The following is a 143,461-nucleotide window of genomic DNA, read 5'->3' on the forward strand; positions in this document are numbered from 1 at the left end:
GATAGTTCTAGTTTCAATTTTTGAGGATTCTCTAAACAGATTTTTGTAATGGATGTTGATGTGTTTATCAAAAGATAAAAGATAGGGAATATGTTCTATGGGAGTGTGGTGAGGTATGAGGGAAGGGTATGTCTCAGCAGGCCCATGCCGAGGCATCCCTTCCCCCGAGGGACCAGCCACATGACAGTATAGTATAGAATAGAGTTTATTCAGGGCATGAGGAGGGGAGTTAAGAGGGTAGTAGAGGCAGAAAAAGAGAGAGAGTGGGAGAGAGAGAGAGAGAGACAGAGAGAGAGACAGAGAGAGAGAGATTGGCCATGAGCACGTGGAGAGGGAGGAAGGGAAGCAAAAAGGGGCGAGGGGGGCAAGAAGGCAAGAGAGCAGGAGAGCAGGAAAGAGAGGAGGGGCAAGCAGCCCCTTTTATAGTGGGCCAGGCCTACCTGTCTGTTACTAGGTAATTGTGGGGAGGAGCATACCTGGCTGTTGCCAGGTAACTGTGGGGATGGAGTTTAGACAGAATGCTATTAGATATATTAAACATCCATTTAATATATGGATATTAATGAATAATATATGGATATTAGTTGTTGTACACTAACCAGCAATTAATAAGTGTTCCTTCTGTCCCTACCCCGCATCCTCTCCAACATTTGTCAAATTTCTATTTCTTTTTTTCTTTTTTTTTAAGACAAGATTTCTTTTGTGTGAGGTGGTAGCTATTTATCTGTGGTGTAAGTATAAGATTTAGAATGTAGCAAGGAGTTATGCTGGTGTGGTGAAGTGGTGGGAGGAGATTATCTGCTAGGATCCATGACATCACTAGCACCGGGAAGTGTGCCTAGGTTTCTAATACTAGGTTTCATGACTTCCCTCCTGTTGACTGGCCTTAAGTCTAATCAGATTTTTACCACCAACATGTGCATGTCACTTACTGCCCCCTTACAAATATTTTGCCATGCTGGTCCTTGTAGTTTATAGATGTTGTAACTGGGTAGGATTATTAATTGATTCCATGCCTTGGCATCTTGCAAACACTGAAACCAAGTAAATACACATCAAAAAAACCAAAACCAAAACCAAAAACAAACAAACAAAAAAAAAAACCTAAACTATAGACCAATATCCCTGATAAAGAAAGATGCAAAAATCCTTAATAATATACTAGCATACTGACTATAGACAGATACATTACAAGAAGATCATTCACGATTTTCAAGTAATTGCAGGGTTAGTTCAATATATATAAGTCAATAAACATAATAAATAACATTAACAGAACTGAAGACAAAAATCACATGACCATCTCAATAGATTTAGAAACAGACTCTGGAAAAAAAAATCCAACATGCTTTTATGATAAAAGTCCTGGAGACAGTAGGACTGGAGGAAACACACTGAAATATGGCAAAGGTTGTATGTGATAGATCCAGTCAACATCACCCTAAATGGAGGAAAACTTGAAGCAACCACTGAAATCAGGAATGAGACGGGGCTGCCCAGTGTCCCCACTCCTTTCAGTATAGCCCTGGAAGGATTAGCTAGAGCAATATGGCAAGAGAAGGGAAGTGAAGAGATCCAAACGGGAAAAGAAGTCTTTGCAGATGATAGTACACATTGGACATACCAAAAGATCCATCAGAAAACGTCGAGAACTAATCAGCAATTTCAGCGAAGTGGCAGGCATAAAATCAACACTGAAATCAGTAGCCTTTCTGTATATGTACAACAAACACTGAGAAAGAGATGATGGCCACACTCCCAGTCATAATAGCACCAAAGAAAATAAAATAGCTTGAGACGATAATACCTATGCAAGAAGACGAAAGACACCTACAATGAAAAATTCAAATATCCGAAGAAAGAAATGGAGAAAGACACTAGAAAATGGAAGACAACCCTAGTTCAAGAATCAGTAGAATTAATATTGCAAAAATGTTCTTCGTACCAAAGGCAATTTACATATTCAGTTCAATCCCAATGAAAATATTCACAGTATTCTTCACAGAAATAAATAAATAAATAAAAAGACATCCTTAAATTCATATGGTATCTGAAAAACCCCTGGATTGCCAAAGAAATCCTGAGCAAAAGGAATAATACTTCACTCCCTGGTGACCAAACATTCAACTATTTGAGCCTGTGGGGAGTATTCTTACTCCAGTCACCACAGAAGTTATTCCAGTTGGGCTGGCAATGCTCTCCACAAGAACTACAGACTAACAGAAATCTTAGTGTCAGGCATAAGCAACCTCGTTTTGAGTCATTGGTCAGGGAAATCCAAGTAACTCCCAAGACAATATATAGACCATGGCCATTGCCCTTGGTTTCCTCTCAGAAGTTGAAGGTCAGCCCCATTGTGGAATACACTGGAGACTTAGGGCAGAAACTGATTATTGGAGCTGGATCTAGCCTGAAAGCCTCACTGGACAGCCCAGCTTCCACCTGTGTTTCTACTCTTCAGGATTGCTTTGGCTATTCGTGGTCTTTTACAGTTCCAAGTGAACTACTGTTTTGTTTTTTGTTTTTTTTTGGTTTTTTTCATCTGTGGAATGTGACATTGGAATTTTGATAATATAGCCATTATTTTTGGTAATATGGCCATTTCCAAATGTTAATTCTGCAAATTCAGGAACATGGAAGGTCTTTCTATCATCTAGTGTTTTTATGCCTTCTTTTTCAATGTTTTCAAGTTTTCGATTGTGTTAGAGTGTGTATTAGTCAGGATTCTCCAGAGTCACAAAACTAATGGAATTAATTTCTCTCTGTGTCTCTCTCCGTGTGTGTGTGTGTGTGTGTGTGTGTGTGTGTGTGTGTGTGTGTTCAAAATTAATCTACAGATTTAATGAAACAATCACCAAAATTCCAATGTCATATTTCACAGATCTAAGTTAGTGTAATGACTTATGAACTGCAGTCCAGCTAATACAACAATGGCTATCTGTGAACACAAAGTCTAGTAGTTGCTCAGTCCCACAAGGCTAGCTTTCTCATCTAGGTGTCTCAGTCTTCTATATATGCGGGCATCCTGTAGATATGTAGGCTCCAATGTCAATGAAGAAATGGATGGCTAGCAAGGTGAAGGCAAGCTAGCAAAGACCAAGTGCTTCCTTCTTCCATGTTCTTATACAGGCTTCCAGCAAAAGAGGTGGCCCAGATTAAAGGTATGCCTTCCTACCTTAAGATCCAGAACAGGACCGGGCAATGGTGGCGCACGCCTTTAATCCCAGCACTTGGGAGGCAGAGGCAGGTGGATTTCTGAGTTCGAGGCTAGCCTGGTCTACAGAGTGAGTTCCAGCACAGCCAAGGGCTACGCAGAGAAACCCTGTCTCGAAAAACCAAAAAAAAAAAAAAAAAAAAAAAAAAAAAAAAAAAAAAAAAAAAAAAAAAATCCAGAACAGGACCAAAAGCTAGTGTCTCCCTGCCTCTAGATCTGGATCAAAGGTGTGTTGTCCTACATCCAAGGTCTGTATTAGAAGTGAGTTCACCCACTTCAAATCAAGCAGGAAATCTTTCCCAGGTATGCCCTCCATTTCTGGATTGTAGTTCATTCCAGATATAGTCAGGTTAACAACCAAGAACAGCCATCACAGAGGTTTCTTTTTTTGGTTAGGATTATCCCTAGTACTTTTCTGGGAACTATTATGAATGAGATTATTCTATTTTCAACCCTGGAATCTAGAGAGGGAAAGTGAAAAGTTACACTATGATCATATTTTTTTCCTCTTGTGTTCTGTATGCTGCAGAGAATGGCTATGGTAGCCATACGTTTGGTTTTGAATGAGTCAGTTTATTACTCATATAGCAAGCCGAAGTAAAAGAATAAATAGCAAGTTATAGATGATCAGTATATAGATAAATGGCCAAATATCACCAAATTGGGTGCTCAAACATCCAGCAGAAGTAACCTGGGGAAGCCCTCAGCTAGAGTTCCTGATCAAGAGAGTCCTGGTAGAACCTTGTCTCAGAAGACTTGTATCCTCTCAGCTGAGGCTTACAAGTAAAATAAATAGCAAGAGATAGAGATGGCATCATCAAATTGGGTGCTCACAACATCTAGTCAAAACCTACCAGGAAAATTGATGCAGTGAGCTACAGTTTCCTATAAAACTTTATCTCCCAGGCTGAGATTCCCATTCACACAGCAGGCACTTTCAGATCACAGGGTAAACAATAGTAATGTCTGTTGAAAATGCTTTGCTTTCTAGCTATTCTCAAGGACATGATGTTTTTACTCTTAGACTGTCTTGCTGTTCCTTTCCCTTTGTCACAGTTGGCAAGGTCATCCTACCTGCCACTGAAGGACCACAGGGGGCAGACTTTGAGACAAACTTGCTTGGGTCTGAAATGAGACACAGCACAGCCTTGCTTCCACAGTGATCTTCTCGGTGCACTCAAATAGCACATGGCAATTTACCAAGATAGTGCACATTACACTCCGTCTTTGAAATGGTCCTTGAATCTGTAAATGGTCCTTGAATCTGTTCCTTCCTATCTGTTCCTACAACCAGGGTTTCAGGGCATCAACAACATTCTCCTAGGCAAAGGTTCATCACAGAACTCTTTCTTTGCCTCAGTTTCTCAAGAGTACCTTTTTGTAATGCTGTCAAGAATATATATATATATATATATATATATATATATATATATATATATATTTTTTTTTTTTTTTTTGGTTTTTCGAGACAGGGTTTCTCTGTGTAGTCCTGACTGTCCTGGAACTCACTCTGTAGACCAGGCTGGCCTCGAACTCAGAAATCCGCCTGCCTCTGCCTCCCAAGTAAGAATATATTTTGTTCTGGATTAAAATGTTTACTATATTAGTCTACTATCTGTTTCTGTAACAAATGACTTATGTGGTGATTAATAATGACTGTCAACCTGACAGGACCTAGAAGAGTGGTTCTCAGCCTTTCTAATGCTACAACCCTTTAATACAGTTCTTCACGTTGTGGTGACCTCAGTCATAAAATTTTTTACATTGCTACTTCATAACTGTAATTTTGCTATGTAATATTATGAATCATAATGTAAATACATGATATGCAGGATGGTCTTGGGTGACCCCAGTGAAAGGGTTGTTCGACCCCCAAAGGAGTCATGACTCACAGGTTGAGAACCACTGAATCATCTAGAAGACAAGCCTTTGAGGATGCTGATGAGGGACTGTGTAGGTTAAGTTAATTGAGGTAGGAAGACACATCCTAAATATGAGTGAGACCATCCCAGGGGCTTGGATCCTAGACTAAATAAAAAACAAAGAGTAAGTCGAACATTAGGGTTAATCACTCTGCCTCTTGACTGGGTGTGATACAACCCACTGCCTCAAGCTCCTGTTGCTGTGGGTCCCCTGTCCAATGGGCTATATTCTAGAACTATGAATAAAAAAACCCATCCTTTCTTAGGTTACTTTGTCAGAGTGTTTAATCAGGGAAACAGAAAGAAAACTGAGACAGTTTGGTACTTTATAAGAAAAGAGTCTTACTGAATATCCAGTTCTGAAGGCTGGAAGTTCAAGATTGGTCCCTGCCATCAGTGTGGGCTCAGGTGAGGGCCTTATGTTAGCATAGGCATTACAGTAGCATAGGCATATGAGAGCTGGAGAGATCACATGACAGTATAGGAAACCAAAGAGATTTAGAGGTCAGGCTCTCTCTCTCTCTCTCTCTCTCTCTCTCTCTCTCTCTCTCTCTCTCTCTCTGTGTGTGTGTTATTGTTGTTGTTGTTGTTACTGTTGTTTGAGACACAGTCTGGCCTCAAACTCACTATGTAGCAGAGACTGGTCTTGTCCTCCTGATTTGTCTGCCTCCCCTCTCAAGTGCTGGGATTACACCTGTGCCTGGCTTACTGCTTCCTCTTTTTATAACAACTTACTTAAGTGAAACTCAGTCTTGGTCCCAGTAGATGGACACTGAGCCCTTCTGAAGGCACTGTTCCTATGATCTGATTGCCTTCCACCAGGCCCCACCTCTTTTGTTGTCAGATCCTTTGGGCTTCACCTCTCAGCGGTTCTGCCATCTTCCTGTGTTGCCATACCATGGACAGAGCTGCCAGCATGTGAACCAGAGGACATGTATCCAGACATAATACTCACCCATCTTCTCCCAGTGCCACCCTCCATCACTTTGCTACCCAGCCTGCAGGAGACAGTCCAATGCCTAAACATGGCCTCCCAAGGCTTGCCCAGGATAGCTCACCCCATGTTCCCAGTCTCCCCCCTGATGAGAGCCAGCACTGCTTATCCTTGCTCTCTACAGTGAATGCCTTTTTGTTACCTGCATTTCCACTCCATTGGAAAATCTCTGTTCCCAAATCTCAGTGTGCGCATTCATTCTATCCACCTGCCTCCTTGATCCTACAGCCATCACAGCACAGCAAGCGTGCCTGCTTTACTGCCCCGTTCTTTGTTGCACATAAGCTGCCTTCTTTGCTAAAGCATGGGCTATTAAAGGAAAAGCAAGTGTTCCTCCCTTAAACCTCACAACTTCACATGGGTTTGATATACTATAGTCCTCACTAATAATCTGATGAACTGGAGTAAGCCTGCTTAGACACAAAAAGAACCCAATCTCCTTCATGCGGTAAAACACTCAGATTTCACATGGTTTAGGGAAAGTCTCTTGGCCAAAGTGTTGAGAGCAATTTCTTTTACGTGCATCTAAGCAAGGCTTGTTCCAACCTACTTTCTCATCTACTTCAATGAACCTTATCAGAGCTTTGCTTTTAACCATGCTGACTAAAGCCACAGGCTCAAGGACTTATGTGTCAGCCGCTCTTGTCACGTAATATGTCGCTTAGAATGATCATAAACACTTATCATCTTTCATAGCTTCCGTAGCCTGTCATTCTGGGAGTAGTTTGGCTGAAAGTTTATGAGTCAGGGTTTTGTTTGATGTCATAGTTAGATGTCACCCAGGGCTCCAGTTATCTAGTTTTCTAGAAGTTCCACCAAGGTTTCACCCCATAACTGTCAGGTTGGTTCCTCCCCCATCTGGGCTTCTGATCTTCAGAGACTGCTTGAGTGGCCGCAAAGTATAGAAGCTGGCTTTGTCTAGAGTGGGGACTTCAAGAGAGCCAGAGAGGAGCATAAATGTCTTTATGACCCGGCTTCTGAAGATAAAGCATTGCTATTGAACACAGATCACACAGAGCAGCCTTGCTTCAAACAGAGGCTGGCTACACAGGCTGTGAATACCGTGACAGGGCCAGAATGAGCCACCCCTGTTTTTTCCTTCCTAACTTCATCTTTCTTTCTTTCTTTCTTTCTTTCTTTCTTTCTTTCTTTCTTTCTTTCTTTCTTTCTTTCTTCTTCCTTCCTTCCTTCCTTCCTTCCTTCCTTTCTTTCTTTCCTTTCTTTCTCTCTTGTTCTCTTTCTTTCTTTCTCTCTTTTTCTCTTTCCTTCTTTCTTTCTTCTTTCTTTCTTTCTTCCTTCCTTTCTTTCTTTCTTTCTTTCTTTCTCTCTTTTTCTTTCTTTCTTTCTCTCTTTCTTTTTCTCTTTCCTTCTTTCTTTCTCTTTCTTTCTTTCTTTCTTTCTTTCTTTCTTTCTTTCTTTCTTTCTTTCTTTCACTTATTTATGTACTGAGATGAGAGTTTCCTATGCTCCCCAAGCTGGTCTTGAACTCCAAGCAATCCTCTTTGTCTCTGCCTCTAAGTAGCTGTGACAACAGGTGTATTTGTATATAATATGTAGCTTTCTGTATAACTACATCATGAAGGAGGCAAAAGGAGCCAGGCACGGGGGTGCGCGCCTGCCTCCAAACATAACATTTAAAAGACTCTGAGGCAAAGGATTATTTGAATTTGGGAGTTTTGAGACCAGCTTTGACAATACAGAGAGACTCCTGCTTCTATAAACTTAGAGAGAGAAAAACAGAGAGACAGAAAGAGACAGATAGATAGATAGATAGATAGAGTATACTATTCTAGTATAGTAAATGGCCTAACATAAAATAATACAAATATAGATTAGGAGATCTTATATTATACTGTGTGTGCATGTAAATATGTGTACATACATGTGTTTGTATGCTATGTATGTGTGTGTATGTATATATGTTTGTGTGCATGTGCATGTATGCATGTGTATGTGTGTTTCTATGTATGTGTGTATGTATGTGTATGTTCATGCGTTTATATGTGTATGCATGTATTCATGTATGTGTTTGTGTGCATGTATATGTATGCACATGTGTTTGTGTGTATGTTTGTGTATGTGCCCCTTTTTTTTTTTTTTGACCCATTCCTCAAACTCCTGCTGCAGCTTCTCCGGTGTTAGAATTATGTGCATGTGTTCAATGATGCCTTAGAAAGATTTCCCTTAAAACCTTCAATTTTGGAAATAATTAATTCATACCAAAAAAAAAAAAAAAGAAAAAAAAAAAAAGGAATTTCAGACCCATCAGCAGTGGTGATGTGGCTTAATCAATAACATAACTTATTCAAAGCCATTTCACACTTGGGAGAATAACTCAATGGCAGAGCACCCGTCTAGTATACACAGTGCCTGGATCCAATCTCCAGCACTACGGTAACGTAAAATAAAATAGTCTACCCAAAACAATTCAATGCATTCCAAGCTAAAAGCCCCACAGCCTTACACAATATCTCTTTCGTCCATACCGAATCCCAACATCCTTGTACAAAAATAAATATGTCTGACTTTGAGACATCATACACATACTTAATATAGTATGTGTGTGGGGGGGTTATTATGTGCCCTTATTAATTATGTTTGTCTTTTTGAGACAGGATCACACTGCAGTTCTAGCTGTCCTAGTAATTGCTTTGTAGTGCAGGCTAGCCTTGAACTCACAAAAATCCTCTTGTCTCAGTGGGATCACAGGCATACACTACCAAGTCTAGTTTACTTACTGTTTAAAAGTGCTCCATGAAAGCCTGTCCTTACTTCTGTATTATTTGATATATTTTTTCTTTTTCATTTTTTAAATTTATTTTTATTGGATATTATATTTACATTTCAGATTTTATCCCCTTATCCCACTTCCCCCCACCACCCAGGAACCTCCTATCCCATCCCCCCTTGTCCTGCTTCTATGAGGATGTGTCCCCACCTACCCCCCGACTCCCACCTCCCCACCCTCCAATTCCCCCCCACTCGGTGTTCGTCCTTCATGGGACCAAGAATCTCCTCTTCCACCTATGCCAGACAAGGCCATCCTTTCCTACATATACAGCTGGAGTCATGGGTCCCTCCCTATGTGCTCCCAGGCTGGTGGTTTAGACCCTGAGGAGCTCTGGTTGATTGGTATTGTTGCTCTCCTCATGGGGTCACAAACCCTTTCTGCTCCTTCAGTCTTCTCTCTAACTTCTCCATTGGGAAACCCTTGATCAGATCAGTGGTTAGCTGTGAGCATCGGCCTCTGAATGTGTCAGCCTCTGGCAGACCTCTAAGGAGACAGCTATATCAGGCTCTTGTCAGCATGCACTTCCTGCCATCCACATCAGTGTCTACCTTTGGTGACTGCACATGGGATGGATACCCAGGTGGAATGGTCTCCAGATGGCTCCTCCTTCAGTTTCTGTCCCACATTTTGTCTCCATATTTGCTCCCTTGAGTATTTTTGTTACTCCTTCTAAGTAGGACTGAGGCCTCCACACTTGGTCTTCCTTCTTCATGAGCTTCATGTGCTCTGTGAGTTGAGTCTTGGCTATTCCAAGCTTTTGGGCTAACATCTGCTTATCAGTGAGTAAATACCATGTGTGTTCTTTTGTGATTGGGTTAACTCACTCAGGATGATAATTTCTAGTTCCACCCATTTACCTAAGAATTTCTCAAATTCAGCCGGGCGGTGGTGGTGCACGCCTTTAATCCCAGCACTTGGGAGGCAGAGGCAGGTGGATTTCTGAGTTCGAGGCCAGCCTGGTCTACAGAGTGAGTTCCAGGACAGCCAGGACTACACAAAGAAACCTTGTCTCAAAAAAAGTTTTTTCTCGAATTCATTATTTTTAATAGCTGAGTAATACTCCATTGTGTAAATGTACCACATTTTTTTGTATCCATTCCTCTGTTGAAGGACATCTGGGTTCTTTCTAGCTTCTGGCTATTATAAATAAGGGTGCTATGAACATAGTGGAGCATATGTCCTTGTTATATGTTGGAGCATCTTCTGGGTATATGCCCAGGAGTGGTATAGCTGGATCCTCAGGTAATGGTATGTCCAATTTTCTGAGGAACCGCCAGACTGATTTCCAGAGTGGTTGTACCAGCTTGCATTCCCACCAACAATGGAGGAGTGTTCCTCTTTCTCCACATCCTCGCCAGCATCTACTATCACCTGAGTTTTTGATCTTAGCCATTCTGACTGGTGTGAGGTGGTATTTCAGGGTTGTTTTGTTTGATATATTTATCAGTGATTTAGAATGAATGAATAAAAATAATATTTATTAAAGTATAAAAGACTCAACACTTGGAAGAAGAATTAATATATTAGATTGTCTTGACATGTTTTGGGGATTTCTGGGATGGAATAAATCAAATCAAACATGGAATGGCTTACTGTCATGTCCAGCGCTTGGATCTGCAAACCTGGCTAGAATGACTTGGGAATGAAGGAAAGACAGGCTGCAGATGGAAAAACTGGGGTTTCAAGGGCTGTACTTGCTTTGGTGGAAGGCACCTCCTACTATGCAACCTGAAAACTAAGCAGCTATTATGTTTAGTAGAAGGAGGTGGGTCAGCTACTCTCAGTAGGAGGACTCTGTAGGGACCCTTCTTAGGCTGTAAACATCTGGGAGGAAGAAGCTGAGCGCCACATTTTCTACAGACACAATTAACATCCACATGGACCAACAGTTAACATCATATAGACCAGAAGAAGGCTTTACCACTCCCATGGACCTGGGACATAGCGTTCCAGACATGCTGTGCTCGTGTCAGCAACATAATGCACCCAGGACTTTCTCTGCTCCCTACAGCCTATACACAGATTCACTTAATGAATTATTCGTTGTTGTTTTTTTAAACAAAATCTCAATCGTTTGATTTTACCAATGAAGACTAGGGAGGCAGATGCTGGGGTGAAATCCTGCTACCTCAAAGAGGCAGAGAAAGCACCCAGCTGACCTTCCTCCTCAGCTGATGTCCCAGAAGCTCTCACACCTTTTCAACAAACAAACACTCCTTCTGGGGCTGGAGAGATGGCTCAGTGGTTAAGAGCACTGACTGCTCTTCCAGAGGTCCTGAGTTCAATTCCCAGCAACCACATGGTGGCTCACAACCATCTGTAATGAGATCTGATGCCCTCTTCTGGTGTGTCTAAAGACAGCTACAGTGTACTCACATACAAAAAAAAAAAAAAAAAAAAAAAAAAAAAAACCACTCCTTCCAACTCAATGTCCCACCCTCTACTTCCTGTGTGTCTCTATTAGTCCTGACTCCCTCTTACTCTAGATTTCTTCTTTGTGTTGCTAATGACCCATTTCTGAGATCTCCAAGTCTACCCCTAGGCAAGACATCATGGGCAAGATGATCTTCAGGAATTGGAAAAGGAAATGAAGAGGAGATGGACAATAGAAGTCCCTTCTCAGTTTAAAAAAAAAAGATATGACTGCATCTAGGTGTGGTGAAGGAGAAAATTCATTGTAGATAAAAGGGAGAGCAAAGGAGGCAGAGGTGTCTGGGAAAGTCCAAACTGGATATGACCAGACTGAGCTGGACTGTGTGGGGAGAGTAGAAGGGAAAGGAGACGGGAGAGTGGGGAACCAGGTGCAGCAGTCAAGGGGGCAAAGGTATGAAAGGGGTGGGTAATCAAAATGGCTGACTTATATAGGGAAGAACCTTTGGAGAATGGGCAGTCCAATGCCTGGGCTGGAGAATTTAGGGGTAGAAGGCAGGTTATGCCAGCCATACCATGTAACAAGTATGCTGGGGCTGAGGAATGCTGGAAGAACTAGGTAGCCAAGTCCACTTTGATATGTTAAATGATGGAGGTTGGACTCAGGACTTTTCATGCTCTAAACTTACACTGTACTACCGACCTTCATCCTCAGAGACTCCAATTCTACCTCTCTATACTGGTCAGTCTGTACTGGGGCAGCCAGATTCTGCTACTCAGACTGAACTGGCCTCTAATTCAAAATCCTCCTGCCTCAGCCTCCCTAGCACTTACATTACAATAAGTCTTGCCCCCCCCCCAAGTTGTTTCTATCAGGTATTTTGATAAAAAGGATGCAGATTACCTGTTACAGAAAACTGGCACTAAGAGTGTGCTGTTGCTGTGAGAAAACCTGGCTAGGTGGTTTTTCTTTGCAACGTTTTTTTTGTTTTTTTGTTTTGTTTTGTTTTTTTTTCCAGGAGGAATGTGCAAGAGTTTGCTGATGTGGGCAAGAAATGCCTCAGAATGCTGTAACTACATATCAATGGGCAACACAGTGGGAGTTTAAAAATTCACAGTATCAATAGAAATGTGGACAGCAACTGACTCCCAAAAGTTGTTCCTTGGCCTTCACATGAATGCTATGGGGTGTGCAAATGCACATGTGTGCACATACAAATATATACTCTCTAATAAAATTTTAGTATAGTATAGTATATCATATCATATCATATAAAACAAAGAGTTGAAGGATCAGAGAGATGGCTCAGCTTTAAGAGTAGTTTCTCCAAAGGACCGGGTTTCAGTTTCCAGTACCCACACTGGGTGGTTCACAACTGCTTATAACTCTAGTTCTAAGGGATACAACACCCTCTTCTGGTTACCATGGGCACCTACATGTATGTGGGCCACATAAACTCACACAGGCAGATAAAGGTACACACACACACACACACAATTAAATATATTTTTAAGAAAAGCAAAAAAATTAAAAGCTTTGGGCCAGAGAGGAGGTTTGATGGACTAAGGCACTTGCCATGGTGCAAGCCTACAGGCCCAGGTTTAATCTTCAGAACTCTCATAAAGGTATAGGGAGAGAACCAGCTGTACCAGATTCTCCTCTGGGTCCCACACTGTGTGCTCTGTACACCATCAGGCATACACATGGAATAATAATAATAAAACATAGACAAGAGACCAAGGTCATGATGTTTCAGATGGGGAGAAAGACTTTTGGGACTTCAACAAGAGGCCACCTGTATAATATTCTGGGAGATAATTTGTCTCTGAACATTTTGAAATGAAGCTTCATTATTTACTTTGGCAGAGTAATTTCAAGGCAGCATAGCATTCAGAATGTTGAATGGTTTTTGTTGGCTGGTTTTAGCCAGAATTACGGTGAGAATTTGGAGCAGAAAGTAGAACAAAAAGATTTGAAAAGGGCTGAAGAGATGGCTCAGTGGTTAAGAGCACTGACTGCTCTTCCAGAAGCCCTGAGTTCAAAACCCAGCAACCACATGGTGGCTCACAACTGTCTGTAATAGGATCTGATGCCCTCTTCCGGTATGTGTGAAGACAGCTACATTGTGTTTGTGTGTGTATCTTGAAAAAAATTGAAAAATGTACAGTTTGGCCTTGGAAGGTGAGTTTCAAGTCGTAGACAAACCAGTGCAGATGCAGCTGCTTTAGTGTTAGAACTGCTGCTACAAAGCTGTGAACTTTGCCCTGGGACAATAAAAAATGGTTTTGACAAAAAGACCACACCCCAGGGTGTGTAAAACTAAACACTCACTTAGAAGACATTCCTTTAAAAGAGTCTCCAGGGCATGCTGGTAGAAAGGCCATATAAGAAGTATTTTCTTGGGTTCAGATGTGTACCTCAGAAGCCTCTCTGGTTGTATAGCTTAAGGAGACCCTGCTAGGACTTGAGCGATCAGCAAAACTTGGTGTTTAACACTTATGTTGGTTTTAAGGGAGTACAGATTACAGAAATTAAAGGATTATGAAAAACAGCCCAGACTTTAAAGGATAGGCCAAGAACATCAGAGATACGCAAATTAAAACTGCTTTGCCACACCTATAAAACACACCTTTCATTTTAGCACTGAGGAGGCAAAGGCTGGCAGATTTCCAGGAGTTTTCGGCTAGCCTGGTCTACATAGTGAGTTCTAAAATAGTCAGGAATATATAGAGGGACCTTGTCTCAAACTAAAAACAAATAAACAAACAAACAAACAAAAAACCCCAACAATCTTACTTTGAGATTTCATATTACCCCAGTCATAATGGCCAAGATAATAAAACACAGAACAGCTCATGCTTGTGAGGATGTGTGGAGGGTGGGGTTGCTAAGCCTGGTGGCACACATGGTGCCACCACCTGTCAGTTGCCAAATGTCGCACTCTAGGGCTTAATGCTTGCTCTGCCAGGCTTTGGTCTTATTGTGGTCCAGTCCCTCAAGATTCTCCAGTTCCTGTTTTGGAACTGGGATGGTCATTATCTACTATTGAATATTGGAACTATATGATTTTTGTGAATTTACAGAGGCACAAAGGACATTTTGTTTAGTTGTCTGGTTGGTTGGTTAGTTTTGGTATTTTCGTTTATTTGCTTCTTGCCTTTTTTTAAAAAAAGATTTATTTATTATTTTATTTATATGAGTATACTGCAGACTCACCAGAAGAGGGTATTAGATCCCATTACAGATGGCTATGAGCTGCCATGAAGTTGCTGGGAATTGAACCCAGGTCCTTTGGAAGAGCAGCCAGCCAGTTTTCTTAACTACTGAACAATCTCTCTAGCCCCAAACTTTAGACTTTTTAATATGCATTTTATATATGCATGCATGCAGCAGAGGTTGGGTTCATGCATGCCACAATATATATGTCACCGTGGTGTCTGTGTATAGGTCAGATGACAATTTGTGAGAGTTTATTTTCTCCTTCTACCATATGGGTCCCTGGGTCAAATGCAGGTCATCAGACTTGGTAGAACAACATCTTTTACCTACTGAACCATCTCATTATTCCTCAGCTGAGGACTTTTGAATAATGTCAGGACTGGTTAAAAAAAAAAAAAAATTTTAGAAAAGTTTAAATCAGATTAAACACATTATTATGAGATGGCCATAAGCCTTTGGGGACCAGGACACAATATTATGCTTTGAAATAGAAATGTCCCTTACAGCCGGGTGGTGGTGGCGTACACGTTTAATCCCAGCACTTGGGAGGCAGAGGCAGGAGGATTTCTGAGTTCAAGGCCAGCCTGGTCTACAGAGTGAGTTCCAGGACAGCCAAGGCTATACAGAGAAACCCTATCTTGAAAAACAAACAAACAAACAAACAAAAAAGAAATTTGTCCCTTACAAATTCATTTTTTTTTTTTTTCGGTTTTTTCGAGACAGGGTTTCTCTCTTAGCCTTGGCTGTCCTGGAACTCACTCTGTAGACCAGGCTGGCCTCGAACTCAGAAATCTGCTTGCCTCTGCCTCCCAAGTGCTGGGATTAAAGGCGTGTGCCACCACCGCCCGACACAAATTCATTTTTGAATACTATTCCCCAGCTTGTGGCCCTATTTTGGGAGATTGTAGAACATTTAGAAGGTGAGTCTATAAGATGCTGGAAGTATGTCAGTAGGAGAAAAATAATCTGACCAAGTAAACAGAAGAATCGTTATCAGGTAAACAGAAACAGAAACACAGCATTTCTCAAGAATCTTGTAAGGTGTTTTGCTTACCTTATCTTCCCCCAATGATCAACTACTTCACTTTACTTCCAGATTAGTCCAAACAGCCTGGATCAGCTCAAAGCCCCCACCCCTGCTGACTATCACATAGCATCTGTTTGCTTCCCACCAAGCTGATGTCCTCCATTCTCAGAGGCAGCCCAGCAGCTTGTTTCCCCCCCAGTAAACTTTCCTTCTGCCCATAAAGTAGTCTAGTTTGGTGGTTTAACTGCACTCTCCTTTCCACATGGTAGAGAAGGCAGGCAGAGTTCCTGTCTATGGTGGGAGTGTCCCGTACAGTGGACCAGAAAGCAGAGAGCAGAGAGTAAGGGTAAATCTAGAGGTGCTCAAAGCCTTAACAGCCCATGCCTAGCGCACTTGCTGCCAGTTAGGCCCTGCCTCCTGAAGGTTCCATGGACTCCCACATTCCACAGTTCCAACCAGCCAGGGAACAAACATTCAGAACACAGGTCTAAGAATGACATTTCAGATTCAAGCCATAACAAAGAACATTAATTCCACGACTGCAGAACATTTTATGCTATGAATAACCTACTTTTTAAAAATCCTCTGTGGAATATGTCATCTTAAAAGAGAGGCAATACTAGGGTAAATATAGAGACAGCAGCTACTCACACCTCAACACTTTGCTCATCACAGGCAGCACTAATTAATCATGGAATTCCTTGCCACTGTGAAGAGGTAGCCTGATTCCATGTCAACATAGTGCACTTGTACCTTGCTATCTGGGAAGTTCCAAGGTGCACAGTGTCAGCATCACCGGGGAGCCTGTGAGCAAAGCTGAACTTCAGGCCACACCCTAAACTGCGTTAATCATGTGTATATCAGCAGGGATATGCTTGCAGGTGACTCATCTTTGCCAGCAAGTACAAGAAGTGCTTCTTAGGCAGCCCCTATCTAAGTCACTCTGAGATGAAATGTATGCCCTCCCTATTCAGAGGTTCAGGGCAAGCAATTATCTGTGCATCACATGAGGACGCAGGTTGCTTTGATTTACAGACAAAATCAATGTCAGAGGTGCTCTTGATGTCCTGCATTGTAGAATCAGGAGCAAACATACTCCAAGAGGATGAGGAGAGACTAACAACTGAGGGGAAAGAAGTTTGATGACATAGAAAACAAAACCAAACCTTTTGCAAAGCATCCCAGGCAGCACAGGGTCTGTTCTGGAGTATGCACTAGTGTTCTACAAGATTCTATTCCAGATTTGCTTGATGAACACTCTGTGCTTTTTCTGTTCTTTTTTTTTTTTTTTTTTTTTTTTTTTTTTTTTTTTTTTTTTTTTTTTTTTTGGTTTTTCAAGACAGGGTTTCTCTGTATAGCCTTGGCTGTCCTGGAACTCACTCGGTAGACCAGGCTGGCCTCGAACTCAGAAATCCGCCTGCCTCTGCCTCCCAAGTGCTGGGATTAAAGGCGTGTGCCACCACCGCCCGGCCGCTTTTTCTGTTCTTAGTAACTGAGTTAAGACACAAGAAACTATAGTTTTTGAAGTATTCACTAAAGAAACCAGTTTCTTGCCTGGTGGCGGTAGCACATGTCTTTAATCTCAGTACTCAAGAGGCAGAGGCTGGTGGATCTCTGTGAGTTCCAGGCCAGCCTGGTCTACAGAGTGAGTTCCAGGACAGCCAGGGCTACACAGTGAAACCCTGCCTCAAAAAACAAAACAAAACAAATTGCAAGAAATAAAAATAAGTTGGATGAAAAAAAGTTTTAAATATACTATATCACTATTACGGATCCAAACATTTACTAGTCTAAAAGCAGGTATAGTATTTTAGGAATGGACTCATGTGTAAAGTACACCTTCTAAGAAAAGTTAAATATGAAAAGACATAATTTTATTGTTGTTTCATTTAAATAAATAGCAATGTTATACAAGTTAAATAAGTATTTCAACTTGCTTCAAAAAACAGAAGAATCATCTAGAAACCCTGCAAAAAAATTCAAATCAACACATTTGGAGGCCTGACATTTTTTTACAATTTTTAAAAATTAAAATATAATTACAAGCTGGGCGGTGGTGGCGCACATCTTTAATCCCAGCACTTGGGAGGCAGAGGCAGGTGGATTTCTGAGTTCGAGGCCAGCCTGGTCTACAGAGAGAGTTCCAGGACAGCAGGGCTACACAGAGAAACCCTGTCTTGAAAAACCAAAAACCAACCAACCAAACAAAAATATAATATATATATATATATATATATATATATATATATATATATATATATATACATTTCTCTCTCCCATTCCTCCCTCCAATGTCTCCCATATCTCTCCTCCATCTTTCCCAAATTCATGGCCTCCTTTTCTTTCATTATTATTATTACATGTATGTGCATAAATATATAAATACAACCCACTGAGCCCCTTTAGCGATGCCCCTGTTTATATGACTTCAGGGCTGACAGCTTGGTGTAGGATAAACAATTAGGGGCTCCCCCCAGAGGAGACTGATGCTCTTCTCAACTTTGCAGAGAAACTGCACAAAGAAGGAGCTCTTCTGGGATAAGCATAACTGGAGAGCTTTGTGTCAGAAACCTGGGCCATGTACTCCAAGTGGCATTCAGGAGAACACAAATCCACAGGGACACTGAGCACTTTGGCCCTTTCGTGAGTAAAAGGCTCAGTCCATGAAGCTAGGAAGTGAATAACAAGAAAATAAACCAAAAAAAAAAAAAAAAAAAAAAAAGTACAACCAGAAACCACTAAAAATAAAGCAGACGTCAATAAAACAAATCAACCCAAATACTAATTCACTGACGGAAATACAAAATAGATATTTATGAAAAGCATGAACAGAGACTAGAGGTAACTCAGGCTGTCGCAGTACCCACCCAGCATTGCACAATGCTCTGGGTTCAATCTCCAGCTCTTTATAAAGCTGGACACAGTGACACACACATACCTGTAACGCCAGCACTTAAGTGCTGGGCATGAAAAGATCAGATGTTCAATGTCATTCTTAGCTACTTAGTGAATTTGAGGTCAGTCTGGGGATATATGAGACACACACACACACACACACACACACACAAACTCTCTCTCTCTCTCTCTCTCTCTCTCTCTCTCTCTCTCTCTCTCTCTCTCAAGAAAATAAAAGAAAGCCACTTTGGATGACACAGCAAATTCAACCTTGACTGTCCAGGACACCCCCTCCCTGCTGACTAGCTTACATCCTGCCAGCAGGTGCTGTGCATGTTGCCTCGGGGAGAAAGGACACAGTGATCGCATCCAGCACTTGTCCCTGCACACAATAATACCAATCTGTCTGGCTAGATGTGCCCACGGGTGCAGTAGTGACATTACAATTAGCGGGTAGCCAAGTGTTTTCTCATTGGATAAGAGGCCTCCTCCATTGGAGGAATTTTATGCATGGCACTTTAAACGTGGGCAGACGTCCTTGACTGAGGAGATCATAGGCCCTGGACAGGTGGGTTGGTGGGGGACACTCAGTGTTGCTATGCTAAGGAGACAAGTGGTTAACTGCTCTCTAAATATCCATAGTTTGAGCTCAACTTTGGTAAAAGAAACTTCTTTTTTCAGTGGCTAGTGGATAATGCAGAAGAGACTTGTAATTTGGCAAAGAGTTAGTTATAAGTAGCTGTGGATGTTCCGTTGTGGCAGAGTCATCTGTATTAACATCCCCACATCTAGAGCTTGGGAAGCCTCATAGAAGAGGGGTCCAGGAAGGATGTAAGAGCTGGGAGAAGAGAGCTGGGAAATGCTGACTTCTAAATATGGCTTGGCTATTGTACACTTTAACTCATAGCAGCTGTGGTTACCTACAGGTGACATGCACAAGATCAAGCCAGGCAAAATTCCAGCATGGACAGAGGAGGGGCTCCAAGGCTTCACTCTTGGTGTATGGAACTATTGGCAGTTGGTTACTGCTGAGAGGACAAGTCACTCTCCTTTGTAGATGTGGCCACTGGTAGGCTGCCCATGCCCCATTGGCTGGCCCTACACCCTTGCATGTATGAGCAGTGCTAGCTGTACTCAGGGGGTTATTAACAACAACAACAACAATGACATCATCAGCCACACTAACAACGAGATGCAGTTGGGAGGGAGACACCGGACAGGCACCAAGGGGATTACGAAGAAGGAAGTGATGGATAGATATGATCAAAATATTTTATATATAAATCCATGCGATTTTCAAAAAATAAATAAAAATATTTTTAAAGCAAGGTAAATCATACTTTAATAATGTTTTGTATAAAGTTAAGAAAAATCTGTAAAGAGCAAAATAAATATAGATCAGAAATAAAAAAATTGTGATCAAGAATAAAAGGGAAAATGACATGTAATAAGAAAGAAAATACAGAAATTTGAACAGATTTTTTCAGAAAAAAATTGTAGATACAACTTCATAACTTATATGTTTTGGAAGTTAGATGCTGAAAAAGAAGTTGCATTTTGTGTTTTTAAAACAATGCTGCCCTTGCTAGTTTGAACTTGTGGTTTGGGGGTATCCCTCAGCTGCTGGGACAAAGGAATACCTCCTACAACAGCTTGGGTACTGTATGGCCTAAGGAAAACACTCGAAAGAGGATGGGGCTGGCAAAGAGGTGAGCATTGGCCAGGAATGGAGTGCGGGTGTTCTGGGTGATGATGGGGAGGGGGGTTGCGAGGATGGGAGGATGCCAGGAGTGGGGATAAGGAGTTGTGGGGGTTTAATTGTTAGAGTAGGTGTGGCCTTGTTGGAGGAAGTGTGTCACTTTGGGGGTGGGCTTTGAGACCCTCCTCCTAGCTGCCTGGAAGACAGTCTTCTCCTAGTAGCCTTCAGATGAAGATGTAGAACTTTCAGCTCAGCCTGCACCATGTCTGCCCGGACTCTGCCATCCTCCCACCTTGGTAATAATGGACTAAACCTCTGAACCTGTAAGCCAGCCCCAATAAAATGTTGTTCTTTTTGTTTTGTTTTGTTTTGTGAGACAGGGTTTCTCTGTGTAGTCCTGGCTGTCCTGGAACTCACTCTGTAGACCAGGCTGGCCTCGAACTAGAAATCCGCCTGCCTCTGCCTCCCAAGTGCTGGGACTAAAGGTGTGCGCCACCACCGCCCCGCCCAAAGGCAACTCTTAAAAGAACAATATTTGCTGGGCAGTGGTTATACAATGATATATCCATATAGCCTCCTCCCCAAAGGCTGAGAGACCATCTAGGACGAAGGGCCAGAAAGACTGAGAGACAGAGGTCAGAGAGGGCGAGAGCCGGGCCTTCTGCATGTGGCCGAGTTGCTGCACCTACAAACCCAGGGCAGCTGTTCTTACCTGCACAAGATCAAGCAGGGCAATCAATATTCTAGCATGGAGATGGAAGAGGATCTCGAACCATGCTCCCAAATAAGGAACTGTGGAGAGTTGATGGATTCTAGGGGAGGGAGAGTCAGTATTCTTTGATAGTATGGACCTTAGTAGGCCAACCACACACTACAGGATGTCTCCACACTCAGGAGTATATGGGTAGCTCAAATTGAACTCAAAGGTCACATTAATTTTTTTTTTCCCCAACAGGTCATGAATTTGGAGGGGTGTAAGGAGGCGGGGTAGATCTTAGCCCAGTCAGGAGAGATGGTGGGTGACTATTACCAAAATACATTGTACGAACATCTCAAAGAATAAGAATAATAAAAAGCAAAATGAGGGCCTCAGGGCAGGCTCTAGCCCTGGGGCACATAAAGTACAGGAAGTGACCACTCCACAGACAGACTCTGACTCACTGGTTATATGGGGCACTGACCACACCCTTGCCATGCTAGAGACCATAGTGTGGGTGAGACCAGGGCTTCTCTGGAGATGATCAATGCCATAATGGAGTAGAGGCTGAGGAGATTGGAGAAGCAGGGGAGGATACAGCTGAGGCTGGATTAGAAGCTGCCATGCAAGGGGAGCTGCCCCAAAGCTCTGAGCTCCGGAACTCTGCTCAGGCCTCATCAGTGTGTGGTCCTCACTTCCACACTGGCACGCACTGGGGAAACCTCACAGCCTTGCTCAGTCATGGTCAGGCCAGCCAAGTCCAGCAAACCAAGTAGGCGACACATCATTGCCACACTGTCTTGCTTCCTGGACGAGGCTGGGCTTGGACTCAGGCCACTCAGCAAGCCAGTCAAGCAGTGTGAGTCATTCTTTGGAAGACACTGTCCTCTTCCGATGGAGGTGAAATGCTTCTTTAAAAATAACTGTTGCTAGGTATAGCGGGGAGTTATGAGTTTGGAGATAGCCTAAACTACATAGGTAGTTCAAGGTCAATTTAGGCTGTCTTTAAAAAAAATCAAAACAAAACAACAAAAAATAAAAACAAATCAAAATGGAAAAACCAAACCAACCAACCGAACAAACAGAAAATGTCAAAACTCAAACACCCAGGGGAGTGTATTATCATATCACATAGTTAAAGAGGTACATACCTTGAATGCCACTCATGTGGGTCAGCCCTCCTTACCCCTTGTGGACAAAAGTATTTTCATCTCCCTGCTAACTTCTTTGTTTCTAGCCTCTGCCTCCACTTCTTTGGTCCCCTACTGCCTGCCACCCTACACCCATGTGAGACCCTGTTTAATCATCTAAGTGCTCGCACTGAGTTCTAAATGATACAGACGCTGTGCCCATCTCTGAATTTTGTGCACAGGTTGTTTGGAAGTTCTGAGAAGTGGGGCAGTGAGACAGAAGAATGGCCTGTTAAAGTGTAGATTACCACCTTGGGACACAGGCTGGTCCTATTGGGTCTCTTTGAGGAGTCCTGCTAATGATTATTCAGAGTTGTCTGATGAAAGGAAACAGATGCCTGGCACTTGATTGAGAGGTATCCTTGGGTGTCACCAGGCTGAAGGGATGTTCATGTGTGGGAGAAAATTCTGAGGCTTTAGAACCGGGTATATGTCAGGTATATCAGTAGTGTCAGATCACTGTGTTTCTTTTTCCACATCCACCATCAAGATTTCTTCGTGGAGCCGGGCAGTGGTGGCACACGCCTTTAACCCCAGCACTTAGGAGGCAGAGGCAGGCGGATTTCTGAGTTCGAGGCCAGCCTGGTCTACAGAGTGAGTTCCAGGATAGCCTACACAGAGAAACCCTGTCTCGAAAAACCAAAAAAAAAAAAAAAAAAAAAAAAAAGATTTCTTCGTGGTTATAAAGCCAAGCAACCACATCTGTATCCTAGACAGGTAGAAGGGCAAAAAGTTCCTCCTCCCCTCTTTTCCTCCCTCCCTCCCTCCCTGTTTCTCCTCTCTGTGTGTATGTGCACATATGTGTGTGCATATGTACAGAGGCCAGAAGAGGACATCAGGAGACCCAACCTAGCACTCTCTGCCTATTCTAGTTTCCTCTTTTTGTTGCTGTGATAAAACACCCTTGACAAAACCCATGGAGGAGCGCTGCTTACTGCCTCCATCCCTAGTGTCAGGCCAGCAAGCTTTCTTATACAATCCAGTACTCACTGCCTAGACATGATACATGCTCAAAGTGTGCCTGCCTCCCACATCAATTAACAATCAAGAAAATGCCCCACAGACATGCCCACAGTCCAATCTGATCAAGGCAATCCTTCAGTTAAGCTTCTCTCAGAGGGTCTGGAGAGATGTTTAGTGGTCAAGAGCACTTGCTGTTCTTGCAGAGGACCTGGGTTGGATTCCCAGCACCCATGTGGTGTTTTACAAGCATCCTTAGGTCCAGTTCTGAGGTAGCTGGTGCTCTTTTCTGACCTCCTTGGACACCAACCTGCACGTGATGCACAGCATACTCGCAGCCAAAACACACACTGAATAAATCTGATTTTTTAAAAAAGTCCCCAGATAAGTCGGCACTGTGTCAAATTGACAGCTGGAGCTAACTAGGAGACTGCCTTATTCCTTTGAGTTGGGGTCTCTCACTGAACCTGGCTGGTAGCCGGCAAACCAACAATCCTCTTCTCTCTGCCCTCTCTAGCACTGTGGTTACAGGCTCACACACACCATGACTGACTTTATGTGGGATCTGGGTTTTGAACCTACATTCTCACGCTTAAGCTGCAAGTGTTTTGCTCACTGATCCACCTCTGCAGCCCCTCACACTCTATTTTTACACGGTTTCTCCACTAGTGACGTCCACCTACATTCTACTGGCCAGATGTAGTTACATGACCATACTCTGTCCGCAAAAGATATGGGGAAACAGTTTTTATGTTGGTGGCCAGGATTCAGGTCATCTAGTGGTTGAGTTATTCACCTAGTCAAGATTTTATCATTCTGTTGCTACAAAATAGAGGAAAAATGGGCTGAGTGTAGGGCTGCAGTCTCCAGCCATCCCGGCCACAGGGCAGGATGGAGGGCTGTGCCTCCTACCATGCCCACCACAGGGCAGTCCTGGAACTGAAGTTTGGGAGACCAGGAACATCCCATCTTCCAAAACATTGATCTCAATACCAAAGATAGTTAAGAAGGAGAAGGCACCATGCAGAGAGGAGCCAGGGGTCCTGGGGATATTCCTGTCACTCTCAGAGGAGAAGCATGGCGGAGGGGTGGAGAACAGCAGGAACCCTTGTTGACTGTTTCCTGGGTATCCATGGCATTCACTTAACAGATCTTGCTCTTAGCTCAGGAAACTTCTGCTATCTCCACCCCCCCCCACACCCACCCAGGAGAGTTTCACTGTGTAGCCCTGGCTGTCCTGGTACTCACTCTGTAGAGCAGAATAACCTTAAACTCTCAGACTCACAGAGATCTGCCTGCCTCTGCCTCCCGAGCGCTGGGATCAAAGGTGTGCTCCACCACTGCCCAGGTTCTATGCTACAGCTCATAACCACTTGTTTTGTGTTCAAATACTCAGGCCCAGGACATTAGCACATGTAGCCTTTTAACACTGTCAGCCCTCTTCCTTCTAAGAAGTCTTGAGCTGAGTCATTTTCTGGGACTCCTTTCTTGGCTTCATGTATGCAGTGTGGCCACTGCACTCCTCTCCAATCCTCCTGAGATGTGACCTTGACACCCTTAGAGACACCCTGTCTCAGTCCCACGAATCCTGTCGTGAAGGTTTCTCCATGTTACTCATCTCTGAAATCCACAAGGAATCCTAGTCACAGGGAAGCTTTGCCTTAGACATCACCTTCCAGGGGCATGCATGAGTCAGGAGCTTGAGGCCTGCTTGTCCATTGCTCGGTTCCGAACTGTTATTCATCGAACGACAAGAATAAGTTACCCCTGAAGGGTCACTGGTCCAGTTACTTCCTTGAAGAGGTCTAATTCTTTCTTTGGATTGGGGATGACGTTCGTGAGTGGCAGGGTGTCAGGGGAGCTCAGGACTCAGTCCTAAGAGTCCACGTGGCTCTCGTCTGGCCATCTTCACGGATATGCTTTTGAGATACTCCTTCTCAGCCTCCAACCACTTTTTCCTGAGGATTCTCAAGTCACCTTGGAAGGCCATCATGGGCCTTTCAGATTGCTCCAGCTGAGGTCTTAGCATTTAGCATCAACGACCAGCCATGTAAAGAGCCATCCTAACTTTAGAGCTGGCCTTCAGATAACTGCTACCCTAACCAACACCCAAACCGAACCCTGCAGCAATCCAAGAGAGAACTGAACTGAGCCCCGTCATCTTCCCGAAATGTAATACACAACACTTGTTCCCAGGGTTCAGCAACCGAGTGTTAGTATACAGACATAGACAAAGGAAAGAGCGACTAAGCCAGGCACTGAACTCTGTCTTAATCACTTGGGAATGCCAGCTCCCCAGTCTGCCCACCTCCTGCTCCGGTGCTCCAGGTGCGCTAACGGCTGGCAGGCAGACGGCAGCTGGTGCTTCCACTCATGCAGATGTAAGCGGAAAGAAGGGTTTAATTATGGAGTGGGTGAAGACTCAATAGATATTTGCATAAAATTTTTTATTCGTTCCCTGTGCATAACCTGACAAGTCCCACCCCCACCTCACTCTGGCCCCATCCCTCAGTGCCCTGTTTTGTTTCTGTTTGTGCTGTTGCTTTGGAGAAATTTGGCAGAAGAGCGGAGCCTTTTCAGAAGATGCCTGGGCGTTCCTGTTTGTTGTTTTTTTTGTCTTTGAGAAGCTGTTGAGGCCCCATTTCTAGGTGAAAAGCAATGGAGTGGTTGTCAGGAGGCACAAAAACACAGACGACCATGTCCTAGAAGCCTCAGAAATGATGGTGAAATGTGACAGTGGGAATCATTTGACCTTTGTCATGAGTGACTGTCTCAGGAAGTGTGCACCACTGACCTGGACATTCTAACAGCACAAAACAGAGCAGATGCAGCGCTGGGTGTGGCTCTGTGGATCTGGAGACAGGCAGTATTTGAGTATGGATTTATACGTACAGTGAAAGATACATCATAGCAGAACACAGGTAGATATCAATGGCTACATGTAGAGAAAGAAATATTTAGAAATATAGACGTCTGAGGCATATACACACACTGCAGGTCATTTTTTCTATAAAAAAAATACAAGTATTCTGATAGGGAGAATTATGAGAGGGTTAGTAATTTTAAAATATTTTAAAAGTTTCTTTACTGTTGCCATTCGTTCTAAAGTATTTATGACTATAGAAACTTCCAAACAGCCTAGAAATATTTCTCTTTCTTCTTTTTTTGTTTGCTTGGTTTTTTAACTTTTGTTTGTTTGTTGTTTGTTTGTTTTGTACAGGGTTTCTTTGTGTAGCCCTAGCTATTCTGGAACTCACTCTGTAGACCAGGCTGGCCTTGAACCCACCTGCCTTTACCTCCTGAGTGCTGGGACTAAAGGCAGGAACTACTACTGCCCATCTTAGAAATATTTTTTTTAAGTTTTTTTTTTTTTTTGGTGGAAATACTTTTATAAAATTTGCATGAAGAACTGCATGTATACTATAAATGTGATTATAAAAATGTTCAAGAATATGTGCCAATGGTTCTCCACAGTTAAGAGTGCTTGTTACTAAAGCAAAGGACCTGAGTTCAATTCCCAGCACCTACATGGTAGCTCACAAAGACCCTTAACTTCAGTTCTAGGGTATCCAATGTTTCCTTCTGACATCTACATCTATATTTATATCTACATCTGTCTGTCTATGTATTTGTCTATCTATCTATCTATCTGTAAGCAAAATATTGATACACATAAAAATGTCTCTGACAAAACTTGGAGTGTGATACACAAACACGGTTAGGAGAGTAGAGTATGTGTTCACTTTTATTTAGCATTGAAACCTGTTTTACAGTATTTATCCATAACATAATTAAAAAGTGTCTTAGTCAGGGTTTCTATTCCTGCACAAACATCATGACCAAGAAACAAGTTGGGGAGGAAAGGAATGTTCAACTTGCACATTCACATTGCTGTTCATCACCAAAGGAAGTCAGGACTGGAACTCAAGCGGGTCAGGAAGCAGGAGCTGATGCAGAAGCCATGGAGGGATGTTACTGGCTTGCTTCCCCTGGCTTGCTCAGCTTGCTTGTTTATAGAACCCAGGACTACCAGCCAGGGATAGCATCACCTACAATGGGCCCTCCCACCCATGATCACTAATTGAGAAAATACCTTACAGCTGGATCTCATGGAGACATTTCCTCAAAGGAGGCTCCTTTCTCTGTGATAACTCCAGCTTGTGTCTAGTTGACACAAAAGCAGCCAGTACGAAAAGTAAAAGTTGAATAGCTGGCAGTAAAGGTGAGAACTTGAAGTCCCAGCTACTGGGGTAGGGGTGGGGAGGGGTCCCTAAGCAGGAAGGGCACTTGAGCCCAGGAGGTCAGAGTCAGCTAGGACAATATTAGCCAAACCAAAACAACAACAAAACCCCAAACAAACAAAAAAAAATGTCTTGGAGGGAGGGACGGAGAAAGGGAAGATGAAGAAGAGAGAAAGAGAGAGAGAGAGAGAGAGAGAGAGAGAGAGAGAGAGAGAGAGAGAATAAGCATACTGAGCATCCTGTCTCAGTGTCCTTCTCTGCTGCATAATAAAACTTTAACGATAACCAGCTTGGGGAGGAGGGCCTTACTTCTCTCACTCCTCTCAGGTCCCACATGCTCTGTAGGGAAATCAGGGTAGGACCCTGAAGGTAGAACCCCAAGCAGAGGCCATGCAGAAACACTGCTTCCTGGCTGGCTCCTCATGGATCACATGACTTGCTTTCTTATACAGCTCAGGACCAGCTGCTCAGGGTGACACTGCTCCACTCTGGGCTGTGGCATTCCACATCAATCTTTTATCCAGAAAGTGTTCCCACAGATGTGCCTCAGGCCAATTTGATGGAGGCATTTTTTTCTCAATTGAGGTTTTCTCTTCCCAAGTGACTCTAGCTTGTATTGAGTTGGCAGAAACCTAGCACAAGTACCAAATACTTTAATTCTGGACCTGGTGGTAAACTCCTGTAATCTCGACTCTCAGGAAGCTGAGGCAGAAAGAACTATCTAATCAAAGATAGCATAGGCTACATAGTGAAACCCTGCCCCAGAAAACAAAAATTAAGATCTGGAACAGTACTTGCTTCGAAGGCTGTGAGTGTCTGAAACCCTTGTGAGACACTAGGTTTTGCCTCTAAGTTCCCAGCAGTAAGATGGGCAAGCATTGATACAGTGTGTTCTGAGTCTTCTACAAGAAATCAGGCCAGAAATTAAAACAAGAAATCGCTAATCAGTCAGAAATGAAAAGTGATGACTAATTGTGCCAGAAAGCAAAATGAGAACATGCTGATTCATTTGTCTCCCATTTCCTCTTCAAAGGCCAGGCAGCCTCCTGTGTTAGGATCTTCCACATGGATCCTGACTGTGAGGTTCACTGGAAATTCAGCAACAGTGAAAGGTTTCTGAATGCACAATGATCAAAGAATAGGAGACCTAATGTGTCAGGCTACTGCTGACGGGGCTCACTGTGCTGTGCTTGCAACTTCGCTGCAGACTTGGTTCTGAACACGCAGCAGCACATGCTCTGAAAGCATGATGTAGGTTCCGAGTGCTGTGTGCTCTGCACTGCAGAGTTCTAAATGCTTCTTCTGCTCTTAGAGAATCATGATAATCATGGGAAACAAAGACTTTCAAACCATTGCTTGAGTTGCTGACTTAAGCTTTATTATTGGCTTTTTTTTTTTTTTTTGGTTTTTCGAGACAGGGTTTCTCTGTGTAGCCCTTGGCTGTCCTGGAACTCACTCTGTAGACCAGGCTGGCCTCGAACTTAGAAATCCGCCTGCCTCTACCTCCCAAGTGCTGGGATTAAAGGCATGAGCCACAACTGCCCAGCCTTTTTTAAAAAATTGTTACATAAAGGACTGGAGTGATGGTTCTGTGACTGAGAGCGTGAACTGCTCTTACAGGGGACCTTACTTTGGTTCCCTGCACTCACACTGGGCAGCTCACAATCACCCAGGATCCAGGGGACTCTGATGACTCTGACCAGCACATACATCTGTAAGAAATATCAAATACACTGGGCAGTGGTGGTTTGCTGTTCTGAGCGCACCCTCTTGATCAAGAGCAACGTTCGTCTGTGCAGACTCTTCAGTTGGAATGGTGGGCCCTTTCTTTTATGACCTCAAACTTATTTCTAGCACCCTCACACAGACACAAACACATATGCATGGTTAAGATAATAAATCTTTGGGCTGGAGAGATGGCTCAGTGGTTAAGAGCACTGACTGCTCTTCCAGAGGTCATGAGTTCAAATCCCAGCAACCACATGGTGGCTCACAACCATCCATAATGAGATCTGATGCCCTCTTCTGGTGTGTCTGAAGACAGCTACAGTGTACTTACACAAAATTAAAAAAAAAAAAAAAAGATAATAAATCTTTAAAAAGAAAGTAAAAATATTAAATTAATTTGACTTGTGATTTGGAGAGAATCCCCAACAGTTTCTGAAATGACATGCTTTGGTCATTTTATGTTACTAAGCTATGCAAATGGCATCTCAGCATTGTAGTAGTAAACTGTCAATCAACTCTGAAACACCCAGAAGCCCCCTCTCCATCTGCCGTGTTGAACATTCAGCCAACACTTCCTTATTCAGACAGACTAGCATCAGTGTCATTAATATACAATTTTGCTTTTGTGTTTAATAAATGGTAAAATTATATATGTATCAAAAATGTGTAAAAATAAATCTTATAAGTAGATGTTTGATGCTGTCTAATGTGTGTGTGTGTCATAGCATATAAACAGAGATACGAAGACACATCGTGATGGGTCAGTTCTGTCCCTCCACCTTGTGTGTCCCAGGGATCAAACTCAGGTTTACAGTTCTGTCCCTCCACCTTGTGTGTCCCAGGGATCAAACTCAGGTTGTTAGGTGGCAGGCACATCTGTCTGCTTAGCCATGGGGTCCCTATCCTACCACATAAAGATCTTTCTACAAATTTAAGGTACCTCATATCCTGATCAAAACCTTCCAGGGAGGCCTGCTGAATAGTCAGGTCTCTTGTCTTAGTCTGGCATTGAGTAAAACTAACCAACATCCACTTTGTAGTTGTGTAGTTTTTGAGAAGTTTTCTCTGTCCATGCAGATCAGATGTTTCCAGGGAAGCCCACACAATCCGTGGTGGCCAAGCAGAACAGACCCTGGGATGTTTCTACTTGGGGCTTTTAGAGAAGAACTGGCCATGAATATGAGCTTGAAGCATCTTGAGAATTTGGTTCCAACCTCCCTGGGGCTGTTTGATGATCTAAGAAAGAGGTCAAGTAGCCTTGCAACTGAAGTTCACTCCCGTGAGACAGCTTCATTCCTCTGGCCATTGTGGACTCAAACAGCAGACTCAAACAGACCCAATAGAGACCCGAGGAGCCCTCTCTCGGGTTTCTAGGTCAGCCAGTTTGGGGAGACGAGGAAAAAGGCTGTGAAAGAACAACCCAGCGTATAATCACTGGTGCTCGCAGCCTGCCCGAGAAGGGAGAGAGCACTGGAGACCATACTGACACAGGAAGAAGGAGACGCAGGCCTGGCTGTGTCATTCAAACCCTGGGCAGAGGAATAGTCAGCACAGCAGTTCCTGAGTCCCTTCTAAATTTTGAGTCAGTGTGAGTGCTGCTTTACATTTTGCATTATCATGAGCCCCGAATGAATCACTGGCTTTTTGGAAGCAGCTGTATTTTGAGATCATTTTCAGGAGTTCTTTAAATATCCTGAACGCTCTACTTACAAGGGTGACTCAAAAAGAATCTTCTCCCTGGGGAGGGGGAAAGGGAACTGGCATTGACTGAGTGGAGAGCTTGTTTTGCAAGATGAAAGGGTTCTAGAGGCAGAACGCACAGCAGTGTGCATGTTAACACTACAGGTCTGTGACTTGAAATGCTAATGGTAGACCAGAGTCATGGCTCAGACATGACAGTCTGTGCTAGCTTCCCCTCATCCCACTCGGAAGGAGAGGAACAGACTCCCCAGAGCTGTCTTTGCCACACACGCAGGCTACAGTGTACAACTGCACACACACATGCACATGTGTAAATAAAGAGGCAATAAACAAAGGCATAAATCAATGTGATTGATTTAGGAAGTGCAGCAGTATGTTTTTTAAGCATGATTTTAAAATTTTGTAGAATGCTGGTATGTACATATATCTGTGAAGTTAGGATTCAGTGTATTTTATGGCAATTGTGCCCTGGTAAAACTGGTTTTTGTTTTTGCTGTTTTATTTATTTGTTTGTTTTTGAGACAGGGTTTCACTGTATACCCCTGGCTATCCTAGAATTCACTCTGAAGACCAAGCTGGCCTTTGGACTTATAAAGACGCTTGCTTCTGCCTCCAGTGTACACACTGCTACCCAGCTGATTTTTGTTTTGTCAAGACAGAATCTTTCTCTATCTTGGCTGTCCTGAAATTCTGCCTGTTGGCCAGGCTGGAACGTGAAGAGATCACTTGCCTTTGCTCCACCGGGGTGGGAATTGAAGGTCTGTGCTACCAATGCCCAGCTAGTAAAGGTGATTTTAAAAAAGAATTCTTTCCCCACAGCACACAACCTTAGGGTATTCTGTGTGGTCGTGCTTTAGGACTCCATCATGATCCCAAGCACGCCCAAACATCTGTTCCCTCAGGGACAGGAAGTGTTCTGAGGCAGATGCTGTGGGCTTGTTTTATGCTCTAGGAATGGTGTGATGCAAAGACTGGACAGACATGAACTGGCTGAGTGGGTGGTCCCACCAATGCACAGATGCATGTTATGTATTCCCTGATTCATTTACTTCTTTTACCAAACATATTTAACAGTGGCTGGCTTGGAAATGTTGTGAAGTGATACAAACTAAGTAAGTCTGTAGCTTTGTGCATTACATTCTAGCAAGGGGGACACACAGTAAATGGACATGTGTGTGTGTGTGTGTGTGTGTGTGCGCGCGTGTGTGTGTGTACATATATAGTGTAGTATATACTGTGACAGCTGGTGGTAAGTATTTAGAAGGAAAATAAATCAGATTCATGCATGGATCAGGAGCTAGGAGGATGACATCCAATTGACCATATCACACACACGCCAGCACTGCTGCCCTAGGAAGTGTGATCTCAGGGAGATTAGTAGGGAAATGTACTCAAGGGAGAAGGGAGGATATCAGTACATCTATATAGCCATGGCCGGCACTGTTTGTATATGGTTTGTGTGGTAACATAGGAACCTATGCACAGAAGGTCTTAATGTTCTACTAATATCCTGAATTTTTGTTTATTGATAGATTTTTATTTATTTAATCTGATGTAGGTTCTAGGGATAAGAACTTACACTCGGGTAGCACACACTTAACTGACAGCTACCACCTTAGCCCTGGGCTTTCTCTTGTCCAAGTTTCCTGTCTATTGATTTTTCTGTAGATGTCTATATATAATCACCACTTTAATGTCTGTATAAATGGCCATTTTAGAATACTGTCTAATGTCAGAGGCAGCATTTCTTCAAGTCCCTCTGAGACTCTGGTTTATGTCATAGCTTTGATTTTGAGATAGTCTGTAGGATCAGTATGTGACCCCTCCCTACTCTTCCTTGGGTTTCTAATTAGGATGGAATTGCAATTGTAGATAAATGTATGCTTTAGAAAATTGAGTCTTACTAAGTTAAAATACTTCTCATGCATCTCAGTAAGGCTCCATGATTTTTATCAAATGGGTTTAGGTAACTTCCCATTAGTTTAATCTTCAAGTGTTTTGTTTCAGCTTTTTGTGAATGAGACTGTTGTCCTGCTCAGAGATAAGTGAATAAGTGAGATAAGTATTAGCCACATGTTACCACGATTCGGCAACGCCCTCAATCTTGATATTCTCAGTGTGCATCTGCTTTACTAAATTCTCTTTATTAGTGTAAATATTTCTTCCTTTCTGTCTTTCCTTTCCTTTCTTCTCTTTCTTCCTTGCTTTCTTCTCCCCTCCTTCTCCCCCTCCTCCTCTCCCTCCTCCCCCTCCTTCCTCCCTCATCCCACTCCTTCCTCTTCTTCTCCCCCTCCTCCTCCCCCTCCTCCTCTCCCTCCTCCCCCTCCTTCTTTCCCTCCTCCCCCTCCTTCCTCTGCTTCTCCCTCTCCTCCCCCTCCTTCTCCCCCTCCTCCTCTCCCTCCTCCCCTCCTTCCTCCCTCATCCCCCTCCTTCCTCTGCTTCTCCCCCTCCTCCCCCTCCTTCTCCCCCTCCTCCTCTCCCTCCTCCTTCCTCCCTCATCCCCCTCCTTCCTCTGCTTCTCCCCCTCCTCCCCCTCCTCCCCCTCCTTCCTCCCTCATCCCCCTCCTTCCTCTGCTTCTCCCCTCTCCTCCTCCCCCTCCTTCTCCCCCTCCTCCTCTCCCTCCTCCTTCCTCCCTCATCCCCCTCCTTCCTCTGCTTCTCCCCCTCCTCCCCCTCCTCCCCCTCCTTCCTCCCTCATCCCCCTCCTTCCTCTGCTTCTCCCCTCTCCTCCCCCTTCCCCTCCCCCCTCCTTCTCCTTTTCCTCCTAAGATGGAATCTCACTGTATAGTTCTGGCTGTACTGGAACTCATTTGTTAAACTAGGCTGGTCTCAAACTCACAGAGATCTGCCTGCCTCTGCCTCCTGAGTGCTGGGATTAAAATGTTGGACCACTATGCTTGGCTCTGGTTTTAAAACCCTCTCTTGTCTTTTGAAGGTTGTAATGGACTTACTTACAAATTGTGATCAGGTTTTCACATTTTCTTTTCTAGGTACTTCTCATTTCTGTAGCAAGAATGAAACTTGCCTCGTTAGATGATACAATTTTCATTTCCACTATTTTCTGGGACCTCATGACCCACTCTTTCTAGCTGGTAGTGCTGAGGGTGTTCTCTGCCTACTGGCTTAGGGAAGGGGTGATACAGCAGAATGTAGGAAAAGGAAGTCAAGTTGCCAAGTCTCTATCAGATTTGGAACAGCACCTGAAGTAGTGACCATATGTCAGGTTCCTTGATTTTGACCCAAGTCCTTGGGCCAGGTTGTCATAGATATGGAAAAGAAGCCCTTAGGAGTTTTCAGAGATGCCACAACTAATCAAAGGGTACAATTTCCAGACTGACAAACTGACATCACTGGCATCTGGACCAATGGAAGTAAAACAGAATGGCTTTCCACCACAGGTGGCTGGAGAAGTGCCTCTTATGATGAATGAAATGCCTCTAGATTAAAAAAAAAATGAGTTAGAAGCCAATGTCCAACACTGAAAAATGCCTCTGCATCCTGTCCTCATGTTGTGGAAGTCCAGACACTGACATAAATAGACATTGAGGGATAGGTTGATATAGCTGTCAGGAGGACAGCAAGAGACCCCAGACAGACTGAGCAACTGGATCTGGAGAGATCCATGGCCTTTTCCCTCAGTAGTGTCTCAAGAGGCAGCAAGAAATTAAAAACGGTGGGTGCACTTGGCAGCTCTAAGTGCACAGTGCTAGCATCAGCAGAATGATTCAACATAGGTCTAGGAGGACACCAGGAGCTGGGAAATCCTTCGACATTCCCACCAAGTAGGCACACACACTCCTGCACGTCCAATTGAAGGGCAGAAACATCTGAGAGACACAGACCTAAAGAGGATTCTCAGTGGGAGAACAGGGAGCTGCCCAGAAGTTAAGCCATTTGCACTCTAGACAAGTTACATTTTAGCAAACAGTAGCCTTGTACATGTGTGGGTCTTAGCACTTGGAAGGCAGGGCAAAGTTCAAGGCTAGCCTAAGCTATACAACCTGCCTCAAAAACCAACCAAATAAAACAACCAAAACTCAGGGTCAAGGAGATGGCTCAGTAGGTAAAAGCCACGCCCACACAAACCTGATGAGAGAGAGTGCAGGACACAGCATGCACATCTGTTTGTCATTTTACAAGTGATGACCTGAGTGTGCAGGACACAGCATGCACATCTGTCATCTTACCAGTCCTGCCAGGAGATGAGAGGCAGAAACAGAAGAACCACCCAGAACTAGGTCTGCTAGCCTGGGCTACATAGTAGAAAACAAGGGAGACAGCCTCAACAAGGTGGAAGGCAAGGACTAACTCCCTCAAATTGTCCTCTGAACCCCCCTCCGACCCCTGTATGCTATCTGTGTACTCATACACAAAAATAAATAAATTAAAAAAAAAAATTAAAACCAACAGGCCAGGGGCCTAGAGAGATGGCTCATCGATGAAGAGCACCGACTGCTCTTCCAGAGGTCCTGAGTTCAATTCCCAGCAACCACATGGAGGCTCACAACCATCTGTGATAGGATCTGATGCCCTCTTCTGGTGTGTCTGAAGATAGCAACAATGTACTTATATAAAACAAATAAATAATAAAATATTTAAAAAAAAAAATAAAACAGACCAGACAAACCAAATACTAGTGTGGATACTAATGGGTCAGAGGCTTCTCCTCCCTGGGGCTCTTGATACTGTGTGATGTCCTTGCTCCCAAATGAGATGGCAAAGCTGCCAAGGAGGAGACTACTCCCATAATGACTGAGTAAATTTCCATCACCTGGAAGAACAGTGACGCATGATGGAAAGTCAAAAGTTAGTGGAATATTTTAAATTAAAAAAAGGAGGAGGGGAGCTTTATTTCTTTAGAAGTTGCCTGTTGTCTGAGATTCATGCCTGCTTTGGCCTCTTAGCCAGGATAACAGGCATCTGTAGGCAAGCTCACCTTGTTTCTGATTGTAATGGCAAAGCATCTGACATTTTGTTAGTTGTGATGTCTGTTGTTATTCATATTTTATGAGGTTAGGCACCATCATCTGTTTGAAGTTAGGTGGAATTTATTTTGTAAATACTAAGTCAAGATAGGTATTCTGTTGTATCTGCTACAGTTTTTGGTATCTGTCAAAATGGTCATACGATTTTTCTCCTTAACTTATTAAGGCAGGGAAATATATAACACAATACCCTTGACTTTGCCTACTTGTTTTAATCAGAAGCTAGACTTTATTCTTTCATAATTTATTTACAATCTTAAAATCAATATTTGGAAATTAATTTGGGCAAGATTGTATTTGAGGGTTACACTAGGTTTGTAAAGTAAACAATGATGTATCTAAGCATTCCTCGTGGTCTAGACTCTCAGACTACCCAGAATCTCAAGGTTTACTAGACATTTTGTACAATATTAGCAAGTAGGTCTGAAAATTTAGGGAAGACTTTAAAATTGTGTGTGTGTGTGTGTGTGTGTGTGTGTGTGTACATGTACGTGCATGTGTGCATGTGGTGTAAGGATGAAAGATCAGATGTGGAGGTCAGAGGAGAATCTCAGTACTAGCCCTTGCCTTCTACCTTGTTTGAGATGTGTGTGACCTAGCCTGGGTTTACTTGGATTCTGGGGAATTCAGGCTCAGGTTCATGTGCTTAAACAGTAGGTTCCCTAATGAGCTGGCTCCATCTATCTCCTCAGCCCTGGACTAAGACATTTTTTTTTTTTTTTTTTTTTTTTTTTTTTTTTTTTTTGAGACAGGGTTTCTCTGTGTAGCTTTGGTTGTCCTGGAACTCAAGGGGTAGACCAAGCTGGTCTTAAATTTAGAGATTGATTGTTCTGCCTCCTGAGTGCTGGGGATTGAAGGTATGTATGTACATGTAAGATTTTTTTTTTAAATATTTTTGTGAAGATTTTATTATTTTTATGTGTATGGCTGCTTTGCTGGGTTGTATGCCTGTAGACCACATGCAAGCAGAACACATGGAGGCCAGAAAAGGCATTGGGTTTCCTGAAACTGGAATTTCACATGGCTGTGGAGGCTCAGTCCTCTGGAGGAGCAGCAATGCTCTTAGGAAATGAGGCATTTCTCTAGCTCCCTGGAAAAATGTTTTTGTGATCACTTTTTTCAGTCCACTAGAATTTATTTTCCTCAATAGCAGATTTGTTCAGATGTCTACTTCTTTCTGAGTCAACTTTTAAACGCTCATCAGTGCTTTGCTTGAGTGTATGTTTGTGCACCATGTGTGCCTGGTGCTCACACTGGTCAGAAAAGGACATCCAATCCCCTGAAACTGGGGTCAAGGATTGTTGTGAGCTAACATGTGGGCGTTGGCAACAGAGCCTGGGTCCTCTGAAAGAGCAAGTATTCTTAACTACTGAGCCAACTCACCAGTCCCTCAGAGTCAATTTTAATAATTCATACTATTTTATAAAGCCCTGGGTTTAACCTCTAGTATTGCCAAACAAATTAATTTCAATGTCTAAAATGTAATGTGTTGTTTTTGAAATGTCTCTCCCTGAGTCTTTGGTTTCTTATCTGACAGCAGTATTCCTGGATTCCAGATTGCCCCTGCCAATGCCCTCTCTAATTTCCCACAAATGTTATCTTCTTTGTATGAACTTAATGTTTTGGGTGGCAACTCTCCACTAATTCTCTACTTCCTTTTGTGTTGTGGAATCTCCTGAGTGCATTTTCTTAAAGCAGCCTGTTTTTACCTAAAGTCCAGAGCTGAGATAGGGGTTTCTATCCCAATTCACAGTGCTAGGAAGAAAAGCTGTGCTGTCTCTGGTCTTACGTTGTGGTTTTATATGTGAACCAAAGAAGAAGGGGTGGTTCCCTGTCAGGGCAGAGGCTAGGACCTGTCCATGACACTGAGGCTTCTCCTGTGATAACCTCCCAGGCACAATGAAGACAGGCAGTGCTCAGGGCTCCCTTGTGGTGTCATCTGCCACCATACCGCTGGTATTGCTGTCCACCCCATCCCCCTAGAGTATGTTCCTCATCTGGGCAGTGTATCCTTGAGTTTCAGACTTGATGACTGTTTAGACTATGTACTCATCATTTTTTACATTATATTTTGTATATTGTGCATTATATTTCACAAGGAAAAGAGTTTTTAGAGAATCTTTATGTATTTTTGCCAATTTCTGTAAAAAAAAGAGACCATTTAAAAGAGACCTTTAATATTTTGCCAATACAATTTCATATGCAAATTAGTTATATCAAAGATCGAAAATTTATCCAAGTATCAGGAAAGCCAGTTGACTCCAGATGACCAGAGCCATCCAGAGATATTTCATAACACAGCTATGTTTTTCCTTGACAACAGACAACCACACCCTCTCCCCTCATAGGAGACTGTCCACTACTCACTTGAGGCTTTGAGCCTCAGGACCTAATCCTTGCCAGGTCTAGCTTTGCACATGTTAGGAGGTAAGGAGCTCAAGAATCGAGGAGATTCTTTTAAAATGTGTCTTCAAACTCAGTTACTTTTGCCCTGTGTAGTGGTACATACACTTAATAACAGAGGCAGAGGCAGGTGGATTTCTGTGAGTTCGAGGCCATCCTGGTCTGCATAGTGATGTCCATTTAGACAGCTAGGGCGAAAGAGAGAGACTTTAAACACAAACAAACAAAAAACAACCTAACGAGCAACAACAACATAAACCCAAAACTCAGACTCATTAGCTGTAACACAATTTTTCTTTGTTTCCTAATTTCCTAAGAGAAGAAAGAGAAAGAAGAGGAGGAAGAAGAGAAAGAAGAGGAAGAAGAGAAGAGGAAAAGCAGAAGCAGCAGCATCTTCCACAGAGAGGAGTTGAAAAGAGAAAGTATGCTAGGCGGTGGTGGCGAATGCCTTTAATCCCAGCACTTGGGAGGCAGAGGCAGGCAGATTTCTGAGTTCGAGGCCAGCCTGGTCTACAGAGTGAGTTCCAGGACAGCCAGGGCTACACAGAGAAACCCTGTCTCAAAAAAACCAAAAAGGGAAAGTGTGCCTGGATCATATATTGGCACCAGCAGATATATTGGCAAAGGTCTAATAGATGCAGGTGTGACACCTGCACTGGTGACAGATGGTCTAAACAGTAAGTTACATGAGAAAGCTGACGACCCCAAACTCATCTGCATTTGAGTGCTAGTAACTGGGCAGAACTGAAAGCTCATCGTGAGAAGGGAACCTGTAACCAGTGAGACTCCTGGGCGCTCAGACAGAAGGGCAGAAAGGCAGACTAAGAAACTGAGCAAACCACGAGAACAGAGAGGGAAGTGGGACCAGGGTTAAGGCTCAGCCACTCGAGTCAGAAGTCACTTTTCCTCCCATTTGTGGCACAGAAAACAGGAAACAGGTCGGTGTGCTGTTTTGATGTGGCAGTGGCAGCTGTAACCTGGGACCCAGGGAAGATGGAGGGCACTCCAAGGAGAGTCATCTGCTTGTGTCTAGCAGACTGGGCAGACCAATTGACCTTCCCAATCTCAATAACATTGACTCCCGAAGCAAGAGAGAGCAGAGACATGCTTTATAACAGATTCTTCCCAAATGCTGGGAAGTGGTGCCACCAGATGCCTGTACAGGTGGGGCTGAGGTGAGCTGTCTATGGGTGGTGAAGGGCAAGGCAGATCTTCTTTTATGGAGAGTTCTATGGGTTAGCTGGGCATGGTGACTCGTGCCAATAATCCCAGCAGGCTGAGGTAGTTTTACAAGTACGAGGCCAGACTGGACCAGAGTGAGATTCTGGATTTTAAAAAAATTAAAGCAATACTTGGTCACATAAACAGGTGGGAGTTATTTTGGGCTTAATTAGTGATAAGTACATAGGAAAAGAGAACAGTTAACCCCCTGAGAGAAACAAAAGTTGTTGGCTGGGTAGTGGCAGCACAGAAAAAACCTGTCTCAGAAAACCAAAATCAAAAGCAAGAAAAAAAAACCCCATATTAGTGAATAAGTAATAGAAACATTGTTTTTATTTTATCTATTGCCTAGATTGCATTGTTAAGGAAAGGAGGCTCAGTGGGCTTGGAAATAAATGGTCTCTGAGACAGCCTTGAGGAAGACCACGGGCAGGTGGGACAGGACTTCGAATGGTCTAAAGCTGGTCATGGCTACTGTAGTCTGGATTCCTCAGGGGGCTGTGGGAACAGTTGGGGATTGAGGTTGACCAAACAGAAAAGGTAGGTTGTGACCTGCTATGGTATGATATTATTTTTCTCCCAGTTTATTAATGTAACTACATGCTTTTTAAAGGTCCACAAGATGGGGGCCAGTCACGATGGCACAGGCCATCTGAATCTGATCTCTGTAAGGTGGAAGGAAAGAACCATCCCCACAAAGTTGTCTTCTGACCTCCATGCGTGTGCTGAAGCAGGGGCATGCCTTTATACACACAGCACACTAATAGTAATTTTTCTTGAAGTTTCACAAGACAAATCCTGAAAGTCAGTAATCACCCAGAAGCCCTCCTCCCTCAGAGGCACTCAGCCCTTCCAGCTCAATCTATTAGCATTAATTTTCATTTTTACATGAAATATGTGTTACTGACTCACTTCTTCTGTTACTTCTCCTCCTCCTCTCTTTTTTTTTTTTTTTTGAGACAGGGTTTCTCTGTGTAGTCCTGGCTATCCTGGAACTCACTCTGTAGACCAGGCTGGCCTCGAACTCAGAAATCCGCCTGCCTCTGCCTCCCAAGTGCTGGGATTAAAGGCGTGCGCCACCACCGCCCGGCTTCCTCCTCGTTTTTTTTTTTTTTTTTTTTTTTTTTTTTTTTTTTGATACAGGGTCTTTCTGTGTAGCCCTGGCTGTCCTGGAATTCACTTTGTATACTGCCCCTGCCTTCCCAGTGCTGGAACTAAAGTGTAAGCCACCAAACTCAGATGGTTTATATGATTTTTATTTGTCCAGCAAGCTCAACTATAGGTCTTCTCAGTTTGCAAACCTTCAGAAGTGGATGTAATAAATGATCGATACCTTCGTGGCCTTTTTGTTTTGAAGGGGTTTATTTTATTGTCATTTAAGACAGGGTTTCATGTAGTCCAGGCCTTGAGCTTGTTATGTAGATGTGACTGGCCTTATCTCCTGATCCTCCTGTCTCAGCCTCCGGAGTGTCAGGATGACAGGTGTGAGCTGCCACGCCTGGCCTGTAAATGAGTCCTCTTTTTGATGTCCAATTAAAGTGCTGTGTCTATAGTAGGTTCTCAAATTATATCTTTATAATTTATATAATATTTACATAAATAATATATATGAATATATATTAATTCATAGAAAATTATAGGATTCAAGGTGAATTCATTTTAATTTTAAATCAAAGTCTGGAGATAAAAGCCAAGGTTAGATTAATGCTAAGACTGATTATAGTTAAAATATGTAAAGGATCTAATTGAATGATGGAGTAGACTTCAAAGTTCCTGCTCCGCTTTGTTGGTTAATATTTAAGTTGAATTGTTTTAACAAAGAGATATTTTGCTCTGAAAGTACTTTCTGGGGCCTAGTTTGTGATCTGGGGGGTGGGTAGGCAAATGCAGGTCCATTCTGTCAATACTTGATATGCCTTTACAGATTCCGTATCTGCTTCCTTTGGTTTTCTAGATTGCAAAATCACAATGTCTGCACAGTGAGAGGTTAACTTCTTTACTGCCAATCTGATAAGACTGTGGGAGAGAGAAGACTTTCTTGCCCCTTGCTGGAAGAGCAATACAGAAACACCAGCACAACACAGCGGGAGACCTCATGGATCAATGTTCAGAACAAACAGGAGTCCAGGCTTTAGACCAGCACCATTCCATGGCTCTTTGTGTGAAATCGACATTAAATGGGGCAAAGTTCTTACCATTTTCTGATGTTCCCAATTCAGCATAGACAATCAACAATAAACCACATCAACAAAATAAAGAACAAAAAGTATTTATTACTAAAGGATTGTAGAAAAGCAGCTAATAAAATCCAGTGTCCCAGGGGCTGGAAAGATGGCTCAGTGGTTAAGAGCACTGCTGCTCTTCCAGAGGTCCTGAGTTCAATTCCCAGCAACTTCGAGGTAGCTTATAACCATCTGTAATGGGATCCGTTCGCCTCTTCTGGAGTACCTAACGACAGCTACAGTGTACTCACATACATAAAATAAATAAATCTTAAAAACAAAACCCAAAAATCTCAGGGGGACTGGAAAGATGGCTAAGCAGTTAAGTGCACTGGCTACTCTCCCAGAGGATCTGGGTTCAATTCCCAGCACAAGCATAGCAGTTCACGATTGTCTGGAACTCCATTTCCAGGGGATCTGACACCCTCATACAGACATACACATAGGCAAAATACCAATACACATAAAAAAACAAACAAACAAACAACAACAAAAAAAACCCTAGAATGAAAAAGAAAAAAAAAACACCCCCCCCAAAAAAAACCCTCAGAATCCTTTTTATCTCAAAGGGTATATGAGAGTTTTTACTTTCTAAAATTTTTATTTATTTTTATGTCTGGGTGTTTTGCCTGCATGTTTGTGCACCACATCTGTACCTGGTGCCCAGAGGCCAGAAGAAAGTGTCATATTTCTTGAGACTGGAGTTAGACAGTAGAGAGAGTCACTGATCCAACCCAGGTCCTCTGGAAGAGCAGCCAGTACTCCTTACTGCTGAGCCATCTCTCCAGCCTCAAGAGAATTTATTCTTGAGCCAAAGTGAGTGCCATGGCCCAGGAACACAGATTTAGATAACCCCAAATTCCATGTTCAAACGTGGAGGTAGTTTTAGGAGGTCCCATCCCCCTCCTCAACTTTCTACCCCCACCTTTCCTGTCACAGGGTTTCTCTGGGTAAGCTCTGGCTGTCCTGGAACTATGTAGACCAGGCTGGCCTCAATCTGAGATCCACCTACCTCTCCCACCCACCAGCCTCCCTGAATGTTGGGATTAAAGGCGTGTGCCTGGCTTGGAAGTTTTTATAGTAACAGAACTGTCATCAGTCAAGGTATTGTTCAAACATATTGGTAGAAGCAACAGGAAAATGGGGTATGGCAAAGAGGGATCCTTGCTGTGGGTTTCAGATGCTCTCTGATGACATTCTTAGCTTTTTTGGTTAGTGGAAACCAGAGTTTGTTAATAGGTTCCAAAGGGTTTTATCTGTTAGCCACAGGATGTTAGGTCAGACACAGAAGTGGGCAAGGAATGCTTATTTAGATAAATGGTAATTAGGCTCTGAATCTGCAACATTCCAGTCTCGGCTATAATCGCTGAGGTTCTAATTAGTTAATGAGCCTTGCAGAAGGTTCAGCAGAAGGTCAGCTTCCTTCTGCAAACCTTCATTCACACATGACAATGGTTAATATTTCACTCAATGAGAAAAAGTTGGAAGGCTCTCCTCTATGCTTAAGAACAGGCATGCCCATTTCCCCACTTCTCTCCGGCGTAGCACCGAGTTTTAGAGCAGTTAGACAAGAAAAAGGAATGGAAAGAGGTGCCCATCACAACAGAGGCAAAGCAGTATATAACTGCGGATGTCATGACGACAGTATAGAAGTCAACACAAAAGCTAGTCCCCAAAACTACTAGAATCAACCAAGTCAAAATTCAGGATACAAAACTAACACTCATGGTCGGGCCCAGAAGTGGAGCAGTTGTCTAATAGATGTAAGACCCTGGGTCCAATCAGCACTGCAGAAAGAAAAGCCACAGACATAAGAGCAGGTGGCCTGGCTTGCCCTCTGGCTGCTCATGGCCACACCCAACACCTATCCAATACCTACTTCAAGTGCACTAAGTGCCAGCCTCAACTGTGCCAGGCCATGACCCCTCCTAGGCTGCTGGGGATGCCGCTGCTCCCATTTCCAGCTTTAAAAGACACCAGCCCCAGGGCTGCAGACTCAATTCCAGAGAAAACCTTCTCAAAGGATTACCTCAGACTGAAGCGCTTGCTTGCTCTCTCTCTCTCTCTCTCTCTCTCTCTCTCTCTCTCTCTCTCTCTCTCTCCCCTTTTCTTCCTTCTTTCTTTCCTTTCTTTCTTTCTTTCTTTCTTTCTTTCTTTCTTTCTTTCTTTCTTTCTTTCTTTCTTTTTTTGGTTTTTGTTTCTTGAGACAGGGTTTCTCTGTCTCGAGACAGTCCTGGCTGTCCTGGAACTCACTCTGTAGACCAGGCTGGCCTGGAACTCAGAAATCCGCCTGCCTCTGCCTCCCAAGTGCTGGGATTAAAGGCGTGCACCACCACTGCCCAGCAACTGAAGTGTTTTCTAGACAGCTCTTTCTCAAGTTACTGTAAGGGGTGGAAGAATGGGGTTGTCAGGCTTACAGATGAGGATAGCCACAGCCTCCAATGAGAAAGTGTACACCCTGCTCTGTTCCTATTGTGGGACTTGGTTTTGGTTTCTCGTGGCTCATGAAACCTTTCCCAGAGTCTTCTTTCCCTGTTTGCCTGACGTGCCTGTGAAGCTTCCTCACCTCCACCCCACCATTAGTTGTAGAGTAATGGTAGCTCACAAGGGCTACAGCTTCCCTCTCTCACCACCCAGCATTGCTGGAAGGGCTGGGGTGGGGGTGGGGCTAGCCCAAAGGACAGGAAATGGAATAGGAGGTACAGAGTGCTTAGGGATAATGAAAACCCCAAGGTCCTGTAACAATGCTGCTGTCCTCACAAGCTCCCGAGTGGAGCCCACCACACTGTTGGTCCAGAGTATAGCTTCCGTGGTTTGAATGAGAATGGCTCATAGGCTCATATAGACTAGTCACTAAGACTAGTCCACAGTTGGTTAGGAAAGTCTATCACTAGGTCATAATATTTCCAGTTAGCTTTTTCTCTGCCTTGAGCTTGGGGCTCAGATATAAGGTCTCAGTTACTGCTCGAGTGCCCTTTCCTGCCTGCCTGCTGCCATGACGGTCGTGAACTTTAACCCTCTGAAACTAAGCAAGCTCCAAGCTCCCAATAAACATTTTCTTCTATAAGTTGCCTTGGTCTCAGTGTGCCTTCACAGTCACAGAAAAGTAACTAAGACAGCTTCCGAGTAGCCAGGGGCAAGATAGGGTAAAGCAGAGGGGTGGAGACATAAAGGACAAGTCTCACCTCCATGGTCTTCTCTGCAAGGTTCTGTCTCAGTCTGGGTCACAGGAAGGCCCAGCCCAGCCACATACAGGCAAACGACTACCTCACACCCTCCAGTTCCAAGTAGGAAAGAAGCCCTGCCTCTGGGGTAGCTCTGTCATAGAACAAGTTCCTCAGGAGGTTAAGGATGGCAGGTGAGCTCTCCAGCATCCCTGGCCTTACTCCAGGCCCTGCCCCTAAAGGATCGACCTTTACTTTTCCCAGCAGCAGGTTCACTTACTGAATGATAGGTATGTGCAGTAGCCCTGCCATGCCACCCCCAAACTGATTCAGTGAACCCTGCCCATTTCCCCCAATGTAAGAATTAGTTTACCCCACTTTCTAAAGCAAGTGACACTCGGGTAATTTGTCCAACCCCTCATAACTAAAAATTTGCCCTTTCCTCCCAATGCATTAAACCATAAACAACACACCTTTGGAACAAGAAGCCTCAGGATAAGACTAAGATGACAGGTAAGAAGCTAAGGGTAATAATGATTGGCAGGTAACACGTAAGAGCAGAGGCCACACTGCGCTGCTCTAGCACCAGGTTCCTTTGTAGTACACCAAGAAGCTCCTCTGAGCTTGCTGCCAAGCACAGGCCTGGACCCACGGGATGAAGCACGTGGTTCCAGCAGAGACCGGACGCATCAGACAGTACCCACGGTTTGAAGGGTAGCTGGCTATCATGACAATGGGTGGAAGGCCACACAGGGAAGCCTTAACTCAGCAAAGCAGCAGCCCACCTGCCCATACTGAAAGAAAAATGTCATACTCTTCATTTGATAAACGGTTATTGGAGGGATATTTGTAGGCTGGGTAAAGAAATAACAAATGGTGAGCTGACCTTGGACTACAGTGAATTGGGAATCCCTGCTCAGTTAAAGTTACCTTTACAATCTGCTCCAAGAGGTCTGGCAATCTCTCTTTAAAGAAAAATCAAACACCAACCCTACACAATTTTTTGTTTTTGTTTGTTTTAAATGCAAGCCAACAAGTGACCATTAGTTTGCAACCTCTGCTCCTCAGTGACCATACCATCTTTTCTTATACCTCCGGAAGGAATGGAAGCGGTCAACTCGTGTGACATACTGGCCACATGTGGTACTTCCCACCACAATGGCAACGAACGGGTCTGGACTCTTCATCACAGGAACAACACTAGAAGTGACTGAGGTAGTTTCTGCTTTGGATTTCCTGGAAAGTGTAATAGGTGTCACAATGACTGTGTCAACTAGTTTAGCCAACAGCCTAAGAGAACAGGCTGCTTTAGGAGAATACTCACTTGATAGTGACCTTGGTCTCTTTTGCTTCTACTAGACACATCCCCGTCCCTATTTCTTTCCTTGCTCTACCCCTAAGTCATTAACTTAGGCTTGGGAATTTTTTTCCTAACACAGGACTTTTGCAGAGATTAAAATTATACAGAATTCATGAGAGACCGTGCACAAAGTCTTAGAAAAAGAAATGCTGCCAGGCAGTGGTGGCGCACGCCTTTAATCCCAGCACTGGGGAGGGAGAAGCAGGAGGATTTCTGAGTTCGAGGCCAGCTTGGTCTACAGAGTGAATTCCAGGACAGCCAGGGCTATACAGAGAAACCCTGTCTCGAAAAGCAAAACAAAACAAAACAAAACAAAAAAACCCACAACAACAACAAAAGAAATGCTTAGCAGGGGCTGGAGAGCTGGCTCTGAGGACAAGAGCATGCACAACTTTGGAACACTGGAGTCTGGTTCCCAGTACCCATGTGAGTAGCTTAATAGCTTGTACTTCTAACTCCAGGGGGTCCGGGCTCTGCACACCCATATACATATGCCATATGCTCACACATATTCACAATTTTTTTAATCTTAAAAAAAGCTCACCATCGCTATGGAGATTTAGACCTTTTTATAAAGCACCAAAGAATACAATTACAGTCAATGCATGCAAGTTTGATTTTGGCTTAATAAGATTTTGGTTTGTGTATTTCTAAAGCAGGCCACCTGAATGAGATTACTAGTGTGATTAGCGTCATTCCTCACAAGTCATTAGAGAGGGATTCTAGCCCCAGGCAGGAGTCTTAGGATGCTCTGATTATGTACCTACACAGGATAGAAGAGTCCAACTATGATGTAATAAATGAGGCAGGTAGGGTTGGAGGTACAGGTGATGTAAAGTGCTAGCAACAGTGAAGCCTCCTGATTGGGCACTGGGGAAAATGTGGTTGACTTCCTTAGATATACAAAGCTATGTGTAATAAAAGAGAATAAAGGAATCACAAAACCACACAACTGGGCCTGTTGTTTGTTTGAAGAAGAGTCTCACTATGTCACCTTGGATCTACTAGAACTCACTCTGTAGACTCAAACTCAGAGATCTAGCTGCCTCTGCTCCAGAGTGCTGGGATTAGCGTGTGTTTCTATGTTCACAACTGTCTGTAAAGTAAATCAATGAACGGCATGGAGCTGAACTGGAACACAAGTTATCCTTGCATTCTGTGTCCTTCTGAGATATTAGCATTTCTTCTCCTTTATAGCGTCATTCCTTCTGCAATATAAATACCACCCAGCTCTTGGCTTTGGCTGAACCAATTTAGTTCTAGCTTTGCAAGCAACACCCAACAGGAAGCTGTATATCCTATGCCACTTCACACCCTCAGCAACAAGGTTTAAGAGATGCTCAGCACTGAAGACCCTTTGGGCTCCCTCCATGTTTAGACACAGCCAAACCTGGCAGCCGCTGGGGTTCGCTGCCTTACTTTCTAAGTTGTTTCCGCCTATGTGTTTACTAACTACATAGAATGTTTTTTCAAAACATGTGTAAAGTTAAGTAGTTTTGAATCTAGAATTTGAATTATGACACTTTAATTAAAAACAAAAATACGTTGAGCAGAGAGATGGCTCAATGGTTAAAAGTGTGTTCTTCCAGAGGATCTGGGTTCAATTCCCAGCACTCATATGGCAGCTCACAACTGTCTGTAACTCCAAGATCTGACAACCCCACACAAGCATATATGCAGGCAAACATCAATACACATAAAATAAAAATAAATAAATAACAACATACACACATTTAGAAAAAAAGTGTCACTTTTTACAAGCTGAGAACCAGATTTGACTTAATACATTTTCAGGGATCTTGGCCAAGTCTTGTAATCTTTAGCAGAACGATATCATAGTACCAGGTGCCAGCAGTAGGGTTATAAACTCTAAGTACACTTATCTACAGTTTTACAAAGAAACAGCCAAAGTCTAGTTCTTAAGGTACGATTCACACAATCTCTTAACCTGTGAAGGACAGATTCACCTGAGGTTTGTGGTGGGCAAGCTATGGAGAAACCAGAGGAAGTTTCCCTTTTTCAGAGATAGCGTCTCACTAGGTATTTATTTAGGACAACCCTGGTTGTCCTAAAACTCTACATAGACCAGGCTGGCCTTGAACTCATAGAGACCCACTTGGCTTTGCCTCCCAAGTACTGGAATCATGATGTGTCCCATGATACCCAGCTTCATGGTTTAAAAATTCCAGGTTGCTGTCAATTTAAAACAAGCCAATCAATTACAGACGGAGCCACAGATATTTGGTTTACTGTGGTGTGAAGGAAGAGGAGTGTGTAAGGAATAAGACACTTTTTTTTTTTTTTTTTGTTTTGTTTTTTTGTTTTTTGAGACAGAGTTTCTCTGTGTAGCCCTGGCTGTCCTGGAACTCACTCTGTAGACCAGGCTGGCCTCGAACTCCAAAATCCACCTGCCTCTGCCTCCCAAGTGCCAGGATTAAAGGCGTGTGCCACCACTGCCCAGCAAGAAAGACACTTTAATTTTCCTGGGATGTAATGGTAGAAGAGAGTGTGAGAGGTAAGATAGGCAACTTTAAAAATAAATTACTTAGTAATAAGAAACTAGACATAATACATTTTCCATGTGCTACAAAACCAAGCAGACAATGGAAGACAAAAAAAAGATTCACCTCTATGGAGGGCAACACCTTCCGCTATAGAACAGGCTGCCTTCCCAGACAATCAGCCTCACAACTCTTACATGATGCATACTCATGTGGAAAAACTTGTCAAGCTTTGCCAGGGCCAAGAGATGAAAACATACCATGTCCTAATTAGCTAATTATAAAGCACGAGCATTTTGGAAAAGAACTCATACAATCTGGCCATTGTTTTGCTAAACATCTGCAAATTGTACACTTCCTCAGCCCTTAGCCATAGTTCTTGCTTGATGTCTTAAAGTGGATGCACTGTGACTCTTCTCAAGGCTGAGGTGAATGTTAGTCATCAAAGTCTGGAATGTCATCATAGGAGTAACCCCGGTAGCCTTTGGATGCATAGTAGGCGATGCGCAAATGGTAAAATCCTGGCAGGAACACCAGAATGCCAATGATGAGGACAGGAACAGCCCGGTCTGCCCCCTGGTGGCAGAAGGAAAACATTAGTCCCATACAAGTCACACCTTTACATCTATTTGTTTTCAGCAAAAATTGTCACCTCCTCTTTCTTTTTCTTATCTTTCCATGTTGGGGATCAAATTAGAGATGCTGGGCATATTAGGCAAGTGCTAAACTTCAAATTACTTCCTGATTACAAATTAACCAGTAAATTCAAAATTATAAAAAGAATAACTTTTTATTCAGATACTAGGCTTATTTCTTTTGCTCTTCCAAGCTTTGTGTGTGTGTGCGCGCATGCACCTGTGTGTTTGGTTGGTACATGCTATTATTGTCTACAAGTGTACATGCAGATGTATGTATGTGTGCCAAAGGTTGACCTCAAGTGACTTACTCAACAGCTCTCCACCTTATTTTAAACATGTACGTATGGGTATGATCTGGTCACTTTTCTATTGCGAAGAGAAATCATGAGCAAGGCAGTTCACAGAAGAGTGTACTGAAGGCTTGCTTACAGTTTCCGAGGTCTGGAGTTCATGAGCATCATGGTGGAAGACAGCAGGACACCGCAACCGTAGCTGCAAGCTTACATCTGACCCACAAGCATAAGGCGGCAAATAGAGCTAACCTTTGTAATCCTTTCTAAACAGGCCACCAACTGTGGACCAATCACTCAGATGTCTGACCTATGGAGGCTGTTCTCACATATTCTACCACCATATTCTACTGTTCTCACATATTAAATCACCATATTCTACTCCTTGGTTCCTATAGGCTTATAGCTATATGATAATGCAAAATGTATCAGTTCAACTTCAAAAGTCCCTGCAGTTGTTCAGTCTCAACAGTTTACAAGTTTAAAGAGTCTTCTGAAACTGATAGTCATGGACTTGACTACCTCCTGGAACTGTAAGTCCCAAATTAATAACTAAAAAGACGTACGTTTTGCCTATATGTATGTCTGTGCACCACAAGTGTGTCTAATTCCTATAGAGGCAGTGGATGCCCCGGAACTGAACTTACAGGTAGTTTTGAGTAGCCATATGGGTGCTGGAAATTGAACCTAATCTCCTTGAAGAGCAGCCAGCATTTTTAACCACAGAGCTATCCCTTTAGCTCCAAGATTTATTTTAATTAGGTTGTGAATATGCACCTAAGCATGGGTGCGAACGAGGTCAGAGGCTTCGCATCGCCCTGGAACTGAAGTTACAGGCAGTTAGTTACGAGCCACACAGCCTAAGTTCTAGTAGGCTTGGGTCCTCTGCACGAGCATAACAGGTTCTTAACAGCGAAGCCATTTTTCCTTCTTATTTTCCTTAATCTTATTTTTTGAGGTAGAGTCTCATCTCTCACTGGAGCTCACCAATTTGCCTAGAATGGGTTGGCCAGCCAGCTCTGGAGATCTGCCTGTCTCCACCCTGCAGTGCTGGGGCTACAGATGCATGCCAACACACCTATGTGTTTTATGTGGGTGCTAGGAATCAGAATTCAGGTCCTTAAGTACTTTCTTGATGAACACTCTCCCTATCACTGTTTTCAAGTTCTTAGTTGTAAATATAGCACCTTCCTGTCCTGTCTCTAAAGACTGGACAATATTACTTAAGCGGCAGTTGGGTGGGGTGGCACACATTTCTAGTCTCAGTACTCTCTAAATAAAAGGCCAGCCTGGTCTATACAGTAAATTCTAGGACAGCCAAGGCTATGTAAAAAGACCCTGTCTTAAAAAATAAAAATTGGTCTGAAGAGATGGCTCAGTGGTTAAGAACACTGACTGCTCTTCTAGAGGTCCTGAGTTCAATTCCCAGCAACCACATGATGGCTCCCAACCATCTGGAATGGGATCTGATGCTTCTGATGTGTCTAAAAACAGCTACAATATACTCATATAAATAAAATAAGTTATTTATTTATTTTGCAGATAGGGTTTTTCTGAATAGCCCGGGCTATCCTAGAACTCACTCTGTAGACAAGGCTGGCCTTGAACTCAGAAATCCGCCTGCCTCTGCCTCTCAAGTGCTGGGATTAAAGGTGTGTGCCACCACTGCCCTGCGTAAGTAAATCTTAAAAGACAAAACAAAACAATAATAAAAACTAACCCAAATAGTACTTCGGCTGTAATGACATGTACCATTTCTCTGAAATGTATGTACCACAATTTTGTCACCTCAGTACCTGGATGCTTAACTTTGGCTGCTTGTAACTGTATAAAATACCAAAAAGGAACTACATTTTTGCTAGTGTGTGAGAGAAAAAAAAAAAAAGGACCTGTATTATGGTCAGAATACTGCTTAGGGTAACTTTTTTCCCCTTAGACTTTGTGCAGCCCTGACTGTCCTGAAACTCAGAGACCCATCTGCCTCTGCCTCCTGAGTGATGGGATTAAAGGGGTGTAGCATCATGCCCAGCCTATTTAGGATAATTTAAGACACAGAATATATAAACATAACCCAAGGGAAAGCACTACCAAGTACCACTTAGGGTCTGAATACTGAAACTCAACAGAATTCTTACCAAACCAATGGAAACAGGAACTCATTTACGAGGTAGTGGCCACATGCTTACACAAGCCCCACTGGTTTGCCCCAAACCTATCAGCACGCCCATACTTCAGATGTTACTCTAGCTGCAGCAATGTACTAGTCTGGAAGTCTGAACCCAGAACCCAGGCAAAGCTGCATTATTCTAAACTATCTCAGACGCTATGCCTGCCTACTTACAAGACCCACCTTCTAAGAATTATAGAGACATTTGCTTAAAGAGGGGGAAAATAAAAACCAAAACCAAAAACCATGCCTTATTATCAGAGAACAAACTATATGCGATTATTGTTTTTTAAAAGTGGAATCTACTGTACTTCTGGAACATAAAAACAGTGTTCTGGCCGGGCGGTGGTGGCGCACGCCTTTAATTCCTGCACTTGGGAGGCAGAGGCAGGCGGATTTCTGAGTTTGAGGCCAGCCTGGTCTACAGAGTGAGTTCCAGGACAGCCAGGGCTACACAGAGAAACCCTGTCTCAAAAAACAAAAACAAACAAACAAACAACCCCCCCCCCCAAAAAAAAAAAAAAACCAGTGTTCTGGCTCCCATCTGAAAGACCCATGGTATATTGTCACATGTCCATTAGCTTACCCCTTTGCTGATGTAGCCCGACAGCAGGAGAGAGCCTATGATTATGAGAAAGGTGCCAATCAAAAACAGCACGGTGGCAAGGGCAATGGCCTTGTAAGGAATCTTAGGAGGACTTTTTTTAAACTGGAAGAGACAGAGAAAAACAAAAATAAAGAACACTAAGAAAAGACCAGGCCTAAAGCACTCTACTGCAGGGAGGGTAAGTGAACATCAAAGTAGATACTTCAAGTGTCTTAAGTATGTCCACCATCAGCACAGCACTAGGACACAAAGCAGGCACATGAGCAGGTGAAGCTTCTGCTATTTCACAGACCCCTCATTGCAAACCAGGAAACCCCTTTAAAATGACTTTGTCACCTAGTTGTTGAATATGTATTTACTAAGTGTATATGCATGAAAACTAGTACTAACCTGTGGAGACTTAAGAGCACCATGCTATGCAGACATCAAAAATCTTCTGGAATTAAAGGTTAACTTAGTTTATAGTCAGTCAAAAGTTTAGAAACAGAACTTTAGCTTTCTTTTCTGTCTTCCTTTTTAATTATGTGTGGGCATGTGCATGTGAGGCCAGATGCCTGTTCAAGTTAGAGGAATCGGATCCTCCAAGCAGTGTAAGTCACATGACATGGTTGCTGGGAATCAAACTTCGGTCCTCTTCAAGAATGATACTTGTAGGCCAGAGAGATGGCTCCAGGGTCAAAGCACTTGCCTTCCAGATGACCTGAGTTCAATTCCCAGGACTGACATGGTGACTCACAACAGTCTGTGACTCCAGTGTCAAGAGAATTTGATACCCTCTTCTAGCTTCTTGGGACACTACATACACACTGTACACAGATATACATGCAGGCCAAACATCACATACACACTTAAAATAATGAATTAAAAAAACCCCTTTTTTTAAATTATAAGGGGTTTGGGGGACATGGAGCAACAGCTCAGTGGACAACAACACTTCTTACTTTTGCAGAGGACCCAGGTTTGGCTCCCAGCACCCACGGTGCTCATAACCATCTGGATCTCCAGTCCCAGAAGATCTGATGCCCTCTTTGTGCCTCCTCGGGCACCAGGCACACACATGGTACACACGAAAGCAAAACACTCATGTACATAACACATAAATATAATATTAATTTTATTACAGTATTTATTTCTTCTTTTTTTATTAGTAACTTTTTAAAAAAAATGTTAATCAAAGGCTTTATAAGTTTGGTAATGCTCAATAACAATATGCCCACACAATCAGAAGTGTAACCCAATACTCAATCTAGATATACCCCTCTCTCTCTCCCTCTCTCTCTCTCCGTCCCCCTCCCCTCCCTCCTCCTCCTCCATCTTCTTCTCTCTCTCTCTCTCTCTCTCTCTCTCTAGCTCCTCTTCTCCTTCTCCTCCCACCTTAGCTCCTCCTACATATCACCCTTCCTGTTAAAATAAGTTTTCTCTCAAAATACAATTAAAGCATAACTATGCCAATTTATTACAGTATTTATAAATATTTTATATATTTAACATCTATAATTATATTACTTATATATAATTAATAAAACAAATATTAAAAACAACAGAACAGTATGTGCTCTTAACTGCTGAGCCATCTGTAAAGCCAAAATCTTAGCTTTCCCAAAGCACTGCATTATGAGTAAATTCAGCTCAAGGTTGACATTCAGAGACAAATTTAGGCTAAAATACAGTATAAACATAAAACATTTTTTGTACAAATAATATATGCTAATAAGAACATTTTAAAAAGACGTAAGAGACAGATCTTCTGAGGTTCAGCTCATTTCCGAAGCTGACATTAAGGGTTTGGAAGCTTCCCAGAGCTACTCTCCCCTCTTCAAATGAATGCAAAGAATTATTGATCTGTTTATACTTAAAAGAATGGATTCCTTCCTGCTGCTTAGGCTTAGGCATCACCTAGACTATTTTATCCTCAGGGACAGGAGATGCCATCCTACTTAATAATGGTCAAGAGAGGACACAAACTTACTTGGTTTGTTTGTTTTTGCTTTATTGGATATTTTATTTATTTACACTTCAGATATTATCCACTCCCCCCTTCCCCCCAGGAACCCCTTATCCTGTCCCACCTCCTGCTGCTTCTATGAGGGTGTGCCCCCATCCATCTACCTCCTCTCCACCCTCTAATTCCCCCACACTGGGGCATCCCTCCTTCAAGGGACCAAGGACCTCCAACCAATACCTGACAAGGACATCCTCCACTACATATACAACTGGAGCCATGAGCCCCTCCATGTGTGTTCCCAGGCTGGCAGTTTAGACCCTGAGAGCTCTGGATGGTTGGTACTGTCACTCTTCCCATGGGGCCTCAAGCCCCTTCAGCTCCTTCAGTCTTCTCTCTAACTCCACCACTGGGGACTCCATTTTTTTTTTTTTTTTTAAGATTTATTTATGTATATGAGTACACTGTGGCTGTCTTCAGACATACCAGAAGAGGCATCAGATCCCATTACAGATAGTTGTGAGCCACCATGTGGTTGCTGGGAATTGAACTCAGGACCTCTGGAAGAGCAGTCAGTGCTCTTAACCTCTGAGCCATCTCTCCAGCCCCAAACTTACTTGTTTTAATTCCTGTTTGCAATAAAGAATATCTGTAACTGCATGTCATAATGTCAGGAGAGAATTTTCTGGATGAATGAAATTAAATCTATAGCTACATGGCTTTAGCACTTCAACTTCATGGAAGTGGAGAAGCCCAGACTTATTTGAAACAGCCCTGCCAAGATCCCTTCTCCAAGATGAGGCTCAAAAGATCTTGGAAGTAAGCTTGTTTCTCGCTGGTGCAAATAAGAGATATGAAGCTAATTTTAAAAAAAAATTGATTATGTTACCTGAAGGTCAATGTAGCCATCGTCTGTGCTGGAAAGCCTTGAATATTTTACTTTACTACTAGGGATTCCAGTTGCCAGGTTGGTACGAGACGGCATCATAACACAGTGACACAGCTAGTCTGAAAGGAAAAGACTTATTGTCCATAGCGGTACTAGAACAGCACATGAAAGGACGTCAGCTACCGCTCTGAGCTGCTGTGTTATACACCACACACGGCAAACAAAACAGGCAGCTTAGGCTTCTCTGCTCTAACGATGACCTCATACGTCTTGGACACACTAAGCATGCTTCCTTTATGTATCTGGCTTGACTTCACAGAAAGACACCAAGGGCATTTCACAAAGAATCTGGCCCTGTTGATCTCGCTATCAATGTTTCTTGCCTAATTTTCCAAAGTCACACAGAGGTGAGCTGAATCCAAGGTTCACATTTTCAACCCCTCCCTTACAGTATTGCCTGCCCCTTAACTTTCCTCAGGAGCATAAATTCAAATAACATTTTTGTTTGCTATGAAAGGGGGAGGATAAGGAATGGTGGACACTCACATCAGTATCGAGTCTACTTCTAGGTGTGGAATCATCCTATGTACAAATGATCCACCAAATCTTATCCATGTAGGTAACTTACTGGCTATCAATACCACACCAGACACTCCAGAGCCACCTGTCTCTCTGCTCCCATCCCAAGCATGAAACAAGTGAGTTTATATCCCACATCATGTAGCTCCTGAAAAAATGGATTCAAAAGTCTGTTTTACTCAAACTATTCAAGGTAGACAGCCATACTAAAAATCGTAACTATTGCATATTTGAGAGTAGGTAAAATTTAAAAGCAATTTTGTTTAAATTTTAAAAACTTGAAATTTAAGTTCAGTACTTCAGTAGGTGACTGGAATCCCAGCTACTTGGGAAGACAGTTGTGGATATACGAAGTTGGAGGCCAGTCTGGGCAACACAGTAAGACAGACACTCTCCCCTACCATAAACGAAATGTGTGGATTCTTTACAAAGTCATAAAATTATGTAAACAAAACAGACTATTTTAATTGCAAAGGTATTTGAATTCTAAACGCAAAGGCCCATCTTTAAGAAGAAAACTGATTGAATAGCCTGGCCTTTACTGGTGTTAGGTATTTTGCACATCATCTCCATAATGGGATGTGATATTTATTCGATCTCGAGGTGCCAGACACTGCTATCACCGTCGACCTAAAGTAACTAGTATGCAAAAAAAAAAAAAAAAACTGGTGCCAAATGTTTCTGCGTTTCTGTTAATTACATCCTAGTTCAGAAGCCGAGTATTTAAAAGGAGCAACGGGAATTCATTTACATTTCTAAAACTTAATAGGGTTTTGGTGTTGCCATCCCATAACATGTTTAATTCCTCACATCTCAAAGTTCAAGCTACCAATAAACGGGAGTTTCGAGCATTAAACCATGCCTGATCTGTTTTACAAGTTATAAAGTTATGTGCTTTCCACTCGCATTAAAACAAAAATGACAACGAAATCAAGATTTGATTTTCTTAGCAAGGGATTCTAGAGTGGAGTTATCACGTAGTAAATAACAACTAAAAAAACTATCAGCCCAAGTTTCTGCTACACTTTTTACCGGCCCCATCGTCATTCTCCGCCCACACTCCAGGCCCCACAAGCACCTGCGCGCGGCGTTGTGGACAACCTCCTGCCAGCCTCCGCCGTCCTCGCCCACGGTCAGGACCTACGTGAACTAAATAGTTACGAAAATCAGCCTCGGCGGCAGGGCCAGGTCTCGCGGCTGGCTTCCGGGAGCACGCTCCCGCCCCTACTCGCGCCCCGTTCTCCGTTAGGCGCGCTCGCACCGCTCGCTCAACAGCCAACCGCAGGCCGTCTTAGGGCCAGCCCGGCGGAAGTGGCGTGCCGGATAGAGGCGCACCGGAAGTGGTGTCACCAGGAAATCATGTCATCGAATCCTGCTTTCAGGGCGCATGGCTGGAGAGCTTCATTGCTGTCTTGCGTGGTAATATTTCTTAAGGTCTCACTCGCTGGGATCGAGGCCACAGCAAACTGTTAAATGAGGTTCCAGTCCAGACCCCATGGCCAAGTCTGTGCACAGCTGAGTCCCCGGGATTCAAAGGGGTGGGCAGGGAATACCACCGGGTTTCTTGCCCTGCCCTAGACACACTGGTTGCCACCCACTAGTTGGCGTTCTCGCAGCTCCAAATTCTTGTTTCCTTATATTAGACACCAACCAGGTAAGAGTCCTACCTACCAGACAGAATTGAGTTCTAGCATTCACCCTCATGAAACAGTGACCAGTCTTGATAAAACATTTCCACCACTCCAGAGTTCAATTAAGAGTATTTGCAGCCTACTTCCTTCCGCACTTAATTGCCTCAAAGAATCGAATAGCTGTAGCTCCTGGGTATGAGCTCTAACCAAATACCTAGAACAGTCAAAAGCTGTACAGTCTACATTGTCAAACATAAAATACAAAGGAAAAAACAAATTTGAGGACTGGAGAGATTCATATTTAAAAGGCTTCAAGTGTGGCCTCTGGGAGCAGAGCATACAGCTGCTCTATTCAAGCCATGGTTTGAGACCCTGCTGAAATAAAACAGAATGGTTCCCCACACCACACCAGGTTAATACATGCTTGCTCACTCATACCTGCACATATAAAAACTGAAAGGGGGGGGGGGAATAATTTGGACTAGCAATGAAGGTGTTTGTCACCAAGCTTGAAGAACTTTGTTCAATCCCTGGAAGCCATGTTGTAGTATACCAATTCCTATAATTGTCCTGACCTCCACATGAGCCTCACAAACAGTAAATACAGAGCACTCAAGTATTCTTTGGTTATGTAGCATACCATGACCTTTCTTCAAAACCACAGGGCCTTTTTAAACCCTTCTTGGTTGGATCAAGTATCCACAAAGTTTGGGCTTTTTATTTATTTGAGATGGGGTTTATGTAGTCCTGGCTGACCTAGGAAGAGATTAACCCAATCCCTGCACTGCCACTAAATTTGTATTTTATAAGAGCTACATCCCAAATAAGGCTATCAGAAAATTTTTGTACAATTATATAAACTAAAGCTAAACATTTTTTATCGCTATCTCCACAATGGAGGAGAGAACAAAAACTCATTTATGTAACCATAGCAGAAAGAAGGCACCACTCTATGACTTTTCAAATTCAGTTAACTTTATTTAAATTGAAAAATATTTCTTAAAACTGCATTTAGCATCAAGATCATTGATGAAAACCACCAGTATTTGTAAGGCAGAAACATTATGTTAACAAAACCAGTTTTTACTTTGGAACTTATTCTTTAAGCAAGTCATGGAGAGTGGAGAGGAAAAAAAGTAGGTTATTTACAGAAGATATCTACATATTTTTATATTTAATACTCAGGTATACAAACTTGGTGACAGAAAAAACTTCAGAACATGCTGACATCACAGAAGCAATCTTCAAAGGTTTAGTTTTCTCGATTTCTAGCAATGCCTAAGATCCTTCTTCATCTTCAATCTTAGGAGCCAAATAATACTTTAAGTGTCCCATGTCAGCAATTTTATACTCTACAACTGAAAGACAGGAAACATTAACCACTGAATACCATAAATACCACACTACAAAACAATATTCAAACTTATTATTATCTTACCAAGAGGTACATCTGCAGACATACTGAGTGTTACCGTAGGAGACAGTGGAGTGGCTTTTGTGAAAAAGTTCAGGTACCTCAGAGCAAAAGTTAGCTGAACTGGTTCATTCATGTCTATGGTTACCTAGAGGAGAAAACAGGCTCACTTATAGACATCAGAAACTAATACTATTAGTTCATAATATACATCACGACACAAAACTATTAGCCATCATTTTGGAAGGTTTGAACCTTGACTAAAAAAGGAAAAAAACTGTGTTTAGTTTGTCAATTCTGTAGAACTATACCCCAAGCAAAACAGCTGAATGAACAGGGACATGTAAACCAGTTTTCATTGTACGAGTATCAATTTTATTCAAGTCCCAATTCTTCAAACTTTTCTAAGAACATGTGGATACTCAAAAATTTCTTAATTTCTTTTGTTGTGGAAATGCCTGCATGTCAGACAAATACTGACAGATTAAATGTCTGGAGAACTGAGGAGCTGAAGGTGATAGGGAAGTAGAAATAATTCAGCACACAGATTAAGGTTAAGAACTAGCTCTCTGGGTTGTGTGCTTATGTATGTTCTTAGTTACACTTTCATTTACTTTAAATTCATGCAGAGGCCAAGAAAGTAATACCTTTTATTTACCTTAAATACTTTGCAGCAAGCACTCTGAATTTCACTATATTAAGCCCTAAAAATCCTAATTAGTTCAGATTTCTGTGTGTAATTCTGATGCTCAGGCTAGCTAGAAAAACTTTTTTTAAAAAAAAGTGCAACCATGAAATATACATTTGATCCCCGAGAAAGCCTTGATTCAGGGATACTTAGGAATTACAGAGGCCTAATATGTTCTGCTTGAATGAGGAGGGCTCTCTGGGTATTTTCCTTTGCCTTACCAATTTCTTCTGCATATTTTGAGATGGATTTTCTGCCAGGTAGCCAGATTATCTTTAAACTGAGAATCTTCTTGCTATAGCTTTGAGTACTACAGTTATGGGTTTGCGCCAACATGCCCAACTTCCTCTAGGCACATAAATGGCAAGAGCATTCAATGCAACTCTTTCTACATTGTGAAGTCTCATTTCCTTTGGGACTGTGAGCACTCTTATTTATATTGAGTCCTCTTACTCGTAACTAGGTCCAAATTGCAACAACTTTGCTCAGTCAGCTTCTGCACCATTAAATGAACTAGTAATTGAACCCGCAACACACAAAGCTACTAGAAGCTCTACATGATCAAGACTTTTACACCCCCACCATTTTCTTCTGTTCACTTGCAAATTCTCACTTGTCAAGAGTATCTCCAGGAAGCAAAAGGTTGTACACTTAGCTTTCCAAATGCTATCTGTAAGTTTATGGAGTCATCTCTGAGTTCCAAGCCAGCTTGGTCTACTCAAGGCTCTGTCTCAAAATGAATAAATGAGTAAACAAACAAACAAGAGCTGTGGCCAACAGTTGAGCTCACATTCCTGTTTCTGGCATTGTTAACCGATGACACCTCACTACTTACCGCTTCCTCTTCTTTATCAACATTACTTGTTTGTGACAACTTAATGTTTCCATTGCCAAGCTCTCCACTTGCAGAGAACTTCACCCCATCCTTTGCACAGGATATCACAACAGCATCTCCAATATGGCTAAGGTCTCGGCATATACGGGCAAATTCACCAGATGGCATCTTTACTACACAGCTGTACTCCTGTTCCTGTAAATTCAAAAGTTAAAGGTTAGTCTAAAAACGGGCGAAGACTCACCTTCATGTTCTCAAGATTTACCATCTTAACCAGAACTCCGAATGCAAGACTTCAGATTTCTCGAAAACTCAATTTTAGACCATTGTGGTTAGTGAAACAGCAGTGTGCCATTCACCCCAAATACCACAACTCCACTTTAGAGCACGAATCGGCTGGCATCACAGCACCAGAAACAAGATACTCACCGGGATTCCAAGTTGTTCAACATCTAAGTCCATTAACTTCATTTCATAGTCTGAAACTTTCTCTTGATCTACCAAAAGAAAGCAAGTGTTAGTGAGGCACACATTCCTACCTATGGTGTAAAGTTTACCACAATTCTGTTGTTTGAGAAACAGAAACAGCACTTTACAACCGAGTTTTAAAGGTGTAACTTACTTGGTGCTTCAAATACTAGTGCTAAGGTATCAGCATTATCTTCAGCCCTTAATGTAATGATGTCTTCATTACCAGCACACTTTAGAATTTTGGACATGCTAGAAATAAAAAAAGACACAGGGCCTATCAACATCATGTCCTCCACATTTTGTTTTTGTTTTTTGAGAAAGGGTTTCTCTGTGTAGCCCTGGCTGTCCTCGAACTCAGAAATCCACCCGCCTCTGACACCCAAGTGCTGGGATTAAAGGCGTGCACCACCACTGCCCGGCCACATCTACATTTTTTAAAGGCAATTACAAGTTGTACCATTTAACGCTCGAGGTTGGAGAATTGTTAAAAGGCTAAGGGTACCTCAAATCCTCAGGGGTGAAGCAGATTACAGGGTATATGTGATCCAACATTCGAGAAAGCATCTTTTTGAGCTAGGAATCCTTGGTTTCCAGCGTACTGGAGAGTGTGTCCTATCTGGTCTTTTCATAAATCTCTCAAAATGTATACAAGTGGCACTAATCCCTGTATCTGTAGCAAAATAAGCCACGCACTGCCCTTGAACACCTATATAGGAGGCACTAACCCAGGTAGCTCTAGCAAAGTTAAAAGCTAAAACTGATGAGATTCTGGAATTCAAGAAAAGGCCTATGTCACTCTTAAGTCGACAGTACATTTTCACTAGAACTCATTTACTAGGCGCTAAAATCAGCCACTCAAAGCTCCAGGCATTTAATGAGCACAGCTCGGAAGCACGCATTTTCCCGCTGACTCCCGCTTTGTGGCTTTGGCGCGGAAACAAGAGAGTAGGCGCCACAGCCAGCGCGGGCTTTTCGGAACCGCGCGCTTTGGTGGGTGCTGCCCCCGGCACCACAGACCAATCAGAAAGCGCCGATGGCCAAGTCAGCCAATTAGAGAGCAGGGACACAGCCCCGCCAAGAGCCGAAGCGGGAGGGCAGGGGCCCAGCTCCCGCCACCCGCTCACCTGGTGAGGTTCACGCCCATGGCCAGGTTGCGATCGCAGCGGTATGTGTCGAAGCCTTCGGAGCGCAGAGTAAGCTGCACCAGGGAGACGTGAGACGAGTCCATGCTCTGTAGGTTCACGCCGCCCGAGCTGATGTCCCAGCAGGCCTCATTGATAAGGTCTTTGAGAGCCTCCAGCACCTTCTTCAGGATGGAGCCCTGGATCAGACGTGCCTCAAACATGGTGGCGGAGTTGCGACGAGTAGACAAGAGCTGCTGTAACAGGAGCGAGGTCTGGCTGCCAAAATACCCTGCGGAAGCGGCGGCGAAGGCCCAGAGCGACGACTACTAGCACCCTGCGCCCGCAACCGTCTAATGCCGCGGCTTCCGAGGCGCGCGCTCTTTCCGTGCGCGAGGTCGTGGCGTCACAGCACTGACCCGCCTACCTCTCCTCTAGGACCAATCGTATCCGTGGTTTGAGCAAGGCCCGCCCCCGCCGCGTATGCAGAGGCGGGGCTTGAGGGATAGGAGCGTGGGAGGCGAGGAGGCATCACGGGGTTGGCGTAGGCTTTCGTCACCGCCCAAGTTTTTGGGAGCCTAGGCTGCGGTTTCCAGCCTTCCTTCCGCGCCACGGAAATGAAAGTCACATGCAAACCAAGCTGTGCGCGGTGGCTCGCCTTGAAGCTGGAGAATATAGCTGCTTCAAACACTACGGAGTGTTTTCCTTTTACTACTGCATGAGAAATACGCCGCAAAATGTCTTGTAATAAAAAAGCCACCATATCTTAACAGCCCCCAATTTGGTATCACTTTTCTGTGTGCTTCGCTCTGAACTTTCCTTCCTAAAGACTAAAAAAATATCTCTTGACGAGAACGCTTCTGCAAGGAAGATACAAAGTCCCTATGTACCATGTAATTATCTTCCTTTTATGGCTGATTCTCTTTATTTTTCTAAAGGTAGACATTAGTAGAATTTTCTTCTTAATTTTAGGCTGAAGATGAACCCAAGCCTGAGCCCCATCTTGAAAATGTTAGCTGTTGCAGGTGGAGCGTCTTTCATATGTCCCTGGGCTGCAGCATTTTCTACTCAAGTTTCTTTTTCCTACTGATTATGAGGATGGGGAGAACTGAATGCAGGTGATGGACATCGTTCACAAAAGGTTATAAAGTTTTTCTGTTTCTCATGTCTTTTCGTTGTGTTGTGTAGACACAACTTTTGGTGTGTGATGTTTATTTATTTTTCTAATAAGGAATATAAAAGTTCAGAAAGCTAAAAGGATTGTTTTAGTTGGTGAGAGTGGTTTACAATTGTAATTCCAGCACATAGAAAGGCTGACGTGGGAGGGCCTAGATTTAAACTCAGCTTGGACTATGTACAAATACTGACACAAAGAGGGGGAAAGGAATGGTTTACATAAGGACAATATTAATCCCATATCATGTGCATTTACTATTTTCTTATTTACAACACTTCTCTTTAGTTTGTCTTGTTTGATTTTTCTTTTCTTGGCTTGGGGATTTAGCCAGAAAATTGTATAACAATTAGCATTGAGCTAGAGCCTCAGCCTGTTAAGAGTCTCCATAATTTTTTGAGGATTGCTTCAAACTCACGCTGTTATCCACACTGGCCTTGAACTCACAATCTAACACCACAGCCTCTGGAGTAGCTGGTATTATAGGGCTATGGCATCAAGTCTAACTCTTTAATATCTTGGTTTGTTGGATTTTCCAGCTTTTTTTTTTTTTTTGTAAACATATGTCTAGGTATGATGAGATACAAACTTACTTATCTCTCTCAAAGTATTGAAGATTCATTTATTTCATCAAGTCTAGAATACTCTTGGCCATTCTGATGGCAAATGTCAATTTTCCCTGCATGGTTCACTCCGTCTGGTATATGTATTAGGAGAATCTTTTATTGGACTTTAGATATATTCAGTTTGTTTTGTTTTGTTTTGTTTGAGATAAGGGTCTCTTATGTTCCCTGGCTATATTGGAGTTTGCTTGGTAGACCAGGCTGGCAAATTTGATTTTTTAAAATTCAAGTGTATGAATATTTTGACTGCATGCATGTCTGTGTACTATGTGCTTGCCTAGAGTCCCTGGCGGTCAGAAGGCAGCGGTGGATACCCTGGGACAGGAGTTACAGATGGTTGTGAGTACCCATGTGTTCGTGGGTGCTGGGAATTGAACCCCAGATCCTCCGAAAGAGCAGCGAGTGCTCTTATCCGCTGAGCCATCGCCCTAGCCCAGCATTTATGTCAGTATATAAGGTGTGTCATTATTTTATGCAGCACAAAAGAGTTTTATCACATTCAATTTTGATATTGTAATAGTTAAAAATAAAAAATGTGCCGGTCCGTGGTGGCGCAAGCCTTTAATCCCAGCACTTGGGAGGCAGAGGCAGGCGGATTTCTGAGTTCAAGGCCAGCCTGGTCTACAGAGTGAGTTCCAGGACAGCCAGGGCTACACAGAGAAACCCTGTCTCGAAAAACCAAAAAAGAAAAATAAAAGAAAAGCAAAAAAGCAAAAAGCTAATTGAGATGCATGCTTCTTGGAAGATCGCTTGCCTGCCTGCTCGCTCCAGCTCATTTTAAAATACAAAATGAGAATACAAAATGGACTTGGAACTGAAGTAGATTTGGTTTTTGTTTTATTTTGTTTTCAAGACAGGGTTTCTCTATATGGCTCTAGCTGTCCTGGAACTCACTCTGTAGACCAGGCTGGCTTTGGACTTAAAGATCCATGTTCAAGTGAGGACGTCTCTGTTCCACTCCTGGTGTGGGAGTACTTATTCTAGAGATTTCTGCAACAGCCAATTCTGGCTTTAGGGAGGACGAGGAAAGAGAAATTCGAGGTCATCCCTGGCTACACATCTCTGGCTAAACTTTGACAAGTTTGCAGCCAGCCTGAGCTATGTGAGACCTTCCTAAAACAACTGAGAAGCAGGGGTGGGCTGTGGTGGGGTTGTCAAATTACATTCAAATGAATGTAAATTCAGTAAGAAAAATATTTTGGTAAATCCTTATGACATCTTGCTGTATGGGCTTCTAAACATAAAGCACTCCATAAGACATGAAGAATATTTTAAAACTTCTAAAAGTCCTGCTTTGGTGAGCACACTTCAGGTTTTAGTGGCTCAATACATTAACTCAAACTGAGATATGTGTGTGGTTTTTTTGTTTTGTTTTGTTTTTTAATTTGAGTCAGGTTCCTAATGGAGCCTTGGCCTGGAATTCACTATGTAGTCCAGGATGGCCTCAGACATGTAATAATTACCCTGTCTCAGCCTCCTGGGTGCCAGGATTATAGGCATGAGCAATCTGGCTTAAGATGGTTCTGTAGGAGCCTTATATTTGGATTGGGCATCTATTCTGAGCCCAAGAGACCAAACCGGTGCAGTGTCATGGCAGAAGCAGCTTTGGGTGGTTATCAAAGGTCCTGTAGCCAGTGAACTGATAAAACTGTGAACCATTATCTAGTTCAACTACAGTCAATTGCTAGCTGATTGACTAAGTTTTAGCCACCTAAATTATTTCCTAATTCACAGCTATGATTTTCTGAAAATGTTGTCTGATTGCATTGTTGGCCCAGAATCTCAGAACCTTATTTCTGGGAGCTGGTGGAATCTCTAGCGGCCGTCTGTAGTTCTTTGCTTTTAAAAAGTCCTACTGAAGGACTGCTGTAGAGGAAAGTTTGGACTTTATGTTTTTGGTCCTGGAATGGACACAGGACCTCCAGCAAGTTCACTTGGCTTTGCCACTGAGCGCTGTTGGGGGTTGATCTGGTGCTGCTGTGTATATAAATGCTAAGTTCTGAACCCCAAGATCTATTGTGACTCCCCAGCAGATTCTCAACACACACCAGTCTTTGTTGTGTAAAATTTGCTCCCCAGTTTAAAGCTATTGGTTAAATAAAAGTGGCTATGACCAATTCCTAGAGAGAACAGAGGTAGGTGGGGTTTCAGTTACCAGGCTGGGGGTCACAGGTAGGGACCACAGAGAGAGAAGAGAAGGGAGAAGGAAGACAGGAAGAAGGGAGAATGAGAATAGGGAGAACATCTCCATTAGATGTGATGGACCAGGAACACATGGTTGGATGAAATGTCCTCTGACTGACAGAGCAGAAACAGCCCGGGCGAGATTTACACAGTAAGTACTTCGGGAGCACAGCTGGGAATTAACCAGTCTATGGTATAAATAATTAGATTAGGAGTAATTTGGCCGGGCGATGGTGGCGCACGCCTTTAATCCCAGCATTTGGGAGGCAGAGGCAGGCGGATTTCTGAGTTCCAGGCCAGCCTGGTCTACAGAGTGAGTTCCAGGACTACACAGAGAAACCCTGTCTCGAAAAAAACAAAACAAAAAAAAACAAAACAAAACAAAAAAAAAGGAGTAATTTGCCCAGTAATTGTGCTAAAGCTGATTTTAAAATTCCATAGAAGTCTGTCTCAATTATTGGGGGACTGGCCAGGTCATAGTAACAACTAATAGAGTTATTAAGTTATTAACATTTCCAAACCATTACAGAAAGTTTGTTTGCAGTTCTGGACTTCAGCAAGAGAAAGGGAGCTTTGCTAAAAATCCAGCAAGGCCTAGCTTCCAGAATCAAGGCCTAATGTTAGTATATGTGTGAAAGTATTGTTTGGTACCGTAACCAACAAATATACATTCCCTAGAGATAGGTTTTAACCTCCTATGTGAAGACGTTGCACGTGGGAGTATAAAAGGTGGTGTTTTGCCAGGGAAGGGGATGGAAGCCAGGGCTGCACACCTGATCTACCACCAAGTTACTCCCATAATCCCTGGTGTAACTTTCTGGTGGGAATTTGGAAATAAATATCAAAAGTCTTAGAATTTGGGGCTATGGATGTGGTTCATGTTGCACAAACTTTCTACATATGCAGGAAGTCATGGGTCCTGACCCCAGCACCCATAAACCTAGGACTTAAGCCTGGTGGTGGTGGTACACACCTTTAATCCCAGCCTTTGGGTGGCAGAGACAGGTGGGTCTCTGAGTTTGAGGCCAGCCTGGTCTACAAAGTGAGTACCAGGACAGCCAAGACTACACAGAAAAACTCTGTCTTGAAATACTAACACCCTTCCCCCAAACAAAAACAAAAAACCCCAACAACATTGACACAAACTTTGGATTTAGGATGATGAGATGCTCAGTGAATAGCAGCAAAAGGGGCGGGAGAAGGTGAAGACGATGAACCAATGGGCAGTGGCCTCCAGTGAGCCTGGCCTGTGAGGGGATGTTAGGTAGGCAGTAACCCTTTACTGTGGATCACACCTAGCCTTGCTGACAATTGTTTAATAAACTTATAGTTAAGGAATTGTTCATTGACAATTATCCCTGTAAGAAGAGGTTTGGTATATGTATTTAGGAAATTCAGCAATTTTCATGCTACTTGCATCATTCACGTATGTATATATGTATGTGTATATGTATGTATACAGGGCCTCAAAATGTAGCTCTGGCTATCTTAGAACTTGCTATGTAGACCAGACTGGCCTCATACTCACAGAGATCTGCCTGCCTCTGTCTCCTGAGTGCTGGGGATTAAAGACATGTACCACTATGCCTGGCTGTTTGTTTGTTTTCCAAGACAAGTTTTCTCTTCGCAGCCTTGGCTATCCTGGAACTTACTCTGTAGACCAGGCTGGCCTCAAACTCAGAGATCCATCTGCCTCTGCCTCCCAAGTGCTGGGATTAAAGGTGTGTACCACCATTGCCTGGCTGCCTGGCTTTTTAAAAAGTTAATTTTTTTTTTTTTTTTTTTTTTTTTTTTAGATCAGGGTTGAGGTGTGACGAGGTGTTCCTGTAATACCAGTATTTGGGAAGCAGAGGCAGGAAGATTGCTGTAAGTTTGAGGCTTCGCTATAGAGTCCAGAGACCTTGTTGGGAGGGAGGGACGGAGGGAGGGAGAGGGGGAGAGACAGAGAGAGAGAGAGAGAGAGAGAGAGAGAGAGAGAGAGAGAGAGAGAGAGAGAGAACGAGGTGTTTTATTATGAAATGACATTATTGTACCCAATAATAGTAACTGCCTCTTAGACTGGGCTTGCAATTCGCCTGGATACTCTGAGAGACTGTAATCCCCAGTTCTATTAATGAGCACAGTATTTAAAAATAAAGGAATTAACTAAGAGGTTAATGAAGGGAAAACATTATAATAAAATGCACCAGAGAGCTGGAGCGATGGCTCAGTGGTTAAGAGCCCTTGTTGCTGATGCAGAGGACTCAGGTTTGATTCTCAGCACCCACATGATGGCCCAGAACCACCTGTAACTCGGGTTCCAGGGGATCTGATACCTCTTCTGATTTTCACCTCTGCAGGGATCAGGCACAAACACTTGAAATAATAATAAATCTAAGAAAAATTTACAAGAAAGAAAATTACAAAATGTCTGAGTCCTGGAAGAAAAGATCCCAGAGGAAGGACTAAATATAATAAGCAGAAACAAAACAAAAACAACCAACCAACCAGAACAAACCTCCAGGAGCTGAGGAAGCACAAGATAATGTTTTGAATGATGACAGAGGAAGATTTTTTTTTTAACTTTTCTTTCTGCAATTGAAGGAGAGGCATTACAACCTAAGTGCTATTAGCATGACTTCTAGAATTGTCTGATAATGGATTCTTGCTCCCTACAGCACTGATTTTAGGAATGCATTTGGTTTGAGCACAGTTAGGCCTGATGATGATAAGTGGGGACTTTGATCAGGACAAATTGTAAGCATTATCTCATTGAGTACATATTTCATAACTCTGATTTATATTGATTTCCAGGTCTTGGTTTATTTTTGATGTGTATGGGTGTTTTGTCTCCATGTACATCTGTGCACTATGTATACACCTGGTGCCCTAGGAGGCTAGAAGAGGAGGCTGAATCCCCTAGGACTGTAGTCTCAGACAGTTACAGGCTGCCATGTGGGTGCTGAGAATTTAACTCAGTCCTCTGGAAGAACAGCCAGCTCTCCTAGTCACTGTGCCATCTCTCCAGTTTTATTTTATTTTTTTTATTTTTTAAAAAATGTATTAGCTGGGCAGTGGTGGCGATGCCTTTAATCCCAGCACTTGGGAGGCAGAGACAGGTGGATTTCTGAGTTCGAGGCCAGCCTAGTCTACAGAGTGAGTTCTAGGACAGCCAGCCACGGGTACACAGAGAAACCCTGTTTCAAAAAACAAAACAAAACAAAACAAAAAAGTTATTTATTTATTTTATTTATATAAGTACACTGTAGCTGTCTTCAGACACACGAGAAGAGGGCATCAGATCCCATTACAGATGGTTGTGAGCCACCATGTGGTTGTTGGGAATTGAACTCAGGACCTCTGGAAGAGCAGTCTGTGCTCTTAACCACTGAGCCATCTCTCCAGCCCCCCTGTTTTATTTTTTTAAGATAATATTTATTTTATTTTTTGTATGTGTGTGACTGTGAATTTTGTGTATTTGTGTACCATGAGAATGCAGACACTCGCAGAGGGCAAAGGAGGGAGCTTAATCCCTGGAACCAGAATTATAGTCAGGTGTGCATCCTGTACAGGTGCTGAGAATTAAACCTCCATCCTTTGTAAGAGCAATGAGCTGTGAGTTTTCAGAAAATAGGAAGAGTTCTGAAAAAGACATTAAATAGCACTGGTCTCTGAATATATTCTTAAATTCTTGTTATAATGCTTCAAAGCAACAGCAAAATATTTAGACAAATTTCAGCCTCTGAACTTAACCAGGCTGGCCTCGAACTCAGAAATCCACCTGTCTCTGCCTCCCAAGTGCTGGGATTAAAGGCGTTTGCCACCACTGCCCAGCTAATAAATTTTTTAAAAAGTAAAAAATAAAATTAAACTGGAGAGATGGCACAGTGACTAGGAGAGCTGGCTGTTCTTCCAGAGGACTGAGCCATTTCTCTAGCCATATATTTTGGTCTCAAGCTTTCCCCCAGGAACTTGATACCCTTAATTAGCAGGAAGTAGTCTCAGGATATTATCACCCCTTTCACCTCTATCCTTTTTTTCCCTCTCCTACCTAGTGATAGGGTTTTGAAAGGGTAGAAGAAGAAAGAACCCTCAAAGTAGCCAAAGTCTGGCTTCAAGTGGTACTTGTTTCTAACAGAAGGAAGCAAAAACCCAAACCCAACGAAACCAGTCACCATCAGTAGAGGAACAAGAACACCCAAGCATTTGTGCAAAGCTTTTAAATAGCAAATAAAATTCAAAGCTCAGATGCTGAAATTTGTCTAAATATTTTGCTGTTGCTTTGAAGCATTATAACAAGAATTTAAGAATATATTCAGAGATCAGTGCTATTTAATGTCTTTTTCAGAACTCTTCCTATTTTCTGAAAACTCACAGCTCAGGTCAAAATCGCTAACAGGAAACTGAACCTCCATGTGGAAGACTTCTGATAGATTACAATATGGTTAAGGATTGGGAGTCCCGTTTTGCACGAGAACAATGCTGGAACAGCACTGGTGGTACTGAATTCAGGTGGCATATGTGAACATTGGTATGATTTCGGTAACAAACGTCTGGTTTCTAATTCTTACTAGTAACCTTGGAGCTGCCAGCTAAATGCTTCGGTTATGTCAGGAATATAGGGGCTTCATAGGAAACATTCCTTTCAGCCCAAAGATTTTCTAACAATCAGTAAGTAGCTGGTGTTAGCCTACTCACCGAAGTTGTTAAAAGTGAGACCCCAAGTTCTACCTTCAGCACAAAACAAGACAAAAACTTAAGATAAGAAATACCTTGGATGATGTTACTTGCAGAAACATCCATTTCTAAGTGTGTGTGTGTGTGTGTTTTTTTAAATAGGTCTCATTGGGTAGCACTGGAACAGGTTACATAGATCAGATCCACTTGCCTCTATCTCTGGAGTGCTGGGAAGAAAAAAGGTGTGTGATTTGAACGAGACAAACTAACCAAGGCTATTTCTGATTTTGGTGCCTAGCCAGAATCAGTGCTCACTAATTTACTAGCGACCACGGCTTGGCAAGGCAACGTGAGCTGAATCTTAGGTTTCACCTCTTCCTATGCTGTTCAGAGGTCCACCTGGTCTCTTCGCTTGGACTCCCAAGCAGAGAGCAGCAAGTGTTGGCAAGCCTAAGCCGCGGAGATGCGCTGTGGTCCCCTCCAGTAACAGGTTACCTTCTGGACCCAGCACTGGCGCGCGGGCACTCGCGGTAGGACGCAAGGACCCTATTGGTTCACTCTGTTCCTTTTCTCCCGCCCGCTCCAGGTTTTATCCAATGAGTGTCTCGGACTCCCCTCACCCCCGCCAGGCTGCCCCGCCTCCTGGCGTCTGGACTCTCCAGCGGAGATGGCGGCAGTGCGCGTGCGCGCTGGCTCGCAGCTTCCCCGGAGGAGGAGCGAGCGGCGGCTGGGGAAACAGCGGCTCCGCTCTCCCGGCAAGGGCGGCGGCAGCGGTGCTGGGCGGGGCCGGGTTCGGGGCTAGTGCAGCTTCTGCAGGGGCTGTGCGAGGCTCGGTGGGGCTGCGAGGTGCTCGGGCCCGCCGAGAGGCCGTGCGCACTGAGCCGACCTCCGCGGCCACCGCGCTGCTCACTCGGGGTGACGTTGCGCCGGGGTCCCCAGCATGACCGAGCTACGACAGAGGGCTGTCCGCGAGGACGCACCTCCGGAGGACAAGGTAGAGGCATCGTTGAATGAGGAGGGGCGCGCCGGCAACCTCGCCCTCTGACCTTTGTTGCGGCCCTGGGCACCAGGCCTGGGCTGCGCATTGGGTCGGCGGGCGTCCTTTGCTCGTGGGGACAGCCGCCTGCGGGCGCAGGGAGCAGCGCGTGAGCTCTGGAGGGTCCTTGCTTTCCCTAGGCCTTTATGATGTGGAGACTGAACACCCCACAGACCTTGTTTGGGGCCCCGAGAGTGCGATGTAGGCTCTCCACTTGCTTTACAAATACTGCTATTACTTGGGAAGTGGGGAGACTCAGGCCATAGCTTTTGTCCCCTGGGAGATTGAAACCTTTTGAACTTGATTAAAACATTAAATCTTTTGGTTCTATCAGAGAGGTGTCTTGGTTCACGCGGTGAGCGGGCGGGTTAGTGAGCAGGTGTGTGCTCCCAATGGTGGTTTTGTTTACTGCGCCAAGTGTGGGCATTGATGGGGTAAAGGAGGAAGGTAAGGAGGCCATTTTGGCAGGGACACAAGCCAATGTGGGGGCGCTTCTTTGGTTGAAAGTGCGAGGTTTGTGTGAAGTTGAGAAAGGTGGAGAGTGGTTGTTTTACTGTGGACGTTGAATGATAGTATTTGTGGTCAGGATCAGTGAGTGATGTGTAGAACCGACTGAGGCAGCCTGGACCAGAGTGATGGAGACTGGTTAACTCAGGGATTGCCAGCTTGTAACCTGCAGAAGCTTTCGTAGGCCTACAAGCTGATAACGGAAATAAGGGTTCTGCTGACGGTGTTTCTAGCCTGTCTTCAGTAAAGGAGGATATGCCGCGTTTCGCCAGATTAATAGTTGACAGAGTTTAGTATCTTTGTTTGCTTGTTCGAGGCTGTGTTTCTCTGTGTAGCCCTGGCTATCCTGGAACTTGATCTGTAGATCAGGCTGGCCTCCATCCCAGAGATCCGTCTGAGTTCTGTGACTAAAGGCACCCCCACCTCACCCCCAATGCTGTTTAAAGAAACACCATCAAGTCTAAGCACCCACCTTGGTCGTCTGAACTTTTATTTGGTTTTAGACAGAATCTCTCTGTGAAGCCCTGCTAGCTGGCTTGGACTTCATCCACCTCTGCCTACCTGTGCTATATAGTTAAAGGCATTAGCCCCCCAGCCAGCTTGTACCTTTCTTACAGTGTTTAAATTGGTTAGAGAGAACATCAGGAAGGAAACAAGCATAAGCCTTAGGGACAGTATGCCAACAGTAATTTACTAGGAAGAATGTTTCAGATGAAAGATAAAGGGTTTCAACAACTTTGTTACTATTGTAGACAGTGGGTCATCAGAGGGGAACTCTGTATTCCTTTGGAGAAAGTTTAGGTCTGAGGTACAGATTTAGGAGTACATTACAAATACTTATATATCTCTAATCTTCCCTGAGTATAGTGGATTGGCCTTGAAGAAAACTGTGTTCTGAATACTCCCTGGGGAGTTTGAATGCCACCCTGTCTAATTAAGGGTGACTTCAAGCTGTGAGAAGTGGGAGAAGAAAGAAGGTCTAGCTGGGTGTGGTGGAGCATGCCTGTGGTCCCAGGGGCAGGTGGATCTCTGAATCCAGCCTGGTCTACAGAGCAAGTTCCAGGACAGCCAGGGCCACATAGAGAAACCCTGTCTTGAAAACAAAACAAACCAACCCAACCAACCAAAGTCTGATAGCTGTTGAAATACAGCTACACACACACACACACACACACACACACACACACACACACACGTGTTTATGTAAAAAAATAACTATAATAATTAGACAAGCTGGGCAGTGGTGGTGCACGCCTTTGATCCCAGCACTTGGGAGGCAGAGGCAGGCCTCAGATTTCTGAGTTCGAGGCCAGCCTGGTCTATAAAGTGAGTTCCAGGACAGCCAGAGCTATATAACCCTGTCTCGAAAAAGCCAACAAAACAAAACAAAAAATTAGACAAGACAAACAACTGTGATATTAGTAGGGTGAGGCAGCTTTTACTCCCCACCCAGCTCTTTGGCTCCATTTCCCAAACGTAAAGTGTCAGTTGACTCTTAACATTCACTTCTGTATTTTAGGAGATGTGAGGAGCTGTCCAGCCTTACAATTACAAGTGCATTTAAACCACGTGTGCCGTGAAAGAAACTTGTGGTTGGTTGTGAGGTCTGCTAGGTGTATGCTCCTTAAAACATAGCAGTTACTCATTCTTCTTAAGATTGTTGTAGGCAATCAGTCCATGCAGGGTAATGATTGCTTATTATTTCTGAATTGTCATGCATGGGATTTTTTAATAGCAAAATAAATACAAAAACATACTTTATTTTAATAAAAGAAAAATTAAAAAGTGATTTTAAAAATAAAAAAATTATTTTCTTTTGATGAATATATATAATGAAAAATTTTAAAATCTTAATTCTTTAGAAAAAGATTTGCTTTTATTTGTATGTGTATGTGGGTATGGGTGCCCACAGAGGCCAGAAAAGGGTATTGGATCTACTGTGCTCTTCTTTTTTTTTTTTTTTTTTTTTTTTGGTTTTTCGAGACAGGGTTTCTCTGTGTAGCCCTGGCTGTCCTGGAACTCACTGTGTAGACCAGGCTGGCCTCAAACTCAGAAATCTGCCTGCCTCTGCCTTCCAAGTGCTGGGATTAAAGGCGTGCACCACCACTGCTCGGCTCAAGACAATTCTTTAAAGAACAGTTTTAAATGATTCCTCAAAATGTTATAGTTGCTAAAATGTGTTTGCAAATCTGTCTTGTTAATAGACTATCACAACTATCAAAATAATCTGAAGAATGTGTTTATAAAAGGTCAGGAGGTATTTTGTTATATTTAGCATCTAGAATGGAATTCTCAAAGCTAGTTGCTAATAAAGGAAATGTTCTCTGGGATCTTGAGTCCCAAAGCAGTTGACAAACTAAGACCTTTGGAACTTAAGCTTTAGGACAGTTCTCTGTTGCCTGACCATGTTTTCCCAGCACAGTTTTGGAAGCTAAAGGGTGAAACCTGGACTGAAATTGAAATACTAAAATCGATTGGATTGGCATTTCAGGAGACTTTTTGTTACAGACTTAATTGGAAGGTTATGGATTTTCTGCTTTACTTAGATGCTGACATGGTTTGAAAATATAGCATTAGTTGTTTCCAGAGCTTCTATTCTAGATGGATGAAGTTAGTATAGATAGGCAGCAAGTTGTTTGTTTATTTAATAACAGAGTCTTGTCATGTGCTCAGACTTGCTATATAGCTCAGTCTAGTCTTGAATTGGAAATCCTCCTGTCTCTGTCTTCCCAGACTTGGTATTAAAGGTATATGCCAACATGGCTAGAAAGGAGAATTCATGTTTTAATTGCAGATAAATTAGAGTGTCAGTGAGATCAGACTTTCACTAGGCTCTGCTGCATTACACTGGTGTAAGTCAATTGTCAAGCCCTAAATCATAAGTGGGGAAATTGCATGTGCTTCATAGGTCATTTGAATGGATTAGTGTGCACAGGGTATGCACTAAGACAGAGCATGGCTGTTGTAAGAACATGTTAGCCACTGTTGCTGCTAGTTAAAATAGATTTTAATAGAATTTAAATTAATTTTTTTTATATATGTTGGTGTAGCTGGTGTTTGTTACTTTGTGGGGGTCTTCTTCCTTCCACCCTTCTTCCACCCCTTTTCTCTCATCTGTTTAACTTACTAACACTAGTTAGGAGAGAAAAAAGGATGTATGTATGTATGTGTAATACCTGTGTGCCTGGTGCCCATGGAGCCAGAAGAGGGCATTGGATCCCCTGGAACTAGAATTACTGATGGTTGTGAGCAGCCATGTGGGTGCTAGGAACTGATCCTAGGCCCCTTGCAAGAGCAACAAGTGCTGTTAACCATTGAAGAGTCTCTCCAGCCCTGTGTATTATTTCTTTTTAAAAAAGTTTTTATATAAGGAGTGATTTGGGAATTTTTGTTTTTGTCTTTTTTAAAGATTTTATTTATTTATTTTATATATATGATGAATACACTGTAGCTATCTTCAGACCCACCAGAAGAGGGCATCAGATCTCATCACAGATGGTTGCTGGGAATTGAACTCAGGTCCTCTGGAAGAGCAGTCAGTGCTCTTAACTGCTGAGCCATCTCTCCAGCCTGTGACTTGGGAATTGAAAAAGCAAAAAATCTTAACCAAAGCTTGTAGACATTATGTAGTGAAACGTGGGAAAAGGTAGGTTTGTTGTATACACTAGCATTTTAGGGTTCTTAAACATTTTTATTATTTTATTAATTATTTTATTATTTACTATTTCATATTTATTTATTTATTTATTATTTGTTGTATGAGGTGTACATTGGCACATTCAGAGATCAGAAGGTAAGTTGCAGAGTGGCTTCTTTCTCTGCCTGTAGGACCCTGGAGTCTGCACTCAGCTTGGTGGGAAACACCTTTACGCATTGAGCCATCTTACCAATGTATGTTAGAAAAACTATTTTATTTTAAAGACTCAGTTACTTCCCAATTTATGACTGCTTGAAATCTATTTTCCCCTACAAAGCTAATTTTATTCAAAATACTTTATATTTTGCATGCATTACTTTCTTTATGTATATTGCTTTATGACGATTTTAAAAATGTTAACTTGCTGTCTTGACTCTAGGACTACAAGGTGTCTTACAGGTTGTTGTGTCATGTAAGAGGTGCCACCATCTGCCAAGTTCAGCTTCTTGCCTAAGGTAACATAGTTAGGTGTAGGGCTTGGCCGTGTGAGTCATTCAGTTTCTTCTCTCATGTTGCATAATGTTGCCTTTAAGGATATAGGATTAATGCATTAATTTAAAGTCTTTGTACACTTTTGTGTTGATGAGTTTTGGTTAAAAAAAAAACTAAATTTTATCTATCCTTATTTCTTGATTACTATTATTATTCTTATTATTTTTTAAAGACAGAGTCTCACTATATATTCCTGGCTCTTCTGGAACTCTATTGTGTAGACCAAGATGATCTTGAACTTACAAAGATCCCGGGCTCTGTCTCTTGAGGGCTGGGATTAAGGGCATGTGCCACCACTTGAGGCTCAGTTTTCTTATGTAATTATAAATAAAAAGTTGCAAAAAAAAATCTTTTAAGTGGAAAATGTTAAAAGCAAGTGAGGTCTCATAATGTGTGTGTGTGTGGTGAGTGTAGGGAGATTTTTTTTTTTTTTTAAAGAGAAAGTAGATTAGACAATTCTCAGCCATTAGCTCTCTGATTTATATATTTTGAAGTCCATCCCTGAGAGTAGCCACTGGGCCATCCATGAATGGATCTCCCTTTTTGGGCTTGGCCACCACAGAACTTCACTCTGGGCAGTGTGAGTGTGTGAGGCTACTAGAGGAAGTGCTGGCCAGGCATGACTAAGCATCAGAACTGTCTGTTCCAGCATCCTCGTCATCAGATCGGCACCTTCCAGAATATTCTCTCAGTCTGCCGTGTGCATTGCCTGTGGCTCTAGTATACACTCTTTCTCTGGTTGCGGTGATGTCAGTATGTACGGGGTCATATCTATAATTAGGATGGTGTGCTTATGCTCACACGCTGGGGGTGGAACACAGAGCCTCGTCCATGCTCTGCAGCTTATCTACCACTGACCTATATCCAGCCCCTATACCGTTTTGATTCCCAGTGAGCTGGCTTTTTTTTTTTTTTTTTTTTTTTAAAGTGTTTGTTTTTTGGTGGGGTAGGAGGTCAAACACAGGCTATAATGGTTTCTACTTCCAGCATTCTACGCTCCTAACCCTTAAAACAAAAACCTAAAAATTAGTGTGTGAGTGTGTGTGTGTTTGTGTAGGTGAGCATGCTACAATGAGTGTGTAGAGGTTGTGTTCTTGGGTTTGAATTCAGGTCAGCATCTCTCAGGCCAAGTCCTTGGGTTTTGGAGAAAAGGTCGCTCATTTAATTTAAGCTAGCCCTGACTCTCGGTCGTTCTGCTTGCTAACTGCTAAGATTATAGGCATATGTCACTGGTCCTGGGTGAGCAACTCACTGAAAGTCAATCTTGTGATACATTTCACAGTGCACATAATCATTGTTTAGAAAGTGTCTGTCCTCTGGTTCTAGTTTTCACAGTTGTCTACCCTGGTGAGGTTGTGCAGGCTGATCAGATTTCCTTCGTATAGCTTGTTTATCTGCGCTTGTGCTATGACAGTTTCTAGTCCTTGACTGGCACTAGGGGCTGTGGGTTAAAAAAGTACAGCCATTCTTCCAGTTTGGAAAAGAGGCTTGGGCTCTTGACTACTAAGTCTGCCAGAGACTTGTTGAATGAATGCTGATGTGTTCCTGGCGTTCAGCAGGGTTTCAGCTTTCCTGGGGGGAGTAGTGAGGCATCCACCCCTCTGCCCCATTAGCCACCTTCCCTGTGCCAGCCACTGATCTTTGCCCTCATGTTTACCCATCAGGGATGGCATTGGGCCCACATGGCTGCCTGACCTCGAAAAGTTAAATTTTATCATGTTATTATAAGTGTTGGTGCTTGCTGGGTCAGAATTTGAAGGGAAGGGTGCAGTGTGAGGCCTTCCTCCTACCTCCCAGAGACACCCCTTCGTGGTGAGCTGATGAACTCCTGGTTGCTGGTATCTGTGGGAAGGCTTGACCTGTCTTGTCCAGATCAGATGTTCTTTTGATTTGGTGCATGTGGCATCAGTCTCTTCGCAATAGGGACCCCATAGAGCCATCTTGGACTTTTCTTGAAGACTTGGCTGAGAGTTTGAAAAGGTGTTGGTGGCACACACCTTTAATCCCAGCACTTGGAAGGAAGAGGCAGGTGAATCTCTGTGACTTAAGAGTCTAGCCTAGTCTACAGAGCTGGTTCCAGGACAGCCAGGGCTACGGAGGGAAACCCTGTTCCGAAAAACAAACAGACAAACAAACAAACAAACAAACAAAAGCACGCTTGGGACCTAGGATTTACGGGCTACACTCTGTTTTTGAGTCTCTAATATTGAGGAATGGCGGTCATGGACACCCCCTACCCACACTTGCTGTGTCCTCCCATCTGTTTCCTGATTAGTCCTGTGGTTTAGCAGTCTGAACGTATTCCTCTGTCCTTTCATAAGTGCAAGCTTGGTTTGTCTTATGCCTGAGTTTATCATGTTCTCTATGCTGACCCTGTTCCTACAGTTTCTTTTCCTCCTCAGCTAGAACTACGGATCCTGTAGTTACTCAGGCTTGAAATCTGCTAGCCTTGGGTTCCAAGAATAAGCTTGCTGCTAAGTCTGACAAATGGCATTCTACAAAAGGACAACCAGCTATTGCATGTATGACTTCCATACATGTACCATGGCACACACACACTAAATCAATTAATCTAAATTATTAAAAAGAAATCTGCCGGGCAATGGTGGCACATGCCGTTAATCCCAGCACTTGGGAGGCAGAGGCAGGTGGATTTCTGAGTTTGAGGCCAGCCTGGTCTACAGAGTGAGTTCCAGGACAGCCAGGGCTATACAGAGAAACCCTGTCTTGAAACCCCCTCCCCCCAAAAAATTAAAAAAAAAATAAAAATAAAAATAAAAATAAATCTGTTAGTCTTGTAATTCCTCTGCTTCTCTGCCCAGTCCAGGACTCAGGTTCAAGCCAAGTGTTGCCTAGATTTTTTATCTGCTGCCTGGCACATTCCCCGTAGTTCAGGACTCGATGGCTTCGCTGTTGGAAACTTCTCACATGAGCCTCCCCTAGCTTCAGGATGGGCTCTCGGCTCCTGCTGTTCCAGTCCATCTGTGCTTTGGACCTTTTAGCACCTGTGAAGTTACACTATGAATTATGGAACAAAGTCTTAGACTCCTTTCTGTCTTCAGTGGCGCCTCCTGCTGGATGCCTCTGCCACTGATTGTGGTCCTTGGTCGCAGGTCTAGAGCATCTTTCGTTGTCATCCTCTTGCACTTCGAGCTATAGAGAAGAAATCTCACTGGGAACGATTCAGGCCTATGTTATAGAAACCAGTGAGTGTACACATGTGAGAATAAAGTCTGCGTGTGAACTCGTGTGAGACACAACTGTGGTTCAGCTCCTGTGCAGGTAGCTGTGTGATTGAAGTAGCAGCCATGAGTAATCTCCACGTTGCTCCTTGGTGCTCATGGAAGCAATGCCCCTAAGGTTCCTTGTAAACAGTGTTTCAAACTTATTCTTGGTTATGAAGAAACAGTTAAAGGCAAAAGTTATTATTGTAGAAGCACCAAAAAAAGAAAGGAAGGGATGGTCTTAGTTCTGCTGCTTAGGTGCCACTGTTAATGTTTTTCTATATACCTTGTTTCATTTTAGGCATTTTACACATTCCCTCATTAGCTACTTTATTACCTGTGGTTTTCCCATTTTTCTAGAAATGTGATTTGAATATTGAGATTCTAAACTCAGTATTTTTTTTTTTTTTTTTTTTTTTTTTTTTAGGTTTGGTGAATTTTGTTTTATTTTTTTGCATGTGAGTGTTTTGTCTGCATGTGTGTCTGTATGCTACATGCGTGACTGATACCTGTAGAAGCCCAAAATGGGTGTCCGGTTTCCAGATCTGGAGTTGCAGGAGGTTGTAAGCTTCCATGGGGATGCTGGGAATTGGACCTGGGTCCTCTGGAACAGCATCTCTTCAGCTCCCTGCATCTTTTAAAAAGTATTTTTTTTTTTATTGTATTTATTCATTTGGGTGCACATGGCAGTCAGAGGACAGCTTATGGGACATGTGTTTTTCCATTCCCTTTGTGGGTTATGGAGACTAAGTTGGACCACCAGGCTTGGAGTCTGGTGCCTTTTTTTTCTTTTTTAGGATTTATTTTTTTTATATATGTGAGTACACTGTCGTTGTCTTCAGACACACCAGAAGAAAACATCCAATCCCATTACAGATGGTTGTGAGCCACCATGTGGTTGCTGGGAATTGAACTCAGGACCTCTAGAAGAGCAGTCAGTGCTCTTAACTGCTGAGCCATCTCTCCAGCCCAGCCACCATTTTTTTTTAACTTAAAAAATTCACTATTTTTGTGTGTATGAGTTTGTGTGCACCGTGTATGTGCAGGAGCCTGCAGAGGACAGAAGGTGCTAGGAACCAAACAAGGTCTGCACGAGCAGCAAGTACTCCTAACTGCTTACTTCATCTCCACGCTCTCCTCCCATAATTTTAAAAGCTATAGGCCATTGTGTTTTGTGCTGAACCCTTAGTCTATTAAATTCATAAAGAATTAAAATTGTTTTAAATATTTGGCTAGTATAACAAGTGCTGTATAAGATAATCCAGTTTTAAAAAAAACCACCAACAAAACACTAAACTCTTCCATTCGTGCATGCCTGATCTCCTTGGAAGATTCTTTTGTTTATAACTACTCAGCCAGAAAAGGATGGCCATTGTTTAAGCCTTTGACACAATGAATGCATTTCCTTCTACAGGAAATTGGTAGCTTCCACAGTGTGTTTCTTGATTTTTTTCCAGAGCTACTGTATTTGTATTATAGGCTGGCAGAGGTGGTGCAGACCTGGGGGTTGGCCTGCCAGTGTCATACTGTAGCACTGTACTAATTTGCCTTAGCATTTCCCTTTGAACAGCCTGTGGAACTATGTCAGGTTGATTGTTTTGAGGTATTGTCTTTCCTTCTCTGTATGAAGCATACTTTAGAGCAGGCTACCCTGCTTCCCCAGAGAAGTTTCTACCTGACTCTGGGTATATAGGCAAGTAAAGTAGCTAAACAAATCAAACATTTAATTAAATTCCTAAGTTCGTTTTGGGATAGGGACATCCTTCATAGCCATCGAAGTGCTTGCTACATGAGCATGAGGAAGTGAGTTTGATACCAGAACCCATCCAAAAAACCAGACCTGGTGGCACAGCTTGTAACTCTGGAGGCGTATCAGCAAAGACAGGATGACTCTCTGGGGCGTACTTAGCACCAGGCTAATGGCAGGTCTGTCTCAAAAACAGTGAACTGACTCCTGAGTTGACCTTTGTCCTTTACATAGATATATATACACACACATACAAGCAGCCATATTAACACATCCATCTATGCATATACACATTTCGTTTTATTATTTTATTTCTTGTCTCGAGACAGGGTTTTTCTGTATAACCCTGGCTGTCCTGGAACTTGCTTTGTAGACCATGGTGGTCTTGAACTCACAGAGATCTGCCTGTTTCTGCCTCCCAAGTGCTGGGATTAAAAGCATGCGCAACCATTACCCAACTCAGTTTTTTTTTTTTTTTTTTTTTTTTTTTAACAATTATTTATGTATGGGGTTGAGTATGCCATGGTACATATGTGGTCATAGGATTACTTTCTGAAATTAGTTCTTTCTTTCCATCATGTGGGTTCCAGGGATCAAACTCAGGTTTTCAGGCTTGATAGCAAACATCTTCACCCATGGAGTCAGCTCCCTGGCCCCAGGAGTTTACTTTAAAGTTGTTATACATTGAATTTTTATTCATTAAATACAAAAAGCACATTTGCATCTGAATAGGATGTTCATATTTTTACATAGAATTAGATCTTTTTTAAAAAATAGATTTATTTGTTTTATGTAAGTACACTGTTCCTGTCTTCAGACACACCAGAAGAGGGCTTTGGATTCCATTACAGATGGTTGTGAGCCACCATGTGGTTGCTGGGAATTGAACTCAGGACCTCTGGAAGAGGAGTCAGTGCTCTTAACCACTGAGCCATCTCTCCAGGCCCCAGAATTAAATCTTAAAAATATTAATATTGTTAAACCAAATGTGGTACACACACCTTTAATCTAAGCACTCAGGAGGCAGAGGCAGGCAGATCTCTGAATTTTAGGCCCCTTGGTCTATATAGCAAGTTCCAGGACAGCCAAAGCTACACAGAGAATCCTTGTCACAAACTAACACAAGCAGTAGCTGCAGCAGCTACTGCTAGGTGTCTTAGTTAGACACCCAGCATCCACCTGTCCTCAAACACCACAGCAAAAGAAGCAGCTTGGAGAGGAGAGGGTTTTAAGATGCTTACAGATCTGTGGTCACACTTTATCACTGAGGGAAGAACAGGGCAGGAACCTGGAGGAAGGAATGGATGCAGAGGCCATGAAAGAGTCCTCCCTTCTGGCTTGCTTACAGACCAGGGAATGCCATCCCAGGGGTGGCACTATTTACAGTTGGTCTCTTCCACTTCAGTCATCAACCAAGAAAATGTACCACAGGTTTGCCCACAGGCCATTCTGATGGAGACCTAAAATGTTCATAGCTTGTGTCTGTCAAGTTGACATAAAACTAGCCACCATGCTTACCTTTAGAGTAACCAGATAGTTGATGAGGGAAAGTTTCTCTTAGAAAGTGGTAAAGGAATCGTAGAGTATTAAGGGACTGGGGACTGTAGATCAGTGGCCAGGCCCTAGGTTCAATCTCCATTACTACAAAAAACGATAATGGAGCTGTTTCAGCCCATTGACTTAATGGGATGAGATAGCAATTGTGCTATCATAGAGAACCAGATACATTCTGTAGCTTCCGATGGAGGAGTCTGCTAGAACAGCCCCACTCACAGGTAACCAGAACTTTCAGTTGTAAAGACTAATTGACAGGAAATTGAAAGGGCAAAAGAATTCAGTGAAAAACACCACTGGACCAATGGCCTGGCTGTAAATTAGTGGCTCAGAGATGCTTCTCTTCCCCCATGAGACATGGAGTGGGAGGGAAAGAAGAGAAAGGAAAGAAGAGAAAACTACTCACTGCATTAGCAGACTTAAAGAAGATTAATGATTTCTGAACTTTATTTGAATGTTGAGCTGATCAGACTTATAAAGAAAAATAAATAAAATTATTGGGTATATTTGAATATTTGATTTTTTTAAATTAAAATATATATTAGGGGGTGGGTGGGAATAAGAGATATGGTCTTAGCCAGGTGCGGTAAAAGCCAGCATGCCTTTAATCCTAGTACTGAGAAGGCAAATCTCTGTGAGTTTGAGGCCAGCCTGGTCTACATAGTGAGTTTCAGGAGTGAGATCCTGTTTCAAAGAAACAAAACGAAACAAAAGAAACAAACAGAAATCTAAAACAAAAGGAGAGGTGTGTTCTTGCTGTGTTCAGACTTGCTATGAATTCTTGAGCAGTCCTCTACACAGCCTTGCAAACTTAACTGGAACTATAGCGCATTGCCCCTTAGCTTCTTTAATAGTGAGTCTTTATTGTAAATGAACTTATCTTTCTTTAATATATATATTTTTTTGAGATATGAGTCTTACTGTGCAGTATTGGCTGTCTTGGAGCTCATAGAGATTCACCTACTTCTGTCTTGCTAGTGCTGGAATTAAAGGTGTAAACTACCATGCTAGGTTGTTGTTTGTCTGAGCCAGAAGAGGGCACTGGGTTCCCTGGAGCTGGAGTTCTAGGCAAATTATGAGACATTCAATGTCTGCTGGGAAATGAACTCTGGTTTTCTGTAAGAACATTCTTACCTGCGGAGCCATCTCTCCAGTCCGGAATACCTTTTCTTACAGTCCCACCATTGAAGTGCTGATTTTCCATCTAGCTGCATTCCCATTTGTTTTGTGGGGACGCTTTATCCATTCTGGAAATGAATCCCATGTCAGGTATGTTTTATAGAAACAGTCTTCATTCTCTTAAGAGTTGAAGAAACAGAAGGTTAGCTGGGTGTGGTGGTGCACACCTTTAATCCCAGCACTCGGGAGCCAGAGGTAGGTAGATCTTTGAGTTTGAGGCCAGCCTGGTCTACAGAGAGTTCCAGGACAGCCAGGGCTATACAGAGAAACCCTGTCTTGAAAAGCCAGAAGAAAACCAGAAATTTATGTTTATGGCCTCCATAGGCACTTGGACTTAAATGAACATACCTTCCCATACATATATGCATGTAATGAAAAGAAAAAAGAAAAGGGTACTTACAGCCCACCCTGGTGGCACAGATCCATAATCCTAGCTACTTTGGATACTGAGGCAGTGGGTTTGTAGTGTGAGTTCAGGGTCAGCCTAAGCACCTTAGTGTGACTGTCTCAAACTTAAAAAGGGTGGATGTAGCTTGGTGGAAAGGTATTTGCTTGACATGTGTGAGGGCCTGGGTTTACACTGTAGTACCAGAAATCTGTCAGTCAGGCCAATATCAGTATCAGCCATCAGAGCACTGATAATTAAAGCCCATGATAAGACATATCCACCTAAATGTCTAAAATTGAAAAGGGCTGAAAGCACTAAGTTATAAATGTGCAGAGCAAATGCATTGTTTGGGGAGTGTGACGTGCTGCAAGCACTGTAGGAAATTGTTGTTGATATGGAAGCTAAATATACCCAGACCAGCCGGGTTCTGAGACATGTACGCTACCTCTGTAACCCTAGCATTGGAAGCGGGGAGGGGGAGGCTTAAGAGTTAAGGTCATCTGACCTACATAGTGGCCATACTTGAGACCAGCATGTGTTGTGAGAAACCGGGTCTCAAAACAACAATAACACTCCTCCATTTTATGATCAAAGCTTTCCAGTCATAGTGCCTGATGGAAATTCTGTATTTAGAGCTTCTGGAGGACAAATTCTCTCTGTAGTATTTATTCAAAGCTATGTAAGCCATGCAGTAGCCAGTGTTGTGAATAGTGCTGTTGTCACACAAGTATGCAAATATCTGTGTCTTTGCTCACACCTTTTTTTTTTTCCCCTTTGAGGCAGGGTCTTTATGTAGCTTCAGCTGCCCTAGAACTCGCTGTGCTCTGGCTGGTCTTGAACCCACCTGCCTCTCTGCCTGCCGAGTGCTGGGATTAAAGGCATGTGCCATCATGCCTGGTTCTGCTCACTGTGCTTTTAGGTGTATAGCCAGAAGCGGAATTGTTGGATCCTAAGTCATTCTTACTTTAATTTTTTTTCTGAGGAACCACAAATACTTGAGTATTTATTCTTGTATTTCAGAAATCCCTCAGTTTTAGTTTATAACACGGCAAGTTTTGGTGGATCTACATAGACAAGCAGTGAAGACTTTTGTAATTAAGAGCAGCCTTTATAATGAATGAATCGCATTCCTTACTTGTCATGGAGCACAGGACCGAAGGTGCTGCTATCTTGGGTATGAAAATGACTGTGTGCAATCGACCAGATCTTGAGCACAGTGACACATACCTGCAGCTCCACACTGTTCTGGTTTGGGTGGGATTGTAGTGCTGGAACAGTTTCCCTGTGATGCTGTCAGTCACTCTTTAGTTGTCCTGTAGGCTCTGTACAGTCAAGCTATGGGCAGAGTGATACTTTATTACAGGACAAGAGTTAACTGGAGGTGTTATGAGACATTTTAATTAAATATCGGATCTGTATTTTAAAACTATTTACTTATTTTTATTTATGTGTATTTCTGTGTATGTGTGTGTGAGTGTATAAGTGAAGGTCACATGAGTGAGGGTGTCTGAGGTCAGTCTGGTGATGGAGTTACAAGGAGTTGTAATCCACCCACTTTGGATGCTGGGAACTAAAACTCAGGTCCTCTGGAAGAGCAACAAGTGTTCCTAAGCATTGAACCATCTCTCCCAGCCCCTCTATTTTTTTTTTTTTAAGTAAAGTATCTCACCATCACATTGCTGCAGAGAATATACTACTAATGCAAGCTTCAAAATGTCAGTAATTTTGGGGACTACACATTTGAAATTTCATGTACTTTGCAAAATGGATGGTTTCTTGGATGTTATGTGAAATTTATTGTGAGGATTTTCTTATGCATTCATTTAAAATGATGACTGGGTTTTGAGTTAAAAGATACACACACACACACACACACACACACACACACACACACACACACACTTTGACTGAAACCATGTTGTTTGTATATTTGTCTATGTATGTTGCCCCAGAAAAACAATGAGGAAGAGGGTCTGCAGAGCATGTGGCCTTGATCAACTTTGTCCCTTTTGGTCTTGCAGAACACCTCATCTCCTGAGTCAGTTTTCTTCTTGGGTTTGGTGAAAGAGCCATCCAAAGAAGGAAGGCTTGAGTGTCTCAGGGAGAGCCTGCCTTTTTCTGCATCCGGTTTTGTAGAGAGGAGACCTTGACAGTGCCCAGAAGTCTTTGAGGCTTGCATCCCAGAAGCAGGAGCATCCTAGAGCAGTGTGCAGTGACTGTCACAGAGCCCCAAACTTCTGAGACCCACCCAGATCAACTGCAGCTTCTTCTGGGAAACTCCCTAGACTCTTCCAGCCCATTTCCACATCTCCTTTCTTCCCCTTGCTTCTGTGAAAATCACTGTCCACGACTCCATTAGGAGGCATCTCCTGCTGTCTTCTCAGCACATGGCTTCTGGAGTTGGGTTCTTGTCTTAGATGTCTTCAGCTACCCTGTGGGTTGGACTTACAGGTTTGGCTTTGCTGCAGACTTGGTCATGAACTCCTTTCACATAGATGGATCCAGACCCAGCATGGGTGGCTGTCAGGAGGTGATGGTGAGTCAGTGCTAAATCAGCTGTGAAGATTAGCAGCTACTCGGGTAGTAAGAACCAGGCCTCTGATTTAGTTTGTGATGCTTAGTGACTAATGTCTTCTGAAGCACAAAGAAAATTGGCCTGTCAGGGTTCTATTTTAGTGTTGAAGTACCAGGTAAATATCTGTTAATGCTATATTAACACAACCCCAGTGTTTTATTTAAAATTGCTTAGGATTTAAGAAAATCAAGCGGTTCAAATATTTAGCTTCTTTTTGACATACCTCTGAATAGAAATTTAAAACCCAAGTTAATAAAAAATATAATTTTGAACATGAATTATTCTTCCTGGGTAGTTTAGTAGACAAAATTTAAATATTATTTCCAGTGAAAATTTACCAAGATGTCCTACATTGAGTTTATTAAATATAAAATCAAGACAGATTTAAAATGAAATCCCTTTTAAGATCTGTATTAGTGTCAACAATGACTTAGAAATTTCTGTTCAAGATGTTTTCCCTGTACAGGCTGACTCTAGGAGGAGTGGAGGGACCACTAAGCTGCTGCCCTTCCTCTAAAGACTCCCTGTGGTATTCTGACTTTGAGGACTTGAGGCCAGTGTGCTGACTGTAGCCTCTAGTTGCTAGTAATCTGTTTTTTCTTCAAGACAGAATTTTCTGCTTCTTTGAGCTCAATTGAGACTTAATCTTCACACAGAAGCTTTGCCCTATTGGTTGTTTTTCTTCCTCCTGAGGATTATGCTGGGAGGTAAGGCTTCTAAAATAGGACACTTGGTCCAGGTAAGCCTGTCAACATGTCCAGGCTTTTAGAGTGCGCTGTATCATGCTGTGGGGAGAGGTGCTGCTGCTGGAGATCATGCAGAGGGCCTGGCACATGCTACTCAAGTGCTTTCCCGCTGAGCTATACCCCCAAACCCAAGCTTTTCTTCTTAGAAAGGATGTCTTCTGTCTGTCCCCACACCCTTGTTGGCCCCCATCACTAGGATTTGGATCTGTGTGTGTCAGCTTGTATGTACATATACATGTGAGTTGGGAATCAAAGTTTCACGAAAGAAACAGTACTCTTTCTGTGAACAAGTCAAAGTTTGCTACTCTTTGATTTCATTATCATATCTACTCTTTCTGTAACTCTTTTGTTGAACCATAACAGGAATGTGCACATACTATACTTTCCCAGTGACTTTTCATAAATTAAGCACATCCCTGAAGCAGCTTCAGATCAGACAGGACATTTCCAGTCCCTGGGGAGGCTTCCATGGGCAGGCTTCTTGTGATTTGTGTGTGTGTGTGTGTGTGTATGTGTGTGTGTGTGTGTGTATTTGTTTGTTTTTTGTTTTTTCAAGACAGGGTTTCTCTGTGTAGCCCTGGTTGTCCTAGAACTCACTGTGTAGACCAGGCTGGCCTTGAACTCAGAAATCCACCTGCCTCTGCCTCCCAAGTGCCGGGATTAAAGGCGTTCGCCACCACTGCCCAACGTGTGTGTGTGTGTGTGTGTGTGTGTGTGTGTGTGTATTTGTAACCCACTAAATTAATTTTAAGACCCAGTGGGTCTTAGCTTGCTACTTGGAAAAAATATAGCCATGCTTTGTCTAATTATTCTTGAAGTAGGAATTTTCTTCTTTTGTAAATGAAAAAGACGAAGTCCAAGATGACTTGATTTCTCCCAAGATCACATGGCTTGTGCTGTTCTTCTCTCTCCTAGGTTTCTTCTCCCTGAGATGAGGAGTGTCTTGTTTTGAAGGTCAGTTGTAGCTGTTTCTGTTTCAGGGGATGGACATTCATTCTGAAGACAGCCCCAGTGAATTGCCCGTATTAGCACTCTGTGCATGAGTCAGATACATCTGCTTGTTGCTTTGGTGGTGTCTTGGAAACTTTCTTGGCATTTGTCCTCTGGTCTCAGGATAGAAAGAACCTGCAGGGACATAGACAGCATGGGCTGTCACCATGCAGGACAAACTCAGTGCCTCCCCTGCCTCTCTTGTGTGGCTTGTTGAGAGATTCTGTCTCAGGGGCTTAGAATTCCTACTGGAAGCCAGTGTGACTATCCTGTCACCCTTACATTCTGATTGAGAGAGCACTATTTCTAACCAGCACCTATTGGAGTTGCTGAGGTCATGCCCCACTGTCTGTATCTAGAAATTCCTGCTTGAGTATGCACCTAGGGATTCAATCAGGCTGGAAATGTTTGCTAACTTTGTCAATGCTTAGCTGAGACTTAGTTCCAAGAACCTTGAATTTTCAGGTTCTTCCCCCATGGTAGAATTATCTGGTTGGTAAGGTTGCCAGACATAGGACATAGCAGTGAGTAAAAAAAGATTCCTTCCAACATAGAGTTCATTTTCCAGTACGCAGATGAATGTTTACTGTCAAGAGCTAATGAAGTTATACAGGATAAAGCAGGGTTTTTTTTTTTGTTTGTTTTTGTTTTGTTTTGTTTTTGTTGTTTTTTGAGGCTGGGTCTCTCTGTGTTGCCCATTCTGTTGGAAAACCCAAGCTCACATGATCCTTTCACATCTGACTCTTCCCAAGTAGCTGGGATTATAGGTAACATGCTGCCAGGCCTGCCTCCGTCTGTTTTGTCTTTACTTCCTTTCCTGTTCTATTTTTGACAGTCTCACTGTGTAGTCAAGGCTGGCCTCACATTTATACTCTACCTACCTCAGCCTCTTTAGTGCTGAGACTTACAGGGTTGTGGCCACCATGCCTGGACTAACAAGCTGTTTTTTCCTATGAGGGTAGCATTTTCAAGTGTTAGCTTTTTTTTTTTTTTTTTTTTTGTTTTTTGTTTTGTTTTGTTTTGTTTTTTTGTTTTGTTTTTTTTTTTTTTGTTTTTTTTGTTTTTTTGTTTTTTTGTTTTTTTGAGACAGGGTTTCTCTGTGTAGTCCTGGCTGTCCTGGAACTCACTGTGTAGACCAGGCTGGCCTCGAACTCAGAAATCCACCTGCCTCTGCCTCCCAAGTGCTGGGATTAAAGGCGTGCGCCACCACCGCCCAGCAAGTGTTAGCTTTTCAAGGGGCCTCCAGTGTGTAGTCTAGTTTGGCTGAGATGTGGACATGTTTCTGAACCTGTCTGAGAAACAAGTGGAAATGTACCTAGACCCGTCCATTCTGTAGTGCCCGTGTCGGGGTAGGGGAGGAGCACTGAGAATGCTACAAGGCTTTGTGTGTATTCGTTGTTCCTGGCAGCGCATCAGCTGATGTTGGGAAGTACATCTCAGTACTGTTTCTGTTGTCTTATTAACTGGGCCTGTTGTCAAACTGTCTTCTAGATATTTATAGCAGTTGTCTTAGTTACTTTTCTGTTGTTGTGACAAAGTACCATGACCAAAGCAATTTGTAAAAGAAAGTATTTAACGTGGGTTCATGGTTTCAGAGGGTTAGCGTCAGTCAGTGGTGGCTGAGTGAGTATAAACCTGGAACAGCTAAGAGCTCACATCTTGGTCAGAAAAGAGGAGGAAGTGTGTGTGTGTGTGTGTGTGTGTGTGTGTGTGTGTGTGTGCGTTCGTTCATACACTGGGAATGGTGACTCTTGAAACCTGCCCCCATGACTTACCTTCTCCAACAAGGTAATACCTCCTAATCATCCCTAAAGAGTTCTGTAAGTTGGGGACCAAGTATTTAGATGTCTAAGACTTATTAGGGACTTGTCATTCAAATTACCAAGCCCATGGTTAGTGCTGCTCTCAGTCATAGTCAGAAAATGTTCTTTTTGCAGTAGGTATCAGTCAGTGCAGAGACTCATAGCTGGTCAGAGTGCTGAGAATTAGGGGCTGAGTACTCAGCCACAAGCAGAACATCAGGGAACGTTGCTGAAGAGGAGATGGAAAGTGTAAGAGACAGAGGCTGGGTAGGAACACTGGGAGATGCTCTCTTCTGGAGATGACATTGCTGTTGCTGTCATGAATTTACTGTAGCTATGGTTACTTGCGCAAGACCTGTACAAGATCAAGTCAGTCAATAATTTCAGTGTGGATAGAGAAGTTCAGCTTCACCCCCACATTAGAAGCTGTTGGCAGCCGATAGCCACTGTGTGCATGTGCCTTCTTCATGGCCCAGTTGCTTATGCTCATGAGGCAGTATTGTACTCTGTAGGTAAAATGAACTCTTAATGACGTATTGTTATATGCATAGATTAGTGCATTGGTCAGTCCTCATCAGAGAAGCTGCTGCTTCCTCTTCTTCTTCCTCCTTCATTTTTCTTTTTCTTTTATGCTGTAGATGCGATTGACACAGAGACCAGTAACTGATCAAGGTGCAGAGAATAAGAGACTGTGGATGCTCAGCCCTGACAGGATAATCTATATCTCACCTGCTCCACCCAAGCCAGGTTCAGGGGTCCTGGGAGAAGAGGGGATGGAAAGATTGTAAGAGCTGTAGAGGTGGAGGATGATGTAAGGAAATATTCTGGACTTCACAGCCGTTGAGACAGTATGCATGAAAGCTACACAAGCTCTGGCCAGACAAAATTCTAACATAGAGAGGGAGGTCAGTCTGAAGTTCTACCCCAGGCTAAGAAGCTATTGGTAGTTGATAGCTTCTGGGAAAAGGAGAATCCTGGGAAAGGGAGTATGAGTTTTCTTTAAGGTTGTGACTCCTGGTGGCTGAACCAACAATATCCAATGAAGACTGTGTACCCAAGAGTATAGAGGCAGCACAAAGTGCACTTGATAGGTTTAAGAACAAGTAATGAAAGGAGAACACAGAGATGGAGGGGTGGAGAAGGGAAGAGAGACCTGGGGGAGGGGAGGAGAGGGTGAGTATGGTAAAAATGCAAAGACAGAATAGGAATATGCACGAACTTGTAAAAGGATGGAAACATTCTTTTTGTTGTTGTTTTTTTTTGTTTTTTTTTTTTTTCGAGACAGGGTTTCTCTGTGTAGCCCTGGCTGTCCTGGGACTCACTGTGTAGACCAGGCTGGCCTTGAACTCAGAAATTCACCTGCCTCTGCCTCCCAAGTGCTGGGATTAAAGGCGTGCACCGCCACCACTGCCCGGCAGATGGAAACATTCTTAAAAGTTGCCAACAATTAAAAAAAAAAAACTGTTTCTAAAAATACCAGGGCCAAAACTTGCTTCAAAATTAAAAGCAGAATGAATCTGAGGTGTTTTTGGCATTGTATGACTTAGCTGTAGCTTTGATTCTGACCAGAAAACAAGTGGACATACTGTTGCATCATGCAACATGATACAACATTCTGCTTGAAACATTTCAACTCAGATTCAGACTATTGTATATTATAGATTGGTGTTTTGTCTATCTTTCTTTTGTACATATAGTTTTCTGCTCTTATAGAAACATAATGGTTTGGGGATGGAACTATGGCTCAGTGGTTAAGAGGGTGTTCTGCAGAGGATCCAGTGCTTTCTTCAAGCACTGCACTCACATGCTGCCTCCCCTTGTACACCCATAAAAATAAAATCTTCATTAAAAAAAAGAGACATAATGATTTAATTGTGGAAAACAAAAAATTTAAATACCTTTTGTGTTTTAACAAAAGAGTTATTTTTAAGTATATGTGTAGGTATGTACACATGAATGCAGGTACCCTCAGAGCCAGAGGTATAGGATCTCCAGCATCTGGAGATACAGATGGTTGTGACCCACCTGACATGGTTGCTGGGAACTGAATCCAGGTCCTCTGGAAGAGCCATCTCTTAAGATTCAGTTCTTGTTTTCCTAAAGCCTTGAGGTGCATCATTAGGTTGTTTATTTGAGAACGCTGTAGTTTTTAAACATGCTCTGTTTTTTAGAATGGCTGCAATAGACAAGCTGGAAGCTTAGCCAAGATCTCATCCTAATGATGAGTTTGAAAGGGTTTAGACATAATATTTGAACACTGGGCTGCTCTGTAGGATGGAGGGGTATGTTAGCTACTTTTCTCTTCTTGTGATAAAACACCATGATCAAGATAACTTACAGTAGGGAGAGTTCATTTGGGCTTACAGTTCCAGAGTCCATGATGGTGGAATAAAGGTATAGCTGCTGCTATACCTTTATTCCAGATGTATAGCTTGCATCTTGAGCTGCAAACAAGAAGCAGGAAGTGTGACCTGGGAATGGAGAGAGTCTATTAAACTCTCAATGCCAACCTCCTAGTGATTTACTTCCTCCAAAAAGGCCAACCTCCTCATCCCACCCAAACATCACTAGTGTGGGACCAAGTATTCAAATGTCCCAGACTATGGGGCCATCTCATTCAAACCACCTCAGGGAGAGATGAGAGCAGATGTTCTCTCCTTGCTGCAGAGTCAGGAGTGGGCAAGAGTGGACTCCAGGCTAGAGGAAGGTGGCTAGTTGTGTTGCTGCAGTTATCAAGACAGATGCTGACACTTGTTTGAATTAAGGAATCAGAGGCAGATGAAGAGTAGCTGAAAGCAGCGTGGGAGGTAGCATTTGCAATCGGAATGGTGGTTGTCTACATTGAGGAAGGAGTCACATTTCATACTGGAAAATGAAGGGTGAAAGATGCTGCTGCTTAGTTACACAGGAGGAGGAGAAGGTTTGGAGAGGAACTGGTAGATCTGGTTATGGACACATGGAGAGTTTTAGGAGGCTGTTGAAACCTCTGAGAGGTTATTTGGACATAAGTGCCTACAGTCAAGAAGAGAGAATTTATGGCTGGAATATAGCTTAGACATGTAGAAAGCTTACTTAACGTGTGCAAAGCTCTGGGTTTGGTCACCAGCAAACCACTCCCCCCCAACCTAAAAAAAAAAAAAAAAGAAAGAAAGAAAGAATGAAAGAAAGAAAGAAAGAAAGAAAGAAAGAAAGGAAAAAAGAAAGAAAGAAGGAAAGAAAGAAAGAAAGAAAGAAAGAAAGAAGGAAAGAAAGAAGACGGTTGGAGGCCTGATTTGAATGAGTGAGATTATTCAGAGTGAGCCCAGTGGTAGAATAAACTCCCAAGGAACCCTCAAATTAAAGGACAGGCCAAGAAAGAGGAGCTGCTAAGGAGAAGGCTCACTATGATGTCCTGGTCAGAGAGGCAGATGGCAGGCCAGGGCATGTTGCTTCTGGGCCAAGGAGGGGGGTTGGTGTTTTTTTGTTTTAAATAATAGTATCAGAAGTTGCTGAGGTGAAGATGGAAAACGAGTTCAGACGGCTAAGTGATGAGGTTATTTTGATGAGGGAGCTGCTCATGACCAGGCTGGGATGAAGTTGACTTGCTGTGGTTTGAGGAATGATGCAGCCAGGGCCAGATAGCTCTTTTCTGTGGAGTTTGCTGTGGAGTGAGGAGGGAAGTGCATTAGTTGAGAAAATTTTGGGAGTTATTATTGAGCTTAGATGGCTGGGAGGAAGTGATGAGAAGAGGAAGGAGAGGAGTGGAGAGGTGAGTCAAGGGCCAGACAAGCACAGGGTGATCTCAGTGTAGCTTTCCAGGGACCCCTAGGGGTATGTGCCATGTTTGCAAATGCCCCTCACTCCCTTGAAATAGTTAAGTCTGGATTGGTGAGATAGTGTATAGTCAATTATTTTTTTTTTTTTTTTTTTTTTTTTTTTTAAGATTTATTTATTTTAATGTATATGAGTACACGGTAGCTGACTTCAGACATGCCAGAAGAGGGCATCAGATCCCATTACGGATGATTGCTGGGAAGTGAACTTAGGACCTCTGGAAGAGCAGTCAGTGCTTAACCGCTGAGACATCTCTCCCACCCATCAATTAGGTTTTTAAAATCTGAATCTACGCCCCTACCTTCCCATCCCTGATTTTTTCTTTGAGTGCTGTTACTGGTACGGGAACATGTAATGACTTTCATCTTGGAAAGCTGAGTGCTCTTTCTGTAGATCTCAGTATTGATTTGAGACTTTCAGTGGGCAGTGTATGCTATAGTGAGAGTATGCTTTAGTGGAGGTGGCTCTGCTAGGTCTCAGAAATTATATCCCAGTGTGTGGCACCTTGGCATGCAAAGCATTTTTTTCATTTATTTATATTTTTACTCATAATCATCCATATCAAAACATGTATTTTTTCACCCAATATTTTACCTCCATAATTTTGAGTAAAGTGTTTTCTTCTTTGAGATCATTTCTGATTCAAGTTATTTATTTTAGCTTAAAGCGTTCAAGATTCTGCCCAATTCTGAACACATACCCACATTGTTTACAACATACTCTAACAGTCAGCTCTTCACTTCTTTACTTTAATCTTCTGATATTTCCTTGTCTTCATTTAAATCCAAAAGTAACACCCACACCCACACTCCTAGCTCAGCTGCTTAACATTGAAACTCACTGTTGGTGGGTTTCTTTGTGTTCCAGGACCATATAGTTCATGTAATTTTAAACACACATTTGGTGCTATAGTTGGGGAGGAAACAGGACCGAAAACTTTATACACATGGTGATACTTTACATAAAGTAAAGCGCATTATATTTTGTGAAATCCCCAATAATTTTCTTACTGGGCTTCATTGTACAACAAAAACATATCTGGTTTATGACATCTTGTGACACTTAGAAATAGTACTAGGTCTTTTATGGAGCAGCAGACCAATAATGTAAAATCTCAGTTTTCTAGAATACCAAATTTAAATCTTTGTTCTTATTTATTATTATCAATTATTACTTGTTCCATATCAATTATTACTTGTTCCAAGCCAAGGACAGGTAAGATTCTGCACAGAGCCTTACCAACCTAAGACATAAGTGCATTACTTTTGATAATGCATATTCCATGATGGGTAAGGAAGGTATTCTTGTCAGAACGACCTAAGACAGACTCAGTCTTGTTAATGAAATATAAAAGAAGGAGAGGTGGAGAGCCTTTGGGGCTGCTTGGCAAGAAGCTGACATGGGCCAAGGACAAGGAAATGGGCTGCTTGGCAGGAATATTTGACATTGGCCAAGAACAAGGAAGTAGACTTCAGGCAGGAATCTGACATTAGGCTAGAACAAAGAAGTAATTTCAGGTAGGAATCTAAACCTTAGGCTAGAACAAGGAAGTAGGCTTCAGACATGAAAATGACCTTGGGCTAGGACAGGGAAGTAGGCTCAGATACTTTGTTTATCCTGATAAGCCTTTAGAAACAGTGATCATGGGAGTGTTCACATAATTGGGTTTAATGCCTTGCTTGTTCTTTGACTATTTGTGTTTATTGCTTGTTCCTTGACTATTTGCATCTATTGTATTGCTAGACCCTCAACCTAGAACTGACCTTAATACACACATGTAATCAAAATGATATAAAAGCTTAAAGGTGGAGGGGGGATAGGTTGGGGGTCTAGGGAGGGGAAATGGGAGAAGGGGAGCAGTTTTAACTAAACCAGAAACAACATCTTTTGGTGCTTCTCTTCCATGGCACTCTGACCCCTAACTCTCCTGGTGCCTAGAGGGACTTGAATGCTCTAAAACGGCTAGGCATTTCCACCAGCAGTGTTGCTGTAACTTTCTTCTCTCAGATTCCTCAGCAGCTAGCATCACAGGAAGGAGCACTCGGCTCCATGCAGGGTAGACTTGGTGGGTTGGCACCAGCTCTCTGGTTGACAGCGTGTTCCTGAAGAGTGTAGATAAGTTTCTGTTTTCTGAGTTCTTGATGTTCACTGCCTGTGGGTGCTCTCCCTCTGGTGCTAAAGTCTATGTGCCCCTTGTTGTTAATCTATGTAGGGCAGAGAGGAAGTTCACTTTGCTTCTATAGTTCCCAGCTTACAGCAAACTCATCTTTGACCTTTTCCTTAGACACATGAACTGTCAAATGGGATTAGTATTGACAAGGGATAGAAGTATTTGTTCTTCCTGACAATACCTGCCCCACCCCACACACATGCAGTATACATGCAGGCATTTATCTTTTTGTCCCGAAAGAATTCAGTTGGAAACCTGGGCTCTCCCATCAAGAACGACATAAGGATCCTGACATTTCTTAAGCACTTCTGTCTAGCATTTTTTCCCCCTCAGTATTTGTCTCCATAAGTGGGGGGCGTTAATTACCCTGGCAGCTGGCCAAAAGGCTTGTTTAAGATGACAGGGTTGGTATTCAGCACTAAGGTTAAGCTTAGGTTAAGTCTTTGCTCCAGGAAGAGGCTCGCAATTTGCATATAAAGCAGTGCAAAAAAATAAGTTTGTAAGTTGTGGAGTCATTTCAGCGGCTGGAACTTATTATGGATTGGACTGTCAGGTCCCCAGAGAGAAGAGAGCTTGGGGGCCATAACTCACCAGTGTGCCAAACACCGCCACTTGGAAGTGAATGAGTGCCTAGTGGGTGGTGCTGCTTCTCTCCTTGCCTCTGTTTTTAGCTCTTCAAACAAACTGGGATAAAATATGAGAATTTTTAACAGGAATCAGTGTCTGGGAAAGAAATGGGTATAGAGTTGCCCGAGACCCACCTACCTGGATTCTTCAGGCCACAGGGCCTTCTGTTCAGCCCTAACCCCAGCCACATTTCTTCTAAAAGATCAGACTCTGTCACATGTCAACCTTCAATAGGTTTTTTTGGGGCTTTTTTTTTTTTTGAGCCAGAGGTGGCCCTTCAGGAAATACTGAGAATTAAGAGGGAACTGGAAGAAAATAGGGTGTGTACTGCTGATTATGTAGTCAGTTTAACACAGCTAGAGTCTTCAGAGAGGAAGGAGCCTCAGCTGAGGAGATGCCTCCGTGAGATCCTCAGTAGGGCATTTTCTCAATTAGTGATCAATGAGGAAGGGCCCAGCCCATGGTGGGTGGTGCCCTTTCTCGATAGTGGTCCTGGGTTCTAGAAGAAAGCAAGCTGAGGGCTAGAGAAATGGCTCAGCGGTTAAAAGCACTGGCTGCTCTTCCAGAGGTCCTGAGTTCAATTCCGAGCAACCACATGGTGGCTCACAACCATCTGTCGTGGGATCTGATGTCCTCTTCTGGTGGGTCTGAAGAGAGCTACAGTGTACTCATATACATAAAATAAATAAATCTTAAAAAAAAAAAAAAAAAAAAAGCAGCAGGCTGAGCAACCCAGTAAGCAGCACCCTCCATGGCCGCTGCATCGGCTCCTCCCATCAGGTTCCAGCCTTGCTTGAGTTCCTGTCCTGACTTCCTTCACTGATGGATTATGATCTGGAATAAGTTGTGACCAGGCCAGCCCAGTCAGTCAACAGGTTCTCCGCACAGGAGTGAAGATTAAAAAGAAAAAAACAAAACAAACAAACAAAAAAACTGGTTAGACAACATTGTAGCATGACCTCAGCCAAGTCTGAGACTGAAGGCAGGTTTATTTTTTCCCAATTTGCTTTTAAACCATTTTAATTACATACAAGTATTTTAAGGTCAGTTCTAGGTTGAGGAACTAGCAATACAATAGATGCAAATAGTCAAGGAACAAACAAGGCAATACGCAAAGTCCCGCAATCACTCCCATGATCACTGTTTCTAAGGGCTTGACCAAAATATCTGAGCCTATTTCCCTGTCCTAACCCAAAGTCATATTCATGCCTGAAGCCTACTTCTTTGTTCTAGCCTAAGATTTAGATTCCTGACTGAAATTACTTCCCTGTTTTAGCCTAAAATTAGATTCCTCTCTGAACTTACTTCCTTGTCATGGCCCAATGTCAGATTCCTGCCTAAAGCCCATTTCCTTGTCCTTGGCCAATGTCTGATTCCTGCAAAGTGGCCCCAAAAGCTCTCCACAAAGTTGAATAAAGCCTTTCCTGGACTGAGGGGGTGAAGAATCTGAAAAGCTGCTCAGGGCCACTTTTTGAGTAACAGTTTAAAAACATTTTGCTTGGCTCTTGGTGTCTAGGACTCTGCATGTGCCTTCACTCTAAGTGACTTTCCCTGAAGGGTCTGTGTGACCCAGAGGGCGGGTTTTCCTTTCTTGCAGAAGATGCTGTTTCCTGTTTACATCAGCATCACCACCCTTCTGGGACTGGCTCAGGAACTGTGGAAGGGTGGGCGAGGCTTGCTCTGCTTATCCTGTGCTCCAGGATATCCAGACCCAGGGGACTGGAAAGGAAGGCTTTTAAGGAAGAGGAGGGGCCGTGGAAAGAACTGGGGGAGCAGCCTATTCTGCATGCAGTGACCTGTGCCTATCAAGGACGGAGGTGAAGAGGGTTCCAGGAGCCCTGAGTAGCAACGGAGGTAGCCTATGCGTTGTCCATATGAGCTGGGGGTTGGTATGGGGCTATATGTTCAGTCTGCATAAGATCTTGGATGTGAGTTCAAGAAGGACACTGAGATGGATTCCTGGGGAAGGGCTTTATTTGAAGATCTCAGGCCACGGCACCAGAGAAAAAGCATGGCAGACCTGAAGAGAGATGGAGACAGCCTGGGCAGATCACACTGCCTTCAGCAGGTCTGCCACAGACACCCACATGCACTCTGCAGTGGCACTGTCTGATTCCCAGGTATCAGGATCTCACCTAGAAAGTGAGTGTACATCAGAGAGCATTGGTGGCCACTTGTCCTGCCTCCTGCATGGGAATCAGGCAGCCTGGCTGTGAGCTCGCTCTGTGAAGCCACCTTCATTCTCAGAAGTGCTTGAGAGACCCAGGGACAGGAAAAATGCCTCAGCGGTGAACATTTGTGAGCTAGCTTCACTTCCCTGACTAAAGCTGCCACCTGCTGCAGAAGGTTTTCCTATACTTCTGAAATTTTATTTTATTTATTTATTTATTAAGATTTATTTATTTATTTTATGTATATGAGTACACTGTAGCTGTCTTCAGACACACCAGAAGAGGGCATCAGATCTCATTACAGATGGTTGTGAGCCACCATGTGGTTGCTGGGAATTGAACTCAGGACCTCTGGAAGAGCAGTCAGTGCTCTTAACCACTGAGCCATCTCTCCAGCCCGAAATTTTATTTTTTAAATGCATATTTGATTACTTGTGGGACAGAGGCATGTGTGTGGAAGCCAGGGGACAGCGTTTTTGGAAGTTAGCTCTCTCTTTTTACTCTGTGTGTACTGTTGGACTGTAAAATCCAAAACCAGGGGATGCGCTACCCCAGAAATTCACATGGAGGATGGGATTCCTTGTAACAACATGAGGTTTAATGATACTGGTGCACCAGGGCTTCCTTGCATTGTAGGCAAGAGTTGAGGTTAAGAGCAGTTTTTATAGAGTTTAGGGGTGGACTACAGAAACAGTGACTAGGCACAATATGATGGGCAGAACAGTGTGATTTTTAAACTGATTGGTCTTTGGGGAATGAGGTAGCAAGGACTTCCCTTGTCTGTAAGTGTCAAGGGTTGGTCGTCCTATGGAATGTGCCACATGCAGGTGGGTTCTCTTCCCTGTGGTCTGAGGAATATTAATCCCTTCTTCCTCTGAATGTTAATCCAGCAGGGTAATCCAATAGGTGTCCTTGGACTAAGGAATGTGCTCCTCCCAGGATGTGTCCTGGGGCAGCTTAATTTTTAAGTTTAACTGAATTCTTAACAGTACCAGAGAATGAACTCAGGTCATTGGGCTTGACAGCAACTGTTTTTCCCCATTGAGCCATCTTCCTGGCTCCACTTCTGACTTAAAAGCAAGCAAGCAAGCAAGCAAGCAAGCAAGCAAGCAAGCAAGCAAGCAAGCAAGCAAGCATTTAAAATGTTTGTGGGTGCTACATGTGTTGATCCCTAGTGTGGCCAGAAGAGGGCATCAGACCTCTTGGAGCTGGAGTAACAGACAGATGTGAGCACTGTAAATTAAACTCAGATCCTCTGGAAGGGGAGCAAGCCCTCTTTACCGCAGAGCAACCCCTCTAGTCCCTCATTCTGATTTTTCTGTCCAGAATGTGCTGCTTTTATTGTGGGTCAAAATCTGGGCTCCAGGTCTGTCTTCTGCCCAGCATGGAAGCTGCTGTGGGGTGCTTCCCGTTGACAGCCACTTTTCTGAGTGGAAGGTCTTTGCCTGTTGGCGGAGGTGAGGGCAGAAAAACTTTAGGCTCTAGCTTCCCGAGGTGTGCTGGGTCCTGAGCTCCATGCCTGGGTGTAAGGACGAGTAATTGGAGAGATGGCCAGCTTCAGTGGTCCCAGCTGTTGGGTTGGAGTGTGGTATTCTGAATGGGTGTTGGCCTCTTGCCCAGCGGTACTCCTAAGTAGGGCTCTAAGGTGTTTATTCAGAGACATCCTGAGATTGCTCATTGGAGGCTGGTAAAACCTGGGGAGTTCCCTTCCTTCAGGCCTGCTTCTTCCAGACTTTATTTCCTGGTCCCTCAACCCATCATCCTGAGATAGTGGCAGCAGCCATAGTGCTTTGTGAGAGTTCTTTACCTCCTTTTCCTGACTTGGGCTTCAGGAGACTGCTTTTTCTTCCTCTTAGAGAAAGTAGAATCAGGTTTGGGAAGATGAAAGTCAGGCTTGGGATTCATAAAAGGCACCTGGAGACTATTTGGTTCTTTAGTTTTCAGAGACAGGGTTTCTCTATCTAGCCCTGGCTGTCCTGGAACTCTGTAGACCAGGCTGGCCTTGAACTGACAGATCCTCCTGCCTCTGCTTCCCAAGTGCTGAGACTAAAGGAGTGTGCCACCATGCCTGGAAGATTTTTTATTTTATTTTATTATTTATACAGTTTTACTGTGTACCCTTAACTGACTTGGAAATTCACTGTAGACCCATGCAGGCCTCAGACTCAATACAGTCTCCTGCCTCATCCTTTTGGGTGCTGAAATCACTGTATATGGCCAGAGAGATTCTTAGCATCCTCTCCTTAAGTTCCCCAGCACTAGCCTTTGTTTTTGTCCTTTTCTGCTTAGGAACCCAGCAGTCTCTGTGAGTCTCCTTGACAACGGGATAGATAAGTTAAAAATAACTCTGTGCTGGGCCTTCTCTGGTGCTTGGCTCAGTTCCTGTGGCTTCTAGATGCTCTTAGAGTGTGTCAGTGGGTGGATTACAGGGTAGCCAGGGCAGGTGCTTACACTTTGAAGCCCTGAGGTTGAGGGATCAGAGCTACATAGCCACCACATGTGTTATGATCTAGTCTTACTACAGGTGGTTGGTTGCCAGTGCAGTGTGAGTGTAAATGTTTATGAAGGGGAAACTGATGTTGGTGCCAGGACTTCACTTCCTCTAACTGAGAGGAGCAGTCATGGAGGTGTTAGTGTCTCAGGCCTCTGTGACAGTGGAGTGGGACACAGCTCTGGTGGCATTTGCTTATCTCTTCTCAGGGAATCCCTACACTGGTCTTGATGATATAGATCAATGATAGGTAAGGTAATGTTCTGGTCTTACATGCACAAGCCTCTAGACTTAATTCCCCAGTACAAAGCAACACACAAAAAGGAACCCCTAAAAATGAGGGGGACCCTTACTGAACCCGCTCATAAAATTGAAATATCAAAGTATTCAGCCATCTGGGTCAGTGGTGACAGAGGCTGTGGCTTTTTGCCCTTGGTTTGGTTCAGGTACAGGTGGAGCAGGGTTTTCAGAAAAGGACAGCTATTTCTGGGTATTTAGGCCGACATAGGGATGAGCCTGGGGTACTTAAACAATGGCAGGCTCAGGTCCAGGCCCTCAGAAATTAGTCACAGCCTCCTCCATTTTGCATTCTTGGGAAGCTATTTCTGTCTTCTCATACCTCCTCTGGGGCCCATGGTGTGGGGCTGTTAACAGATTGTGCATGATATAGCTGTCTCTACTCATGTCAGAACCCTGTCAGGATTACTGTGGCCCAACTGTCCTCTCACCTTTTTGGGTTGTAGTGTGCACGTGGGACCAGTTGGGTTGATGTGTGGGTCCCTCCTCTGTCTCGCCACGTGGCTAGGGCCTCTCGTGGGGACAGAGGCACCAGAATTTGGCTGTGTTCACTCCTTGCTGTCACTGGGTGGACATTGGACCATGTAAAGCTGTGGGACTCCTCTTGGGGGTGGGGAGCACGGAGCTAGAGCTTTTGGCATGGGAGCCACCAAAAGGTGGCCAGGAACCGGCTGGTTCTCAGGTCTTTGGACTCCCAAGCACTGCTGGGGTGCCGCGGAAGGGCTGAGAATGACGTTACAACTCACTTGGCTGGGTCATGGCTGCTAGCACGTTTGGCTTGGGTGGCTGAGTTGATGGTCTCCGTGATTGGGAATGCAGAGAGTTCTTAGATGAAGACCTGTTCTGTTGTTCCCCTCGGCAGGTCCCAAAGAAGAGAAACAGTCCATGGTCTTAAGACATTATTGTCATGGTGGAAAGTAGATGAAAACTATACGGGCCTGAGGTTTAGTAGCTTTTGCAAGGAAGAGGGTTTGGGAAGGAATGTTTAATTGGCTATGCCCCTCTGGCCTTTAGGTATCTCATTAATATGGAAATCTGTCTTGAGGCTCTATGGCCTGTAGTCACATCCTCTACCTGTGGAGGGCTAGTGGGTGTTGTTCTACGTGATTGGAGGACCCCACTCTATGGAGCTCTGCAGCCTTGTATCAGGAGCCTGGAGTCTGGGAGTGTGGTGAGATGCATGCCATCATCCGTTAGGATCACCTTGCACGACCAGAAACCATGCTGTCCTTTCATGGTCCTACATCACCTCACTATGCTTGGTGCTCTGAGTTTTTTTAATGGATCTCCTGTGACAGGTGTTCACTTTTTAGTAGTCACCCAGCAGTTTTGACCTTTGCTCTTTGTTTTTGTGTTGTAGGAATCAGAATCTGAAGCAAAGCTAGATGGAGAGACAGCATCAGACAGTGAGAGCCGAGCAGAAGCAGCTCCCCCACCAACCTCCATAGATGACACCCCAGAGGTCCTTAACAGGGCCCTTTCCAACTTGTCCTCAAGGTAACCTGGCGTAGTGGTGCACAGTGTCCATTGCTGAGTATGACTGAGGCTTTTAGGATTTCCGGCTCAAGGTTATTTTCTCTCCTCCACATACACCCACTGTGCACATTTCTTTCAGTCCAGGAAGACTGAACTTATTTCCTAAGAAATAAGACTCCTGACCCTTCCCCCCACCCCCCAAACCCAGTCCACTTAACATGAGCTGTGTGCATGTATGAGAAGCACAAGTCATAAGAACACTTTCTGAAAGTGTTCCTGTGCTCCTCCTTTGGATAGGGCGTCATGAATCCTTAGTCTTGCTATTAGCTTGCTGTGGAATCTGTTTCCATTTCTTAGCATAATATATACAGATATTATGTGCTGATTTAAACATGCATTTGAAATAAAGCCTATCCAGATTGTTGTGTTGAAGGTGGGGTTGGTTGATGCATAACAAACATTCTTGTAGACAAGCCCGGTGCATATTTGTGGCAGTTGGCACTTTTGGTCTGAGACAGTTATTATCATTGTGATTTCAGGGGCATGCTATGTAGAAGCCAGTTGCAAGGAAAATGATTTTAACTTCCTCTTTTCAGATAGAAATGGCCACAGAAGCCATTCATGTAGACACAGAAGGGAAGAACACTATCTTCTCCTCTGGCTCTTCCCCACACTACCCCCATGCTTTGTGTGAGGTTTGTGCTAGTGGCTTCTGCACCTGCCAGGTAGTTGTGAGCAGGCAGTGGTGCTGAGGTCCTGCCGTCACCAGCTATGCCTCTGTTGAGGTGAAGGGATGCTCGGGAGAGGGTTACACCAGGGCCCTCCAGTCTCACCTCCTTAGACTTGTGCCTGACGGGTCTTTCTCTCTTACCTAGGTGGAAGAACTGGTGGGTGAGAGGCATCCTGACTTTGGCCATGATTGCATTTTTCTTCATTATCATTTACCTGGGACCAATGGTTTTGATGATGATTGTAAGTACCATTGACAAGCCATGTTAGTGCTTCACTCAGCTTTCCTGGGGGATTGTCATCTCCAGTCTGCTGCTGACAGTACCTGGTGATAGGTTGCTTCTGGGACTCTCTGGAGCTCCAGGTTTCTCAGAACCTTCTGTCTTAGAGCATCTGTAACTTGCCATTTTTCACATGTCAGCTGTAGGGTCACTATATGAATGGTGACCCGGCTGTTGGTTCATGTGAGACTCTTCTGGTTTCTTTCTTGTGTTCCTGGAGCAGGATGTGAGGAAAGCAGATGAGGCCCCCACATATATAGCTTCAGGGTCAGAGTGGGAAGAGGATTGGCTGAGACCTGGGAGGCTCTAGAAGAAAAGGTTAATCAGGATACCAGGGCTGTGCATTTTAATTGTGACATAAAGGGCTGCAGTGCCTGGTGGGGTGGTATGCGAGAGATCGTGGAGCAGTGTCAGTTGGAAGTGTTTCTTAAATGCAGAGCTTTACTGAAGCTGTGACCTGTTGCTTTCTCTTTCTGAAGACCCTAAGAAGAGCTCTCTGATGCCTCTGTGTTTTTTCAGGTTATGTGTGTTCAGATTAAGTGTTTCCATGAAATAATCACTATTGGCTACAATGTATACCACTCCTACGACCTGCCCTGGTTCAGGACCCTCAGCTGGTAAGCTTTCTGTTCCCTGGGGCAGGTGCCTTGCCTGATTTGGGTGATGTGATTTGTGGTAGGTACTTACAGTGCTGGTGGAGACATTGCCACAGACTTGCAGGGCATCTTTGAGCTTGGATTGTATGGGCCCTCTTGAGGAGTCTTGAGAAGCTGAGGGCGTCACTAAAACAAACAGATGTGTCTGTGGTTGGGTTTAGCTCAGCAGTAGGATCCTTGGGCTTCTGCAGCCAGGGATGGTCTTGTACATCTGCGAACTTTTTATGCTGCAGCCCAGCACATCACTGGGTCATTTGGGAACTGACAGGTGTTGGTGCTGGTGTTGCTGTCTCTGGAACTTGATTTTCTCATTGCCACAACAGATTGTTAAGGTTACTTTCTTTGTGCCAGTGTGGTTAGGATCTGAGCTCCTTCAGAGAGACTGCGTTTTTCTTCTCCTAAAAAGGCTTGGCTGCCTAACAGCAAGCACTAAATAAAGAACTGTGGCACATATGATTTCTGAGCCCTTTCCTGACCCAAAGCTCTGCTGTTGGCCATGCTGTTCTCAGGTAGTGTCATTCTAGCAGAACTGGGAAGATTCCCACTGACCGTGAGAATTGCTCTGTGACTTAATGGGCTGGACAGGAATGATTTGTGTGTAAGCAACTTGGTTATGGTCAAGGAAGCTGGCACACTCAGATCTGGGCACACTGTTTATGTGCATCCATCACTCAACAGTACAAGCTGACTCTCCGCTTCCACCTGCCCTCTGGGCTCAGATGTTGTTCTCTTTGTGGCTGTTCTGTAGCTAGACAGCTGTGTCTTTAGTCTTGATAATATACTCAGGAGGCCTGGCTGTTCTCGTCAGTCACTTTACAAAGAAATTTTTTTTCCTACCAAATAAACCCAATAATTAAAAGTTGGGAAAGAGAGGCTTTTTAGTTTCTTCCTGTTGAGGACTTGGGGTGATACAGTGTGATCCAATACCCAGAAGCAAAGTAGAGGCTGCATAAGGGTGTGGGTTGAGTCTCCCCTCAGGTCTTCAGTTGAAGAGAGGATGTAAACAAATGTGCAGTTGACGCTGGTTGAGGGTCTGGGTTACAGCCAGGCTTCCAAAGGGGCATATGTCCTGATATGGAGCCTGGTTGCCTAATGAGGTCATCAGTTAATACTTGCTGTAAAAATAATGCAGTGTGTTAGATGTCAGGTCATGCAGCTTTTTAAAAGTTCATTTTTATAAAATGGTATTAAAACAACAAAGGAACTTGATGGATAGATGAAGAGAGTGTTCCAGAAAGGAAGAGGTAAGTCAGAAGAGACAGTAACAAAGCCAAGTGAGCCGCTTTTCACAGTGAGGGGTCCTGTGGGCTAGTAGGAGTGAGCCTAGGGAGGGGGGCTGATGCACACTGGAGGGTCCTGAGGTTAGGTGTGGGAACACAAAAGGGAGAAACTGAGTCCAGGTTTGTAAGTCAGGGAGAGTGAGTGAAAGGTGCCACAGCTGCCTAGCTCAGCTCTCAAGGTGGGCAGGCTGTCTGACAGGGTGGACGGGGGCTGCATGCACTCCCGCACACGGTGCTCTCTCTCACCGATTCCAGGTACTTCCTCCTGTGTGTGAACTACTTCTTCTATGGGGAGACAGTGACAGACTACTTCTTCACTCTGGTCCAGAGAGAGGAGCCTTTGCGGATTCTCAGTAAATACCACCGCTTCATCTCCTTTACCCTGTATCTCACAGGTATGTTATCACGAGTTTCTCCAGTTCTCTGGGCATTGAGTTCCTCTGTTTGATTTATAAGAGTTGGTTATAGTTTTGTGATGTGAACTCTGACCATGCTAGGACGTGAACTGACAGCTCTGTCTTACATTGACTGTAAACTGATTTTTTTCCTGTGGGCTTTGAAGTTAATGCAGTGCTTAATTGTTACAAATGAATTGTCATTGGACTTCTTAACTCAGCTAAAGAGAAAGAAATGCAGTGTGATTGATTTTATTCTCTCCTTCTGTCGCCAACTAGGATTCTGCATGTTTGTACTGAGTCTAGTTAAGAAGCATTATCGGCTGCAGTTCTACATGGTAAGGGCAGTGTGTGTGTGTGTGTGTTCTGGGGCCGTGTGAGAGATTAAGATTGATTTCTTGGGTTATTTGACGATCTGCATAAACTAACCTATGAAGCTTGTTGGCTAGGTGATCTGTAGAAACTCAGTAAGCTTTCATGTTTTATGTGACAAATCAAAAATCTGATGTGGTTTATTCTGTATTCATCTAGAGCCCGGAGCAGGAAGAACTAGAGTCCTGCTGTCCGTCATCTAGCTAGGCCAGACACTCAGCTTATACCCTGAGGAGTCTTTCCCCTGGGCGTCTGAAGGCAGGCTCCCAGCAAGAACAGAGACACTGCTGTAGGGACTCCATCTAATTCACTGTTTGCTGCTGGTCATTCTTTGCCTCTCTCTGAGTGGGACAATGTTCCTAGGCCTGAGAGAGCACAAAAGGACTCACCCACTGGTAGGGTACAGATCCTACTGTAATGTTTCTGTTGTTGTTTGATTGGGTATTACTATGTAGCTGAGGCTGGTCTCACATTTACAATCCTCCTGCCTCCGGATTGCTGAGATTTCAGGCATGTATCGTCCATGTCTATCTTAGTCCTTGTTTTTGGTAGGACTGTGGCTGGGAAAGACTGTATTTCTTCCAGAAGTTTGTTCTGTACGTGTCACTGCCAGTAAGCCTGGTATTCAGGCCCGTCTTCCCTGCTTCTCAGTAGTTCCCCATTTGTTCCTTATTTTTTGAAGCTGTTATGGTAATAAATGAGGTAGGGAGAGTTCATTTCCTTCTCTTGCAGTTTGGCTGGACCCATGTGACCTTGCTTATTGTCGTAACGCAGTCACACCTTGTTATCCATAACTTGTTTGAAGGAATGATATGGTAAGTAGTGACACTGGGAAGAATGTTTACTTTTTTCCCTCCCCAGGCATTGGGGTTGTCTCTCACACACGGGTAGGCCAAGGATCTCGGCCTCTGTTTTCAAGCTTTTCACCTATCAGCAGTTCCTGTGGGTTGGTTTGCAATGAGTGTGTGATTCAGTAGGTCTGGGGTGGCACCGTATTTGAATTTCTAGTGCATTCCCAGGTGATGTAGATGCCATGGATCAGATTTTAGCTTTACAGGTACACTGAAGAAATCAAAGGTGAAGAACTGTGGCAGCAGACTTGAAGACGTAGGTGAGATAGTCATGATTTCCTAGCAACATGTAAACAAGGAAAGTAATGGAAATACACACTTGAATAGATCAGTAGTTATAGAGGGGCTTTGAAAACTGTTAATTCTACACTTGGCAAAAGACACAGGACCATATGGGTCAAGAGCCGATAGTTATCTGACCCTACTGAAGACCATATAGACGGAGAGGTAGATGGGAAACTGGTTTCCTTTATGATTAAATAAAATGCCTGAGAATTGAATTTGGCAGTGGAAGAAGAGTAGTATGCTCCTTCTGAGAGTTTTAAGTTGTGGTTTCATCTGGAAACGTGTATGTTAATCATGGCTGATAGGGGAAGTTAGGTGCCCTCAGTGGGACGGTCAGGACATACTTGGTGTAACGAGAGAGACACTGAGTGTGGTGGGTGACAAGCACACAAACTTCACCTCAGATTAGAATGTGTTCGTCTCTAAAGAGGGCCTGTAAGTGTCAGCCTTGTGTATTATATTTAAAACACGAGTAATGGCCCAGGGAAGTACTAACCAGCTCCTTCTCTGTCTGGGCTTTTATTAAGTATTTAAAAGTGCTAAATTGAGCCTTAAGGCCAAGTGTGCCACTAGGATCAGTAGTAACTAATACCAGTGTTTCTAATGAAGGCTTCATCATAGCTGTGTAGAGCGAGACCACTGGAAGCCTTGATGAAGGAAGGATTGTAGGTTTTAGAGGTGAATGAGTGAGGAGGTTGTCTTAGGGTTTCATTGTTGGGAAGAGACACCATGACACAGCAACTCTTATGAAGGAAAACATTGGGGCTGGCTTACAGTTTCAGAGTTTTAGTCCATCATCATCATAGTGGGAAGCATGGCAGTGTGCAGGCAGACATGGTGCTGGAGGAGCTAAGAGTTCTACATCTTCATCCCAGACAGCAGAAGGGACTGTGTGCCGTATTAGATGTAGCTTGACTTCAAAGCCCGCCTCCATGGTGGCGCACATCCTCCAATAATGCTACTCCTCCTAGTAGTGCTACTCCTCCTAGTAGTGCTACTCCTCCTAGTAGTGCTACTCCTCCTAATAGTGCTACTCCTCCTAATAGTGCTACTCCTCCTAATAGTGCATTCCTCCCTATGGGCCAAGCCTTCAAACACGTGAGTCTATGGGGGCCATACTTATTCAAACCATCACATTTTGTCCCCTGGCCCCTATAAGCTTGAAACTTTAAAGCCTGTTTTCCTGTGTGTACATCCTCCATCAATGCCACCCTAATCCTTCCCAAACAGTTGCCCTGACTAATGACCCAAGTTTCACATATATGGGGGCTATTCTCATTTAACACTGTGGCGAATACTAGTGCTAGTAATAAACAATAAGAGATGTTAACTGTGACACCGATGCTGTATACTATTTAAAAACATAAAGGTAATTTCTAGGCAAAAAAGTCAAAATGATTTAAAATGGTTGTTCTGGGGGCTGGTAGTAGGGAGTGGGGAAGAAGCAGTTTTCTCCTGCCTCTAACAGTTTATTGTCTTGTTCATGTACTACTTTGTAATGAAAAAGGAACAAGTGGCTTTTGTAGAATGCTGTCTTAGTCACTCAGTCAGTGAACACTCATGCCAAGCACTAGCTATGGCATTTTGGTGTGTCTTCCCCCATGCCTTTTTTGGGTGTGGTCTCAGTGTGCAGCCTAAACCAGCCTTGAGCTGACAGCAGTCCTTCTTTACCCTTCCCTGTTGCTGTTAGGCTTGTGCAACCATAGCTGACATACTTTCTTGTAAGTTTTTATTTACCGACGTCAGTTAAAATAGCAATGTATTTCGTTATGGTCTCATATGTGTGCACAGGGTATTCTTGTCATTCACCCCTTACTGCCTTCTCTTACTTCCTTTCCACCTCCCCTGATTCCCTGCCTCTTCCCGTGTTTATTTTCTTTTCAACTTAAACCTTAATGAGTTATTTTGGCACTGAATTATTGTTGACATTCTTTGGTGGACTTCTGAGAGCATCTTGGTAGAGTGACTCCTTTTGGGTCTTTCCTAGGTTCATTGTTCCCATTTCATGTGTCATCTGCAATGATATTATGGCCTATATGTTTGGCTTTTTCTTTGGTCGGACCCCACTCATTAAGGTAAGTGGATCACCCTCACATGGGTTGTCATATTGGGTGGTAATGCTTTCTCTGTGGCATGTCAGGGGATAGAGAGGAAAACCAGCTGGTATTTATCCATGTGGTCCTGTCTTCACGTTACTTTGGGGCTGTGTAAGGAAAAAAAAGGATCAAAGAGACCCTGGCAAATACTTTGAAAAAAATCTACCAAGGAAAATATTTTTATGTAGGCATACTCTTATGGCTTTGCTTTTTATTTGACTATTGTTAATTAATGTGGATTTTTATAATATAATAAGTGTGTTAGCCACTAATGGAATAGAAAGAGAACTAACCTGAAGAACATAGGATAGAAAAAACATTTTGGGGGAGAATTTTGAAAGTGACATGATTAATTGGAGATTGATTTTATATAGAAATACTTGGTTCTATGGTTTTGAGACAGGGTCTCACTGTGTAGGCCCTGGTTGTCCTAGAACTCACTATGTAGTTCAGGCTGGCTTCAGACAGAGATCCTCCTGACTTTGCCTCCCTCACACTGGGATTAATGGTGTGTGCTGTCATCCCTGGCTAAAAATACTTTTCATAAGTAATTGAGCACCAGACCTGAGTTACAGAAGTTCTTTGCTGACAGTGTGTTTTCTGTCTTCAGCTCTCTCCAAAGAAGACCTGGGAAGGCTTCATTGGGGGCTTCTTTGCTACTGTGGTGTTTGGCCTTCTGGTAGGTGATATCTCCCATCTGGATGGGAAGGGGACAGGGACTCACACCATCCTCAAAGCCCTGTGCAGGAGCAGAGAATGTCTTCCCAGACCAGACCACTGCTGACCCTTGCTCAAAAGAATGCATTCTGTAACTGGCATGGCAGCTTCCAGCTTTCAAGCAGTCGTGTAGGGGCCCATGTATATTTTATGTGCCCCATTATGCCCCTGTGCCAGGTAACGCTAATATTGGGGTCACAACAGCAGCTTGGAGTAGGGTTGAGGTGAGATGTGTTATTTTAGCTCAGGTTTTCTTTGGCACATGACCTGCTTGGAGGAGTACAGTCTTCTAACACTTTTGAGGATACCATGCCCTGCTGATCCTCAGTCCCCCCCCCTTTCTAGGGTTGGCTGGCTGTCACTGTGCCCCCCACAACCCTACCATGGCTTCCATGTAGCCCCGAGTTTAGAGATTTTTAGCACAGTAAGGCAGGGCTTCCCAGGTGGGAAGAATTGTCTTAAAAACAGCTCTTTGTTCAGATCTTTCCTGGGCCTTTTCAAGGTCTTTGTGTTTGGACACATGTATAGAGAGTGATGTGAGTGTGAGTGTGTGTGTGAGTGTGTGTGTGTGTGTGTGTGTGTGTGTATAATCTTCTTGCTTAACAGTTCAGGTGAACTACATATGTGGTGAAACATAACCGTCTCTTCGAGCCCATGCTGTACAGTGAACAACATGGAAGGCACTGTGAGACTGGTAGCCAGTCAGGTGTTGGCCCGCCAGGCTAGATGTCTACAACTGATGTTCTTGTCTGTCCTCTGCTCTTTGTCCTTAGCTCTCCTATGTGATGTCTGGGTACAGATGCTTCGTCTGTCCTGTGGAATACAACAATGACACTAACAGCTTCACTGTGGACTGTGAGCCATCTGACCTATTTCGCCTGCAGGAGTACAACATTCCTGGGGTGATCCAGTCGGTTGTTGGCTGGGTATGTACTATTTACATGCGACTGCAGAGAGGAGTTCCCTCTAGAGATACTAGCTTCCCCCTCCTAGAGCCCTGAGCCTTATGCCAGGGTGAGGGTAGAGGAGACCTTTCTCTAACTTCATGTCCATAAGAGGAGTGGCTCTCATTGTGTGGATTCCTAGAGACGCTGCTTACTGAATAATCTGCACCTCTTCCACTGGCCTGGCATTTTCCTGATCAGAGTTAGTGGTGGGTAAAGCCGGTGGCAGAGTCAGAGTCAGAGCTTCAGCACCGCCTGACTGCAGGTCACTGCTTCACGCTACACTGTCTGTCAGTCACACAAGCTCGCTGCTCCTGTGAATACCCTTGATGGCACTCTAAAATTAGTAACTTCATTAAAATATTCCTGATCCTCGACCCCATTTTAATATTCTCTGTCCTGAAATGGAAAATACACAGAAAGTATTTCTGCCAAATACTGAAGCACAAAGTGTCCCACAGAGAAAACATGTACTGTTGTTTTAAGTTGTGAGCCTGACTGGCCGCTTAGCTCTCAGGAAGGGTGTTTATTTGTAAAGACTTGGGTATGTAATTTTTTTTTTTTTTTTTTGGAGAGGAGTGACATAAGTCTATCACTTAAAAAAAAAAAAGTGGCTGATAGCAGTTGTTACCCCTGATAAAAATCTGCATTTCAGGTGAAAACGAGACGTTTGAGAGCACGCAGCTATCTATCATTGTGAGCATGATGGGTTTCTGGCACTTTTATGAAACTGTTCTGACACCGCATGACAAAGTGTCCAACAGTGAGCTGATACTTCTTAAACGGCAGTGTATGGTGTCCCACAGTCATGTCTGGATAAAAGATCGACCCACAATGCATTGTAGATCAGTGGATTGTATGAAGAAGCACAAAACATTCATTTGAAGCATTTCAGATTCTGCACTGTTCCTAGCTTCTTTTGTGTGTGTGTTGGGGGGTCGGGGGGGGGTGGGCAGGGTCTCACTATGAACCTGGAATCCTTCTGTCTCTTTCTGAGTGCTGGGATTGTAGGTGCAGCTGTTTTTCTTCTCTCTGTGTGTGAGTGCGTGCCTGTGTGTATATGAATGAATGTATGCATATTTGCATATGTACATACATATGTGTGCAGGCCCTAGGTTGATGGCAGAAATCTTTCTCAGTTACTCTTTTGCCTTTCCACAGCCGCCCCCCCACCCCCCCCGACAGGGTTTCTCTGTGTAGCCCTGGCTGTCCTGGGCTCACTCTGTAGACCAGGCTGGCCTCTGCCTCCCAAGTGCTGGGATTAAAGGCATGCGCCACCACCGCCCGGCTGCCTTATCCTTTTGAGGCAGGGTTCTTGAGCTAATCTTGCTTGTCAGCTTGAAGCTTGCTGTGGGATCCCCTTCAGGGTACTACAGGTGTCTGCCATGCACAGCCAGCATTTCCATGGGTTCTGGGATCTGAATTCCAGTCCTGTTGTAGGGCAAGTATTTTAACTACTGAGACTCTCCCCAGCTTGCACCTAACTTTTATGGAGTTATACAGTAGTCAAGTTCCTGTATAATACCCACAATTCTCTGAGAAGGCTGCCAAATACTCATCCTTTTGAAATTATATTCTCTGTAAAGCTAAGGCTGGATTTTTTTCATATGCCTACAAAACAGCATAAGAAGTTGATTCCAGAATTTCTCCATTTGTTTGTTTGTTTGTGTGTTTGTGACAGGTTCTTATGTAGTTTAGGCTGACCTTACATTCTCCCTGTAGCTGAGGGTGCCCTTGAATTTCTGATCCTCTTGCTCCTGCCTTCAAATGCTGGGATTACAGGCTCATGCTACCACTCCAGACAGAATATCATAATGGTTTCCTATTGGGCCACATGTTAGAGATTTAAAAGCATGGGCCAGTTTCTTTTGTTTGTTTGTTTCTTTGTCTCTTTTTTTGTTTTGTTTTAAAGACTCACTCCATTTAGATGTATGAATGCATGCGTGCATGTGTGCAAGCCTGCAGTGTCAGTGGAGGCCAGAAGAGGGCATCACATCTCCTTGAAATAGAGTTCTAGATTGTGGTTGTGAGCCACCATGAAACAACCCAGATTCTTTTCTGGAACAGTAGGTGCTACTGACCACCAAACCATCTCTCTAGCCCTGCAGTCTTTTGGTTGATTGAAAAAAATAGAGACCTTGTTTTATCAAGTTCTTAATTAACTGTAAGAAGCCAGACTTGCACACTTGCTGACTTTGATCTCACTTGTTCTCCTCAGAAAACGGTGAGGATGTACCCTTTCCAGATCCACAGCATTGCCCTCTCCACCTTTGCCTCGCTCATCGGGCCCTTCGGAGGGTTCTTCGCAAGTGGATTCAAACGGGCCTTTAAAATCAAAGTAGGGAAACTGCCCCTCTGCCCCTTCCCCCTCACTCCCTGTCGTCCACCCTCCCCCCCTCTATCAGCATTCACCCCTCATACCAGGTCATGCCCCCTGGCACTTAATGTGTGCTTTTCTTGACCCATGTGCTAAATTTAGGGGACAGTAAACTAAAGTAGAAATGTTTGGGTTGTCAGTGCTTCTTTCAACAAAGCACATTTTGTATTTATAGTTGTGTCCTGTGACCACCTGAGCACTTGGTTGTTTGCCTCTGCTCATCACCTTTCCTGCCCAGCAGGGTTTTGGTCATGGGGTGGATCCATTATTCTGGAATTTGGTTGTTGGTGAGCCCAGGCTCATCCTGCCTTCTTCTGCCTCTAACAGGATTTTGCCAATACCATTCCTGGTCATGGAGGCATCATGGATCGCTTTGACTGCCAGTACCTGATGGCCACCTTTGTCAATGTGTACATCGCCAGCTTCATCAGGTGCGGGTCTACTCCATCAGAACCAGATGAGTGGGGTTTTAAAGCACGAGTGGGGTTTTTCATTGTTACTCTTTATCGATCCTCTGAGGTCTCTCTCCCTCCACTAATAGTGAATTCAGGGATCAGAGTGCCCCATGGGTAACTGGGCCAGCAAAGCAGCTGGCCCCTGCTCAGGGATGCCTCTGGTTCTGTTGTAGGGGCCCAAACCCGAGCAAACTGATTCAGCAGTTTCTGACGTTGCGGCCGGACCAGCAGCTTCACATCTTCAACACACTCAAGTCTCACCTGACCGACAAGGGCATTCTGACTTCTGCCTTGGACGACGAGTAGAGTCCACCAGGGCCAGGAGAGCTGGAGCAGGACTAGAGCGAGGGCCGGTCGCCAAGGCTGGCCCATCTGCTGTGACTTAGAGAATGAGAAGCTTCAACTCACTGTCTTTTTTTTTCCCCCCTTTTTAATTTTTTTTTAAAATCTGTATATACTGTCTGTTTATAACGTGGGCTGTGAGTAAGCTGTAGCTTGGAGTTGCAAAGAAGTCACAGGAAAGAACCATTTGGGTTTCTTAAATCCAGGTATTGAACAACATGAAGGACAGTGTTGCCCAGCTCAGGGTGTCTGCTTGGTGGTTCTAACCCCACCCAACCAGTTGTGGTTGGGCTGTATGAGAGATCGTACATTCATCTGTGTCTCTAGTTGAGGACTTTGCCACCTGAGCGAGGCTTCCTAGCCTCTATGCTTTTGCTGTGCTTGACACCTTTCACTGGGCTTCTGCAGGCATCTCTGTCTGGGAGCAGTGGAGGGCTGCCTTCTGTAGAACTGGGAGGGAGGGAGGCTGACTGATCAGATGAGCATCTTGCCGAGCCAAAATTCTGCAGAGGGCGTGTGAGCTTTGCTTATAGTTCACTTTCACTGTACAGACTGAAAGAAGATTTCAGACTTCTTTATCTCAGAAAGCATGAAGAATTTATGAAGTCTGGAAAGAGAAGCTCCTACTGTAATATTCCAAATGTATGCAGTAGAGCACACTGTCACAGACTTTCCTGTACCACCCAGCGCCAGTGGCCTCTGGCATCTTCATGATTGTGCTGTGGGCTTGCTGCTGCTGTGCTGAGTTCTGGGGGAGCCCTGAGAGGTGGGGAGCAGAGGGATTTTGCTCACGCACCCTTTGTCTGGAAGCCCACTTGTGTTGCTGCTGTGTTGTGTATATAGTACTCTTGAGGTGAGTGTATATGTGTCTGTTTAAAAGTCACCTTTTTTTTTATCTACGTGATTTCAGTCATACCTGACTGTCCTCAGAGTCCCTGCATCCTGCTTAGAACTCTGGCCAGCCTAATCTGTCAGAGGGCTTGGCTCCTTTCAAGACTCAGTGTACACTTTTTGTGGAATGTGACCATGTAGATGTAGTTTGTACTTCCCTGGGGACCTTCTGCTGCTGTCCGTGTAAGTTATGGTGACTCTTCCCCTTCCTAATCATAAGTTGGCATTGACATGGAAAGGAGCGGCTGGCAGGGAAGGAACTTGTTCCCCACTGGAGCTGCCAGCCACAGGTTTTTATTCTTTTCTGGGTTCCCCAGTCTTGTGAAAGAAGAGAATTTCCCAGTCAGGTAGCCAGGAGAACACTGCCACCATGCGATCGTACAGCATGTTGTGTGTCCATGATACAGGCAGGTCTCAGAGACGGCTTGCTCAGCAGCGGGCAGATCTCAGTGGTTCACACAACTTGCTTTACACTCATTTTGTTTTGTCGGAAATAAAATGTTTGTGCCTTTCCTTGACATGAATTCCGTGTTCGCCACTGTGATGCATGGCTTTATGTTTCCTGCTTTGTGTGAACATAAACAGTGTGCAGGTTTGCTGTTTGCCAGTTTGTGTGCCATCTGTTCATAGCAGCCTTCTGAGGTATCTCAGGAGAGAGCCGTGGGGTGGAACCAGGCAGTGCCCATTCTCAGAGTGTGCCCGTAGGACAGGGTTAGCTAGTCCCTGAGGCCCCAACACTGGAAATGCTGCAGTGCTCCTTCCCATGGGGCATGGAGCCCTGACCAGGCCAGCCCTGGCCACTGCTTAGATGGCTGTTAGCTTATAACTGGTGAAGTAAGGAATTCGTTAACACTGGGGTTCCAGAAACCAGGCTGACATGAGAACAAGCCAGGGTGTCTTCCTGGTGAGTTCTGTTCATGATTATTCTCAGGAAAACTGAGCCTTCCCTTTGTGTGTGTGTTTCTCACCCTCTCAACCACTTCAGTGTCAAAAGAGTTTGTATTTGTGTCTTCTGAAAGTGAAGTCCTGTAAAGACGTTGGTAGAGTATGCTCATGGCGCATACTTGGATGTACACATGTGTGCACACGCACACACACATGCGCGCACACACAGACACATAGCTGATTTCACATCCTCAGCCTTTTAGTTTCTGCTTTATAACTACATTTAAATGTTTTTATTCTTAATGTACTGTGGTGTGTGTGAACCAGCCTTCAGAGGGTGAAATGTAACATGTAAATCTTACATAGGTGGGCTGGGAAACAGTTTTTATGGTATTTTTCCCCTGCTTGCTTTCATCCTGTAACCTGGCCTGTATTATACAAGAGAACTTGAGCAGTGTATTTCAAGGGAATCAACAAAGACCTGTGTTGGGCTAATTGCTAGGTTGGTTGGGACCTGCTCTGAAGGGATCCCTCAGTTCACTGAGTAGCGAGCCAAGATCAGTCCTTGCTGTTGATGGAGCCAGGAGGAGTGACCTAAGGACTTGGGACAGAGCATCTCACATGCAGTTCTGTGTGGCAGTCACTGTGTTCCTCATGGAGTCAGCCTGAGGTAGATTTCCAGGGAAGCCTTTTCCTCACTACCAATGTGGGATGTCACCACTAAAGCTTGTGTTAGTAATGTCTAAGGCCATGTTGTCTTTTAGAGTAATTCCTAGCTGTGCCTGCTGCTCCTGCACCCTGTGCTTATATGCATGCTATGCTTATATGGGGAGGAGGGCAGTTTCATGTGCATCCAAGGTTCTTGTTCTTTCCAGGAAGGATGAGAAGGCAGGCCTAAGAGAGGATGGCCAGGTGACCGGTGTAGATACAGTAGGAGATTCTCAACTGTGGGTGCACTCTGTCTGGAGCACAGGGCTCCAGAGAGCACCCAGAAGGAGCTGTGAGCTGCCACAGGGAGGCAGATTGTTGGGCAGACCTTCAGACTCTTCCTCAGCTTGAGTAAAGGAAACACCCTTTCCCCTTATCACTTTCCTCACAGTTGCTCAGCATCCTGGTTTTAAAGAGCGTTAGCTTCTGCTCCCTGACTCAGTTTCTTTGTTCAGTGGGCACCTTCCAGGAGTGTGCTGGGGTTTAGACCAAGTGGCAGAGGAGGGCTCTTTGCAGGCATTGCTAGGCTCTTTTGCTGTTTCCTGGGTAGTCCTCACTCCCAGGGCGAGCCCGTGCTCAGGAGCATGCATAGCTGCTGACCCATTCTGTTAGATTTCGGTCCACCTTTCTGTCCACTCTAGTCTCCCTCCCTTCAGGTTGACGTAGCGATCTTACCTGGGCTCTGTGCTCTCCTGTGGGCGGAGGCCGTTATCATTGGGCTGCTTCTTCACTGGGCAGGCCATTCTCTATTTTTTCCCAAAGGTCAGAAGACCCTGGTGTTGGGGGCACTTTAGAGGGTGTGCTTTGGATGCTGGTGTGTCAGGGCTTTAGGACATAGGGATGGATGATCTTGAGACTAGAAGGGAAGAAGATGCGAAAGCCAGAGTTTTATGGCCAATGATCCTCAAACCCATTGGCTGTTTGAAGACCCGCCCTCACTTCTCTCTTTATCAGGTGACTGTCTGCCTGGCTCTTTATCTTATTCTTCAGCCGATGAAGTAGCAATGGTGCGTTATTAATAATTGCAATCATACAGTGCTTAATATGTGCCAGACACAGTGCCGAGGGTTTGCATGCATTATCTCCTTTAATCCAGAAGAGGCTCTGCCTAGGTGGTATTTTCCCATCTTACAGATGGGAAAACTGAAATAATGTGCTAGAGATTGAGAACAATGTGAAGACGACAGACTTGAGGCTTTGGTAGCGCTATATCTGGTCAGGTTATAGGCTGCGGGCAGCCTTCACTTCTAACCAGCTGCTGTGAGGATTTAATGAGCTAAGGCATGTAAGCATTTAGCAAGGTGCCTGGCACATAGTAAGCACTCAATAAATGGCAGTTGTTTTTATTTTATTTTTTAAAACTGAGCTCAACGAGTAATTTGGCCCATGCTGATGGGCTGCCGGGTATTCAGACACCACACCCTCACTGCCTGGACCTAGTTTGTTGTCTACGTCCTGTTAAATGGCCACACTGTCCTCTCAAGAGAAGCACTTCAGTGGTCCAGTGGTAAGAGCCAGCCCTGTGCAGCAGCTTGGTGTTTCCCATAGCATTGCGGCCAGCCTGAGTGAGGGATGATGTGAGGCTGTTTGGCGCTTCTGTTCCTTTCTCTGTGGTTGAGACTGCTCACAGTTTTAAGGCTGTTTGCTCTGACTTGGTGGTGCCTCTGCTGGGCTGCCAGGGCCTGTCTTGCTCTGGACCCTGCTTTCCCTAGCCAAGTTCTGTACTCCTGTTGTACATTGCAGGGACCCTCTGATCCTCCACAAATGGCTAACTTCAGAATAGAGCAAAAAGCCTGAAGCTGAGTGCACCAGCCAAAAGCTCTGCCTGTGCTCTGACAGCATAACCATTCTACTTCTTCCATCCGTCTGTCCGTTCATCTGTCTGTCTGTCGTTTTGTTTGTTGTTGTTTTGAGACAGGTTTTCTTTGTGTGTAGCCTTGGCTGTTCTGGAACTTGCTGTGAAGACCAAGCTGGCCTCAAACTCAGAGATCTGCCTGCTTCTGCTTCCCAAGTGTTGGGAATTAAAGGCATATGCCACCACCACCTGGCTTTTCTTGCTTAAAAGAATAGGTTAGAGCAGGTGACCATTGAGGACAGGTGATGTGTTTGTCTATTCTAGATTGGCAAAGAACCATGTAGATTATTAATCATGAGTGGAGAAATGTTTAATTCCATTTTCTGAATGGACACAGGGAATTGGGAATGTGTGTGCATGTGTGTGTGTTCTTCACCTTGATTGGGTGGCATTGGCTAACATGACCCCAGAGATTCTCAGACTCTGTTAGTAGCTACTAGGAACTTCTGTTCCAGCTGTGGAGTGTCCCAGCTGTTAAGGAGACCTGCAGACCAGGTCCTGAGTTCAGATACTGCAGCTCCTCTCGTTCTTCTGCATTTGCCAGCCCTGGCCCCTCTTTTGTGGTGCCATCTGATGGACCAGGCAGTCCTTTATCTAGAGGGAGAAGTCTGACACCAGGCCAGCAGAGGTCCTGGGGCCCTGCTCTCCCAGGCCCTGGCTAGACCCAGCTCCACAGCTCTTGGACAACTTTCCCTGAGCTCCCCGAGTACAGCCTTAGAAGGCCTAACCACACGGCCACCTGCCCTAAGTGACACTGTTTTTAAGTGTCACCTTCTCAGCCCTCTCTGCTTTCCTTACTAGAATACCTTTTTCTCACCCACTAGGTTTGTGTGCTGGTTCTACTAGCTTTTCTCAAAGGAACACCGAGGTTGGAAGGGGGTGGGGTAAGAGTGTTTTCCCAGTGAGTTGAGTGTGCACACATGTTTATGAGAGTCCTTTGTATGAGCTTTCTTCTTGGTCCTTGGTTTGTCACAATGGACAGGTGTCTAGGGCTGAATATAAAGGGAAGGAGTGGAGACAAGGGAGAGCCACTCAAGTACCGGAGGCAGGGATTCGGGACTCCTGACAGCCACAGGGACAGCAGCAGGACCCAGAGGAGGGAAAGGGCTTGGGAGTCACACAACCAAAGATAGACTCAGACAAGTTCAGTGTTCCTGGTGGCCATGGGGACCAGAAAACACCTTAGGGAATCTATCCATCCTGGGAGTCATGGAGAGCTCATTGGCCCCATCTATAGTCTGTGTGAACCCAAATCTACTGAAGGTTAAACATGTTCCAAACAGCAGCAGGGATCACAGTGGCTGAGTTTCTCAGCCTCTTCTGTCGTGTGGGGGGATCTGCTGGATTCAGTTATCTCAGCGCCTGGCTGCTTTTCTGCCCTCGTGACAGTCCTTGGGGCTCCCCAGACAGGTGTGTGTGTGTGTGTGTGTGTGTGTGTGTGTGTGTGTGTGTGTGTTCTGCCGTGTCGCCTCTCCAGCCCAGGCTTCACCAGTCAGTGTTTCACCATGTCCAACCTTTCTCTCTGCACTTAGGATTGGTGTTCCACACTCTTGTAGATTCCTTTCAATGCAGTATAAGAATGTGATATATTGTATATTGGAAAGTATTTACCTTATTTATATACCTGAATGTTCCTATTAAACAAATAAACATATACTAAATTCTAGATTGTGTGTGGTTTTTGATGGGAGAAGCCCTTTTAAAAGGTTATTATTTTATGTGTATAGATGTTTTGCCTGCATGTATGTGTGTACCATGTATGTGCTTGTTGCCTGGACAAGCCAAAAGAGGGCATTAGATCCCCCTGCAGCTGGAATTACAGGTGGATGTTAGGAATTGAACCTGGGTCCCCAGAAGAGCAGCCAGTGCTGTTAGTCACTGAGTCATCTCTCTTCCTGAGAGGTTAGTTTCTATGTTTGTTTTTAGACAGTCTTACTATGTAGGCTGGGCTGGTGTGGTATTCGGTTTGGGGTCCTGCTGTGGTTCCGAATCCTCCAATTCCTCTGTCTCAGAGTGTCCAGACACTGCTACATGCCAGGCTGGAAGGATGAAGCAGAATCTGGCTGGGGGTGAATATATAGGTGGGCAGTGTGTGTGTGTGTGTGTATGTGTGTGTGTTTGTGTGTGGTGTGTCAGGGCTTGGAGACAAGAGGGTTGGGTTATGAAAAAGCCTTCTCCAAGGATTTTAGTGTTACAGCTCTTTTAGGTGAAGGCCTTCTCTTGTGATCTTCAATGAAACAGTGTTTGCTTGATCTCAGATTTTCAAACCTGGCTGCAGGTGGAAAATACCAAGGTGTTCCAGAAAGTTCCAGTATGCAGGCAGTATGAGACCAGTTAAATCAGAAATGCTAAGGATCAGACTCGAACACCATTATTTTATATATATAAAAAAAGCTCTCTCTGTGGTTCTAATATGCATCAATGGATGAGTAAAAATGGTTGGCTCTTCTTGCAGTGAATGAAGTCTTCTGACCTCCGAGATGGCTGGCCCCCTCTGCTGGAACATCTCCAGGATGCTCTGAAGTGACCTTTCTGGTGTAGTGATGCTCTCCAGGCCAGTGGTGGCCCCTGGTGTAGAGTGATGTGTATCTCTGGCACCTCTGCCAACTCCTTCTTGCACCTCAGATTTGATTTTTCTTGCAGTGTCTAGAATGTTTCTCACCTGTCTCCTGTCTCTCCTTTAGCCTCCTGACCTTTTTGTCCCAAGTTTTCTCATCTTATTTTTCATAAGACAGACTGTTCCCTGAGTCCCCTCACTGCTGTGCTGGCCGTTGTCTAGATACATGTTCATTCTTTGGGGTCCCCATCACTGCCGGTGTGCGAGTGCATTAGAGGGGCTACACATGGGATCCTTGTGCCCTGAAGAGCTGCTTGCTAAGAGGCAGCTGTTTCCTCCTGTAGATTCAAGGGTCCCCTCACTCCCTGCCTACCACGGTGGTCATCGTGCAGAGGACCATGCAGGAGCTCCATGGATGCCAGGTGCTCTCCGACAGAAAGCATGAGTGGCCGGTCCCTTCCTCAGGTGTAGCTGTTTAGTTCTGGATTTTGATTAGTTTATGTTTCAAGGACAGTTTCAACAGTATAAAGAACACCCTCCATCCTTCAACCAAATCACCCAGATGTTAACTTTCGCCACATTGGTATTCTCTCACATGCTCTTCACGCCTTCTTCCTGAACCATTTGAAACTGAGCCTGGTGTCTCTCTACTGACTATTCAACCTTCATGTTACCCCAATGTGTCCTTCATAGAGGAATAACATGAATTTCTGTTTTGAACAATTAGAAGTTCTCTTGGGTAAGGATGGTGTACACATGTAATCCTAGCCATTGGAAGGTTGTGACTGGTGAGTTGCGACCTTAAGGCTAATCTGGGCTACATAGTAAGACTGTTTTTTTAAGGGGAAAAAATTGGTCTTATTACTAGCAATAAAGTACAGAAACACCAGATTCTCACTTAAACTAAAAATGTAGCATCTTCTAGAACTTTCCTGTTACGGCACCATTCTTATTGCTATTTAAAAAAACCAAACAAACAAAACACCAATTTTCAGATTTCAAATAGCAAATGAACCAACTGGTAAACACTTTTCCTGTGGTGCGTGTCTGTGTTAATGTCTGTTGTGTGTTTTTGTGTATGTTTGTTCATTTTTGTCTCTCTGTATGTGTGTCCCAATGTGTCTATGTGTGTTTGTGCTTTTGTTTTTGTGTGTGTGTGTGTCTTTCTACATATGAATGTGTTTATCATGCTTTGTTTCGTTTTACTCTGGTTGGTTTGTTTTATTTGCCTGTTTGTTTTTTGAGACAGATAAATAGAGAAGATAAGGTGGAGGGGATCTGGGAGGAGGCTGAGGGGGAGGAACCACGATTAGAATATATTGTATGAAAAAGTATATTTTAGCATTTTAAAATGATAATATTGGTGAGCTTGAGTCACTTTTTTCTTATTAATTAAAAGCAATCCCAGCTCTCTTCAGAGAGCACAGAGCTCTGTAGTCCAGTTGCTGCTCTCCATGGGTCTTCTCACATCAGTGAAAGACAGGGAAAAGCCTGATGCTGCAGAGAAACCAGAGCTGAAGGATGAGGGCGAGGCATAGGACAGAGAGGACATAGGGCAGAGAGAGGACATAGGATGGAGAGGGAGGCCACAGGACAGAGGGGAGGGCATAAGAAGGGGACAAAGGACAGAGAGGGGCCTCTTGGCACAAGCACATGAAAGCAGATGATGTCTGAAAAAGAGCATTCAGGCCAGGTGTGGTTGCTAGTAGCCAGACACCTGGGAGGGAGGGAGGGAAAGAGGGAGGGATGGAAGAAGGGAGCAGAGGATCTGAGGTTATCTCTGGCCACATGGGAGACCCTGTCTCTAAAACTCCAGGAACGTTAAACACCCACTTTCCTGTAGAAATAATGCTTCTTTTGGACTTTTTCTGCTCCATTACCAGGCTGCATCAGAGCCTTGTGTGGGGACTCTCCTTTCAGAGGCCTGCCCTGCAGCTCCTAGAGAGATAATCTGGAGGTGTGAGTGTTTTTTCTGGAAAGCTGTCATCTCCCTTTTCTTCCTAACACTGTGACTACCTTTAGTCCATTCATAATTTTGAGTTGACCTAAAACCTGTTTTAATCATAGAGATAGCCGGGCAGTGGTGGCACACGCCTTTAATCCCAGCACTTGGGAGGCAGAGGCAGGCAGATTTCTGAGTTCAAGGACAGCCAGGGCTACACAGAGAAACCCTGTCTCGAAAAATCAAAAAAAAAAAAAATAATAGAGATTTCTTTAAAGTCACAAACTATACAAATTGGCCCTACTACATTTAAGGCAGGGTGTCGTCAAATGGCAATATATTAGGCACTTAGACGTTTCCACAGAAGGTGTTTATTTCTACATTTAAAGATCTATTAGTTTGTTTACAACTGATTTCAGTGGTTTGAGGTTGGAGTGATTTTATGTTGTTGACATTAAGGATTTTGTTTAAATATTAAATCTTTCCTAATTATTCAAGTAGAAAGAAAAAAAAAAAAAAACAGGAATGGCTGTCAAGGAATCACCCACCCCACAGGTGCAGAACTTTCACACTGTGACAAAGGTAGGAACTTCAGTATGGCTTTAAAACGCCTGGATGCTACCTGTCACATGGTCACCTCTATTCAGCACAAGCTGTCTGTCTGTCTCTGTCTGTCTGTCTGTCTCTCTACCTACCCACCTGATTTATCTGTATCAGTCACTTTTCTGTGTGTCGTGATAAAACACCACGAGAAAAGCAACCTATAGGTGAAGAATTCATTTGGGCTCACAGAGGCAGAAGGATAAGAAAGAGTCCAGGATGGAGTGGAGGCAGCAGGCAGCAGGTGTGGTAGTTGGAACAGAAACCAATGGTTCACAAGCACAAAGCAGAGAGAGGGAATTAGTAATGGCATGTGGCTTTGAAACCTTTTAGCCCATCCCAGTGACAGGCTTCCTCCAGCAAGGTCACACCTAAACCTTACCAACTGGGGACCAAGTGTTCAAACATCTGAGCCCATGTGGGCGTTCTCATTTAGACCACACACTGTCATGTATGTATGTATGTATGTATGTATGTGTCTTTCTACAATGTATGTATATATGTATGTATCTGTCTATCTATCTATCATCTGCCCAGCTACCTATCAGTTATTTATCTACTTACTTACCTATCATTTACCTATCTACCTACCTATCAACTATTTTCTTTCTTTCTTTCTTTCTTTCTTTCTTTCTTTCCTTTTGTTTTTCGAGACAGGGTTTCTCTGTGTAGTCCTGGCTGTCCTAGAACTCACTCTGTAGACCAGGCTAGCCTCGAACTCAGAAATCCGCCTCCCAAGTGCTGGGATTAAAGGCGTGCACCACCACCGCCCGGCTATCAACTTTTTTCTATATACATTTCTACCTGTATCTACCTAATTATCATTTATCTACCTAATTATCATTTATCTATGTATGTTACCTTAAAAGGTATCTGATTCTTACACAGTAAGAAGACACCCAGAAAGCCAAGTAAAGAGAACCAGAGCGACCTGCTGCGATGAGAAGGCAGGGTTCACTATTGCAGGGTTCACTATTGCATTTGCTTAGTAACATGGATGAGTGTTTTACAGCAATAAAAGAATTGTTTTATTTTGTATGGAGTCCTCACTACACAGAATTCCTGAGCAATGGCCAACTTTAATCCTGATTATTTGTAAAGGAGAACGGCCTGTAGATGCTTGGCAGGTTCCTATCTCTAAGCTACATTCTCATTTCCTATAATATGTAATATGTGTATTTTTATACACGTGTGTAATTTTATAGTATGTACAAGTTTGAGGGACCCTGTAGTAGATTGGAGAACAAGAAATGCCTCTTCTCTGCCTCTGCCTGCCTCATCTTCCATTTGATGGAAGTACTGTTCCTGGCCTCTGCAGTTTGAGAGGCCTGAGTAAAATGAAGTTCCTATATGCATGCATGCATGAGTGTTACAACAATTAATGAAAAAAAAAAGACCATGCATTTGAAAGAGAACAAGAGGGGTTATACGGGAGGGTTTGGAGTGAGGAAAGAAAGGGGAAATGATGTAAATATCTCAGAAAACATTCAACAACAACAACCTCCAAAGCAGCCAACCAAATCAGTACTGACAGCAGTACCCATTGCCGTCAGACAGTGCTGCCACAGGCCCAGCAGAGGGCAGCAGTGACTCAGGAGCCAGGCTCAAGCGCTCCACCTCAGGACACAGTTAAGTGGGATCCTGTCCCAACCTCGTTGGCTTTTCTTCTGCTTCGATGAAACTGCTCAATCACTCAGCCTCCTCTGCAGGAAGCAGAGGTAGCTGAGAAAATATGCAGAGCCAATCATCACTGGCCAGAAGCTTCTGTCTGTCATGGTATCAGTATGGTCTGAGAAGTGAATGTCTTTCTATGCAAAAGAAAGAACTGGCATCAGTATTCTGGGGAAATCGGCGCTGGATGGCAGCTATTTGCACCCAGAAGGAAAGTGCTGTCTTGGGAACAAAGAGGAGGCCAGGCTATAACTACCAGAGCTGACTTGGCTCAGGCAGCCTAGGGCCAGCTGGAACTAAAGGTACATTGGGCTGAATGTTTCATGGCATTGTTCAGATTCCTAGTCAGGGCTGGACCTCCCTTCACGGGTCTCCAAACACATCTGGAGAGGTGGAATGGCTTTTCCTTTCTGTTTCAGTTGGGGGAATTGCTGACTGTGTGACACTGGGCAGGTTACTTACCCTGTCTGTGCTACCATTTCCTCACTGTAAAATGAGTAATGCAGTGACCCCCGTATTAGTTATATTTCTTCAGGGTATAATGCAGTGGCTCTCAACCTTCCCAATGCTGTGAACCCAAAATACAGTTCTCCGTTGTGGTGGATTGAATAGGTTTGGCTCCATAGATTCATGTGTTTCAATGTTTGGCCAAGAGAATGGCACTATTAGGGGGTGTGGCCTTGTTGGTGGAAGTGTGTCACTGGGTAGGCTTTGAGGTCTCATATAAGCTTAAGCTACACCCAGTGCAGAAGAGAGCCTCCCCTGGCTGCTTGAGGAAGACACTCTTCTATTCTGATGAGGATGCAGAACTCTCAGCTCCTCCAGCACCATGTCTGCCTGCATGCTGCCATGCTTCCCACCATGACTAAACCTCTGAGACTGTAAGCCAGCCCCAATTAAATGTTTGCTTTTATAAGAGTTGCCTTGGTCATGGTGTCTCTTCTCGGCAATAAAACCCTAAGACACTCATGTTGTGGTGGCCCCAATCATAAAATTATTTTATTAGTACTTTATAACTGTAATTTTGCTATGGTTATAAATCATAATGTCAATATCTGATATACAGGACACAAAGGGGTCTCGACCCACAGGTTGAGAACCACTGGATAATGAGCATTCTGGTGCTCATCTGTGTTAGTTACGTTTCCTGTTGCTGTGACTAAATGCCAGACAAAGGTGGTGTAAGAAAGGAGAGGGTTATTTGGGTTCATAGCTTTAAGGAATCCATTCCTGGTGGGGAAGACATGGCCATTTGCTTTCTGATGTGACAAGACAGGAGGCAGCAGCACCTCGTCTCCTGTTAGATCAGAAGGCAGAGACTAGGACCAGAAGTAGGCATGGGACATAACCCTTAAAGGTCCATCCATTCCCATGGCCTGCATGGAAATATCATGGCCCAAAAGTTATCTGATCTTTCTAAATAGTGCCACCAGTTAGGGACAAGGCACTCAAAATACAAGCCTATGGGGGACATCCCACGTTCAAAGCATAGCACCACTCCATGCAATTATAAGGATTAAATACACTTCTGATTGTACAAAGCTTGTCTAACTTTGGGCACACAGTAAGTTTTCATAAACACTTGCTATAAGTCAATTTCATGAACCTGACCAGCTGTGGGTGGGTGGCTCCTACCTGCATCACAGTGCTTAAGAGACTGAGAAAGGAGGACCATGCTGAGTGCTAGGCTAGCCTAATGATGCTGAGTTTCCTGCCAGCCTGGGCTATAGAGTGAGACTGTCACAAATATCCAAAAGCCAAAGCCACCACCTCCATCAAAGCCCTGGGTATTTCCCTTCTGCTCCTGTGGTCTGTGTGGAGAACTTGGCCTTTGTTTTACCCCAACACTGATGTTAGCTTTCCTGTCACCTTTGAGATGACTCCGTTGTGAACGGAGAGTGAGCCTCAGTCTGGACCAATGTGCAGCACTCCCATAGTGGTAACACAGTTTTTGTAGTGGCCACTCTGTCATGGGATCTCTGACTGAGCAAAGACTTTCTACGTATTGATTATGTGTTGTTGTAAACAAGCAAGGGAACTATAAAAAAAAAAAAAGTCAAATGATTCTGACGAAGTAAGAAGTTTCTAAAGTGAGACATTTTGAACATGAATAAGGATAATAAATGTGATGGGTTGAAGTGTGTCTGTCTATCAATCGTATTTAAGCATGTGCATCCATAAAGCACACACTTGATCCATATAGGAAGATGATAGCGATTCAAGCCGATTTCTAAAATGGAAGTGTTGGAATGACTCAGGAAACAAATGGGAAAGAAGCAGGATCTTGCCAGCCTTTCTTAACAAGCTATGTCCTGACCCTGAAATGCCTGCTGCATAAACACGAACCAATCAGCAACCTACAGGGTAACCCTAAAACCATGAGTAAGGTGACAGAAGAGGAGCAGGGGGATGGAGCAACTTGCATCGACCCAAGGGCTGCACATAGTGAGGTGAGGACCCTGCCAAGGAGTTACAGCCCCATGAGGTGTGTGCTAGATTAATCAGATATCCACATGTGAAGAGTTACTTCCCACTGGATTAAAAATCAGAATCAGGTGGATTGTGGGTTCAGATGTAAAAGGTAAAACTTTCAAACTTCTGGGGGTTTTTTTCCTTCAAGGACTTGAGGGTGGGTCAGGGTTTCATGTAGCTCAGGCTGACCTTGAACTCACTTCGTAGACAAGGATGACCTTGAACTTCTGATCCTCCTGCCTTCACTCAGGGTTTATAAGGTTTTTGTGATTCGAGGCAAGCACTCTAACTGAGCCACATCCTACCAGCAATAAAACTTCTGAAATAAAACATAGGATGCTGCCTTTATGACCTTGAAGTAGGCAGAGATTTCCCGAACCTGCTGAAAGTCTATATAAGAAAACATTAGATAACCAGTCAAAGATAGTAGATATATCTAGGTTGGGTAGTGGGTTACACCTCTGATTGAACAATACCAAACTTATAAAGCCTATGATTAACATTTTTTAAAAAAATGTATAAATGCAAAAAGGAAAAGGGGGCATGGGATAGGGGTTTTCTAAGGGGGGGAATGGGGAAAGGGGATGGCATCTGAAGTGTAAATGAAAGATCTAATAAAAAAATATATAATAAAAAAAAAGAAAACATTAGATAAACTGAAAAGTGGTTATGTTGGATACTGTGAGGGATACAATGGTTAAAGTCTGGTTCTCTCGGTGGCATTTCTGTAGATTTGTGGTCTCATGTTGCTTTATTTGGACATTTTCTTGTCTTACTGATCTTCTGTTTGTTTATTTTGGTTTCCATTTTTGTGATTTTGTGGAGTTTTGATTTTTGCATGTGTGTTTCTTGTTTTCTTTCTTATTTGTTTTTTAAAGGGAGAGAGAAAGGATGGGGGTGAAGTTGTGTGGGTGGGGAGGTGGGAGGAGTTAGGGGACCAGAAAAGCCTGAGCAGAATCTATTGGGCAAAAGAAAAAATATTTTCAATTAAAAGAAGAAAAAGAAAAACCTGGTTCTCCCTAAGTTCAGAAAGTGGCTCCCTAGAATCCATGTAAAAGCCAGGTGGGTTTGGTGGCCTGCTGGTAACCTCAGCCTGTGGGAGACAGAAAGGGAACCCCTGGAACAAGCTGGCCAGCCAGCCTGGTCAAGTTTTGACTTCATCAAGAGGAAGACTCCCTACATCAACCTTGGGTCTCCCCATCCCCCCACCCCAGTGTCCATACATATGTAAACACACATGTAAGCACACATACCACACACATACATACCCCACCTCTAAACTTAGTTCTTGTCTTTGAAGTATATGAGTAGACCTGGTTGTTTTTCTTTTTCATGTTGCTGGAACCCAACTTTGAAGAGCTGGCTGGATGGTTGTCTTGGTTCCTTTTTCTGTTGAGGCATGCAGACATGGTAAGCTAGGACTCAACTGGACCTCGGTGTGCACATCCTTTCTTCTAATACCACACTTGGACACCTAGCTCCTTTACCTGTACACACTGTACACACATAGTCTTCATCTCGGAACCCTGAACTGGGATGCATTTACACTCCTTTAGTCCCAGTACTTGTCTAGTCCCAGCAATGAACATCAAACTTGGATAGTTTCTATTCAAATGTCTTCTCAATATATCCTGGCATAGGAAGGGGGAACTGATCCAGCCTGAGCTGGTTTTGGGTGCATGGGCAACAAGGCACAGTTATGCCTTCAAGAGAACTTTTCGGGCAGGGGTGGCACTACAGAGATGTCTCAGTGGTTAAGAGCACTGGCTTCTCTTGCAGAGGACCCAGGTTCGGTTTCCAGCACCCACATGGTAGCTCACAATTTCCTGTAAATCCAGTTCTAGGAGATCCAATGCCTTTGCACAGAAATACATGCAGGCAAAACAAGACAAAATAAAATATAAATAAGTCATTAAAAAAAGAGAATGTTAAGGATAATCCTTGTTTACCATCTAATGCATATGCATACTTGGCATTCATATGATTAAAATTAGATCATTTATGAGAAGGGGCATGCAGTAGAAAAGTGATTACATAACTTGACTTATCAATCAAAACAGAGACCCACCCCCTTGTGTGCTCCTTATAAACAAACTCCTCTCTCTCTTGATTCATATAAAAAAAAAAAAGAGGCCTCAAACAATAACTGGGGCCTTCAGTATCTTCACTCACATATTTTAATTGCTCAGTTGCCTCGCTTTCACTAAGGTCCCTTGATACTTTTGCAAATCTGCATGAGCTTTTTTTTTCAATTCCTTAAGGAAGAGACCAAGAATATGGAAACTCCTGAGCTCAAACACAGATAACATAGTTCCCATGATAAAATACCCTGACAAAAGCAACCTAAGAGAGAAGGGACTTATTCTGGCTCGGAGTACAAGGATACAGTCCATCCTGGTAGGGAGGGGAAGGTGCAGGAGCTAGAAGCAGCTGGCCAATCCCATCCACAGCTGATGGGGACAGAGAGGGGACTGACTGCTCAGCTCCCTCCCTATACTTACACAGTCCAGGGCTCCCTCCAGGAACAGTGCCAGTCCCAAACGATCAAGAGAATCCCGGAAGGCCGGTTCAGAGGCTGTCTTCCAGGTGATTCTAGGTTCTGCCAGGTTGGCAACTCTAGCCAGTGAAGTGATTGAGCAATGAGAATCCCGGGTGGGAGGAAAAAGCATGCTTCACCTATGCATCACCAGCCGAGTCCTGTCATCAACATACTGAGGCTGGGAGATTTCAGTCAGTGGTGATTATGAGGCCGAGTCCTGTGGGGGAAGGGAGGGTAGAGGTTTCTGAGAACACAGTCAGAGGCATGTTGGCAAGTGGAGAAGCCGTTGTTTGTCTCTGGCCTAAGTGTTTATTGAGTTCAGAGATGGCTTCTCTGCTCCTCTCTCCCTCCCTCCTCCCACCCCCCACCCCCATCCCTTTCCCTTTCCTGTCTGACTGTAGACTAAGTGTAAAGGAGTGTTCATCCTCTGGCAGTGGCAGGAATCAGTGACCTTGTTCTTTCACTTATGAAAATAATAAGCAGAGACAAATAAATCGTCCCTTGGCCCTTATTAATCAGACAGACAGATGTTTAACTACATCATCATAGGGTTGGGATGTAATTTAGTAGTAGAATATTTGCCCACACGAGGACCTGTACTGATAAAATAATGATAATTGTAATCCATTATTCTACCACGTGGGAAGGTTTTTTTAGTAGCTTCTGTAGTGTTTTGATTTTTTTTTTTGTTTGTTTGTTTTGTTTTTTGAGACAGGGTTTCTCTGTGTAGCCCTGGCTGTCCTGGAACTCACTCTGTAGACCAGGCTGGCCTCAAACTCAGAAATCCGCCTGCCTCTGCCTCCCAAGTGCTGGGATTAAAGGCGTGCGCCACCACCGCCCGGCCTGTAGTGTTTTGAAAGCTCTCCACAACGAAACCTAGTCTGTGACTAGGGTTTTATTAGCACAATTTGGTTTACTCCCTGTAGCATCTGTGGAAATGAACTGTGACTGTCTGTTTCGTTATGACACTGAGTCAGAGGAGTTACTTGTTCAAGATCCTAAGACCTAGCCTAGTTCTCCAGTTGAGTATCATCTGTCAGTTGGCTTGATGGCTCATACCTGTACTCCCAGTACCTGAGGACTGAGGAAGGATTGCTATGAATTTGAAGCCAGCCTATGTTACAGAATGTGACCCTGTCACAAAAACAAACAAAAATCTCAAAAACAATGGCCATAATTCTTTCCTTCCCAGAGACAACTTGCAAATTGGTTTCTCTTCCCCTGCACTGAACTGAGGTTGCCAGGTTTGGTGGCAAGTGCCTTTGCCTGATAAGCCATCACACCTGCCACCACACTGTTTCTCAAATTATTTGACACCTGAGGTTAGTTAAAATCCTGTCTGATTGTAACAAATAATATGACTGAGGACTGCTTGAAAATTGGAGTCTGATTTTTTTTTTTTTTTTTTTGGGCTGTGTGATTAAGGATGACTGTTGAGAGCTAGGTCTCAAGGTAGCATCTCTTTGATGTCATGTCTCTGCAAAAGGAGGTCAGAATGATGGCTCCCAAGAGAACAAACCCAGTGGCTGTCTTCTGTAGGTTCACCTTGAGGCACAGGATAAATACCTGTCTTTGCTACAGCCACTTTATGGATTATGAAATGAAAACAAAAATCATAGGGAGGAATTATAAAATCTAGGAGATGAAGGAGAATGAGAATATGGAGCAAAGAAAACCCAAATCAAATGGAAAGAAGAAAACAATAAACATCAGAGTAGAACTCTCAGCTCTTCCAGTACCATGCCTGCCTGGATGCTGCCATGCATCCTGCCATGATAATGAACCGAACCTCTGACATCGTAAGCCAGCCCTAATTAAATGTTGTCCTTTATAAGAGTTGCCTTGGTCATTGTGTTTCTTCACAGCAATGGAAACCCTAACTAAGACATACTCTGTGTAGATCAACAATGGCTGTCTCAGTTTATGAGGCTGGATGTTTCAGCAGCCTGAAGGATTCCTGGAACGCTGCTGGTGTTCAGTCTAGGAATGGATAAGTTGGTTCTAATTTTGGTCAAGGGATACAATAGCAACAGGATAGATGAACTTGCCAGCGAGAGTGAAGGCAAGCAGACAAAAGCAAAGTTTCTGTATTCCATGCCCTTTATTTGGGCTGCCACCAGAAGGTGCCACCCACATTTAGGATGTGCCTTCCAGCTTTAATAATCTGATTAAGAAAATCCCTCACAGAGCAGATTGAGCTTTTGCTTTTTGTTTTTGAGACAGGGTTTCTCTGTATCATCCTGTCTGTCCTAGAACTCACACTGTGGACCAGGCTGGCCTCAAACTCAGAGATATGCCTACCTCTGCCTCTCAATTGCTGGGATCAAAGGTGTGCACCACCACTGCCCATTGCAGGTTGGATTTTAATTGATGCCAGATTCAGTCAAGTTGGCAAATAAGTTCAGCTATTAAAAGTACTTAAATAGCTGAAGTGAGGAATGAGAGGATGCCATTACCATTTTTACAGAAAAAAAAAAAAAAGGGTTTATAAGAGACCAAGGCACGCTAGCACAAGATGTCATTAGGGCTATTGTTGGGCATACTAAAGGCACTGCATTAGTGTTTGAAGTCACAATTAATTCTAGAAGCCACTACATAGCTTTCCAGACACACATTGGTCTTTTTGAGGACACTGAACTATTGACCTGAAAAAAGCTATGCAGAAAACCACAGAGGTATTTTTTGCTTAAACAAATTTACAGCGGTGCTGGAAAGCATCACTTCTATGCCACAAAAAGCGTGGAAAGGCACCAAGAAGCAGAGCCGCTGGTCCTTGGGAAACTGCACTATTAACCACCGTCAGAGGATGAGGAGAAGCAACCAGCAACTTCAGAGCCCCTTGGCTCAATGTCCAACCACCACAGTTTGAGTTATTCATCTTCAAATGGTCTGATGGGCAAGTTGCCATCTGAACTCTAGCTTTGAGCACTTTACTGGAATGGTCAGTTTTACAGGTGACAATACTGAAAGTTCAACACAAGTCTTGTTGCATGCGAGAAATGGAACTAGGAGAAAATGTCTGGAGATTGGACACCATTTCCTCCCTGCTGTGTCAGCTCACACTCTCCCAGGCAGTACTGGTGCCAGGCTCTTCTCTTACCGTTCATGTTGTGATATGAATATATAACATAACACTTGTGCTCAGCATGGTGGTATACATCTTCAGTCCTGGTACTCAAGAGTCAGAGGCAGGTGGATCTCTGTGAGTTTAAGACCAGCCTGGTCTGCAAAGTGAGTTGCAGGGCAGCCAGAGCTGTATAATGAGACTCTGTTTCAGAAAACGAAAAAGTTGTTGTGGCTCTCTCTCTCTCTCTCTCTCTCTCTCTCTCTCTCTCTCTCTCTCTCTCTCCACTTCTACTTCATAGTATAAAGCATTCACTTCCCATCTGGTCTCTTCTCATCCCGTCTCTTGCTACCACTTAATGTACCCCTGTTGTCACATCCCTGGATCCAGTACCAGCCTGGATAGCTCACCTCTCCTAACCTTGTCTTCATCTACCAAAGTAAAGCATTCATTCAAATTCTGTCCCACCTCTAGGGCAGACAAGTATAGGGAATGGTTTAGTAAGCTGGAACTCTACTTGGTTTGGGCTATGTACACATCCCTCTGTGAATAATACACTTGACAGCCTAAGAGCCTCACTTGAATGTACCATGCACACACATCCCTCTTTGAACAGTAAACTTAGCACCTTGTTAGAGACCTAGAACCCTGCTCATATTGAATACCAGGCAATCCCTGCTCTGAACTAAGTTTCTTCTCCCTTAATGACAAAGTTGGACGTCTTTAAGCTGGGGAGGTGGCTCCCAAGAGAACTTGTTGCTCTTGCCGAGGACTTAGCTTGGATTCCTAGCACCAATGTGGAGGCTTACCACTGTCTGAAGCTCAAGTCTCAGAGGACCAGATACCCTCTTCTGACCTCTGAGGGCACTAGGCACACATGTAGTGCTCATACATACATACATGCAGGCACAACACACATACATGCAAAATAATAAATAAATATCTTGGTTTTTTTTTTTTGAGACAGGCTTTCTCTCTGTAGCCCAGGCTGCCCCAGAACTCCTCTGTAGGCCAGGCCTCCCTCAAACTCACAAGTCCACTTGTCTCTGCCTTTCTGAGTGCTGAGATTAAAGGTGTGCACCACCACTACTTGGCCAAATCTACTTTTTTAATTGGACATTTTCTACTGAAAGATTTCCAGTATATCTGAGTACAAGGGAAATCAGACCAACTAGGTTAGACCGGCTCTGGATTAATGCACAATCAGCTGAACTGCCCTCCAAGTGAACTTTTAGGGTTACTCCCCTATTTAGCTTTTATGCCTGTGCATAACTGAGTGTGCATATGATTAAAAATACGGTGCATTATGGGAAGGAACATAGACAGTAGAATACAGATTGTATAATTTAACCTGTCATTTAAAATAAAGATCTGTACATGCAGGGCTAGAGTGTAAAAGTAACGGGGAGGGGTGGTTCTTACATCCCTTTTGCTGCTGAATAATGACAGGGTATTTCTACACCGGCTCTAGCTCATTTTAGCCCCTAAATAAAGACACAGAGAACTGATATTTTTATTAACAGGCTGTTGGCACTAAGCTGGGCAGTTTCTGAGCTAACCTGGCTAGGCTGCTATTACTTAACCGTATGCCTCGTTACTTGTTTTGCCCTGGCTCGCTCTGGTCCATGTGTCCTCACGGGTGCTCTCTCATTGAGACATCATGGCAAATCCTCCTGGTCCCTCCACATGGTCTCTCCGTCTCCCTCTTCGTCTCCCTCTCCGTCTCCCTCTCCATCTCCCTCTCTGTCTCCCTCTCCATCTCCCTCTCTGTCTCCCTCTCCGTCTCCCTCTCCCTCTCCCTCTCTCCTTGTCCCTCTTCCTCTTCCTCTGTTCCTCTTCCTCTGTTCCTCTTCCTGTCCCTCTTCTTTTTCTCCTGGGACCCCATGACTGGAATCAGAAGTACCACCTTATTCCCTTCTGCCCAGCTAATTAGCTGATTAGCTCTTTATTAACCAATCAAAGGTGATATAAAACAATTTTTACACAACACTGAGACCACAGATGCTCGACCATGCCACCCTCAGGACTGCAACCAGATGTCTGGGCATAGAGATCAGCATCTGAACACAGTGCACAAAGCTATCTCCCAACACTAGAGAGACAGCTCAATAGTTAAGAGCACTTGCTGCTTTTCTGTGGGATGGCTGCCTTGTAGCTCCAGCTCCAGGCCCTCTTCTGGCCTCTGCAGGCTCTGCATGACTCCTCTCCTCTCCTTAGCATGCCGGCCAACACTCATCTGCTAAAATAAAAATAGTTAAATCTTAAAAAAATTAGTAAAAGAGCCATAGGTGCTATACCATTTAGCAACCAAATTTGTCCTTCTCTTGAACCCCATGAAAGGAAGCACCGAATGACAACATTTATGATGCTCTCATGAATGTGGCCGACTGCTCTCTCGCAGTATGTTTTATTCTGTATGTACTGTCACTTGGCTTTGAATAGTGTCCTCACTATTCTATATATCTATGTGTACTTATTTCAATGCTTTAAGTACAAAGCCAAGAACCTCAAAGATCAAGCACCTGCTCGAACCCTCCAGCCAAGACTGGAATCCTTACTCCACTTACAAGGTCTGATTTCATTTCCTCCTGTTCCCTTCTTGCTCAGGAGACCACACTGGCCTCCGGTGAGCCTCCTCCATGTGTTGTTCACTTGCATTCACTGTTCTGTTGCATGCTTTCTTCACCTGCATGTGTGCCCTTTAGCGTGTGTCTACCTGGTTGCCGCTTCTCCACTGAGCTCTGCTCTTCTCAGTAGGCTGTTTAGTGCTGCTGCACTGCAGCCTTGCTCTTCCTGTTCTCTCTTTCCAGACTTTTTTCCTTAGCATTTGTCACTCACATACCACACATCTGACTTCACTTTTGGTTTGCTGTCTATATCTCTAGAAGGTAAGAAGGGAAATCTGTTTCCTAGGTGCTTGGGCCAAGTAGGTATCATGCAAGTAGGTACCTCGAAGTGATCAGCAACCATGCCAGCAGGCCACTGAGATGACCTCCCTCATGGCTATCCAGGTATATGGAGGCTCAGCTGCTCTGGTTTGCATCTTGGCCTCCCTTCTCTGTCTGCTGTGTGCACACAGACTCCTTCGAATGTTCTGGCCCAAAGTCTCCAATGAAATAATGGATTTAAACTAAATCACTGAAGTTTCCTAAATTCTAAATTTAGTTCTCTAAATCTTCCTTCCTTCCTTCCTTCCTTCCTTCCTTCCTTCCTTCCTTCCTTCCTTCCTTCCTTCCTTTCTCTCTTTCTTCCTTTCTTTTTTCTTTCTTTCTTTCCTTCTTTCTTTCTCTCATGTCTACCTTCAGCCAGATTACATTAAAGCCAGGCCAGTGATGCCTTCTGGGGAATCCCAGTTTCAGCTGCTCAGATTAGTTACCATCAGTGAACCGGCCTCTTAATTCTAACTCCGAGTTCCAGGACATGCCATTTACATCCTACAGTAAGTGTCTGTATTTTTCTCCCTTAAGGTTGTTCTCTTTTTTTTTTTTTTTTTTTTTTTTTTAATTATGGCACCCCACTCCGTCCTTCCTCCCACAGTTCCTCATCCCATTCCTTCTCCCCATTGCCTCCTAGAGGGTGCTCTCCCTTCCCCCAAAGGTTTCCCCCTTCCCTGGGGCCTCAAGTTTCTGGAGGATTAAGTACATCTTCCTGAAGTCAGGGACCCCTATAGTTGAATTAGGGGAAAGATTGAAGAAGCTGAAGGGGAGGGCGACCCCATAGGAAGACCAGCAGTCTCAACTAATCCTGACCCCAGGGAGCTCCCAGAGACTAAGGTTGTTATTTTAACCAGCGACCCAGTGAACTTCCTGGAAGTTCTAGGAAGTGTGTAGGAACTGGCTTTCAGCCAGTGATGAATTAACTTGGTAAATACAGTGAAGGGCAGTGGGAGGAGATAAATAAAAACAAAATAGTTATGTATGAAAATGCCATAATAAAAACATTGTGTGCTGATTAAAAAAATGTCCTATGTGTTGAAAAAAGTTGGTAAAGATCTCAGATTCTTTGCTTCACAGTGGTCTGCCTCTCCTGTGTATTCTATATTGTTTTAGTTACTTTACACATTGCTGTGACAAAATACCCAATCACAGGCTGGAGAGATGGCTCAGCGGTTAAGAGCACTGGCTGCTCTTCCAGAGGTCCTGAGTTCAATTCCCAGCAACCACATGGTAGCTCACAACCATCTGTAATGGGGTCTGATGCCCTCTTCTGGTGGTCTGAAGAGAGCAATGGTGAACTTATATATACATTAAATAAATAAACAAATCTTTTTTAAAAATACCCAATCGGGCTGGTGAGATGGCTCAGTGGTTAAGAGCACTGACTGCTCTTCCGGAGGTCATGAGTTCAAATCCCAGCAACCACATGGTGGCTCACAACCATCTGTAATGAGATCTGATGCCCTCTTATGGGGTGTCTGAAGACAGCAACAGTGTACTTACATATAATAAATAAAATAGTTTTAAAAAAATTATATTAAAAAAATACGCAATCACAGCCCCCTAAGGGGAAATGAGCTTACTTCACCTACATTTCTAGGGATACAGGCCATCACAGGTTATGAATGTCGAGGCCCATCCTTGATGACATACTTCCTTCAGCAAGGCTCCAGCTCCTAAATGTTCCACAGCCTCTCTAGCAGCATCACAGGCTGGGGACCAAAAGTTCAAACACATGAGCTTATACAGAACATTTTACATTCAAACCTCAGCATATGCTATCTCCCAGAGTTCTCCAGCAAGAGGGCCCAATTACCTGTGTGGTGTCATGTTCCTTAATACTTCCTGTCATCCATCCTGTAGTTCAGCCTCCTCTCCTCAGTGCTTCCTGGCATTATTTCCCTAATAGTTTGCTTATGTGCAGACCCCTGTCTCAGGCTAATCTTGAGCCTTCTGTCTTCTCCTGAACAGTAACCCACTGAGTACTTTATGTTTTTTCTGTCTGGTGTTGTGTCTCTTTGGAATAGATTACAATGCAACTTTTCCTGAGGAGAAATAAACACTTCTCTACTCATCCCAGAGAGAGCACCGGCGACAACCAAATAACAACCCCACCCAAGTCTAGCTTGGTGAGCAGGATTTTGGATGAGGGGTTACTTAAAAGAGTATGGGTGATCCACAAATAGCCACATCACTGAACAGTCTCATACCAGCTTGGGTGATGATTTCCCCATAGCTGCACAAATGAAGCCTTATATCCTTGGGTCATCTACCACTCTCTGTGAGTTCTGTCAGCTGCCCAAGACCACACAGCAGCGTTATATTCATCTGACAGAAGGCACAGGAGGGAGTACCTGAAACCTCAGCTGGGAATTTAATGGCCCCTTCTACCCCTTCCTCCTGGGAAGAAATATCAAGAGGCTCATCCAGAGTATTGAATGGGGAATAGGCACAGACACTCTGATGATGCAAACAGCTGATGTGGTCAGAGGGCATCATAGCCCCATTCTTCCATCTTCTGCCAGGCGTGTCCTCTTATAGATACTTTCTTTCACCCTGTTGCTGGGACCCCTTTCTCTCACTTCTCCATCCTGGACAAAAACTACTATGCAGAACCATTTAATTGTGCTAGATCATCACCTCTGTCTCCAAGCTGTTCCTGTGGGGATTGTCACCTTTTCCTGTCTCTTGTTAAGACAAGAAAATAATAGCCATTATCTGTTGCACTGCTTATATGAGTTTGAATGTTTCTCAGACTGCAAGCCGATAAAGAAAACATATTTTCCTTGTCATAGCAGACCCCATGAGCACGAGATCCATCACTGGCTCTCCACTCAGCGTAGGCATCCTCTGTTGACATATGAATGATGATGACCTAGCAGAGGTATGGGAAAATAATACAGGAAAATGATACTCTTTAATATTCTTTCTTTTGGGGCATTTTCTAAAGATAATATAAGGACTTTGGATCCTATTATTCTGAAAAGTGGCATAATTGGGTTGGTGAGATTACTCAAGCCTGGTGATTTGATTTCAACGGAGAGAGAGAACTTACGCCTGCCCTCCACACATGTATTATGCTGTGAATATGCACAGGTGAGCACACACTGAATAAATAAATGTAATGATAAACATATAAAAGAAGGTCTCTGATATGATTTTTTTAAAAATTGGCATATAACTTCAAGTTGCCTACCAACTCAAGTATACACCCAAAACTATAAATTTTCTTGACTTTCTGCATATAATTGTGAACTTCTATGTCCTTGACTAGGCAAGCAGTGTTGATTGCCTGAAAATGTTGAATTGCCTGCCAGGGAACTAGTTGAGTTTGCAAATACATGTGCATTCTACAATCCCATGAAGCATCATGTTCTTTGGAGCCTTGAGAGTGGTAATAGACTGTTCTCTCATTGTACTATGTCAAGCGTCTCTAAGCCTCTGTGTGGGGCTGAGCACAAATCAGACAGGCTTGCCTTTCTCCCCAGTTATGAGAGTTAGTGGTTTTTGTTTTTTGTCAACTTGACACAAGCTAGAGTCATCAAGAAAGAGGAAGGTCAGTTAAGAAATTGTCTCTATCAGATAGACCTGTAGGCAAGTCTATGGGATATATTCTTAATTGGTGATTGAGATGAGAGGACCACACCCACTTCAGACAGTGCCACCCCTGGGAATGTGGGCCAGGGTTGTTTAAAAATTCAAACTGAACAAACCACAGAAGGAAGCTAGTAAGTGGAGTTCCTCCATGCTTCAGGTCCTGACTCCAGGTTTCTGCCTTGACTTCCCTCAGTGATGAACTGTGAGGTGGAAGAGGAGGGCAAATATACCCTCTCCTCCCCACGTTGCTTTAGTTAATGTGTTTATCACAGCAACAGAAAGTAGTCAGGGGGACCAGTTCTCATCTCCTCATTACCTCGGATTAACTCTAAACAAACTCGGCTGATTGAACTCTAGTCACTGGAATACAAGGAATGTCATCAGAGCCGTTACCATCATAGTTCATAGAATACCATTCTCTTAGTCACTCTACTATTGCTGTGAAGAAACATCACTACGTAGGCAACTTATAAAGGAAGGCATTTAGTTGGGGCTTGCTTACAGTTTCAGAGGCAGCAGGTGGGCAGTAGCTAAAAGTGCTATAGCAGTCTATAGGCAGTAGGTAGAGAGTGAGAGTTAGACCTGGTATGGTCTTTTAAAACCTAAAAACTCAGCCCCAGTGACATGCCTCCTTCAGCAAACCTATACCTTACCCAACAAAGCCACGCCCCCACTCTTTGCCAAACAGTTCCACTCACTGGGAACCAGGCTTTCAAATATATGATCCTGTTAACCTGTCTGAACCAGCGAGCTAAGTCTCCATGGATCAATGAAGATGCCAAAGGTGAGATAACCAGGGGACTCCAAGTGTTTGAGCTCAAGAGTACTGCAAATAAGCACTTCTCATTTTTATTACCAAAGTAAGTGAAACATGAGGAGATTACAGTTGGTGTAAGCCAACACAAGTACAGCAAAGGAATACACCTGGTGTTGTATCTTATTATCTTCAGTCATGTGAAACAAATCCAAGAATATTCTTTCCTGGCCTTGTTTACCTTTCCCACAGATATGAAGTGAACACATCAGGGCATCCCCTTCATGTCCTTGTTTTCAAGTACATTTATTTATTATATAGTTTACACAACTCTTTCTAGAAGGCTACCTTATGAGAAGAAATTCTACACTCTGTCCCATCAATAGTTCACAGTAAATTTATAGCTTTCTTACACTGGCCCCTACATGAATTTATGGGGGCCTGTGGTAGTTTGAATGAGAAAGAGCCTTCTAGGCTCATATATTTAAATGGTTAATCACTAGGAAGTAGAACTGTTTGGGAGGATTAGGAGGTGTGGCATTATTGGAGGAGGTGTGTCACTAAGAGTGGGATTTGAGGTTTCAAAAGCTAGTGTCAATCTCGGTCTCTGCCCGCTGCCTTCAGGTCAGGATGTAGGTCCCAGCTATTTCACCACTGTGTGTATCTGTCGACACTTTTACCACCATGATGATAATGGACTAAGTCCCTGAAGCTGCAAGCAAGTCCCTAGTTAAATATTTTCTTCTATAAGTTAGCTTGGTTGTGGTGTCTCTTCACAACAATGAAACGTAACTAAGGTGGGCCATTCTGATTTAAGCCACATGAGACTGTAAAGCGGACTGTGAGGTGTCCCATTTCTTTGTTGAGGGGTTGCTGGAGAAGGAACCTAGGGTCTTGCATCTGCTAGGTGAGTGTTCAGCCACTGGCCTACACATACAGCCTGCCAATAAATTATACAGACAGGTGCAAATTATAAATGCAATTATAAGTAGCTTTCATACAATTGCTCATATTATACATATATGTAATTCATATAAAAATCACATAATGTATATCTATGGGGACAAAAGACATGACTGTATTCATAATAGTGTAGGGATGGTGTGGGTGTTGGAGGAAGATGCTATTTGTGTTTTCACACTATTTTACTTCAGCCATGATGGTTTTTGCTTTGTTTTGTTTAGAGACAAGGTCTCAAAGTTTATCTAGAATTAGCTATACATTCCCCGGGCAGCTTTGAACACACGATCCTCCTTGATCCCATTTCTAAATGCTGGAATTGAGGGTGTACACCACTGTGTCCCACCAGCTACATCCTTTATGAATAGAGAAGTAGATCAAGAAAATCAGCGTGTTCTTTCTTCTGGATACAAATGGCCTGAAGCAAAACTTCCTCTCCCAGTCTCCTTCTTCCACCTCAGAGATGGCTCAGTGACTCCATGATGCACACCAATGCTCTTCACTTCAGCTGCAGTGGTGGTCCGAGGGATTAGTACTGGGTCAGTAGGCCTGAGGGTTAGGCCCCTGCCTGATCCTCTATCCCTCTGAGAAGCTGCAACGTGCCCTTTAAGTCCAGTCATCCCCACCCTGACTTCCCAGGGCAATCTTGTTCCTTGTCATACAACTCAGGAAATTATTTTTAGTTCGTGTTCATTCCAGTTAACCACAGCATCATCTTACTTCCCATATAACACAGCAACAGGCCATCTAATGGTCTGTAAGTACTCACTCACACTTTTGTATCAAAAAGCAAGTCATTGTCAACTGTGTAGGAGAGGCTGACAAAATCAAAGCAAGTCATCGTCTGTCTACAT

General features: G+C 43.7%; 3 protein-coding genes and 1 long non-coding RNA gene across 5 annotated transcripts; 2 read left to right on the forward strand and 2 right to left on the reverse strand.

The window, feature by feature from the left end:
- Window positions 1-47,736: 47,736 nt before the first annotated feature.
- Tmem230 (transmembrane protein 230) lies at window positions 47,737-56,935 on the reverse strand. 2 transcript variants are annotated; one of them, XM_076929792.1, is made up of 5 exons: window positions 56,696-56,931; window positions 55,667-55,765; window positions 55,039-55,157; window positions 52,187-52,309; window positions 47,737-49,081 (listed from the first exon to the last, which is right to left on the reverse strand). In XM_076929792.1, exons 3-5 carry the CDS (start codon window positions 55,135-55,137, stop codon window positions 48,941-48,943), a joined length of 363 nt encoding a protein of 120 aa, XP_076785907.1. In that variant the 5' UTR covers window positions 55,138-55,157; window positions 55,667-55,765; window positions 56,696-56,931; the 3' UTR covers window positions 47,737-48,940. The 2 variants fall into 2 exon arrangements, with proteins under 2 accessions (XP_076785907.1, XP_034352698.1); XM_034496807.2 differs by lacking the exon at window positions 55,667-55,765 and having other exon boundaries at window positions 56,696-56,935.
- Window positions 56,936-58,201: 1,266 nt separating this feature from the next.
- Pcna (proliferating cell nuclear antigen) lies at window positions 58,202-62,171 on the reverse strand. The gene is made up of 6 exons (XM_034496686.1): window positions 61,781-62,171; window positions 60,808-60,905; window positions 60,615-60,682; window positions 60,186-60,380; window positions 58,687-58,810; window positions 58,202-58,606 (listed from the first exon to the last, which is right to left on the reverse strand). Exons 1-6 carry the CDS (start codon window positions 61,999-62,001, stop codon window positions 58,527-58,529), a joined length of 786 nt encoding a protein of 261 aa, XP_034352577.1. The 5' UTR covers window positions 62,002-62,171; the 3' UTR covers window positions 58,202-58,526.
- Window positions 62,172-62,540: 369 nt separating this feature from the next.
- On the forward strand, window positions 62,541-62,942 carry LOC143441434 (uncharacterized). The gene is made up of 2 exons (XR_013108823.1): window positions 62,541-62,670; window positions 62,750-62,942. It is a non-coding gene; the product is annotated as an uncharacterized LOC143441434 (long non-coding RNA).
- Window positions 62,943-71,058: 8,116 nt separating this feature from the next.
- Cds2 (CDP-diacylglycerol synthase 2) lies at window positions 71,059-121,181 on the forward strand. Its single transcript, XM_034493755.1, has 13 exons — window positions 71,059-71,408; window positions 103,281-103,417; window positions 104,272-104,368; window positions 104,926-105,023; window positions 106,598-106,737; window positions 107,017-107,075; window positions 107,842-107,924; window positions 110,233-110,320; window positions 110,952-111,020; window positions 111,832-111,984; window positions 114,221-114,340; window positions 114,707-114,810; window positions 115,008-121,181. Exons 1-13 carry the CDS (start codon window positions 71,355-71,357, stop codon window positions 115,138-115,140), a joined length of 1,335 nt encoding a protein of 444 aa, XP_034349646.1. The 5' UTR covers window positions 71,059-71,354; the 3' UTR covers window positions 115,141-121,181.
- Window positions 121,182-143,461: the final 22,280 nt, after the last annotated feature.

This window comes from Arvicanthis niloticus, chromosome 2, assembly GCF_011762505.2.
Source record: "Arvicanthis niloticus isolate mArvNil1 chromosome 2, mArvNil1.pat.X, whole genome shotgun sequence".
NCBI classification, from domain to species: Eukaryota; Metazoa; Chordata; class Mammalia; order Rodentia; family Muridae; genus Arvicanthis; species Arvicanthis niloticus.

Bases quoted from the DNA above. Each gene is read 5' to 3' on its own strand.
- Tmem230 (XM_034496807.2), bottom strand. From the start codon at position 55,137: ATGATGCCGTCTCGTACCAACCTGGCAACTGGAATCCCTAGTAGTAAA. The intron at 52,310-55,038 runs GTAACATAATCA...TGTCTCTTCCAG, and splicing joins ATGGCTACATTGACCTTCAG to TTTAAAAAAAGTCCTCCTAA. The intron at 49,082-52,186 runs GTAAGCTAATGG...TTCTGCCACCAG, and splicing joins CGGGCTACATCAGCAAAGGG to GGGGCAGACCGGGCTGTTCC.
- Pcna (XM_034496686.1), bottom strand. From the start codon at position 62,001: ATGTTTGAGGCACGTCTGATCCAGGGCTCCATCCTGAAGAAGGTGCTG. The intron at 60,683-60,807 runs GTAAGTTACACC...TTCTTTTGGTAG, and splicing joins ACTAGTATTTGAAGCACCAA to ATCAAGAGAAAGTTTCAGAC. The intron at 58,811-60,185 runs GTAAGTAGTGAG...TTTCTCCTCTAG, and splicing joins TTGATAAAGAAGAGGAAGCG to GTAACCATAGACATGAATGA.
- Cds2 (XM_034493755.1), top strand. From the start codon at position 71,355: ATGACCGAGCTACGACAGAGGGCTGTCCGCGAGGACGCACCTCCGGAG. The intron at 107,925-110,232 runs GTAAGTAGTGAC...GGTCTTTCCTAG, and splicing joins TTGTTTGAAGGAATGATATG to GTTCATTGTTCCCATTTCAT. The intron at 111,985-114,220 runs GTATGTACTATT...TGTTCTCCTCAG, and splicing joins TCCAGTCGGTTGTTGGCTGG to AAAACGGTGAGGATGTACCC.